This window comes from Neurospora crassa, linkage group I (assembly GCF_000182925.2).
Source record: "Neurospora crassa OR74A linkage group I, whole genome shotgun sequence".
Taxonomy (NCBI): Eukaryota; Fungi; Ascomycota; class Sordariomycetes; order Sordariales; family Sordariaceae; genus Neurospora; species Neurospora crassa.
In genome coordinates, this window is record NC_026501.1 from 5,813,980 (window position 1) to 5,926,523 (window position 112,544).

At 50.4% G+C, this 112,544-nt stretch overlaps 28 protein-coding genes and 2 non-coding genes across 35 annotated transcripts; 17 read left to right on the forward strand and 13 right to left on the reverse strand.

Moving 5' to 3' along the window:
• Positions 1-1,027: 1,027 nt before the first annotated feature.
• Positions 1,028-6,241, forward strand: NCU09202 (protein kinase dsk1). Of its 3 annotated transcripts, XM_011394952.1 has the most exons (5): positions 1,028-1,557; positions 1,984-2,404; positions 3,508-4,298; positions 4,358-4,689; positions 4,746-6,241. In XM_011394952.1, the coding sequence occupies exons 2-5, from the start codon at positions 2,232-2,234 to the stop codon at positions 5,184-5,186; spliced, it is 1,737 nt and encodes a 578-aa protein (XP_011393254.1). In that variant the 5' UTR covers positions 1,028-1,557; positions 1,984-2,231; the 3' UTR covers positions 5,187-6,241. The 3 variants fall into 3 exon arrangements, with proteins under 3 accessions (XP_011393254.1, XP_011393255.1, XP_011393253.1); XM_011394953.1 differs by lacking the exon at positions 1,028-1,557 and having other exon boundaries at positions 2,383-3,101; XM_011394951.1 differs by lacking the exon at positions 1,028-1,557 and having other exon boundaries at positions 2,383-4,298.
• NCU09203 (transcription factor iws-1) lies at positions 6,215-8,462 on the reverse strand. Its single transcript, XM_954054.2, has 3 exons — positions 7,756-8,462; positions 7,211-7,689; positions 6,215-7,146 (listed from the first exon to the last, which is right to left on the reverse strand). Exons 1-3 carry the CDS (start codon positions 8,287-8,289, stop codon positions 6,867-6,869), a joined length of 1,293 nt encoding a protein of 430 aa, XP_959147.1. The 5' UTR covers positions 8,290-8,462; the 3' UTR covers positions 6,215-6,866.
• Positions 8,463-8,732: 270 nt separating this feature from the next.
• On the forward strand, positions 8,733-10,888 carry NCU09204 (hypothetical protein). The gene is made up of 3 exons (XM_954055.3): positions 8,733-9,139; positions 9,289-10,220; positions 10,279-10,888. The coding sequence occupies exons 1-3, from the start codon at positions 9,031-9,033 to the stop codon at positions 10,621-10,623; spliced, it is 1,386 nt and encodes a 461-aa protein (XP_959148.1). The 5' UTR covers positions 8,733-9,030; the 3' UTR covers positions 10,624-10,888.
• A 1,286-nt stretch (positions 10,889-12,174) lies between these two features.
• vad-6 (vegetative asexual development-6) lies at positions 12,175-16,663 on the forward strand. Its single transcript, XM_954056.3, has 5 exons — positions 12,175-13,342; positions 13,449-14,674; positions 14,737-14,855; positions 14,913-15,147; positions 15,210-16,663. Exons 1-5 carry the CDS (start codon positions 13,070-13,072, stop codon positions 15,943-15,945), a joined length of 2,589 nt encoding a protein of 862 aa, XP_959149.3. The 5' UTR covers positions 12,175-13,069; the 3' UTR covers positions 15,946-16,663.
• Positions 16,664-17,638: 975 nt separating this feature from the next.
• On the forward strand, positions 17,639-20,164 carry NCU09206 (hypothetical protein). The gene is made up of 2 exons (XM_954057.2): positions 17,639-18,259; positions 18,321-20,164. Exon 2 carries the CDS (start codon positions 18,405-18,407, stop codon positions 19,794-19,796), a length of 1,392 nt encoding a protein of 463 aa, XP_959150.1. The 5' UTR covers positions 17,639-18,259; positions 18,321-18,404; the 3' UTR covers positions 19,797-20,164.
• Positions 20,165-20,913: 749 nt separating this feature from the next.
• Positions 20,914-22,014, forward strand: NCU16406 (hypothetical protein). The gene is made up of 2 exons (XM_011395092.1): positions 20,914-21,274; positions 21,340-22,014. The coding sequence occupies exon 2, from the start codon at positions 21,397-21,399 to the stop codon at positions 21,835-21,837; it is 441 nt and encodes a 146-aa protein (XP_011393394.1). The 5' UTR covers positions 20,914-21,274; positions 21,340-21,396; the 3' UTR covers positions 21,838-22,014.
• Positions 22,015-23,265: 1,251 nt separating this feature from the next.
• NCU15035 lies at positions 23,266-23,337 on the forward strand. The gene has a single exon. It is a non-coding gene; the product is annotated as a tRNA-Met (tRNA).
• A 765-nt stretch (positions 23,338-24,102) lies between these two features.
• NCU09207 (hypothetical protein) lies at positions 24,103-27,734 on the forward strand. Its single transcript, XM_954058.2, has 3 exons — positions 24,103-25,141; positions 25,213-25,272; positions 25,351-27,734. The coding sequence occupies exons 1-3, from the start codon at positions 24,553-24,555 to the stop codon at positions 27,396-27,398; spliced, it is 2,697 nt and encodes an 898-aa protein (XP_959151.2). The 5' UTR covers positions 24,103-24,552; the 3' UTR covers positions 27,399-27,734.
• A 254-nt stretch (positions 27,735-27,988) lies between these two features.
• Positions 27,989-30,841, forward strand: NCU09208 (transcription factor SPT8). The gene has a single exon (XM_954059.2). It carries the CDS (start codon positions 28,163-28,165, stop codon positions 30,269-30,271), a length of 2,109 nt encoding a protein of 702 aa, XP_959152.1. The 5' UTR covers positions 27,989-28,162; the 3' UTR covers positions 30,272-30,841.
• Positions 30,842-31,381: 540 nt separating this feature from the next.
• Positions 31,382-33,925, reverse strand: NCU09209 (galactose oxidase). Its single transcript, XM_954060.3, has 2 exons — positions 31,769-33,925; positions 31,382-31,699 (listed from the first exon to the last, which is right to left on the reverse strand). Exons 1-2 carry the CDS (start codon positions 33,873-33,875, stop codon positions 31,656-31,658), a joined length of 2,151 nt encoding a protein of 716 aa, XP_959153.3. The 5' UTR covers positions 33,876-33,925; the 3' UTR covers positions 31,382-31,655.
• Positions 33,926-35,621: 1,696 nt separating this feature from the next.
• Positions 35,622-38,171, forward strand: NCU09210 (dyp-type peroxidase). The gene is made up of 7 exons (XM_954061.3): positions 35,622-35,671; positions 35,738-35,975; positions 36,034-36,410; positions 36,470-36,562; positions 36,627-36,737; positions 36,797-36,894; positions 36,951-38,171. Exons 1-7 carry the CDS (start codon positions 35,628-35,630, stop codon positions 37,529-37,531), a joined length of 1,542 nt encoding a protein of 513 aa, XP_959154.3. The 5' UTR covers positions 35,622-35,627; the 3' UTR covers positions 37,532-38,171.
• An 863-nt stretch (positions 38,172-39,034) lies between these two features.
• On the reverse strand, positions 39,035-42,878 carry sad-3 (suppressor of ascus dominance-3; the record flags this gene model as incomplete). Its single annotated transcript, XM_954062.2, has 6 exons — positions 39,035-39,640; positions 39,709-39,785; positions 39,880-41,084; positions 41,165-42,067; positions 42,131-42,783; positions 42,840-42,878. The coding sequence occupies 6 exons, from the start codon at positions 42,876-42,878 to the stop codon at positions 39,035-39,037; spliced, it is 3,483 nt and encodes a 1,160-aa protein (XP_959155.2).
• Positions 42,879-46,504: 3,626 nt separating this feature from the next.
• camk-4 (calcium/calmodulin-dependent kinase-4) lies at positions 46,505-50,321 on the forward strand. Of its 2 annotated transcripts, XM_011394955.1 has the most exons (5): positions 46,505-47,414; positions 47,544-48,034; positions 48,146-48,199; positions 48,374-48,618; positions 48,679-50,321. In XM_011394955.1, the coding sequence occupies exons 1-5, from the start codon at positions 47,375-47,377 to the stop codon at positions 49,739-49,741; spliced, it is 1,893 nt and encodes a 630-aa protein (XP_011393257.1). In that variant the 5' UTR covers positions 46,505-47,374; the 3' UTR covers positions 49,742-50,321. The 2 variants fall into 2 exon arrangements, with proteins under 2 accessions (XP_011393257.1, XP_011393256.1); XM_011394954.1 differs by lacking the exon at positions 48,146-48,199.
• Positions 50,322-51,653: 1,332 nt separating this feature from the next.
• NCU09213 (hypothetical protein) lies at positions 51,654-53,901 on the forward strand. Its single transcript, XM_954064.2, has one exon. It carries the CDS (start codon positions 52,218-52,220, stop codon positions 53,478-53,480), a length of 1,263 nt encoding a protein of 420 aa, XP_959157.1. The 5' UTR covers positions 51,654-52,217; the 3' UTR covers positions 53,481-53,901.
• An 853-nt stretch (positions 53,902-54,754) lies between these two features.
• On the reverse strand, positions 54,755-56,137 carry NCU14026. The gene is made up of 3 exons (XR_897775.1): positions 55,925-56,137; positions 54,895-55,682; positions 54,755-54,835 (listed from the first exon to the last, which is right to left on the reverse strand). It is a non-coding gene; the product is annotated as a ncrg99 (non-coding RNA).
• A 6,297-nt stretch (positions 56,138-62,434) lies between these two features.
• NCU09214 (hypothetical protein) lies at positions 62,435-64,010 on the forward strand. Its single transcript, XM_954065.2, has 3 exons — positions 62,435-62,896; positions 62,953-63,279; positions 63,333-64,010. The coding sequence occupies exons 1-3, from the start codon at positions 62,584-62,586 to the stop codon at positions 63,932-63,934; spliced, it is 1,242 nt and encodes a 413-aa protein (XP_959158.2). The 5' UTR covers positions 62,435-62,583; the 3' UTR covers positions 63,935-64,010.
• A 1,139-nt stretch (positions 64,011-65,149) lies between these two features.
• On the reverse strand, positions 65,150-66,427 carry NCU09215. Of its 2 annotated transcripts, none has more exons than XM_011394956.1 (3): positions 66,101-66,427; positions 65,952-66,028; positions 65,150-65,819 (listed from the first exon to the last, which is right to left on the reverse strand). In XM_011394956.1, the coding sequence occupies exon 3, from the start codon at positions 65,776-65,778 to the stop codon at positions 65,341-65,343; it is 438 nt and encodes a 145-aa protein (XP_011393258.1). In that variant the 5' UTR covers positions 65,779-65,819; positions 65,952-66,028; positions 66,101-66,427; the 3' UTR covers positions 65,150-65,340. The 2 variants fall into 2 exon arrangements, with proteins under 2 accessions (XP_011393258.1, XP_011393259.1); XM_011394957.1 differs by having other exon boundaries at positions 65,150-65,824.
• A 194-nt stretch (positions 66,428-66,621) lies between these two features.
• Positions 66,622-68,183, forward strand: NCU09216 (oligosaccharyl transferase epsilon subunit). Its single transcript, XM_954067.2, has 3 exons — positions 66,622-67,339; positions 67,548-67,669; positions 67,775-68,183. Exons 1-3 carry the CDS (start codon positions 66,911-66,913, stop codon positions 67,839-67,841), a joined length of 618 nt encoding a protein of 205 aa, XP_959160.2. The 5' UTR covers positions 66,622-66,910; the 3' UTR covers positions 67,842-68,183.
• On the reverse strand, positions 68,053-69,908 carry NCU09217 (golgi reassembly stacking protein). Its single transcript, XM_954068.2, has 3 exons — positions 69,565-69,908; positions 69,423-69,506; positions 68,053-69,355 (listed from the first exon to the last, which is right to left on the reverse strand). Exons 1-3 carry the CDS (start codon positions 69,739-69,741, stop codon positions 68,462-68,464), a joined length of 1,155 nt encoding a protein of 384 aa, XP_959161.2. The 5' UTR covers positions 69,742-69,908; the 3' UTR covers positions 68,053-68,461.
• Positions 69,909-70,105: 197 nt separating this feature from the next.
• On the forward strand, positions 70,106-74,411 carry NCU09218. Of its 2 annotated transcripts, XM_011394959.1 has the most exons (3): positions 70,106-70,199; positions 70,277-70,460; positions 70,545-74,411. In XM_011394959.1, the coding sequence occupies exons 2-3, from the start codon at positions 70,363-70,365 to the stop codon at positions 71,587-71,589; spliced, it is 1,143 nt and encodes a 380-aa protein (XP_011393261.1). In that variant the 5' UTR covers positions 70,106-70,199; positions 70,277-70,362; the 3' UTR covers positions 71,590-74,411. The 2 variants fall into 2 exon arrangements, with proteins under 2 accessions (XP_011393261.1, XP_011393260.1); XM_011394958.1 differs by having other exon boundaries at positions 70,106-70,460; positions 70,545-72,014.
• On the reverse strand, positions 71,760-78,440 carry NCU09219 (dopey domain-containing protein). The gene is made up of 4 exons (XM_954070.2): positions 78,006-78,440; positions 75,397-77,926; positions 75,103-75,338; positions 71,760-75,050 (listed from the first exon to the last, which is right to left on the reverse strand). The coding sequence occupies exons 1-4, from the start codon at positions 78,100-78,102 to the stop codon at positions 72,145-72,147; spliced, it is 5,769 nt and encodes a 1,922-aa protein (XP_959163.2). The 5' UTR covers positions 78,103-78,440; the 3' UTR covers positions 71,760-72,144.
• Positions 78,441-78,680: 240 nt separating this feature from the next.
• NCU09220 (vacuolar fusion protein mon-1) lies at positions 78,681-81,360 on the forward strand. Its single transcript, XM_954071.3, has one exon. It carries the CDS (start codon positions 78,956-78,958, stop codon positions 80,990-80,992), a length of 2,037 nt encoding a protein of 678 aa, XP_959164.3. The 5' UTR covers positions 78,681-78,955; the 3' UTR covers positions 80,993-81,360.
• Positions 81,361-81,548: 188 nt separating this feature from the next.
• Positions 81,549-83,831, reverse strand: NCU09221 (HIT finger domain-containing protein). Its single transcript, XM_954072.2, has 2 exons — positions 83,442-83,831; positions 81,549-83,373 (listed from the first exon to the last, which is right to left on the reverse strand). The coding sequence occupies exons 1-2, from the start codon at positions 83,713-83,715 to the stop codon at positions 82,526-82,528; spliced, it is 1,122 nt and encodes a 373-aa protein (XP_959165.2). The 5' UTR covers positions 83,716-83,831; the 3' UTR covers positions 81,549-82,525.
• A 234-nt stretch (positions 83,832-84,065) lies between these two features.
• On the reverse strand, positions 84,066-85,492 carry NCU09222 (hypothetical protein). Its single transcript, XM_954073.3, has 3 exons — positions 85,017-85,492; positions 84,557-84,662; positions 84,066-84,489 (listed from the first exon to the last, which is right to left on the reverse strand). Exons 1-3 carry the CDS (start codon positions 85,172-85,174, stop codon positions 84,403-84,405), a joined length of 351 nt encoding a protein of 116 aa, XP_959166.1. The 5' UTR covers positions 85,175-85,492; the 3' UTR covers positions 84,066-84,402.
• A 246-nt stretch (positions 85,493-85,738) lies between these two features.
• NCU09223 (protein disulfide-isomerase) lies at positions 85,739-88,198 on the reverse strand. The gene is made up of 3 exons (XM_954074.3): positions 87,835-88,198; positions 87,461-87,612; positions 85,739-87,396 (listed from the first exon to the last, which is right to left on the reverse strand). Exons 2-3 carry the CDS (start codon positions 87,591-87,593, stop codon positions 86,012-86,014), a joined length of 1,518 nt encoding a protein of 505 aa, XP_959167.1. The 5' UTR covers positions 87,594-87,612; positions 87,835-88,198; the 3' UTR covers positions 85,739-86,011.
• Positions 88,199-90,433: 2,235 nt separating this feature from the next.
• NCU09224 (hypothetical protein) lies at positions 90,434-92,757 on the forward strand (the record flags this gene model as incomplete). Its single annotated transcript, XM_954075.3, has 4 exons — positions 90,434-90,568; positions 90,685-91,149; positions 91,199-92,151; positions 92,441-92,757. The coding sequence occupies 4 exons, from the start codon at positions 90,434-90,436 to the stop codon at positions 92,673-92,675; spliced, it is 1,788 nt and encodes a 595-aa protein (XP_959168.3). The 3' UTR covers positions 92,676-92,757.
• A 1,794-nt stretch (positions 92,758-94,551) lies between these two features.
• On the forward strand, positions 94,552-95,634 carry NCU09225 (hypothetical protein; the record flags this gene model as incomplete). Its single annotated transcript, XM_954076.3, has 1 exon — positions 94,552-95,634. One exon carries the CDS (start codon positions 94,552-94,554, stop codon positions 95,632-95,634), a length of 1,083 nt encoding a protein of 360 aa, XP_959169.1.
• Positions 95,635-95,918: 284 nt separating this feature from the next.
• Positions 95,919-97,798, reverse strand: NCU09226 (WLM domain-containing protein; the record flags this gene model as incomplete). Its single annotated transcript, XM_954077.2, has 2 exons — positions 97,395-97,798; positions 95,919-97,312 (listed from the first exon to the last, which is right to left on the reverse strand). The coding sequence occupies exons 1-2, from the start codon at positions 97,525-97,527 to the stop codon at positions 95,919-95,921; spliced, it is 1,527 nt and encodes a 508-aa protein (XP_959170.2). The 5' UTR covers positions 97,528-97,798.
• A 170-nt stretch (positions 97,799-97,968) lies between these two features.
• Positions 97,969-100,535, reverse strand: NCU09227 (kelch repeat-containing protein). Its single transcript, XM_954078.2, has 3 exons — positions 98,851-100,535; positions 98,543-98,794; positions 97,969-98,423 (listed from the first exon to the last, which is right to left on the reverse strand). The coding sequence occupies exons 1-3, from the start codon at positions 100,450-100,452 to the stop codon at positions 98,136-98,138; spliced, it is 2,142 nt and encodes a 713-aa protein (XP_959171.1). The 5' UTR covers positions 100,453-100,535; the 3' UTR covers positions 97,969-98,135.
• A 249-nt stretch (positions 100,536-100,784) lies between these two features.
• On the reverse strand, positions 100,785-104,983 carry NCU09228 (aminopeptidase 2). The gene is made up of 4 exons (XM_954079.2): positions 104,288-104,983; positions 103,624-104,031; positions 101,602-103,516; positions 100,785-101,532 (listed from the first exon to the last, which is right to left on the reverse strand). The coding sequence occupies exons 1-4, from the start codon at positions 104,404-104,406 to the stop codon at positions 101,059-101,061; spliced, it is 2,916 nt and encodes a 971-aa protein (XP_959172.2). The 5' UTR covers positions 104,407-104,983; the 3' UTR covers positions 100,785-101,058.
• Positions 104,984-112,544: the final 7,561 nt, after the last annotated feature.

Below are 112,544 nucleotides of genomic sequence, written 5' to 3' on the forward strand. Positions count from 1 at the left end.
GCCGTCGAACCCCGCCCCGAGGGCTACCTGCGTTAGCAGCCAGTCGGGTGAGACCGTGAGTGACGATTGAGGATTGGACGATCGCTTCATACCTTGCTGGGTCGTTCTTTCTGTTGCGACGACATGAAGAGATGGATTGGCTGGGGCTAGGTGGTATGGGGGACTGATTGCGCGCGCACAGCCCCTGGCGAAGAACCCCTCGGGCCCCTTCCACGGAGATCAAGTTGGGTTCCCTTACCTGCCAACCCTGTTGGGCATCCCATAAGCATGGCATATTTTTTTTTACACTTCTTTCTTCTCACCCCGTCGCAATTCTGAGTAGTGGAGACATGATCATACCTTTTCTCTTTTCTTTTCATGTTTCTGTGTGTCTTTGACTGAGTAGCTACGCTAAAAAATCGTCTTTGATGCTGCTTCTGTTCTCTGATTCAGCATGTTGGTTGGACATCTCGAGGACTGGACTGTATCGCATATCCTATCTTGCACCAGCACTATCGAGCGATGTCTTGGTTTGCGACTTATACCCAAGGGCACCTTCCAACCCGTGATGCCCCGCCGACCGGGCAGTACTAGTAGTTTCTACCTTACCACTGTTCAGCCCCTCCCGGCAGATTGTACGCTACAATACTGTACACTCCAACCCTGGTTTGATTGTTGGCGTGGTACTTCGATTCACACTTTTCCTTCTCAAGTTTGGTTCGGTGGACTTTGGCGATGCAAGCCCTGGTAAAGCGCTGGAAATGTTTCCCCTTTAGGTATTGTCTTTGGAATACTGAGGAGGCTGTTCCGAAGCCCTGTCTCTACCCTGGCTTTTTGACGATTTAGACCAATCACAAAGGCTAGATCGCACATTTCTCCCCTGTTCAAAGTCGGAAGAAGTCCCACGCTAACAATCAAACCAGTATTGAACTGTACCGTATTTATACCAAGAGTACGTACCGCAGCGGTTTGAAGCAGTTGGTTGCGGACACCCGACGTCGAAATCAAACGAACTCTTGCACTTTCTTCCTCTTGCAACTACCAACCACCCTGCTATACCAAGTACATACATGTGTAAGGCAGCGAAGAAAGGTGATCGTAACGTGCAAGGCAAGGCACATTCCCCGTCTTACGGCGGCACTGCAGTCCGCAGCGGCTATTACTAGATAGATGACGTTCATCCCGTCCTTGTCAAGTTGCGCGCGAAATCAAGCTCTTTCTTTTTTTTTTTTACTTTTCTTTCGACTTCTTCCTTCCACTTCTTCTCATTGTGAGTAACTCGACAGACACGGGGGAATCTCGCGATTCCACTGGCGAACCTCCCGACACCTACTAAACTTGCGACCAAAGCATAACGATTACCTCTTATTTCCTCATCACGAGCTTAAAACCCTTGCCCAATCTTTAGGCCTTTAGAACCCCCGCCCAACTGGTGTTTTGAACAACGACAGCAACCCACTACAGTATCCATATCGGCACTGTCATTTGTTTGGTTCGATTCTCGCCCACATACTGCCAGTACCGGCGATTGCGTTACACTTCTAGAATAAGAAGAAGACCACGGGTATCTCTCTCCAGGTTAGTCACAAGCTATCGTTATTGCATGGCGCGGATTTGCAATCACAGGCGCGGCGTTCTTTTGATGCTTCACGTTTCTTGGCCTGAAAATCCGCCACTGCGCGATCCGTCCAAACGCATCCAGCATCTTCGTTACTAGCCAGGGGGGGGCATCAGATGAAGGACCGGCGACGAACGTTTACTGGCGCAAACAACACACTCGATTGCCGCAGCGATTTCACTTGGGGGTTTTGGATATCGATGCGCACGACACACAACGAGCTCAGGCGACAGTCGGCGGCCTCGATCTTCCTCCGTTGCCCCATCAACTTGTTGCACCCTTCTATGACATGTTACTGGGCGACGAATCAGTCGCGTTTCGTCACCTGAACCTGTTTTGATGACCCAATGCCCCAAGGCATCAGGAGCTAACATGGGACTTGTCAGAGGCAGGGCAGTGAGATTTTGAGACCTTTTTGCACTCCACTACTGCCGCCGTCGCATCGCATTTTGGGCCTTCCCCACAGCCATCAACCTCTCCTTCCGACTCCTGTCTTCACTGTTAACGACAACAACTTTTGCAAGTTCGCGCACTCCAGCTGCTGTGTTTCCTCACCACCAACCGATCACGACTTCGTCTTCACACCGCGCTCCGGCCCGTGTACGATAGATAGCCTGCCTTCTACATACCAACAATGAACGGATCGCAACAAGCCAAAGACAGTACGGCGCAAACCTCGGCTCAAGTAGCTTCATCCCCCGCAGCGACTGCCTCCAACGGCAATCTGAACAAAAACAGCAGCAGCAATACGAATAACAAGAGGAAGAAGGACGGGTTGAAGCCCATCATTACCACAGACGGTCCCGGGTAGGTGCATTGCGCTTCCTTTCATGCATACCTATATTTCGGCCTCTTTTCCTTTGTTCCTTTTTTCTTGTTATTTATTTTCCCCTCCCCCCCTCCTGTGACACGGCTTCGAGAAAGCATCCGTTCGGTCGGTCGTTCGCTGCCCTGGAGATATGTATTAGCCCCGTGCAGTCAATGGTGTCAGCCTTCTCTTTCTTGGGCTTGGACAGCCTTTGGTTCGTCGGGCAGCCGTGTCGCTGGCCAAGTGGCGGGGTACGGTAGGCCGGGTCCATGGAGGGGAAAGCGTACCATTGGATTCATCCTGTCTAGCCAGGTTCTTCCGCGCTACGAGTTACGACAGACATGACCGCAACACGCATGGGTGTATCACTGGTACATAGCTTCGAGTGAAGACAGGCAGAGCCCTGGGAGTGCGAAAGCGAAACCTGGAACACACAAGACTTGCGACCTCTTTGCGGCTCGTTTGTGAGCCTGTTCGTGGCTGGCTCGAGAGTGGGTGTGGCATCACTTTTCCATGTTGAGGTCACGGTGTGGTGTCCTTGGTGGCCTTGGTTCTCCTGTGTTGCATCACGCAGCCATCCTAGCCCCCCTCACGTCCTCCAAGTCCAAAAAGACTGCATCATACCGCTCCTCCTTTTCAGGGCCGACGTCCTACGTAGCCACTCCTCCCCAGCCCAACCCCAAACAAGAATTTCAGGTTACTGCCCATTTCTGATTGTTTTTATCGCGAACTTCCCCTTTGCCGTCGCCTGGCAAACCCCGGCCCGTCCCTCACCCCCCCGTCTCAAGAGAGGCGCGATCATTTTAACCAAGTCGACGACATCGCAGTACAAATAAAGACAATGATCAAGACAAGGTCCCCCCCGCTTTCGCGATTCCGCTCAGTGCACACCCCCAAACCCCCAGTCCTGAAGCTGCTGAAAGTTTGGCATCTTGCGGAGAACCAGATCTAGCCCACCCAACCCTGACTAAGACCCCGCCACCTGTCCCCCCCAGCCTAACTCCGCGTCGCTTGTCGCATCCCACCATCCTCCCCAATCGTGACAACATTTCGGCCAAACAACCATCGTGAACTCATATACTTACAATCGTGCTTTTTACAGGGCCGCACACTTAGCATCAGCTATGACCAACTCACCGACCTCGTCCTCTTCGGCAGCAGAGGACATCGCCGAGAACACTGCCGATGAGGAGGATCAGGAGGATTACTGCAAGGGAGGTTACCATCCGGTCACCATTGGCGAAAAGTTCAAGGACGGCAAATACACCGTAGTGCGCAAGCTCGGATGGGGCCATTTCTCGACAGTCTGGCTATCAAGAGACAACACCACCGGAAAACACGTAGCCCTCAAGGTGGTACGCTCCGCCGCCCATTACACCGAAACCGCCATTGACGAGATCAAGCTTCTCAACAAAATCGTCCAAGCGAATCCCAACCATCCCGGTCGCCGACATGTTGTCAGCCTTCTCGACTCATTCGAACACAAGGGCCCCAATGGCACCCACGTGTGCATGGTTTTCGAGGTTTTGGGAGAGAACCTCCTAGGTCTCATCAAGAGGTGGAATCACAGGGGTATTCCGATGGCTCTTGTCAAACAAATTACAAAACAGGTCCTTCTCGGTCTCGACTACCTGCACCGTGAATGTGGCATCATCCACACAGATCTCAAGCCCGAAAACGTCCTGATTGAAATTGGCGACGTTGAGCAAACTGTGAAGAGGGTCGTGAAGGATGAGCCCAACGACAAAGAGAACACTCGGAATAGTCGCAGGAGACGGAGGACCCTAATCACTGGCAGCCAGCCGTTGCCTTCGCCTCTCAATGCCAGCTTCAATCAGGGATCGATGTTCCCCTCCCCAGCACCCCAGTCGCTTGGCCAGATGTTGGCGGAAGGTCAGTAGAAATGATTTGCAGAAAGTGCTATCCACGAATCTCTGACTGACATTGAACAGGGGCCAAATCGCAAGAAGGATCTCCGTTCCACAACAAGAACGGGGAGGACGACCAAAGTCGGCGTGAGAAGAGCGCCGATCTCCTGAGCAAGGAGGTTTCGGGAATTTCGCTAGATAAGACGGCTACACCCCCCGCGACTTCGGGAGACAAGCGCAACCTAGACGATATGCAGTTTGACATTATCAGTGTCAAGATTGCAGATCTCGGAAACGCATGCTGGGTCAACCACCACTTCACAAACGACATTCAGACGCGACAGTATCGGTCGCCCGAGGTCATTCTGGGTGCCAAGTGGGGTGCAAGCACGGATGTCTGGAGTATGGCTGCCATGGTACGTAAATTTGACCTGAATAAAGATGTAGCGCAGATGCTAACACAAGACCACAGGTGTTCGAGCTTATCACCGGCGATTATCTTTTCGATCCGCAGTCCGGAACTAAGTATGGCAAGGACGACGACCACATCGCGCAGATTATCGAGCTTCTGGGTGCCTTCCCGAAGTCCCTTTGTCTATCCGGCAAATGGTCGCAAGAGATCTTCAACCGAAAAGGCGAGCTACGTAACATCCACCGCTTGAGGCATTGGGCGCTGCCGGATGTACTACGTGAGAAATATCACTTCAAGGCAGAGGAGGCTCAGCGCATTGCAGACTTCCTCATGCCCATGTTGGAGCTGATACCCGAGAGACGAGCCAATGCAGGCGGTATGGCCGGACACAGCTGGCTCGAGGACACTCCTGGTATGAAGGGCATCAAGATCGACAAGGTAGAGGTCGGAAGTCGTGGTGAGGGTATAGAGGGCTGGGCAAGTGAGGTTAGGAAGCGATAAATGTTTTTGTTTTCTTTTGTCGTTACGTCCGAATGTCAGACACGACCCGGAGGCTCAAATTTCCACCGAGGACACTGGACACTTTTGGACAGGGGGGCTAGTGTGGGGAGAGGGTAGTGCATGTGACAAACAATAAGAACGAAGGGAGAGCTGGCTGGCTGGTATGGACACTCCTAGTACTCCTCAGCGGAAACACACACCTTGGAGAGAGAGCTTTGTCTTTTTTTTTCTGCTTCTGTTGGTATAATGCAGAAAGATGTTGGAACGCTCATTCTACCGCTGCGCTGGCAGGCAAGCTATGAATCGAAAGACAAGTGGGTGGGTACTAGACCGGAATCAGAGACATTCCTTTTCTTTGTTTCACATCCGGAAAGTCCCCTTCTTGTCGGCGGCTACATAGCCTCGGCTGGCACCAGAATAAGGATTTCTACATCAGGATAAGATGCTTGCATCTATACCGTGGAAGTACATCATCTCGATCCTTGATATACCTTCTTATCCCTGTGGAACAAGAAAATATCCACATTTTACCTTTCCTTAGCCTTCTTCCTAGCTCGGAAGTTGGCCTTCACAGCGAGTCGATCTAGCTTTGCCTATCATAACTTCAGCAGAGAGCTGTTTTTCATGTTCTTTCTCGTGTTTATAAGGGGGAGTGTGCTTTACATGTCTATAGCGAAAGATCAGATACCTTCAATGTTTTTCCTTGTTTCACAGTAGCAAGTATATTTTAGACATTTCATTCTCACATGTTCCCCACGTCTGCGATGGATCGATAGGCTCGTGATAGGATACCGCGATACATGATGAAGCCAAATTGTTCATAATTCTTGGATCGGTTCTTATTCGTCTGTGGTTTTGCCTTTGCGTTTGTCACATTTATTTTCTCCCTTTTTTTTTCTTCCTTTTTTTTAAGGTTGGGTCGAGTTGACATGCCACAGGGGCAGAAAAGTTAGTGATGGTCACGGTATCTAGCTTTCACTTTGGTTCTCTCTCTTCATCTGGATACCTTTAGGAATGATCAATAGAGATGGACCATGACTTGAGATACGAAAGACGTGAGTCTGTAAGTTATCTACTAGTCTATTCTTGGCATTTCGTCGGTAGCAGGTATGTCGGTGCTAGTAATTCCATCCATTGACCCCATTATGACCTGCTCGATAAAAAACTGAATCCATTATAAGAACCAGGTGGGAACGGCCATCTGGATATGATCAGTCCAACTTTTCCGCAAGGAGAAAAACGTGTTCAAGTGTATCAATGTGCAACGATTAATTTGCGCCCCGCAGCTTGCCCAGCGAGATGCCCCTATTTCATTCTATGGATGTGTGAGCGAGAACCGAGCCGACCCTGTCGTTCGTTTGTGGAAATGTAGAAAAATCCTTCACCCAACCATATCATCGTCCCTTAGCAACTCCTGCAGCAGCAGCAATAGCACTGATCATGTTTTTCTTTATTTGCTTGCCCGGGAAGGAATCCAGCTAGGAGGCAGTCGTGCCCCCATCTCCTTGGTGTTTTCAACTCTGCTCGCTGTTTGTTATATCCATTTTTCATCCCTTCGTTCCCCCACGTCGATTGAGCTCAGCCATATCTATATGTACTGATCAACCGTTTGATCTGAATGTATCGTATTGTTACGAGATTCGAGCGATAACCCCGGAACGAGGATATGAATCGACTTTCTTAACGCTTGCCTTTGCCCTTCTGGGTCATCCTCCGGAAAGCCTCGTGACCGCTGTGACCAATGGGGCGATGATCGGTCGGCGCCTGGCCTGGGATATACGTGCTCTTGGGAGCAATGGTGTAGCTTGCGGGAAGACCGACGGGCCTGGCGCGGTTGTTGTTGCGTACTTCGGGAGCGAGGGCGCGCTCGCGCTCGATTTCGTAGCGGGACTTGCCGGCGGGACGCTGGGTCAGTGTCACTTGGGAGCTGCCGCCTTCGCGTTGGCCTAGCTTCACAGCACTAGTGAAGGAAGCAAGGTTAGCATGGTTGGTTGTTGAGAGGAAGATGGATAAAAGACACATACCCGACATCAATTTCACGCATCTCAATGTGACGTTTCTTGTAGTCGTCAGTCCTCTTCAGGATCAAGCGACTCCATTCGCCCAGCAACCGCTCCGCATCACGTTTGATGTCCGCGCTGGGGCTCTTGCTCTTGTTGTAGTAAACGACGACCTTGCCAATGCCGCTGCTTAATAGCACATCTTTGTTGATGGGAAGCTTCATGAGCGCGCTCATGATGGCGCGCTGAATGTTGTACGCAGGTAGACTTCCATCGTTCAGAGGTTCCAGAAAATATCTGACAGACTGGAGGAAGTTGATTTCGGGATCGAGTACAGAGTCCTGGATTGCGGTCCGGTTTAGAATCGCGGTAACTTGAGGTAGGAGCTTGAGCTTGTGCACGGCCGGCTGTTTTTGTTCGCGGGCTTCGTTGTCGGCTACGCAGGCCTTCTCCATGGCAACCTTGAGGTTTGCAATCTGTTCATCCGTCTCCTCTTCGAGGTCCTGTTCAAATGTCGGTCAACATGCGTGTATGACAAAGCCTGCACGTGTCATTGGGAGACTCCTTACGATATCGTCCTTCTTTCGCCTGCGCTTGGTGGGGTTCTTGACAGCAGCGTCAATAGCGCGTTCCAAAGCGCGCCGTCTGCGCTCGTCTGGGGTGAGGTTCTCTTCCTGCTGTGCTTGCTGCTCCTCTACCTCCTTCCTAGCACGCCGCTCGCCCTCGGCGCGGACCTTGCGTGGTCGGCGCTCACCGTCGTCATCCGCAGCGTCAACGTCATCGTCACCACGCGACCGCTTCTTGGGCCTCCGTCCTTCTTTTGGCTTCTTCGTCGTCTCTGTAGTCGTCTTTCTCCGCGCCTTCAGCTTCATGGCCACATTTTCGTCAATGTCAACGGGCCGGGAGCCGTAATCATCGCCGAACTCATTTTCGTCGATTTCGGACAGAACATCGGAATCCTTATCGTTGCCTCCATCGTTATCCTCGTCATTTCCTCCGTGATTGCTTCCGTCGTCCTGGTGTGTCTCGTTGACCTGGTCCTCATCGCGATGCTCAGTGGGTTCGGCAGCAGGGGAACCCGCCGGAGAAGCGGCGTCCGACATGGCTGTTGCTGAATGGGTGTTGATATGCTGATGCACGCGAGATGGTTCGTTGGGATAGCTCAAGACTGGTCTTTCTTCAGACGCAAGAATCTATCGGCGGAAAAGAAGACGACGCAATGGTTGAAATTTCTTCGGTGTTTTGAGTGGCGGTTTGGTTGTTTTGCGTAAAAGACAATAGTTCAAGTCAGTTCAATTCTCCAATCCATCCCCAAACGAGGTGACGGGCTGGCCGCTTGGTCTGTGCGCTGTTTAGCCACGAGCAAATCTACCGCGCCGGGTGTTGCTGCGTCAGTGATACTAGTTTGCATGGGGTGGCTCTACACGCTGTGGGGTGGCTCTACACGCTGTGGGGTGTCCCTACTACTTGAAGACACTCCAGGCACGCAGCAGAAGCCAGGGAGCTCGCTTACCACCTTACCTAGGTAAATACGCTAGGTAGAAGACAGACAGTCACGACCAGGGCCAAATTATTTGGGCCGTGACCGAATTCCATGTGTTTACTTTGGCGCGCCGTTGCCACCGACGACCGAACTTTTTGTCCTGGGTAACTTCCGCGGTCATATCCCTGACCTTTGGAAGCTTTGTCTCCAAAGAGAAAAAAAAGAAGGGAGGATCATTTGACGTCGTCCCGCCCTCCTCTATTCTCAACCATAAGACTGTCCATCCACCCATCAACTCCCAAGACAAATGTGAACTTCCTAACGCACCAACATCGACGCGCACGTCGACCGCCCCGTCATCATGGATCGCCGAGGAAACGAATCGCCAATGGAATGGGAATTTGATAACAACCCGCCCGTGGATCACACAAGCCCCTTTGCTTCTTTACTGTCAAAGCAACCACCACTATGTAGGTCGCACTCCTCTACAGCATGCGGCGCAACATACAAATGCCAACGCCTCTTCTTGAAATTGACTCTGCGGTGGCATAATTTCGGCTTCGTCTCCAATGCTATGCTCTAGTAGCTTCTTGCTGACAGGACGTCATCGCGCCAACAGCTTCGTTCAGTTCACAGCCATCAAAGACTAGCAACCCCACGTTCGGAGCCACCTCAGCTGCTCCCCAAAGCAGCATTGTCAACGAGCACCGCGATACCCTGAAACCTCCTAATACATCCTTCAATCCCCAACTACACAATAAGCCAACGGCGCCCCAGTTTCGAAACCCCGCCTTTACGACACCTCAGAAGCGAACCGATGAGCAGACGCTAGAGTCGCCCTCAGAGGCGAGTCCCGCCATGACGGACATCTCTGAAATGCCACCCGACACGCCAGAGACCATGTTCGATGATAGTTTCAGAATTCCAGCTACGGCTTATACACCACTGCAAGCAGGCAAGGCCATGTTCAGCAGGCAATATCTTCAAAATGGGCGTCCTCGACAAGTAAGGAAGCGGAAACGCCAGCGCGGCGACCGAGACGTGGGAAGCGTACGATCTCGCCTCGACCATGCATCCGACGAATCTGATAGTGACTGGGAGGAGGGCATACGGCCTGGAAGGAGGCGGTCATCGACAGACAAAAATGCCAGTTCTGGTTGGCTTACCAGCTTCCTCGACACCGTCAGCAAATATCCTGCTGCTCCGGCGGTGCTCTCGAGATGGCTACAGTTCGTCATCAACACGTTCTTGATCGGCGTTATTCTGTTCGCAGTCTTCAGTTGTGTGATGGCTGTACGCAACGATCTTTCGCGTGCCGCTGACAGGGCTCGGTCAAATCTGATGCACGAAATATCGCAATGTACAAGCAATTACCATAAAAACTTGTGCGCTCCCAAGTTGAATCGGGCACCGGCTTTGGAGTTGCCCTGTAACGAATGGGAAGCGTGTATGAATCAGGACCCGTCGACTGTGATGATGACCCAGATCTCAGCAAGGAATATGGCCGAGATATTGAACGAATTCTTTACTATCATATCCTACAAAACCTGGGTAAGTTGGAGGTTTGCACACATTACCATGCATGGGCCCATTGCTAACTTGTGCAAAGGGTTTCATCCTATCAGCATTCCTGGTCGCTATCATTGGTACCAATATAGGATTCGGCTCCCTACGTGACTCTGGAGTTTTCAAACCATCTTCGCCCCGAAAACGTGCAGAACCGGCACCAGTAGCAGCGCCGCCGCCGACTCCCCTCCATCCAATCTTCAGCACCCCGGCGTTTCACAATCCACAGCAGGCGTACATCTTTGCGCCCATCGAAACCCCGAGACGAGCTCGTCAGCAATTTTTTGACGAGGCGACCGACACTGATAATTCCCCGGATGTGAGGATGATGCTGCCTCCGCGAACTCCCCGAAGAAGTCCAAGCAAAGGAGAGAGAAGAAGGGGCTAGAGGTCGTGTTCACGGTCAGAGGGTTGTTAGATGCTGGACTCTGAGGAATACATGTCACCATTAGGTTAATTTTAGGCTAGCAGGACAATACTGCCATGTTGGATCCCCCGCTGCCGTAGAACACCAGTCCTTACTGGGTATAAATCTTTTGAAGGGTTGGGCATCGATTGTTTTCGGATGCTTCGGTATACCGGAATGTGTAGGGGCGGCTTGAACTTGAACTTGATATATAACATATGTCTCCATACGTGCCACAACCGATGAGGGATTAAGGTTGCACCAACCCCACACTTTAAGTCGCGAAACGTGTAGATCTCCGATCGGCAACGACCAAGCTGATATGTCATGCATTCGACTGGCATGTTCCTGGCACGTGTGTGTCCTTTTGGTTTTTTCTCTTCCTTTTTTTTTTTCCCTTGATTAATAGGTTCTATGGTAGGAGTGTATGTTCACGGTACGAATCTTGACTCAGAAACAACCGTTGAGAATAACAGCAAATCAAGCCATTGCTCAACAAAATCAAACGCTGTCGAATGTAAAAGGTAAAACTCAGCCAGCTGTGTATAGTTTACAAATAAACGACTCTCCAGGCTCAGATGTATGATAGAATACGATGTGCGAAGAATGTCTACTTTCACGATAATTGGTGATGAAAGCGTTCGGATGAGTCCTGGTCCTCTAGTTTAAAGAGACCCTCCTACCTAGGTGGCGCACTCCGACACCTGAGACTGGATTTTGTACTTGCCCTACTCCGATTGCGGCGCGACGTCAGTGGAAATATTTCAGGGTCCATCCACCACAGATATCGGAAGCCGAACGGGCACATGCAAATGCGGGCTTCAAGATGGATACTTCCACTTGCTCGGTGAGATATTGGATGAACACAGCTATATCGATACATACAATAGCTGGTGCCTCTGATGGCGAGATACCCAATAGTTGCCAGATTCGCTCCATATGTTGTTCCCTGGAGGCCGGTTAATTGAAAAGGACAAATCAAGGTTAGCTAGTAATAATCAGCTATGGGATTTCAAAGAGCCTATGGCAACCCCAACTTCTAAATGATATGTATAATATGTACACATATTATTGTGAACTGCTATCACATTGACTCCAACCCTCCGTCTCAGTCGGAGACGAGCGAGCCTAAAAGAGGACAAGAAAAAAAAAAAAAAAAAAGGTAAATAGACTATACTACAAGATGAGCTTACGCGGGTAACATCTACAATACAGACGGGATCGCGGGTAAGGACATGAGATATCTATACGGCAATCCTGGTGTTCTGTTTGGTGGGCTCGTAGGGTGAAGCTCGGGGCAATTCGGACATTTGCAGGAGCCGAGATCCCAAAACATGATCTCAAACCTGGCAACTTGGCTCGAGCCTGACTTCATCTGCTTCCACCTTGCCGTCGTGGGTTGAGGTTTGGTACTACCTAACATTGTGGACCATTAGTGGAGAAGGCCGTCATCCCGTCATCAAATTTGATTGGATCCATGTCGTCCCCCCCAATTCCACTCTCTTGACTCTCCAACTTCTTTTTTCCCCATTCCGGGAGGGGACTTGCAAGACACTCAGCAGCCACGCCGTCCCCGATCTCATCAGTTGCACCCCTCAGCTAAGCGCCCACCATCTTGCCGCGGAGCCTGGCTATTTAGTTCCAGTACCAGGACGATCTGGGAACAGCATCGCGACATCGCGAGATGAGGTGCGCAGGCTCGGCCAATTCTCACCACATGGGACATTACCATTGCCGATTCGTGATTCGCGGTATAAAAGGTATGGAGAAGTTAGCTCATGACTAGTCTCGTCACCACCACAACCGTCTTTTCCTCGGATCCCAGCCGAAGCTCGAGATACTATAACTCTTGCCCTTTCTGGAAAAATACATCCGAGCGCGTTCGCGTTCGTTCCTCTCTCTCTCTCTCTCGCGCGCGCGCAAGCTCTTAACCATCGCAACTCGAGCTCCGGTTCTTATCCTATGTGCTACTTGCTCGTCCAATTCCTCGATCGCCGATGCATACAGATTCCCGTCTTTAGTCTCCACCCATCGAAAGGCATGGAGCTACCTCGACGAGGAACTCTGCAACCTGCATTGCCATGCCGTTAACGAATCAACGTAATATCATCATCATCCCTGTCGCAAGCCAGGCCTTTTAGGAGTCAACGTCTTTTACGTCCCTGGTCCGTTCGTTAAGCCTTACATACGCTGGCAACTCTCAATATTCACGCATATCTCCAGCTTCACTTCCTTGTACCTTTCCTTTGGACGACATACCTACCGTCCGACCGAAAGCAATTCTTTGTGCCGCCGCCTCGTCTTCATCGCCCGGTCGTCATCCTTGCTCCCCAGCACAGCATGTCAGTGCGCGTTGACGGGATCGTTTCCAGAGTATACCGTACGGTGCGCGGTATTTGAACACAGGCCGTGACGGCTGCCTTGAGACATGGATCCAATGGAAGGAGGAGGCAATCCAAGCGCAAGTGGGAGCCGTCCGGTCCTTCCTGCGACATCGCCCGCTCCCTCCACAACGGCCGGAGGAAACCGTCCTGCCTCTGCTTCCGCTTCTCAGCCCACGCCCTCCACCTCTTCCTCCGGCCCGCCCACCGGTCCGCCCTCGGGGGGTCCGCCCACCAGCCAAACCGTCTCGAAACGCAAGCGAGGATTGGGACTTGTCACTCCAACGGCTTGCACCGAGTGCCGCAAGAAGCGCGCAAAGGTGTGTTAGTTGGCTGGGAACTCCTTTGAGTCCTGGTCTCCCTTTCCCTTCCACTACCTGGGATGTCCCTTAATGGTCGTAGCTAATCTCCTCGATTGTTATACAGTGCGACGGCGAGAAGCCTTGTGCTCGATGTAAATATCAGAACACCGAATGTGTCTACGAAGTCCCTGTCCGTCAGTCCAAGGACACACTGAGAAACGAGATCGAACAGCTGAGGCGCGAGCAACGGAACAACGAGCATGTGATAAACGCCCTCAGGCGCACGGATAAATGGGACGGGGTTTTACAGCGCTTGCGCAACGGCCAGAGCATCGATATGATATCCTCGTGGCTGGAGGGGACGCTTCCCTCGGGCGGTGGCACACTTCCTTCCATCGATCGACTAGTCGGGTCAGCTCCTGGTGCCTTTAATTTCTCGGGCGACCCAGCTGGGTCTTATGGCGGCGCTATTCCAGGTTTGGCTCCCATCAGCCGATTTCCAGGTCAAGGGCTGCCAGGCCAGCACCCTACTACGGGTCCGCATCAGCTGGCTGAGTTTCAACCAAGCCAGTACCAACTGGTACAAGGCCATCCAGGTCAATTTCCGCGGGCTATCAGGCATGATCCCGAGCCTCATAGTCTCTGGAATGGCCAGTTCTCCTCTCATTCTCAGACGGTGCGTGGCAACTCGCAGGCAAAGGCCATGAGCTGGACTTCAGAAAATGGGCAGCAATCGCAGTCAAGAGCGGAATCGTGGGCGGAAACTCGGGCTGGCGTCAACTCAGAAAACCAGAGATTCCGCGGTCTTGACCAAGTACTTGCTACCGAGGCACTGCATTCGCGGGCACCGCCTACTACATGGACGACCATCACTTCGGATGACGGTCTTGTTCAACATCTGCTGGCGCTGTACTTTTGCTGGGAGTACCCTACATTTGCGTCTCTCAGCAAAGAACACTTCCTCAAGGACTTTATGGACGGGCGACCTCGCTTTTGCTCGTCCCTATTAGTGAATGCGCTTCTGGCGTTGGGTTGCCGGTTTTCCAGCCAGCCTAGTACTCGCGCGAACCCGAACGACCCGTATTCGTCGGGTGATCACTTCTTCAAGGAATGCCAGCGACTATTTTATCAAGAAGAAAACCATCACACGCTAACTACCATTCAAGCCTTGGGTATAATGTCCATCAGAGAGGCAAGTTGTGGTCGTGATTCTGAGAGTTGGTACTACGCCGGACAGAGTATCCGACTGGCGATAGAGATGGGACTGCATCGGGTTCAAGATGACGGCAAGGATTGTGACGAAAGTGCGGTTCAAGCAGCCACATTCTGGGGTGCATTTGCGCTCGACCAGTGAGTCCAGTACATTCCGCCGAAATGGCACGCGGCGTTTATCTAATGGTGAAATGTGATAGTGCTTGGTCGTTGGCCACCGGCTCGCTCCCCCAGTGCTCGTGCTTCCCACAGCTGCCTCCGAAGCCCGCTATCATCGATGACATTGAGGCCTCGCTCTGGATACCCTACACAGACGATGGTAAGAATTTATCATTTTTGGAGGTCGTGCTTGGAGGTAAGCTGATGAGCGGTACAGGCGCTCCTCTACACCAATCGTGCGAACAACCGTCTAATGTTCGATCGGTGTACAAATGCTTCTGTGAATTAAGCGAGCTAGTTCACCAATCATTATTCATCCTTCACTCCCCTGGCCGGCCGCTTACGAGCAGAGATCTGCTCAAGATATATACACAGTATCTGAACTGGTATGATAGGATACCAGAGGTGTTGCGACTTGGCCATAACTTCACTCCCGCTGTGTTGTTCGCGCAGTAAGTTTATAGATCTCTGGCCCGTTGCAAGATTTGAGAGGCGTTTCTAATACTGGACATAGCATGTATTACCATTTTGCCATTCTTCTCCTGTTCCGGCCGTTGATCAAACTTCGCATTGTTGGATCGAGCATTTCTCCGCGTGATGTGTGTGTACAGGCAGCCGATGCCATATTGGGGCTTGTGCGCTCGTACTCGCAATTGTACACGTTAAGACGGACGCCATCATTTGTCCCTTACTTTGTGCTCACGTCCTCCATCATGCACCTGGCGATTGGGGCCACGTCCTCAGCAACGCCCGACCCCGCTGGAGGCATAGGTCAAGCGGAACCCAATGACCATGGCCATCCGAGGTTTGATCCTCGCGTTGGCGAAGCCATAAGTCGAGGAATTGCCGATCTTACGGAGATGGCACCATGTCACCACTTCGCCGAACAAGCGCTCAATATACTCAAGTACCTGGCCAAGAAGTGGAATATTGATGTGGACATCAAGACGATAGGTGGAGAGGACGGGCAGCAACGTGTCAGGGTCGACCGCTATCAAACCACTCGACCGGTTACAAACAGCCTCAATTTCTTCGTTCCCGAAGTTACCGAGGAAGACTTCAACTGCAAATGGGGAGAGGGGGTAGAATCAGGACACGGTTCAGCGACCAGAGTGGAAATTCAGCCAGGAGATGTTAAGCATACGGCCAGCGCTACGGAAAATCCCCTGTTCTGGCCGTTTCCGATGCAAGGACGTCCGATGCTGGCAACGGGCCCCGAACTGCTGAAGACTGGCTTTGAGCTTATCTAGCGTGATACAGATCACCCACCGGCTGTGGATAAGCCTAAAGACTGTTGGCCGAGTTGCTTGCCGGCAGTGATGCGGGGAATATTGCTGAAGGGTAATAAGCGGCTGGGGAAGAATGCCTCGGAATCCGGCCAGTCGAGCAAAGCATTTGGCCAACCACCCGATGGCGCACATCACAGCGTTCCGGAGGCTGTATTTTGTTTCAAGTGTTTCGTTTATACTGCAGCCTATCACGGATCTTTTATAGGCCATATTTTGGCATGCACCGAGGAGCTCAATAGGAAAGGGAGCAAGGGCGAGAAGAAGTGAGGCTCAGCGTTTGAGCGGCGAAGTCGGAAAGATGTGATGTATCACGACTGCGAAGGAAGCAACGATTTCTGGGGTGGTTGGAGCACGACACTTGCATTAAAGACTAGAAGCTACCGATGAGTGGTAGTTATGTGGTGCAATTGCATAAGGGGGCAACAAAAGCAACAAAGGCGAGTGGAATTCATCGACTGTACAAATTTGCGCCATGTCAAAAGACGGGGAGTTTGAGGTTAGGGCAGGACATTATGGCTCTTGGGGCGTGCTATAAGTCTGGGAGTGTGTTTTGTGTTACTGGGTTACCATTCGATACCCCTATGTCGTCTGAGGCATACGAACAATCTCTTTTCATTTCTGAAAGGAGGGAAAATAAAGCGAAATAAAAATAACAAAGCAGTAGATCATCATAGCTAGAAAGGGTACTCGGAGACGAATATGTTTTAACCGCTGTGCATGTGCGATGCGGTGATCAGGGTTGCATGCACTATATCAATGTGCAAGGCAGCGCGTTTACCGCCGCTTCTGGAGGTTTGACAACTTCCATTTCGAGATTCATCAACATCCTGCCCGAATCAAACATCGATATCGACTAGTATGTATTCTATCCACTTCGTTCGGCGGCGATGTTGCACATTCTCAACCCCAGGGACCGACGAGACGGTGACAGCCAAGGTCGCATCAGAGAAAGGAAACAAACAATCAGCCAACAGGATCTCGGAACCTCTCAGGGGCGTTGTTCCGGCTTGTTCATTGGTCGCCCACCGGAGCCACCCACAGTAGCCCATGCTGCAGGCGAGCGAGGCGAGGAAGGGGTTCATCGGCTTTTCTTGGGTGCCTTTGGGTGTTTCGAAACAGCTGACGCCTTGTTTCGGATGCTACCTCGCTGACCAGTCACAGCGCAAAGAGGCGCTTCTCCGTCCCCAGGGTTGGAACCCTTGCCGAACTTGTCCCCCATGTTCTGCAATCCAATCTTCAACCCTTTCATTCCCGTCCGTCTGGATCGACTTTGCCTGTCTTCGGCTTCTGACTGACCAGTCAAGATGCGACGCCTCTCGACGCCTTGTTAACATGATACATGCACGGGCATCAGAATGATCTGTATACTTTATGAGGACGGCAGGTCCTCTGTTCATCACCTCGAATCCGCAGCAAGGCTCTAACTCGACGTGGTGAGACTGACGATAATCGTCAGCTGTTCGACCCGTTTTCCCGTTTTCACAACCTTGAACGAGTGCAGCATTCAGTTCCCGTCCGTCATCTTCTTAATTGCTGACCGCCGACGATGAGGCACATTCGAGGTCTCACTTTTCATACAAGCATACTTGCTCCATCTGTCTTTGGCCGGGCTCTCACCCGAGTCGAGCGAGTCATATCATCCAGTGGACGTGAGGTTTATGAGATGGGCCATAGAGAAGAACCCGAAATACGTGAATGGGGCGCGCCGCCGTCTCACATCTTTCCGTCCAGGTCAAGCCTTTAATTCGCTGGACGGTCTCGTGGAGATTGCACCCTCTTTTGCTCCCAAGTCTCTTCGTTTTCGCTACCATCCCTGCCTGGTACACTATCTTCGCCGCAGCGTTCCATCGCTTTCGCGTCCCTCTTATTACTACTCGTGCTACCAACAAGGGGGTATAACCTTTTGTTTTATCCCCTCCCATCCCCTTCCCTTCCCGCGCCGCTCGGATGAAGCGCCTGCGCTTGTCTGCCGAACCTTCTTCCTCTAATCTTGTCTCCTACGTATGTACATATGAATGGTGAAGGTACCAGTTTTCACGTTCATGATCGGCAGTCCTGTTTTCACTCCCATAAAACACAGCAAAACGCCATTTTTTATTCAAACGGCGTTTTCTGGCAGGCCCAGCAGTTTAACCATTTAAAGGCAACGGATTTTGATCCCCGTGCATCAACCAACAGTCTAGCTGCGGCCCGACTACATCTTGACACCCTGACTAAATCCGGAATATCGCGCGACGAGCTTTTATCCGCTTTCTTGGAGGGTTATAATAAGGGGGTGTGTTGACTCGGCCTGCCCCTAACTCCAGCCAAACAGCCATCGACTAACCATGAATCAGGAGTTCCTTCGAAGACACTGGTGATACACAACACATTCTTCTCTTTTCTCACCGCAGGAACAGCACGCTTCGACAATCAACGACATGAGCCGTCACAACTCCGTATCGACAACCAGTTCGGGGTCATCAGGAAGGGCCAGCATCTCATCAGAGGCAACCTCAACGAGTTCAGTCTCATCCCAGAACACTTACGACATAAACACTTCGCCTTCAGTCAAAACCACACCATCAGTCCTTGCAGGATTTAAGATCAACAACCAAGGTGCCGCTAAGCCCCAAGGCCCTTACTGGTGCATACCCTGCAATGTCAGTTTCCAGCGCAAGGTCGACTGGCTGAGGCACGAGGACGAATTCCACGACCGACATAAGCGTTACCCCTGCCCGGACTGTAACATCATCTTCTGGGACGCCAACACCTTCAACCAACATCACAAGAACGCACACGGGTGCAGGACCTGCCCTCACGCTGAGCAAGTGGTCCGGTCTACGCAACGGAGGACGGCGTGGGCCTGTGGATTCTGCGGGGCGTTCATGGGCGCCAGTCATCGATTTGTCGACCATGTAGCGAAGCACTACGAAGATAATCACAACAAAGCACACTGGAATCATAGTCTGGTAATCTACGGCCTGCTTCATCAGCCGGTGGTCCACCAAGCATGGAAGGAGTTGTTTGCGCAGTTGTATGGACACATGACACGCGATGAACAGCCCATCTTGGGGTGGGATGCGCAAACGACGGGACACGCTCGGGGGTTCTTGGAGGGGCAGGCTCCGGGGAAGTTGCAGGATCTGCTGGAATTCTTCAAGGGTGGACGAGAGGAGGCGAAACGGCTTGCGAGGTTAAGTCATGATCAGGCTATCATTCGGTCACGTCAGGGAGTGGCTATTACGGCGATCCGGGTACCTGTTCCTAAGCGATCAACGGTATCAACGGAATCACTCAGGCACAAGTCGATACTACAGCACCAGCAGCAGCAGCAGCAGCAGCAGTTCGATAGACGCAACAGCGCCACTAGCGGCAGCACCGTATTCCCTCAACCCCAACACCACCAACAACAGGAACAACACCACCAAGTACAACCACAACAGGAACCCACATACCAAAAACAACGATCATTCTCTCTCCCCTTTACCACTACTACCACCACCACCACCATCACCAGCTTAGCCCAATTCCCCAACCCACCAACAAACAAATACTCCCACCTCCATTCCCACAGCCTTAAATTCTCCCTACCCGTGGGGACCATCTACGAAACCCCCGACGCAGCGTCGACAACAACGACAGTCGACTTTTTCAAGAACACACTTGCCGCCACCGCGACTATGACGGCTACGTCTAATAGGCAACACCAACTAGATCTACAAGATCAACAGCAGCAGCAGCAACAACAACAACAACAACATCGATTTACGATACCTCCTCTTAGTCTTTCCAAGGATGGGTTTTTTGATAATATGGATATCAAGATTTAGGATTGGAGTAGTATCACTTGTATGGTGGTGATGGTGGATGATCGGGCAAATGGGTTTTCGGTGCCGGGGGGTGTTAACAGGGTCGGAGAGTGGAGGTGCTGAGGGATGGTGAGCGTGGATGATGGAAACAAAAGTGGTGCGGAATGACGACGAAATCTTAAAACAGTCAGGTCATGGAGCAAAATGGGGAGAAGTGGCAGAGGAAAGGAGAAGGTTTCCCGTATGATGTGTTGCGATGAGATGAGAAGCAGTTTGGAGAAAGCCACGAAAGCCAAGAGAAGTTCGTTCAGGAGACTACATTGGATAATACCACCACTATTTGAAGATTTATGAAGAAAACTGGACTACTTGTAGCTTGATGACGGATGAATGCCGTAAATTGTCTGCGTTCGTAGTACTGAATTTCCATTGAGTTGGGAAAGTGTCAATCATTACCAATGTCCTCTTTCATTCCATGCGTGCCTTCCATTTCATCAACCCTACTAGACACGCCGTCAGTCTCTCACCACATGGAGAACTCCATAGATGCGGGTGGGTGAACGGGTGATCACCAACCTGAGACTGAAACGAAGCCGCGTCAGCCCCTTTTCAGGTGACTCGATGGAACCAAACTAAAAGTCCGATAATGGAAGTCGGTACTCACTCCCTCAGTCAGTCTGATGGTTACCTCCAGTCCTCGGACAAGAGACGGCGAGGCGTGTGCCAACAGTTCGAAATTGGAGTATGGGCTTTGAGAGATTCCAGTCAACGTCCATCATACGTTCGAGTGATTATCAAGGCAAGTGCGAACGTCTTGGAAGTTCGAGGATTGGGTAGGTAACTGCTGCCCGGCTGGACCTTCCTCCTCTCCGGTAGAGGTACCTCTACGGCTAGTACTACTCCACCAACAACTTGAAGCAAGTGGTCCCGCCTGCTGGATGGTGGAATGGAAACCGGCACGTGTCAAGGGATCGCCTCGACGTGAGCGGTGCCGGTGTTCTGTCGGAGATCAAACGGAACTTCACCTTCGTTTCACGTGGTGCAACTCTATACGTTAGTACTAGTCGCCGCTGCCTTTTCCCGCTTTCTGCCTCCTCCCGTCCACGTTTCGCTCATGTGGCCGATATGGAGTTCGTCGGGGCCAATCCAAATCTTGCCATAAAATCCTGGGCGTGGGGGCGATCGATCGATGGAACTATCGGTTGTTCACCTACCTACTCCTCGACGCTGAAAGTAACGACGGAAGGCAACCGTCATCGATGGAGTGACTAATATCTCAGGCTGACTTTGACCAGGTGGGGTTGGGAATTGGGAGTCTTGGGACTACTTTGCTGGCATGGCTTCGGTCCCGGGCTGGGAGGGTTGGTACCGTATCCTCGTGAGGGGATGGCTTCAGGTATTGATCTTGGTTAGCCTGACTTTAAGAGCCTTTTCTTTTTTTTTTAAACTTCCAAGTGACACAATCATCACAATTTATTTTGAAGAGAGACAGCATCCAAGTAGGAAACTCAACATCTGTCCCCAAGAGCCATACATGAACTGATGTCCACTAATACTATCCAAGACCTTCAGCTCTTCGCATCTCTGATATCCAAGCAGTCTCTTCGTTGGCCTCGCCATAATGTCTCCAATACACGCCATCCACTCCATGGATAGCAAAAAGCTCCCAAGTCAACGGAGCATCAATCATCGAAGCGAAACCACCCCAGGCATCATCACCTACTCTGATGCCAGCCGAGAAAAGCACCAGCATCCGCAAACCCTACCCAAGCCACTACAAGAGCAGCAGCAACAGCTACACGACTATCTTGTTGGAAACAGGAGTTGCAAGCCGACAACGACCCCCATCGAGTGTTGGCTGAAGGAAGATATCCGAGAGCAGCCTTGGACTGATCTCCGTGTTCCAACAAGGAATTTACCACAGTCAGGGGCATGGGTTGAGGAGTTATCACCAGAGGTAGTAGAGCTGGATGATCTGACTCTGAACCTAGATCTGGAGCAGTTATCGCTTTCAACTTTAACGGTGTCGATGTTGGGAAGCGAGTCAACTCCCTGCGGCTGAGGCCCCGCCACCGTTGTTATCTTCCTTATCTAATACGGAGTCTTCTTCGTCGTCAATCACAGCGAGAAGGTTGTGACGAGGCGGAACCCCGGTTATGTTGCTAGTGGAGGATCTCTCTCTGATGGATTCAAACGGCCATCTTAGGTATCGTCTGCCCGAAAAACTTTGAATGCATTCAATGCTGGGCGTTCTGAGCATGACGGTGATTCTTTGAAAGCTTTAGCAAAGGAGTAGAAAGGGGAGACTTGCTTTGAAGAAAAAGAGACGTCCATTTCGGCTACTCTGAGCCTGGCGGTAGTGAGGTTGTTGCAACGGTGTACTGGTTGGATGGCTCCTGCTTTGAGATTCCCGTCCATATTTACACTCTTTTTTTGCAATACAGCGAGCGACAGAGCCTGCTTCTTTCTTTTCTTCCTGTACTTTGAGTACCAATCTAACACCATGTATACGCAGCCCGCGTCTACAATTCAGACTATCAGGTAGTTCATTACCAATGGCGTTCGTTCCCGTCTCCTCTCCAATGATCCTAATTCACCGCGCTGTTGTGGTACCCAAGACAGGGCTCACGCAAAGATCGTGTAGAGGTATCCGCAGGTTCTTCGCTACTACTTCACTACCAAAAACTACTACCTACCCAGTTTCAGGGTCTCAACATGATTGAACCCAAAAAATGGCTTCGGACAGATCGACAATGTGACTTTACACCCAGATACTCGAGCGTTTACGCAAAATTCAAGCTGGATATAGAATGCGGAATGGAATAGGAAGTGATCAGGAAATCTCTCAAGTATATGCCGTGATCTGACCAGATGGTACAGACTCAGTTTGAGTGATGCGCGTAAGTGGCTCACCCTTGGTCAGTCACTCAGTAAAGCCGTCGAGAAAGGATAAGTACACAAAGCGTGTCCCAAACCCTCGGTTATTCTCACTCACGACTTTGATCAAGGTCTGAAGCACCTAGCTTCTGTTATCAGTCGTGGCTTTGTCCACGCTCGTTCTTGAGCTTGGGTTGTCGGTGAGCTCCTTGGCCTCGGAAACACCCAGACCTGATGACAGTAAAGGGATGATGATGAGGAGGAGGAGGAGGAGGAGGAGGAGGAGGAGAGAGGGAAGGACAGGAGTGCGAAGAATCAGCGAGTGTTCGTTGAATTTGAAACGGTAATTTGGAAGAGCGAGTGGGGCAGAAATATATCGGGGCTGTGGTTCAATGGATGATGTGCTCCGCCCTTTTCGAAATAACAATCAAAGAGGAGGGGGTGCTTGTGAAGGATGGGGAGTAAGACAGGACTTTTTGGGACGGAAGAAACAAAGCTGGTGGTCTGCGGAAGGGTCAGCCTATCTACTGCATACATACTGCTGTGGTATCCACCAAATTGACGTGGACCGTATAGGGGAGCGCTGCGTGTCAAGTTATCAACTATCGTCAACAGCTGCATGGCGCAGCGGAAGCGCGCCGGGCTCATAACCCGGAGGTCACTCGATCGAAACGAGTTGCAGCTACATGACAATTTCTTTTTCTATTTTGACTTTTAAACGAGCCGCTTCTTCTCCTCGACATTTCTTTACTGACTCCTTTTTCCACTCTTATGAATTTTTTTAATTTTTTATTTTAATTTTTTTTTCCACCAGCGGAATACCTTGAACCCTTACCCAGTCACAGTCCTAACCGCATTCGACATTGGACGAGTACCCCGACGCCCTGCTTCATGTCGGCGCGCTACGCGGCTGCGGACAAGGATGGCACTGCAATGCACAGGAAACTGCACGATTAGCGTGGATAAGGGACCTCTTGGTCGCTCCTTGGCGAGTAACATCATGATGAGGGGCAGCTTTCAGGTGATGCTGTTTGGACACCACTCTTGCTTGTCTTGCATTTTTGTGATCCGGTACTCGGGAAGCGCCCAGGTCTTCCATTTTTTGGAGTTTGTGTCTCCGTGAATGGACACACCATACGTAGTAATATCCTCTTTCAAAGGCGGGGTGTCGAGTTTGAGGTTCTTCCGTCCGTCATCGAGCTCGTTGAACACAGATCCCAAAGTACATCGCCGGCATGATGTGTGTGTGGATGGGCGGCAGTGCATCATCGCCATCAGCAAATCGAGAAGAAATGGGCAACACGACAAGCAGGAATCCCGCACCAGCGGAGTACCATTGGAGTGGGGGAACAGCTCGCTACGGCTGTGGTTGGTTGGCGCCTGGGTTTCACACTGCAGTAGATCAAAGACATGGTGTGCTGCTCCAAGGGTTCGGTTCCCGCTTGTGATTGTGAATGTGTGGTGGTGCTTCAAAGATAAAGAAAGAGGCAAGCAGCCAACAAGTTCACGAGACCGTTGAAAAGACGTGTATCTTCCGTTCTCCCGTATCTCTTCATTTTCTCTTCTTTCTTCTGCCCACATGATGCATCGCAGAAAGCTGCTGTGGAGAGAGCTCTAGACAGAGCTATCAGGCCGAGAGAACAAAGAACGAAAACCGCAGAAATCGGCAGTGTTGTGTGACGCCGGAAGAATTGGAGTTTCAAGCACTTGTGGTGTCTCGGGCATCGACTCGAACGGAAGCACACCTCTTTAGGTTCACGACGGGGTTACACAAAACGCGCGACGTCTTATCACGACCTCCAACACGGCGGCCTGTAAACAACAGGGCAGTTCAAAGACAAGAAAGAACAAGGGCGAGATATCCAAATCAGGGCCGGAAAGCTGGGACGAAGCAGACGGGATGGATGTTCCAACAACAGGCCCCGCCCGTGCAGATACAAACCCTGACCCACCGGACGCTGCCATCATCCCAACTTCAAAACAACAGGATAATCCTCGTCATGAAGAGACAGCAACAGAGACGACCGCCGAGTCCAGCCTGTTTTCTAAGGCCATTCTCTGGTCGCAATCACAGTGGCAGTCACAACTGACGACGACGCGCGGCAGGTCCGGGAGTAGCCCACAACGACCGCCATCCTCCTCCGGTTCCGTATCTCCGCACCGAATAACACCAAGCGCAACATCACCACCGCCGCCTCTCGCTATCCATACCGGCGATCCCAGCAGCACCCACGACGGCAACGTGAATTACTATCATCATCCACTTTCAACCAGATTCGACGGTCGCGGCCATTACAGCCACCGTCGCCTACCTTCGTGTTTTCATGACACCACTTTCGGCCTTACTCAGCCAGACATCAACACCACCATGTCGCTTCTCATAGTAGTCGCCAAGGCTGCCCAGTTCACCGATGCTTTTCTGACGGCGCTGTTGGTCCCTCTTATTCCCACCATCCTGGAAACCAGAGCGGGAGTACACCACAAGCATGGTATGTTAAGTTCAAGCAACTGCGCCTTTTCACAGACAGCAGTGATGAACTAACATCTTTTTGCTTTCCAGTGCAGTTTTGGACATCGATCCTTATCTCAACATATGGTGGCACATTCGCAGCGGTATCTTGTAAGTCACCAACCTCCATCCGGCGACACACACGCAAGCTTCGTTCAGGTTTTATTGACACTTTTGACTGCTGTTCAGCATCCGTCCCCTACCTTACCCGCCAAGGCCCTCTTCTTTGGGTCCTCCTGTTCGGCGGGCTTGCTCTAGCGGCGGGCTCCTTTGTCCTGCTTCAATTCTACCGCAATCTATTCTTCCTCGTCCTCTCACGCGCCCTACACGGTATCGCAGGTGTGGCCATTGCGAGAGCCAGCTCCAGCTTGGTTGCCGGTGTGGTCTTGACTGCCAGCGAAGGCGATGATGAAGAGGGCGGAGGCGACGACGAAACTGCTGCTGTCGACGTGCTGACATGGATGACACCGGCGTTTATCCAGAATTTCGCCATCTCGGTCGGCCCGGTGTCTGCAGGATTGCTGCATGGTTTCTTTGGCGGGCAGGCGGCGGTCTTTACACTGGCTTATGCCGTTATTGCTTTGACGGTTGTGTTTGGAAGTCTCGTAGCGGTGTTACTGCCGCCGGGCAGATATCCCAGGGCAAGAGGCGATCGACACGAGGCAGAGGGTCTCCTTGCCTCTCGTGAAGATTCGCGAAACTATGGAACTCTCTCCTCCGGCGGGGGGTATTCCTCGAGAGAAGTGTCTCCCTGCCATGTCTCCAACCGATCGATCAGACGGCCCAGCCTGGCGGCCTCCGAAGTTACTGGTACTCAAGAGGGAGTGCTGACGCCCTCCATGTTGCGACTTGTTGTGCCCATGGGAGGATACATCGCACTTAGCCTGATCGGATCAGCGCTACAAAGTGTGCTACCGATTTTCGTGCAGCGAACATTCGAATGGCCCATGGCTGCCAGCGGCTTCGTCTTCGTCCCCCTTTCGGCTCCGGCGGCTTTGGTCGGCCTCTTAACGACCCCGCTTACGGCACGGTACGCGCAGGCTTCTCGATTGCTAACATCATTCGGTTTCATTGCGGCTGCTCCAGCTTTCACTTGTCTAGGCGGGTTGACCCAGAACAAGATGACCGTTCAGACGGCACTACTGGCTACCCTTGGCTGGATCTCTGTAGCCTTCGGTCTCTGCGGCGAGCCGTTAGTGAAGGAGATTCTCGATGCAGTCGCCGGTGGAGAGGATGTACTTGGAACGGGTGGCCTGTCAACTGGCGCAGCAAAGGCTGAAAGTCTACCCAGTCTCGCCAATGCCTGGGGCAGTTTCGTTGGCCCACTTCTTGTTGTAGCCGTTATGGGAGTTTCGGGCTGGGGAGGGCTGACTACAACGCTTTCATGGGTGTGCGGGTGCGCAGGACTAACCGCATTATTCTTCTTGGGCGGGCTGCTCACCGAAGCCAATTTTGAGAGCGCCGGAACATCGTCAGCAGATTCGTCTGACGAGGAGGCGGCACCTTTGCTGGACAAGGGCGATCCGCCTGACAGGTCGCCTTACTACCAAGATCCACATACAAGCCATAGTGGAGGTCTTGACAAGCTTCATCACGAAATTCTCCATGCACCTAAAACGGAGCGGAGCAACTTGACATCGGGATCGAGCAGCTCCTCCACGAGCAAGACTCGTCGCCGACAATTTAGCGTAGGCAACTTTTCCCTCGCAACCACCACGCAGTCCACGCTGCCACCGGGCGAAGGTTTTCAGCCAGACGGCTCTACAGCCTCCCAACTCCGCTTTCAAGCATCCTTCGAGACCGACTTACCGATCCCGGCACGTCTCCAGAACCCCGAGCATCGCCTCCTTATGAAGATGGTTCCTCACCTGCCGGAGACAGATCCGCTCCTGGTTACTGGAAACCGCTACGCGGTTGATCAATCCTCAAAACAGTCAAACAAGAACGGCGACGAAGAATCCGTGGACTCTAAAAGCAAGAAGCACGTAGTGGTATTCGAAGAGGGCGCGGCGCCGCCTGAGCTGCTCCAAAGCCGACCACATTACATCGTAGCCATCAATCGCGATGGTTCGCCTGAGGTGTTGTCAAAGGCTGATCCGAAGTTACATGATCTTGCAATGCACATCTCGGAGGAGACGACAGACGAAGCGGCCGAGCAAGAGTTGCCAGAGGGCTCGAGGCGGTATGTGGTAGTGGTGCTGAACGAAGGTGAGACGGGGCTGGAACTGACTGATTGAGTTTGGATAATGGAGGCCAGGCAACGGCTAGGCCCAGTCATATTCGGAAGAGAAGAGAAGAGAAGAGAAGAGAAGAGAAGAAAAGAAAAGAGAAGTATACATACCCGAGGCGGAGTTGGATAAGGCCCTCATTTGTTTCTAGGATTCGGTTTCGCTAGTACGTTTGCATTGTTTGCTCGGGGTTTGATTTCTTTTGGATGTATCGCAATCCATGTTGGATTTCCTTGTCATTATCTTGCCACCTTGTCTTCATTTCCGTATTTCCATGACGTCGTTCTGTTTGCATTATGTTAGCCAGCAAGATATCTTGAACTGATTCCAGGAGGTTGACATGGAAAGCACCTTGATGGCCCTGCATGTAATTGGACAATGCGTGGTCGCTGCATGCCCGCCAAACAAAAACCACCTCAGGCACATTGAACCGCCAACAGCTCAAGGACTTGACCCTGTTATGTTTGGCAATCGGCGGGGGATGCGGGGTGTTAGCGTTCCGGGCCTGCTGATCCGCTAAAGCTTAACACTGAGGTTGAACCTTATCAATGCCTGCCGCAGTTGCATGTAGTGTAGCTTCGATTCGGGAACCTTCAGGACTGGGAACGTCTTCCTCCCGTTGTCATCTCTTTCCGGTTGCTTTCCCCCACAACTTTCCCACTTTCTTCTCTTGGGTACAGCAGTCACACGATATCGAATACAATACCCTTATATGCCTGGCATAACCACGTGTATAGTTGAACTCCTCTACGGAACCACTACCAACACGGACAATGGACGAAGACGATCGAGAATACGGAAGCTCCGACAATGAGCAGGACGAGCTCATGGAGGACGCTGATGATGCCGAGAACGACACCTACGGCGAAGACTTTAATGAAGACGAAGAGGAAGACCAGGAAGACCAAGACGAGCCCGAGCGAGACCCAGAACCCGAACCGGAAGCAGAACCCTTCGACGAATCCCAAGCACAAAACGCCCACGACCCAAACGCCGCCGACCAAACCACGTCCCAGACAGCCAGACGCGTCTCCGCGACACCTTCAGGCTCGGGATCAGGGGCAAAATGGCGACCAACGATAAGACCAGAGTACATTACGGCTTCCACCTACGACATCGTTCCTACCATGGCCGCCCCACAAGCCACCAGCATCAATGCCATAGCCGTCACCCCGGACATGCGCTACTGGTTGACGGGCGGATCCGACGGCTACATTCGAAAGTTTGACGGCATAGCCACAATCAATGGCAAGCAACAACTCACTGTCGCCCAGAAGCATCCGTTTGTTGACAGTGTTGTCAAGTCCGGAGTGCTCATGAGCTATTGGGACAACCAGGAGTGGACAGGACAGAACACTAGAGATGACGACAGGATTCTGTCTCCGGTATACAGTCTAGCGGTGCACCGTCAGGCTTTGTGGGCTCTGAGTGGTCTAGAAAGCGGTGGCATCAACTTACAGAGCGTGAGGCACGACGAGGGAAAGAGGATACACTGCCTGCGGACGAACGGGCACACTAATGCTGTTAGCGTGCTACAACTGGCGCCTGATGAGAAGAGTGTGCTGAGTGGGAGTTGGGACAAGACGGTGCTGGACTGGGACCTCAACGATGGCTCGGTTATACGGCGGTTCGAGGGCAGCGGTGGACAAATATCGGCCATTGAGTTACGACCGACTTCGGGTGCTCCGATCCCAGCCGAGGCGAGCGATCCCGAGATCATCACGGACACTTTCGAGAGTAACAACTCGAAGCCAGTTTTGAACGGCTTTTTCTCTAATGGCGCGCATGGCGATATGGATACGACGGGGCAATCCAATGCGAACGACGGCGCCGTGAATGATGTCCCGTCACCAGAACATGAGTCGCTGTTCGGTAGTCCTGCAGGGTCACTCTTCGGGGACAACGAAACAATAGGCGGTGGGAATGCCTTTGGGGATGATGACGACGACAATGAGTTTTCCAGAGCTATGGGCATGGAACTCGAGGAGGAACAGAAAAACCAAGGGCACACCGACGATTTCCCAATGGGGGATACCGACACAATAATGGACACGAACACTGCTCAGGGACCCGGGCTCAATGCCATCGAGCCAGCCGAGAACGGGACCATCAACATGGACACATTTAACGGCGACTCTAGTCACACTATGTCAGACTTCGGACACCAACCAGCCACGAACCCCGAGCAACAAACCCAGCAACATCAGGAACAACAACAACCACCACGAGACCAGAACCCCATCCACCCAACTGAGCACGAACCTATCCCCTTCGAGCCCATCGCCCCAGCCTCCCCCAGCATGGTTGTCAACACAGCCCCTCCTCCTGCCCCGCAAAACGACGACACCCAAACGGCCCCCAACATCTTCATGGCCGCCTCCATTGACGGCACCATCCGTATCTGGGACCGACGGGTCCCCGACCCCGTCGCTCGTATCGGCAACCGGCGCGGCGTCCCGCCCTGGTGCATGGGCGCCTGCTGGTCCGTCGATGGCAACTGGATCTATGCCGGCCGACGTAACGGCACGGTCGAAGAATTCAGTATCCACAAGGCGCGCGGCGGGTGGCAGCCCGAGCGCACCCTGAAATTTCCCAACGGCAGCGGAGCCGTCAGTTGCGTGCGGCCCATGGCCAACGGGCGACATATTATCTGCGCGTCGCACGACATTTTGCGGTTGTGGGACTTGCAGGGCGAGACGCAAGCGACGAAGCATTCCAAAGTGCCTTTTGTGGTTGTCCCCGGTCCCCCCAAGGCGGGCGTCATTTCAAGTCTGTATATCGATCCCACGAGCAGGATTATGATCTCGGCGGCGGGGACCAGGGGGTGGGATGGTACGTCGACGGAGGTGTTGATTGGGTACGAGATTTCACCGGTGAAGTAAGAGGACAACGACGAGTGTCGCGAGAAGGAAAGTTGGCAGAAAAGATCACAAAGGAAGTTGGAAAACGCTGTGGTATTGGGTTGTCTTCTTTTCTTCGGTCCTTTCATTATTATCGCCTTCTTCCTAATTTGCCGGACATCCTCTCTTTCTACTACGTTTTGCTTCTTGACTTCGCTGAGGAGGGTTGAAGTTTTCAACAAGTCAGTCAGTCAGTCCACAGTAAGCTAAATGGATCATGGGCCACAAGACCTATGTGTATTCCGTCGCCTTTTTCCTTTTCTGTCAGGTTGAAATTCTTCTTGTCTAGTTATACTCATCCTGTCTGGGCTGGCGTTCTATGTTTATTTTGGTAGCGGTTGTTTATACCGGTCCCATAGCTAAGTATGCAGCGGTACCTGTATCTTTTGATAAAAGCGTACCAGAAACCCAGATCTCATCACCCACATCATCCACTCCACCACTCCAAGTTCAACAACAGGGACCAAGAAGCAAAAGACGGTCAGGATTAGCGACTGAAAGAGAGACAGGAACTACAAAGCAAGATTGCACCGCACCTTGAAATAATAATTGAAAAAAAAAAAAAAAAAAATTAATTCCAATACTTGGAATTGGCTGGTCGTCGCCGACCCAACTACTAGTCAGGCTCTTCTCTCTCGTTGGATTGGCGACGTCCTTTACATCAAGCCTAATGTTAGCGTGCCACACCAACATTTCGTCTCTTACGTCTAAGGATCAAATGCAGCTTTGATGCTACAATGGAAGACATGCCAAAAAGGCAACCAGAGGGTTCACTCCGGGTACGGATTGTTTTAATATCCCATATACGTACAGTAGATACCCTAGTAAATGCAACCCCCAGAAAATGCAAGTCCATACAAAGGTACTTAGTGATTGCAACTGGGCTGGTGGCCCGGATTCAATTATCATGTAACTGGGACCTTAGTAATTGCAAAATGCCATGTAAACGCAACTTTTCCCGATCCTCTCCAAAGAGCCTGGATTAGTTGCATTTACTAGGGTATCTACTGTACCAGGGGGCGGGGGTGCTGACACGGGCCCCCACATTTCTCCTCAAAACAACAACATCACACACATGTTTGACCAAAGTAGACAACAACCCAAACGCCTATCCTTGTATAGTCCCTACAACTAACATTTTTTCCGTTACATATCTCATTCATCATGAAAGACCGCGGCGGAGCACCACCGCTCAACAATCAAGTCCCATCCGAGGACGCCCAAGCGACCTAACAAGTCACCAGCAACCAGCACGCTGGATACGACCAGGAGATGGAGGTTGACTCCCAATCCGTTCCTGACCAAAGTTTGATGCATCTACAAACTTCTTCATGTCTCGTCATCTCACACCACAGAACAACAACAATCATTTCGCCAACTCAATTTGGAACCTCATCCGCGACGAGGGATCTGCGCACTCAGTGTTAGCTTCCAACTTTTGGCAAAATATTCACTCAGGGAAGGGAATTCCATGCTCACATTGCCTCTGCTCATCGCTCGCTCCTCCAATTGTCTTCACGTTGGATTTGATCATAATTGTCTTCGCAATGCTGGGGGTGCCCGCCTCGTCCATGACAAACAGCATCCAGTACCCAGGGATGACGATGCCGGGGTCATTGGGGATCTGCACATGGTAGCGACCGAACATCGGCACACGCCTCCCGAGAGGTAGGGGAACACGACGCTGGTCGGTGTTGACGGTGTGGGTAGCGCTGCAGAGGCGGACCAAGGAGGCAGATGCGATGCGGCGGTCGGTGTGGAATCTCAGTTCCTCTCCGACTTCGATGGTATCAGGCAGTTCGGTGCGGATCTCGGGACGAGATCGTTCTTCACCGTTCTCTGTCAGGAGATACGGCGGCGTGAAGATCTGGCCGTCGTAGTGGTTGGCGGAGCAGTTGCCGCAGAGACCGCCACCGGCGTTCAAGACTCGGCCGTCGGGCAGCAGGATTGAGAGGGTATGGTAGACGCGGACGACGTTGTTCTGGGAGAGCTCGGTGAAGGTGTTGGACTCTGGGTCGTACAACTCGGGCACGAACTGCACGTTCTCCTCGTTGAAAGCGATACCGAAAGTCTGGCCGCCGGCAATGAAGACCTTGCCATCTGGGAGGACGACGGAGGTGTGGAAGACGCGCTCGGAGTGCATCTTTCCCCCTTGGCCGGCAGGCTTCACGACTGGATCTTGGCCTGGTTCGCCCAGAGTGATGACATGTGCGTTGTTGGTAGCCCAGGACTTGTCGTAGTCAGGCGAACCTCCGATGGTGAGGATCTTGCCCTCCACAGCATCGAACATGACAGCGTTGCCAGACATGGAATCGTCGTCCTCGCCACGGTCTCCGGCTCCCTTGAAGCTGCCTTCTCCTTCCACGTAGTACCAGTTCATAGCTTTGCTAGGACCGGCCTGGAAGACGCTGTTCTTCTTCCACCCGAAGAGCCAGCCGTGGTTGTCGGCTCTCCATGGCCCCTCCATGTCATCCGTCAGCATCGGCTTGACTTGGGCACCGGGCAACATGGTCCAGTTCCCGGTGGCAGGGTCATAGACCTCTCCGTCTTTGGCGACGTTGGAGCCTCCAGCCCAAGAGCCACCGATGACGAAAACCCGTCCATCATCGAGGGTAGTGGAAGCCTGATACCCACGACGAAGGTGCATATCAGTACCCTTGATCCACTTATCCAGTTTACCATCGTAGAGACTGGTCGGGGAGGCGTCATTGCCGCCAGTCACAACCATCATGCCGGTACCATCGATGGAAATACCGGGGCAGAACATGTCGTGCTGGGTGTTGGTGACAATACGCTTGGAAACCTCCTTGGTGATGGGGTTCCAACGGGCCATTGCAGTTTGACCACCAGGTGTGGAGTGGAACTGATCCGCGGCCCAGGATGACCAGAGGATGATGTTACCAGACTTCTCCTGAGCCCCAGCAACAGGCACGACAGGGAAGTCAATGGTCGGTCCCCAGAGACCATTCTTGGGGTCCCGAGGGATGGTATACAGAGTGGCGTAGAGGTTCAGTTCGGAGATGCCAATCCATGAGGACTCGGTGGCTTCAGCGTTGGCAATGAGCTTCACGTATCGGGCAGATGTGGGCTCGAAAGCAGACAGGCGCTGTCTGTTGGTGTTGGGCCACATGCCATAGGCGATGGGACCCTCCCAGTTCTTGTTGTCCATACTGACCCAGATCTCGTGGTGAGTGATCAACCCGTCCTTCTCAGTGTCAATCGGCGGCAGGATGACCAGGGCGCTGACTGAGTAGTGGACCTTGAGGTCAACTGTGATGCTGATCTGGCCCTTGAGATGGCTGATAGGGCCGCTTCGCCAGGAAGTGGTGTTGGAGCCGTCGATGGCATTCTGACACGGATACTCGCGTTCCTCGCTGTTGCATGTCAAGGTCCAGTCTTCCCGGGAAATGCGATGACCTTTGTGAGGAGGCGATTCATCGAAGAAAGTTGGTTCCCAAGACGGCTCGTCGACAGGGCCAAAGCCAGAAACGCGTTCTCGGTTCATTGCTTCGAGCAAGTAAGTGCCCATAGCATTTACACCTTCGAGGGAGGCTCCGAGGAGGAGCCCAGCCCAGTGCAACTTCATCACGGCGGTCCGGTTGAAGTGAAAAGGGAATGAGAAGAGGAGGAAGAAAGTATGATGTGGAAGTCCCGCTGGTCTGGGAAATGTCCCTGACGGATGGAAGAGCGCAAATATAAGAACACAAAACAGCAGTACGGAGTATCCGCCCAGCAGACCGCACCCCCGCTCGTCCGTCAACCTATGATCTAGAGACTATCAGCATGCCAGTGACGAAGAGTGGCCCGATAGGCTAGCATAACTGGATATTCCAAGTGGCAAAGCAAAATCGTCATCTCATTGAGGTGAGGTTCATCACGACTGGAGCCCGAGATGAGGAGACTCTCCACTCAGTCGATGTGGAGGTTGGATACATACGTAGACTCACTTCGGCATGCGATATATCGACGGCATCCTTGGAATCATGGACGGACTTGACGCAGTGCTGGAGCTTGTGATGCAGCGTTTTCTTCGTTAGTAAACATTACGGCAACAGCGTGGTAGCAACTTCCAAGTCACATTCGCCGTGCGAGACTCTTCAGCTCTCGCAAATCCGTGGAGTCTTCCAAACTTGGGTTTTCAGCCGGTCCACGATCGACAAGAAAAATAACCCGCGATCAACATAAAGTCCACCTTTGGACCCCTAGACCCCTCAGTTCAGCTGAACCATGGGCTACCACTACGGCGCGCTTGTCTTGACGTGGAGGTGCATATGCGGGTGAAAGTGAAGGTTCCTTGAAATCGCGCGATCGGCGTCTTTATGATGAGCGCAAGGAGTTGAGGTGAGTTCATGTTGTTGGGTCCAAAGACGTCCACGTCCTTACTTGAGGTGGGCCTCTTTCAGTATTTCCGCGGTAGATCTTGTGCTCCAAGATGTGTTCGACTGCACATGGCTGGTTCCCTCTGGATGTGAGCTATCGATTATGTACCTGGGTCGGTAGTGTCGTTCACCAGCCCCAGTGCTTGCTTTTTGGGTAGGGGGATCGTCGACGTCTATCGTTATCCGGCCAGTGACAGTGGATGCCGGGTGTAGATCCCAGATCCATTTCTCTGCAAAAAAAGGTGGATCTCGAGGTTATCGAAAATCCTCTTGTCGTTCCCCAGACAACGCGGGGGGTTTGCATAAGAAATCCACCAGATATGCATGCCTTGACGAAGATGGTAATCCCGATGAACCTCTCGTGGGTACAAAGAGGATCCATCTTGACACGATCGACAGAGAGCTGAGTGGTGCCTTGAAAGGTTTGCTTGCTTACTGCAGAAGCACCTATGCCCAGTCAAGATTGACTGCTGCAAGGTCCGGAATTGAACCGCCCTATGATGTTCTTTGAATTAGTAGTGAGTTTCACTTTCAGCTCTGGCCAGAAGATCCATACGTAGAGGTAGCCGATGCTTTGGATCAATGGCCAGTTGATACCCGAGATGACGAGGCACGATGAAGATCTGCCTATGCGTAGCGACTTGCGGGGCGTTAGGTAGGACCGATCAATTCTTGCGGACTTTGGAGGTCCGATCGACGAATTATCTCACTGACTTACTAAGTATGAAGTATGTGCTGCTGGTTGAGGGGAGCTCATGTCGAATGGTCGGGTCTTGTTCGGTACGCGGAGTGAAAGACTTTGTGGAATTCGGGGTTGGGGATCCCAGAAGCCGATACGAGGACCTTGTTTCTTGGACTGTTCTGTATGTAGCGTACTCTAAACACTTATTAATATTGTGCGCCTCCCCAGCAGTTGGAGCTCGGTTTGTTGACCTCAATCATCATTGTTCACAGTCACCATGAGTTGGGTTGCGAGGAAAGCCAATATTCAGGGTGACGTCTGGTAAGTCTCGCTAGACTGCACATTCTTTTGAGATGTCATGGTTTGCTGATTCTTCTTCCCCATTAGGCCCGGCCTGCCAAAAAGGTTCCAGACCTTCCTATTCTTCAAGATCAGGAAGCCAGATGAATTCAAGACGCGACTCCGATCTTTCGTGGATGAACATATCACCACGGCCCAGGAGGCTTGTGACATGAAGAACCAGATCTTGGCGGCAAAGACAAAAGCCAAGGACAGTGGTGTCCCGGCCAAGATTCTGCCCTTGCCAGGCGTCAACATTGCCTTTGCCTCGACTGGTCTAGCAGCTGTAAGTTATACCTAGCCAAGGCGCCGTGCTAGAGAGACTCGCTAACTGATTACATTAGCTGGGAAAATTCACCTTCAACGAGGCCGCCGTCAAGAAGGACAGAAATCTATCCAAGATCTTCAAGAAGAACCAGCTCCGTGGTGGCTTGTTCGGGAAGGGCATGTATGATGACCTGGTGGGTGAGGGCTGGGACGAGCCGAAAGAGCTTCGATCACAGTTCAAGCCGTCTGCGGGAAAGCGGCTGATTGATGGCGTGCTGATGGTAACGGCGAGTCGTGCGGAAGACTTGAGATACAAAGTCCTTCGCGTCAAGGAACACTTCCTTAAGGAGCCGGGCAGTGATGATCCTGATACTGTTCGGTACAGCAATGACCCCTGCCTTGAGTTCCCGTTCACCAGCCAGGGTCGAACTCGTCCTGAAAAGGGCAAGGAACAGTAAGTCTGCTTCGTACAATTGCCTATGATGACCAGCACAGACTGACCGAGATTTTCAGCTTCGGCTTCGAGGACGGCATTAGCCAGCCCTTGATCGAGGGATTGGATGAAGTGGCGCCCAAGGACAAAGAGCCAAAGGCTGTCAAGTCAGGGTAAGGTGTTCCGGAGCTTGTCGGTATTGATTATCGGAACTGACAAAGTGTATTCGGATTGCAGATTGATCTTCGCCAGACACGACGGCGACCCTATGAACCAGCCGGAATGGGCCGAAGACGGCAGTTTCCTCGTGATCCGTGACCTTCAACAGCTCGTCCCTGAGTTTGAGAAGTAAGTTTTTCTATGCGTCGGGAGTAGAGTCAGTCAGTACTAACTGAACACAACTTCAGGTGGCTCGAAGACAACAAACACAATGCGCCGTTCGCCGCGGACTCTGATGACCCGAAGGAAAAGCTTGCAGCGTATCTGATGGGCAGATGGAGGAACGGTACGTGTCCATCTATCAAGTCCCAAGCTCATTTTGCTCATGAACATTCACAATAGGAACCCCCGTCGACGAGAGCCCTCACCACGACAAAGACCCAAACCTTTTCCGATCCAACAACTTTGACTTCCACCCTGTCGACAAGCACGACAAATGCCCCTTTGCAGCTCACATCCGCAAGATGCGGCCCCGCGGCGACCTGAACCACGATCACGCGGTTATCATCCGTCGTGGCATCTCCTACGGAGACGAAGTGACGCCTGAAGAAAAGGCCGCACAGAAGTCTTCTGAGGAGAAGGAGCGCGGCTTGATGTTCGTGTGCTACCAGAGTGACATCCGCAACGGATTCAACTTCTTGACCACCCGCTGGGCTAGCAACCACCACTTCCCGGACCGCAAGGCGAACTTTGTTGGCGAGCACGGTCCCGGTATCGATGCCATTGTGGGCCAGAGGCTTAATCACCACCCGGAGCGCTCTATCGGTCTGCCTGATGGCAAGCATCCTACTGAGGCGCGCATTGGACTCGACCGCTGGGTGATCCCACGAGGTGGTGAATACTTCTTCACGCCATCCATCAAGGCAATGAAGGAGTATCTGACTGGCCCCCCTGATTATCCGCCAGAGCTTGCCGGCCCTTGAGAGTTGTTGTCTTTTAGGGAGCAGACCTGTTAGCCGCATAACGAATCTAATAACCATGAGCAATTCATCAAGAGCGGTGAACGTATCCATCCAGACTGAAAGTCCCCCGCTGTATCACCACTCTGGCTGTGCGAGCGTCTGTGCAAATAGGACCTGTGTAGTCAGCTGTCGTGAATAATTTGTCGCGCTAAACCCTTCGAGAATTGCCCAGGACGGCGATGTTAGCTTCGAAGATAATGTGGCGATGCTAACGGACTACTGTCTCATCACCGCGGACGAGACAGAGGACTATGGAAGGTGGCCGAGAAGCTGTTTGTACAAGTGATGGAGACTCGCAAGGCGAAGCTCGGGGCCGATCATCCCGACACGCTGAGCAGCATGGCCAACCTGGCGTCGACGTACAGGAATCAGGGCCGGTGGGAGGTAATTTATCTCTATAAGAGCGGACAGGATCCCGAGTTTTTTTTTACCATCTATGGTCGTATGTGCCTATCATAGGCCTCACATCAGCTCAAGTCCATTCATTATTACCACTGGTGAGCAATATAGACGGTAAGTACCAAGTGAAATCTGTATGACAATCAAGCAATGAAGCAATAAACTATGATACTATCGTAATATATCACTCTTGAACTACATAGACCCTTTTTGATATTTGTCCTCGCTCTACCTCCTCATTCTACCTCCTCGACTATGGCCATGAGAGCCACATTATCTCACTAAGCAATAGGGGAATGATGCCTTGATCATCCATGCTGTCACCGTTAGGCTCGCTTTAGTTGTGGTAACATCGGAATTCGTCGGCCGGGGTAGACAGAGCTTGGGAGGTATGTAGATCTGGACTGTGAGGGGTGAGAAGAAGGGCTGAGATGGAAGCGGCGAAGACAATTAGGCGCTTGACCCATGTTAAGTAAAGCGAGTGATTGTGAGGTTGCTTCACGGCGGGGGCTTCGCTTCGGACCTTGGGTCCATCCGATATTGTATACGGGTCCAGTCACGACCAAGCAAGAAATGAGCAGCTGCTGCCTCCTTTCCCTAGAATCTAAATAATTGGTTTCCTGCCGCGGATTTTCAAGGAACGTCGAGAGCGTACCGGACACGACAGAAGTGTCGGGCTATTCCGGCCATTAAAGCCTATCTACAGACAGACTGTTTTCAGGGTGATAGACCGTTAAGAAAAGAGAACTCTGCCTGGGCCCCCTGCCGTCGTCTCCGCGTTCAGTTGCGTTGCCGCGCATCTCCTTTTGCCGCCTCTGAATGTCCACTTCCTTTTCTTCTATTCTCTTTCCCTGCTCACCTCATGACAGTGAGGTCGTCGGTGGTCCCGACATAGAAGAGATCTCAACCACCTAAAAACGGATGCCCTGCCTTTGTAAGAATTGAGGGCCCATGTTATCGTCATAATGTTCTCTGAACAGTGCGATGATGTGGTCAAAAGCCTGGGAGAGGCCAATATCGCTGAACACACACGCATGCCCCTTGAGCCTTGAAAGTAGCGACTCCCTATTCGGGTTCCCCAAAGTCAATCAACCAGTTCTCTTCTCCATCATTCTCCAAATCTCCTATTGTCTGTTTCAAATTAGACGCAGAGACGGCATAGTCGTCTTGCTCTAGTTGAATTAGAAGCTCAGGCTGAGCGATAGGGGCGGTGTTGGGGAACTGATTCAGTGTGGGCGCAAAGATTGGACCAGCACCAGAGCCAGTACGCAAATGGCTCCCAGAACCAGCCGTCACAGCGGCTGTGGTGGTCATGGCCGGCAAGTCGCTTAGAAGCTGGAGGGTTTGAGTGATTATTGGACCAGCACGAATACGAGTTCCGGAAGCCGTGACGCCTGTTGGCATCCATTGATCTTGCACATGATGAGTCTGGCTGAGCCACTTCTCATTCCTCTCTGCAAGTTCTTTGTCAAGCTTTCTGTCCTGTTGCTGGATCACGGCTTCGGCATTCTTCCAATTGTCACCAATAGGACGCAATGGCAGCTCCCCGAAATGACTATAAAGCCCACGACCAGTACTTCCCGTCGATACAATACTTTTGCGCTTGACTGGCTCCTCATGCCCAAAGTCGTGAGCGCCATGCTGGAGTAAAAGAGATTCGATGGTCTTGCCCTTTGGTGAGTCTGTACCTTGCCTCTGCCCTTGCTTGACCGACGCTTTTGCTTGCCTGAAGCGCTCACAGTCGTGGAAACATCTTTCACCGCAAAGGCCGTGACAAGGATGCCCACATTCAGGAACGATTTGAAAACATGGGCTGCTGCAGGGAAGATTTTCATGCGCGATAGCATGACATCTCAGAGTGCAAGGATGGCCGCAAGGCCTAGTCTCTCGACACCTTTCGTGACACCCACCAGTATTGTCAGCCCAGTCCTCTAGCTCCTTGATCCAGATTTCATTTCCATGATTCTGGCAAACCAGAGGAAGCCCAAGTTCTCGGTTGACCATGCCCTGATCAGCGAATCTATTGAAAATAAGGCCCCATAGAAACGATGATTCGGTTTTAGCCTCGAGTAAGTTATTGACGTTGCCGAATATGTAGAACCCTTGCCGAGCGCGACTGATAGCAACCACAGCTCGGTGTGGGTTGTCAAGAAAACCGATGTTGCGCCCATAGACTGGGTCAGGGCTACGCACCAGGGACAAGAGAACAATATCATTTTCTTCACCCTGGTACGAGTCCACTGTGAAAACGTTGAAGTAACAGCCAGTGAGCGATGGATGCCCTTTTAGTCTTCTCAAGAGAAGACTTCGTTGGCCCCTGTAGTATGTCAAGATGGTTATCTTCTCACTAGACACACCATTAGACACAAGATACACAAAGAAGAGGGTGATCATTTCAGCCTCTTGGTCGTTGAGTTTGCTGTTGTCAGAAGTCGTTCGCTCAATCCATTCGTGATCGAAAAACCAGCAATTACGCCCACCCATCCCAGGGACATCCGGACGTGCTTGCGGAGATTGGACACTGGGGTGGTCGAGTAGGTTATTATAGAATGGAGAGACTATGCGTCTCAGCTCCGGCCTCATGCGGCGCTGTTGATTGAGCATGATGTGATTCATTTTCAGGTTGATGAGCCTTTCAAACAGAGAGACGTTCAAGTTGTACGGATGTTGACCGAGCCATCGAATGTCGCATCGAGGCGACATCTGTGCATGGTCACCAACCAGAACGAGCTGTTGAAGGGAAGGGTACAGAGCCGAGGTAATGTTTCCTTCCCTTGTTTCGGCAGCTTCTTCGATAAGCAGGGTATTGGGCTGTAGCCCGGCCAGAAACGCGCGGTATTTTGTAAGGCCGGTTGTTGTGCAGCCGATGACCGCAATATCTTGTGAGAAGGCCATGTCAATATCTTGCCGGGCTTTGAGTGCTCTGCGCCGCTTGCATATCTCAACGTATTTGGCCAGCAGCCCAGCCAGCGTCGGAGTGGTTGCTTGCACCAGTTTGGACTGGAGATGCTGGTAAACTGCACCCCTCCAGTCTTGGGGTATATCAAAGAGGTTATCATTCTCTCTGAGCAAGCGTTGTGCACGATGATTCCAGCTTTTGAAGTGTCCAGGCTCTCTGACCCACGATACATGGTCAGTTTTCTAAAACGTAGATACGACTGGACCATAAAAACATCGGGTAATCGTCAAACTTACTTTCCGGTCCATATATGCATCAATTTGATTTCCTTGCCGTTTATCCTGTCTGCGTCTTCTTCATCGTACGCGATGTTCTCTACGTCGCGCTCATAATCGAAGTCCTCGTCAGCTTCCAATGTTTCGGATATGAGAGGCTGCCTGTCGCGAACGATCCGAGCCGGGATTCGTGAGTCTCCCAACCATAAGGAAAAGGGACCAAGCTTCTCCAACTCCGGGCTTGTCTCCATTTCATCATCGTACAAAGACTCCAGCTGCGCTTCGGTAATGATGCCATGTGCATGAAGCTGGCGTGGGTCGATGAGACTGTCCCCAAACACACTGTCAACCAGTGCCTCTACTCTGTCGATGTTGGTATGACGGTCATCCTCCAGTTCCCTGAACCGCTTTCCACCCCCACCACGGGAGCATTTGCGGCGCATCTCATACAAGCTGTAAGGCCTCATGTCTTCTCTCTCACTTCTTGAGCCAAGACGCAGAATCTTTGCGTTCGCCTCAAGACAATGGCCAAGCAGCTGGTCCAAGGCATGATTTGTCTGCGCAGCGACAATGAGGGGCGGGTTGTGTCCTGGACACTTGCGGCGACTCGCAAGCATGACTTTGATTGCCTCCACCGAGGTAAAAGTTTTCCCCGTTCCTGGAGGGCCTTGGATGATGGCAAGCTCCTTGGAGACCATTCGATGAAGAGCGGATAGTTGCGAGGCGTCGAGAAAGCTGATACTTTCCACATCTTTTGGGAGGAGTCCAGAGAGCACATTGAACTCGCGCAGGGATTTGAGCTTCTCAAGGTCTGCAAGGGGTTGGCGCACAACAGAAGAGAAGTCCATAATAGGGCTTTGGTATATGAAGCTTGGTGTCTCATTTCCCCTGTGACTGCCGGTGATGTATTTGTCGATAGGAGTACTAAGTTAAACATGATTAGCCTGCGTGATACATTCAAGCTTTGATTTCGATTGCGATACATACTCTGCCTGCGCAGCCAGTTGCAGGCCGACCAAAGAATGACGCGAGGATTCAAAATAGCCGTGTTGGGCCTCAATCATAACAAGTTCAAGATCACAATCGAAGACGGCATCTTCTGGGTTGCCCCACATGAGGTCGACGAGTGGAGGGGTTTGATCAAGTCCAAGCAAGTACGGCCTTTGGGCAACCACGGCGACCTTGCAGATGGTCTTGAACTTGTCGGCTTTGGTGGTGAGGGCAAGAAGACTGCCGGGTTTTAGGCGACCGGACTTCAGCCATTTGATGGCTCTCTGCGGCATGAACTCAACACGCGCAAGAGGTCCTAATGTTGTCATGATGTACGACTTGATGCGAACCTGGGTATAAACGAACATGTGCTGATCGTCATCCTGGCGCAGTCCGTGGTTGTTGTTGTAGATGTAGTTGTTGACAGCGAATCGCAAACCTTCAGTGCCCTCGCGACGAAGGATCTCGTACTGAGCCTTCAAGTAGTCCTCTTTGGATTTCCAGGGCTGCCTTACATCATTCTCAGGCAGACCTTCGGCCTCTTTCTGGAGTAGAAGGATTTCCTTGGCCGTGGGAATTTCGGGTTTCGACTTCCATCCGTCTCCATCTTCAAGCTTGACAAAAATATTGCTACGGACGATCTCGTCTCTCTGTGGAGACCTGTGTCAGCAATACGGTTGACAAAGAAAGGATGGGAGTTTAGTACCGTAGCGCTCAGTTGAATCCACTCGTCGCGGTTGGCCATGTTGAGTGCGTGATGCGGAAGTGATCGGATCAGGCCAGACCAAAGCGGGCACCGCTGAGAGGATGAGGAAATGGAGATCGAGACAGAGAGACCCGTCCAACGTTGAAGACGATTGAGTAATTGTGGCAGACAATGCCCAAATACCAGTGGACTTAAAAGGAGCTGGACGCCAAATGTAAGATTGGAGGAAAGAGGAGGGAGGGGAACGAGGAAGCAGAAATGCTTCAACTCAAGATTGTCGGGCGAAAAACGGATGTACTAATATCCGACAAGCGGCCTTGAATTTGAACGGGGTAGAAATGTCAACGCCAACGACGGCAGCGTGAAATAGAGAGGCTGTAAGAATTGGAAAGCTACTTCGAATTTCATTGACACTGCGACCGTGGAAGGAAGGAGTGGGTTGGGTAGAGGATAGTAATTTCCACATACTTAACGGTAATGAACACACCGTTTGCATTCGAATTGGAAAGAACGAATGCCGGCCGAGGTTTTCAGTCATCTAACAATTTGTCTCATCAGCCGGGGAAAGCAAACACGAGGTGATAGAAGGCTGACATTGAGCATAGGAAGAAGACGAAAAGGCAAGTTTTCCTTCCTGGCCCTCTGATTGTTTTAGTATTCTTGCCCCAGTTTGTTCGTCGACTTTTGGTTTTCAAGCGTTTGGATCTATCAAACTGTAAAGTCGTGATGTTTCCTTCACGCAATAGCGATGGAAGAAGATCCGACATGATGTATTGTCTCATCCTGCACAAGAAGGCTTCACGTCCGGCCTCTTTGTTTGACAATCATATGGCCTTGTTTTTGTGAAACACTAAGGCGAACAAACCACAGGAGCAACTCTATCGACATCTATTAGCATTTTCTATCTCGGCATGGTTAGCTCAAGGTGAGCACGACAATGCAAGAAACGAACAACCGAATTCCAAGATCATCGGTTCATGAACAATGTATTGGGTTGAAATCCGTTACATTTGTTCTCTAAGATGCTCACGCCGTCAGCAAGACGTTCTCTTCCAGCAGCTGACATGATGATGTTGACGCGTGTTGGTGCGAACGATATTCCGGGGCCGCTCGGTGTGCTACCAGCCACGTTCTCACCGGCGATTCATATGTCAGGCCTTGTTCGAGTCAGTCTAGTGCGGACATAGCCCAAACTTCAGGAAATCACCAATGTTTGGAGCTGAGTTTGGACGGGACTAAACTTGGACGTCGGAACACCGGGATGAGTACTTTTGTATACGGATATGCTTTGGTATCAGTGGGATGATTCTTCATCCGAGCCGACCCTCAAGTATCTTTCCACAAGACCTCTTAGAGGTGGTTGTATTCGCAGGTCCACGAAGCAGGAGCATAGGTGCACTCTCTTGAACAGAATGCAACGACGTAGTCTCACAGCCTCGGTCGCCCTATTGTAGACCTTTGAAAGACGGACATTGATAGGGGCACATGATTTGGTTCGTTCCATGCTTGCCAATACTCGTCAGGATACCACAACACCAACTCACCTCGTACAAAAAGCCCCCTTATGACGTCAGGGGCGCTTCTGCGTAACGGAGAAGCCAGCCAACCCCTTGACCAATTGAAGCAGTTGTCGAGGTGTTTCCCAAGAGCTCGGCGTGCGTGGTATAAGTCCTTTGAATGGAACCGATGGAATGACGCGCGCGCGCGCCGCGGGGGGCAAGAGTACCTTATACCTACCACGTCTAGAGCCGCATGCCAACCGACCGTTGAAGACAAGAACGGAACACGATCTGCGGTCTTGTAGGTAACCCGTGTGACAAATGCGCCCCTATCAAACAAGCCGTCTCAGGTAGGATCAGAAGGATATCCTTCAAGATCATCGGCATGAATGACGAACATTGGGGTATTGTGCGTGCCGTAGATGTGATTCAAATCCAAAAGAACACCGGCTACCTCTCGTTGATGCCGCTATCAGTCTGTCAATACCGTGCATGTTTGAGGATCTGACATGATGCATGTCGATCCATGCGCAGTGTCGATTAGTTGTAGGGAACGTGGTAATTATCCCCACGATACTGGATGCGTAAGTACCACAGTAGGTACTAGTCTATGTCGATTCTTCAAGAGCCCAGCGTGGCCGATAGGGGCTACGTCCGGATGACAAATATGAAATCGGAGAGGGAACTGAATGCCACTCCAAGACTGACCAGGCAGGGAGGCTCGGCTGGCAAGGGCAGTTGGGCGATTCAGTTTTGAACCACGCGACTCATGCAATACCAAGAGGTTTGAATAAAGCATCGATTTGAATTTGAACTGAAGACTTCTTTCACCTATCGGAATGCAAGCTCTCCGAACGCGCCTTCCAATAGCTTGGTAACGAGATACGCGTTATCCTGGACGCCAGAAGAGGGTGGGCCTTGGAGCTGAACTTGGTTTGACATCTGACCTTGGTCTGGATGCCCATCTAGGTAGACCTAGACCAGGATGCAAAATGATCACCTTGATGTTTGTTAGACTCGGGACGGAATCTGGTGGGGTTCAATTACATGGGTCAATGAATGAGAGAGTTTTCTGGACGATATACGATGTTAGAAAATTGGGAGCAATCATCTCGTCGTCGTCCTCGTCGTCGCAGGCAGTGTGGTTTCATAACTGCGTGGTGGTTTCCTTTTTCCGCGCTAGCTTCTTTCGGCAAGCGGTAGTGGAACGCCAGGATGACGCTCAGCTACGTCATACAAGTGGGAATCTTGGATCTGATCTTGCCGACTTGTGGAGACGCTGGACTGTTAGTGAAGCGGAAAGTGGATGCCAAAGCATGGAACAGCGCTCGAGAGTGAGAGGCAGCATTTTACGCTTTGTGCCCAATCCCATCGTTCAAACCGACCCGTCCCAATCCCCATCCATCACGCGCGGTCACCGCCGACAAACAAGGGCGGCTCGTCCTGGACAAAATAGTCGAGACCTTTGACATTATACCGTGGGTATACTCCTACTACGCATCCAGCGTTTTTGTTACACCTCTGATCTTGAGTTCTAAATAATTCCTGGATAGAAATATTCAATTGGGACTCTAGCCGATGTGAGGTTTTTTTTTTTTTTTTTTTGAATCGTTGTAATCCCTATCACAGCGAGTCTTTCCATCTCGGCGAGCGGTAGCGGACTGTTTTACTTAACCTCCTAACCTGGTGGTTGGTCTCATCTATTTTGTCTCGGACGAGGGTGGCCCCTTCCAGTGCAGACATGGTATTCTGGTCGGAGGAGCAAAAAAAAAAAAAAAAAAAAAAAAAAAAGGTAGTTACTTGAGGCCCGTATTCAACTCCAGGTAGCGTCTGTGGCTATGAGCGGTTTGTGTCATCTCGACTGACTGGCGGGACTGGACATCGACTCAAGCATCGTGCCCGCCCCTCGTGGGTCCGGTTAGGCTCAACAGCTGCGGTCTAGACAGGAGTCTGTCTGGTCTCTTGAATGGTAGGTAGCATGGCATATGGCATGGCAGCATGGATAATAGTCTGATGTAGTGTAGTAATGCGTGGTATGCGCCCGATGATGAAAGAAATGATGAAACCGAGAGGGACGAGCGAGAAAAAAGGAACACACCACACACCCTCCACCCGACTAGGTCCCGGTCACTCCCAGTCCCGGTAATAAAATAAGAACAAAACCCCTCCATGCCCCGTCGCCCTTTCCATCCTGTTTTCCCCCACCTTACCAAGCACCACTGCACACAGTCAATCTGCCTTCTGCGCGACCAGCATCTGATCATTGAGAAGTGTCCTTTGTCGGCATCGTCCGCCCTTTTCACTACACTGCATTATAACGAAACCCCGTCCAGGCCCCAGGATCATCCTTCTGTTCACGTGCGGACTTGACAACTGCGTCACTTCCTTTTGCAAATTATTCCTTGGTTCGGTCGTGCAGCCACTGTGACCTCAATTCCAGCCAATAGTAGCGCCCGCTTGCCCCGAGTCAAGCCTTCCTGTTGACTGCTGAGGTACCCTTCTGCCGCCCATTCCTCCTCCCGGCCGTCGTCATTGACTTCCGACAGACGGTTAATATCTTCTCGACACCAACGCGCGTGTCTGCGATCGCCATTTTCAACTCTTTCCAATTCCCCGAAACCATTTACAGGGCAGCCCAGCGACAGCAACGTCCTGTCCTCCACCTACAAGCCGCGCTCACCCTACCATAGCACCTCCGTGCTCATCTCTCCACATCGCCCTTTGCAAATCGGCACATTGATCCCGCCCAACACTGCCCGACCCCGCAAACGACCGCCTGCACGGAAATCCGCAGGACACCACTCGAGACACTCAACAGTCCTTCACTGCGCATTCTCGGCCACCTATTGATATTGTGACGACGCATAGTCCCAATTGCGAACAACAGTCCACCTGATTTCACTAGCTCTGCTCAACACCAGCTGAGCACCAAGGCGAGGATCCAGGTGCATCCTCCCACCGCTGTTCACCAGCCAACTCTCACAAACCTCAACCAAATCGTCATCTGATCAAAAAGCCCGAATAATATCCGACAAAATGTCGACAATACAACAGTTGAAGAACTTCATCCGACACGGTATGTCTGCTTGAGATGCTTGCTTGCACCTGCCCGCGCTCAGTACCTCTCCCCTGCCGTCTCCTCACGCCCACTCCTCCCTTCCCGATGGCAAGGAGTCGCAAGCTAATATCGGCCTTAATCAAACAGGAAAGCAAGCCCGCACTGCAAACCCTGAAGAGCCGGCGCGGACAAAACAGGCCGACCACTCTGCCACACAGCATCACCACCAGCCCACAAAGATGGCGGCCCCTGTCTCAGAACCTAACCTGGGAGGCTCTCCGCCACGCAACCACCAAGCGCCCGTTCAAGATGCCTACTCGAACACGCAAGTTGACGGCCATAACCGTGTCGCGCAGGCTGGCCATGCCGCTGCCCATTATGCCGAGGCCGACCAAAACCTAGCACACAAGACCAAGTCAAAGACCAAGGTTCCCGACGAGAATATTGTCAGGCTTGTTGCGGAAGAAAACGCAAGCAAGAGCAAATTCCCCAGGTACCCCGGCCTCGAGCGATGGGAGCTCGTCGAGAAGATGGGCGACGGTGCCTTCAGCAATGTTTACCGCGCACGGGATTTGGAGGGTAACGCGGGCGAAGTAGCCATCAAAGTTGTTCGCAAGTTCGAGATGAATAACATGCAGGTACGTGACAGCACACCGGGGATGCCCTCTTCTTCATCTTCGCCATCCTCGTTTCCTTTCGTCTTTGCCGTTTTATAAGGTTTCAATACCAACCTCCAGGGCTCACTATAGAGCAACAAACATCTCCATCCGGACTTCAAGCCAAAGGCACCAAAGGCTGCAGAGGTGCGAGAAATTTCTCTTTTGTCTATTTCCATTGTTGGTCGTCAATGTACTCTCCTCTCCTCATATGTCTCGACTGCTTTGTTATTGACGACCTGTCTCTACCCCGATCAAGCAATGGGGTAGGGACGTGCCCGCCTACTCATGTTCTGATGAGTTAACAATGACTGTGAACAGCGAGCCAATATCTTGAAAGAGGTGCAAATCATGCGCCAGCTTGACCATCCCAACATCATCAAGCTTGTCGACTTCGCCGAGTCTCGCCAATACTACTACATCATTCTTGAACTGGCGCCTGGCGGCGAGCTGTTCCACCAGATTGTGCGTCTGACGTACTTTAGTGAGGATCTCTCCAGGCACGTTATCACACAGGTAGCAAAGGCTCTGGAGTATCTGCACGAGGAGAAGGGTGTAGTCCATCGGTAAGTTGACCCACATCATCGTGCCAGTAGTTAGTGAATCTCTGCTCACTCCTTGAACAGTGACATCAAGCCTGAAAACATCCTCTTCAGCCCCATTCCATTTATCCCCTCGAAGCACCCGAAACCCAAGCAGCCAGGTGATGAGGACAAAGTTGACGAGGGCGAGTTCATCAAAGGCGTAGGTTCTGGTGGGATTGGTCAGATCAAGATAGCCGATTTCGGCTTGTCCAAGATCGTCTGGGACAAACAAACCATGACTCCCTGCGGCACTGTCGGGTATACAGCACCCGAGATCGTCAAGGATGAGCGGTACTCCAAGGCAGTCGATATGTGGGCGCTGGGTTGCGTTCTCTACACTCTTCTTTGCGGCTTCCCACCTTTCTACGATGAGAGCATTGAGGTCTTGACGGAGAAGGTTGCCAAGGGCCAGTATACCTTCCTTTCGCCATGGTGGGACGATATCAGCAAATCCGCCCAGGATCTTATCTCGCATCTTCTGTGCGTCGATCCCGAGAAGCGCTACACGATCACAGAGTTCCTCGCGCATCCTTGGATTGCCGGCTCGGGTCCTACGCCAAGAGACGAGCGGAAGAACCCGGATGGTGTGCTGCGGGCCTTCGATGCATCCAAGATTGTGGATGGAGACAGACGTTATGACTTCCGTTCTCCAGGTGCTGTCAATCTGCGCGAAGTGTTTGATGTTGGCTATGCCGTCCATCGCCAAGAGGAAGAAGGCAAGAGACGTCATAACCTTGGAGCCAAGGCGGGCGTGTCTCGTCTGGTAGGCCTCGACGAGAACTCTGACGAGGGAGAGGATGTTGCTATGCATGATGTCGTAAATGGCAAGCAATACCATACATCTCTTGAGCAAAGCATGCGCAATGCCCAAATCAGGGATCAACAACAGGAGCAACGCGGTAGGGACCGCGAGAGGAAGGCTCACCCACCCCCAGCGGCCGCTGAACAAAGGGGCTATGGTCAACACTCGGCAGCTGTCACGGCTGCGGCCAGACAACAGGTTCGCGAACGCAACCGACAAAAGGGTGCATTTGAGCTCAATCTGGATGGCGCCACTTTGCTCGGACGGCGAGGAGTTAAACCGTCTGCTGCTCGAGTTGCATAGGGCGACAACCCAGAGGGGACAAAGTCTGACGAGAAGCATGTCCAAAAGACATGTGACGACGTTTTGCTTGCGAGTGAGGCGAGGTCTAAGCTGCAGTTAAACGATACGTAGGAGCAAGGGAACGTCGAAAGGATATTCAATTCTGTTGTGCATTTTCAGGAGGAGGGTGTTGGCCGACGGAGAGCCAGCAATAGCGTTGGGCATTTCTCAACATTTCCATTCTTCTCAACCCCCCTTTTAGCATTTTTCAACGTTTTGGAAGCGTACCATCATGTCGTTTTTCTTGTTGTTCATGAGACTAACAGGTTTGGCCGTCGATATGGGGGATTTTTGGTCATCCCATCTCATAGCGCTACATTACGGTGTTGGAGGCCAATTGATAGGTTTTGTTTATCTTTAAGATTACGATGCTTCACTGAGCCCATGCATGTCTTACCACCAGCTTCGAACTGTGCGTTAGTGCCGAGAGATGCAGCTGATGCTATTCACGGAATCGTGGTGCCGTTGCATAGAGAGCGCGCAAGGGAGAGGTTGCCAGGAAAAAGAAAAAAAATGAGATCACCAGAGTTTTCGAAGTGCGGCTGTAGCTGGGCTCCCTGCCCCGTGAATTGAATGGCCCCGCAAGACCGGTTTCTCGACCCTAGCAGGCACCAAGATGATAGAAATGCACGAGAATGAGCCACGATCGTCTTTCTCTATCGTTTCTATAGTCAAGGGATCTGAAAGTGCCAACTCATCATTGCCATGGTCAACTATCTTGAAAGCAAAAAGAAGTTCAACTTGACAATTACGTTTTCCGAGCTGCTGAGGTCGCTAAAGAGATTCGGTGATTGAATTCTCGCTAATGCTGATACGGAGGGAGTAGAACCTTTGACTTTGCTTATAAAGAGACCAGAGGAAGAAGAAGCAAGGTATCACCAAAGATTTGACCGAGATTGAAAATTCTTGAATCTTGTAGCTTCGATGGACGAACTCTTACTTGGGGTTCTCTTCTAGTAGCGGCCGGTCCGCCAAGCTATTGTTGGATGTCTGACCTGGGCCCTTGGCACACGAAAATAGGTATTCCAAGTCGGTCTGATAATCATTCTTACACTAATCAGAAGATGAACTAGACCAAGTTTGAGTCGAACTTGAGAACTAGGTAGTGTACTATGTATAACGAGCTCCTGTCTTGGTCGCGCCCAATCCAAGCTGTCAAGGCAGGATTGACTTGCTCTGAAAGAGCGAAGTCCATACATAGTAACGTCTGAAGTCAGTGTAGACTTGCTGTTCCGCAGATAGCTTCTCAGAGTTACCTACGAAGCTAGGAAGGAGTTGAATTTCTGAAAGTGTATTGCATGGGAGGAAATATTCGCACTTTTTTTTTCTTTTTTTCTTTCTTTTTTTTCACCCTTTTTTTCCTTCTTTTTTTTCACCCTTTTTTCCCCCCTTTGTCTTTTTTTTTTTTTTTTTTTTTTTTTTTTTTTTTTTTTTTTTTTTTTTTTTCTCAAAACGCAGTCTCAGCCTGTGTGCTTGCACCGTGGAACACCACAACGTGGATGCGTGGCTGCGCTAGTTGAGGCGTGTATATAACCCTACCTCGACCTACCCCTGGCCCCCTTCCCCAACGGGTAGGGATGAGACAGCGCTGCATGTTTTGTCTCTCTCCAACCGACTTTTCGGGTCACCAAGCCGTTGTAATTCGTGAGATGAGACAACTGCATGTTTTGACTCTCTCCAACCGACTTTTTGGGTCACCACATTATCGTGGGTTGTTGCCCAGACCGTACCATACTCCCTTTATCGTTGTCTTGCTCACGATGCCGTTTGGATAGCAAAATCTAGGAAACCGAAACTTGCCCTTTCCAAGCACGGATTCGAAAAGACGATGAGACACTTAGACTTGACATTCGCCCTTTTGGCTTGCCAGGGATTTTGGCCTGTGTCAAGGGACACATGTATGCATCTCGTTGTTCTCAGGAGACTGAACACTGAACGTCCGTGATGCGAACTCAAAAAAGCAAAGCCATTATTTCCAACACTGTCTACGCGAGAAATTCTCCGAGGTCAACCACCGTCAAATTTCGACGCCTGGCACTAATGTACGTCCTGCATCCAGAGATTAGTGTACGCTATGGTCGACCAGATAAACCGTGAGCTTTCAAGACATACCGCCAGTTGCTCGGCTGCGAACCCTCCGAAAAAAGAAAGAAAGAAAGAAAGGGGAGACTGCTTTGATACCCTAAGCGAAGGGCGAGATCTGGATCCTGGAGAAGAAGCAAGGCGTGATAGCCTCAACAACATCGCACGGGGCGAAAACTTTCATCGCCTGGCGACCCTTCAAAATCTATATAACACTAGATGAGCAGCCCATCATCGACATGACTTTTATTCCTCATCACTCTCAACCTCTTCTCTTCCTTCACTCACTACCTTCACTCTTTCAAAGACACACAACAACAACAACAGCAAAACACTCCTTTGATTTCAATTCAAAATGGCCTTGAACCTCATTCCCCGCCTTCCCTCCCTCTCTGTCCTCGCAGCAGCCGACAACGTCTGCCGCATCGACCTCACCGTTCTCTTCCCCGACTGCGCCTCCATCGAGATCGGCGTCCCCCCCAACCAGCCTCACTCGGTTGACGTTCAGCCTTCCACCATCTATGTAACCGTCTCTGGTCCTACTGTCACTGTTCCTCCTCATGGCGACTATACTCATGGTCCTGGAGCCGGCGGTTCTGTTTGGCCTGTCACTACCACTTGCGATGAGGAAGGACTCGTGACAGCTATGCCTATCCCTACTGGACATCCTTCTGGACCTGGTGGTCCTGGCAGTGGTGGTCCTGGCAGTGGCGGTCCTGGCAGTGGCGGTCCTGGCAGTGGTGGTCCTGGCAGTGGTGGTCCTGGCAGTGGTGGTCCTGGCAGTGGTGGTCCTGGCAGTGGTGGTCCTGGCAGTGGTGGTCCCGGAAACGGTGGTCCCGGCTCCGGTAACAATGGACCGGGCAATGGCAACAACGGTCCCGGCTCCGGCAACAATGGACCGGGCAATGGCAACAACGGCCCCGGCAATGGCAACAACGGTCCCGGCTCTGGCAATAACAACCCCAGCCCGTCCACCACCACCTCCACCACCTCCACCACCCTCACCACCGCCATCCGGTCTTCTCTCCCCACACCCACCACCACCTCCTGCCCTCTTCCCCCCTTCCTCTCCATCTCCACCACCCTCGCCGACTTGCTTGACCTCGACCTCAAGCTCTACCTCGACCTCTCCTCCCTCACCTCCGGCGTCTCCTCTCTGTTGGATTCCGTCGGCAACCTGCTAGGAGCCGACAATCGCCCTGCTTCTCCTTCCAACCTGCCCACCACGCAAGTCTCTCGCTTCCGCACTTTGCCCTGCGGTACCTCGCTTGGTTCGCTTCCCGGCGGTAACACCACTACCATCCCCATCAACAACAACACTGACGGACCTGATGGTGGCAACGGCAACGGCAACGGCAACGGCGACAACAACTCTGGTACCTCCCCAATCGAGGAGTGCATCCAGCGCTGCGAACAGGATGCTATCCGCGCTAGTCTCGAGCTGTTGAACATCAGGGATTGCTTGGGCGTTACTGTCGATCGCACAACTACCGTGGACAACTGCTTGTGGTTTGTCGGTCCTAGGGGTGAGAAGTTGCCCGTTTTGGACTTGGGGGTTGTGGTCGACCTGACTGGGCTTCTTGGCGAGGGTGTGGAGAGTGCGGTGAGGGATGAATGAGGAAGTTGTTGATGCCGAGCGTTAAAAGTTGCTGCTCCTGTGGTTGGTCCCATCGTTGGCGATGCCGCTGGTCCGCGCTGCGCGACGCTGCCGCTCAGGAAGTGATTGATCAGCAGATCAGATGACGAGCTTTGGTGAGCTCGGGATTTGGGAATTGTATCTGGAGGATGTACTTGTACTTACAAGTAACATACACGGTGGTCCCCAAAAGCGACCTATTTCTTTTGATTTGTTTCTTTTATTTGTCAATCCTTTTTTTTTCTTTCTTTCGCATTTGTTGGGACACTTATCAGAGGGTTCGCGGTCATACACTCTAACTTTGGGAAGGGATTGCCGTTGAAAAGTGGCAGATCTGGCACCCTTGAGGAGAGATTTACATAATATCTTGGTAGCTTACTTATAATTACTTGTTGCTTTGCACTTTCAACTTCATCAAGCCTCATCGTCCGGAACAATATGTTCAAGCAACCTAGGCGGTACATGGTAAGCCCATGTGTTATCAATCAACACTTGTTTCTGTCCCGACAACGACGTGGGTATTGTGGTGTGTAGGGGAGGGATAGAAAACTCACCCACTAACTGAATAATCCTCCTCTCCCTCACCCTTCCCCAGCCACCCATTCTCTTAGTCAACATCTCCGTCATTTCATCCTTGGTACTGCCGTAATGGTTGCCGTTCTCGGCCGTGGGGAAGTGCATCGATCCCCTGCCGGCTGGTGTCGTAGTAGTACCATTTGTCTGTATTAGCTTACACAATGGTGCTGGTGAGGTGGAAGGCGTGGAAGACACCTGGGTACAATCGCTCAATCCAGAAACCGATGGTGGCGGTATATGAGGCGCCGTAGTAGATCCAGGGATGGTAGGCGAGAACTCAGTGTCTTTAGGATAACTCGAGGAGAGGCTAGATGGGAAGGGAACAAGACTTACCACTCTGGGGGAGTTACTGGTGCGGTTCTTGTCAAACGGAAATTGGATCTTCTGGGCAAAGTTGACACTGTCGGCGGCGTTTGACAATCAACTTTTACGTCTAATCATACTTCTCCCTTCGGATACTCATAGGTAACCCCGGGCCAGCCCAACACTCCCTGTTGACGCAGTATTGTTGTGGCCATCAGCCCAGGGCGAATCGTGGTTCGCATGAAATGCTGCAATGGAGATAATCTATGACCCCATTCGCAAGTTCGCATGTTCTTTGAGGGCTCTACGGAATGTGTTTGCCCCGGTGTTACGCATTTATTGTTGGTTGACGACTGCAAAGCACCCAAAAGGAAGTTCGGGACCGAGAGAGGTTAAAGCCTGGCTGCCTAGTTACAGTTTCCGTAGCTGTTGGATAATGAGGCGTTCAGATGTGGGTACTGTCTCTAGCATGTTAGCTCTATCGTCAAGACCACTCAGAGTAGTAGATTGTGTGTACCTCCTTCTTATGACTCTCACCCATTCAGTCATCATCAGCCAAAATCTATGCCGGTTGTGCGAAGTATCCCATGATAGCCTGATTATAGGACATACACACAGTGGAGTGGTATGAGTTGTAGTGGGCTCGTAAGATACTGTGTTAGACTGTCATCTTGGTGCCTCGGCTTTGGCTGTGTCTATCGACAAAGGATTGTATCGTAGGTCAGTTAGCGTTTCATCTAATGACCCAGGAGACGCGAAGGCAACATGCGATGTAACAGGTTTGGAGCAAGTGGAAGCGGATTGTTAGTTCGCTACTTTCGCAGCAATTCCTGTTAGCTCTGCTGCAATCGTAGGACGATTTTCCGGCATAAGAAGAGAAGGATTCTAGAACCCCAGACTCAGGATGTAGGGGCTGTGGAATGGAAGTCGACGGAAAAGAAGCTCGACCACTCTCGTGCTTTGTTGTCGCAAAGCCTCGGAGAGTATCAAACAAACCCCGGGGGTTGTCGCACCATTCGGTATCAGCAGCATACTAGCCCGGATTAGCTCGAAAAGAGGTTTGTGAATTGGTAATGTTTTCGAGATGTGCCAAGTATGCTCCTCATGACGCAAGATTCCAATCTTTGGCATTTGCTGCCGGAACGGCGACCATCGTCAGCGCAGAGGTAGATTAGATACGATATTGACCTGCGCAAAGTCAATGCCCGCGCTATTAGACGGACCATCCACCAGCTTTGCAGAGGCAGATTATGGCCTAATCACCATGGCAATGTATGGCTGTGAGCATGTATAAGAGTATTTTGGCTAAAGGGAAAATGTATTAGTATTGTTGTTCCAGTGACAAGTTGGTAAATTAAACCAGGACGCCGCTGGACATCCATGGCCGTGGCTAGACACATGTACAAAGCTGCATGGTTCCGAGATGTATAATGGAGAGTGTATTGCTGGGATCCTGGACTGTAGAAGGTTCGCTTCATCGGAAATGCAGTGCTTGGTTGCCGGTTACTGGATAATGTGCGAGGGAGAAATGGGAGAGGAAAACATACGTGTTAAAAGTCGTGAGCGAACCCTTGTCATTGCCAAGGCTCGTCTGCCACACGCTGGAGGAAGGTGAACCGAAAATCCGACGATATGGAAGCGTTTGTATGGCCGTGCAGGAAATCCGCTCAAATGTGGACAAATGGTCTTGTTTCTGCGCAGGTCTTGGATTACGATATCTGACCATAGCCAGAGGCGGTCGATGGTACCTTCGTTTAGAGATACCACCAACATCAGGTCCTAGAGCTTTTGTCACTTATTAGCGAGGCTCGTTACATTTTTTTTTTCTGACGGCCACAAGCGCGCAAGAGCGTCTATTGTTCGCAAATACCGAAGCTGGCAGCCAGCCGCAGCGGCAAGTGGACAAAGCTAAGCGTGCCGCCCTCATCGACACAGCTAGGGCTGAGCGGGACAGGCTGTGTAGCGTCACGATAGCCGTTACAGGGTCGCGTTTTGCGGGAGGATTCGTTGGATTACCCGTCGCCTGCTGTTGTGCTGATGTGGATGTGGATGTACATATCTAGATGTGTTTAGTATATGGAATCAAGTGTTTTGGTTGTCTCACTGTCGTGCCGGCCATGTCGGGCTCGCCCTGCATACGAGGGTATAGCTACCTCTAGTCAATCCTGTGCTCATTTACTGTGCCCTTAAAGAGCTGATGGGTTACAGCAATGCAGAGATCATGTTCGTTTCCAACGCAAGATACTGTAGCGATAGATGATTTAGCCAGTAGAACTTATGTCGAGGCTTGAGGGTTGAGTGTCCTCGTTGGGTGTCACCCCACATCGAATTCTGGACTTCACCAACGATGGACATTGCGTCATACCGGCCGGCATCCAATTCATTCGCCTGTCGGGGTGGCGGTCTTGACTCCCCGAGGCAGGAGCACCTCGCTACCTACCTATTGAGCCATTGCTGTGAAGTTTTGGAAATTGGGATGAAGGAAAATTGTCGAGAAATCAGGGAGGGAAAGAGCAGTTCGTCCATTCCATGTCCGATTCTGGCCGGAGTTGAGATATCGCACAGGGTAGGTGCAAAGAAAAGCTGCAACCAAGTGGAAGCAGGATGCCCAAGCAATCTCCACCTTAAGGTACCTCTACACCTTTAGATGAGTGCACATGTACCTCTTACTTGTTCATTGTTGCCCGTTCGTTTCTTTTCCTGCAGCTGGGTACGTGCTTTGCCGGCGGCAGGCAGACTGCATTGAGCCAGCAGGAACACCGTGACCAGGCAGTTGCCGACTTCACTTCTCTGAGAGGATCTCTCTCTTCAATCCTGTATGAATAGTCAAGTCATCGATCGCTTCAACTGTACATGCTTCGGCAGCGTGATTCCGAGTCACCTACCACTATTACGAATCCTGGCAATAAAACATGGGCGGCTGTCCGGTTGCGCTGTACATACACTACGGAACGAAACTCAGACCGGCCCTTTTCGCACGTCATTTAAACCAGCAGCCATTGTCCTCGACCGACACATGGATGATTGGCTGTCAATCGGACCCTGGCGACGATCAATCTCCCATCAACACACTGCTTGCAACAAGCGCGCTGGTACATATTGCGAGATCCGGGCTGATCCATATTCCCACATGTCAGAACAGAGACATCCCCAGATCCCTAGACTAGAGGTACGCAGTCATGAAACGTCATCATGGAGTTTGGGCTTCCACTTCCCCCGTCCTGACACTGTCTGGTAGCCTACCAAGCATCGACATATCTCTTTGCTGGGACCGTTGGTTGACGGGGTTTCCAGGATGCAAAAGCTTGTTACACAGACTGAGAGGCTGGGATTGGTGTCGGGTATGCTGAGCATTGAGGTTAAGCATTACTGCCCAAGTCATGGACTCTGCTTGAAAGATAGCGTGATGTCGCTCACCGGTCTCTTAGTCCAAGCCTCTGACGATATAGTCCACACCCGCTTGCTTGCTTGCTCAGCAGCAATAGCTTCCAGACCCGGTCTGGAAAACTTCAATCTTGCAACATTGTCCCCAAGGCGCCCATCAAGACGACCCTTCGGGGATGCGGCCCATGTAGCGTTACATGATCGCAGGGAGGCTTCCATGGCTCCCAATGCGACCCAGTAGCGCTATATAGTAGCCAGCATTATACCAGCTTGAGTCTTGTTCAGCGATAGCAGCATCTGCCATATCACTGCGCAAGTGCCAGATAGCCAATATCGCAGCTACAGTCCTGTGTCGCACTGCAGCTGGAGCAACCGGTTCATGAAAGAGGAGAGGAAGAGAGCAATCCGGGAAAGCGACGACATTGGCTGATATCATCGTCTCTTCCGAATTCCAGGCCCCATACTGTTGCTACGGCAGACATCAAATATGTCTTCACCCTTTCAACTAGCTGATGCAAGGTACGGTCGACCTTTCTGACACTCGTTAACAGGCTGGCCCGGGCTAAATAAGAGACATGTATGAAAGTGGTACCAATCGAAACAGCGCATCAGGTACCATGGTAAATTTCTTCTGCCACGTTGCTAAGGATCAACAAGCCCTGATAAGAACTCTGGCCCAGCATGGCATTTCCCCGACGGATCGTGTCCCCTCCAGACAGAGAATAGCCAGACTGATATCCGTCCCGGCGCAAATCAACCTCGGCATAATACGAGATGGGTCCAAGTCGACGATTAACGAAGCCACAAGCATGACGTTTTAGTTGACTAGTGAAAGAATCGAATAATCTTTCCCCGAACGAAGGACACCTCCAACTGCAACAGCGAGGCCAAGGATGACGGATGAGGGGGGTTACGCATTCTTGGCATCCTTACAAGTGGTGTGGCTTTTACCAGACGCTTGACTTCAAACGGGACTGATCCCAGGGCTCAGACAGTCCTCAACCTATCATGACAGTCATAGGTATGTGATCCTTGACATTTATTTGCACGGACCTGCCAGGGATCAGAGCGGGCTTTTTGAGCCTGGCAGCGGCGCATTTTTCGACACAAAAGTCCACGATAAACCTTCTTGGACAATGTCCTTGTAACTAGTCCAACTGTTCAACAAAGAACCGAGGTCAGGCTCCGACACGCAGGCCTCGCGCAGGCATCCACTACGACACGTTCGTGGCCACTATTCACAGGCTCTCGGTTCTTTGCTGGTCCTTATTTGGATCTCATCATGAGAGACCCGACAGCATCAACACAGCATCACAAGCTTTCCCCATATGATCATCTTCCAATGTCGAAATCTCAGGACTCCAAGATCCGATCCTGTTCACGAGGGACCCTACCCTTCCCGCTGGATGCCACTTTCGCGCATGATCCTGACCGCGGTCAACAAGGGTACAAAGCTGCACTAAAGCATCCTAGGTATGCATGTCATCTCAGCGTCTTCTTTTGGCCGGGCCTAGTGGCAACAAAGAAGCTTCGATAAGTGGAGAGAGGGGCAGAAGGCAACAACACTTTGGTCAAATCATTCCAGTGATATACGCAGGAAAGGGGTCTAGCCAAGTACAACCGACCAAGCATCTTCTACTGTGCCTGAGACACCAAGTACCAAATATGGGTTCTCAGGTACCTTGCAGTCCCGGGCAGCTGCGTACAGGTACTTACATGCGCGCGCAGGGATACAAGACTGAACATTGGGGGATGGCTGTCGACCATAGGAAGGGTACCTCATGCATGTACAAACTTCTTGCCAAACATCAATGAGTCCACCAATGTGGCATCGATGTCGAGTGCAGCCTATCATGGTGCTCGGTAGAGGTGCTGCATCCCTCGAAACAACAACCGGAGTCTGGGAAGTCCAGGTCGGTTGATCAAGTTAGTGGTGGAAGCAATGGAAGGAAATAGAGTTTTTCCTTCCGAAAGGCCCGATGGCTGATCAGGGGGGTTCAGTGTGGTGCTTCCGCCTTTAGCACTGTTCAAAGGGAAGTGGGCAAAGACGAAGGCAGCCTCCGCCGCTCCAAGGTAAGTATTGTGGTTCAGACCGCTTTTGAAAGAGCATCCCATCCACCGTCATGCGAGGACATGGGGTGGGAAGACCCGTAGGCCTAGACGGACGATTGCCTTCAATTTACTTTTGCTTCATGACACCGAAAGCTAGCAGTAACTGATATTAAAGTCACAGGCATGTCGAGTTGACCGAGCACCCGAACTTTGGGCTGGAACATGCCCTTGAAACCGTTTGAGGATACAAACTTCGGGTTACTTCCTCAGTTTCTGCCCTTGAATTATGATTGCCTGAAGACATTTTTGGGTTCCTTCCATGTCCGGGTGCTTCATTGTCTGGCATGCTCCAGCCCCAACAGCATTCACACTTGCGGTGCAGTGCACTTTTGCTTGCCCATTTTCTTTTACGTTGCCAGTGACAGAATGACTGTGCGAAGATCGGAGGGGTCCAGGGGACAAAGAGATATGGGAGAAGAACAAGAGCTTTTAATATGTTCCATGGTCATTAATTGATGTGACCTTTCTGTCCCGTTGCCCTTGTGCGTCGTCTCTTTGCCCAGTCTCGCCACTCCTTCTTGCATCATATTTTACTTTGAGGTTTCGGCCTACGTTGCCTTGTTCTTTACATCCCAACACTCCCTCATTCTCCAACCAATCTCGATGCATGAAGCTGCATTAATCACTTAGCCCACGCGCGGTCGTTTCATTTCATCTTAAGTCAAGTCCGTCTTTTATTCCCCCCAGAAAACTAGCCTACCTTCAAACCTCACACATTCACTCGGACCTATGACGACCTCAAACGATTGAGTTATTATAACGAGCACCAGCCTTAACGACCACTTGATCAGCAATCAACCACAAGTGTTCAGCCTTAGACGCCTTTTCCTGATCAGCATCTGGCTACGAGTGCTCATTCGCTGCAAAAGTCCTACAAATCAAAATCTCAACAGCCGCTGCAGTCGGGCAAAAACCACGAAGCAGTCAAGAAAAAGAAAGGAAAGTGCAGAGCGTAAAGACCACAACACCACCTTTAATCTCCCAATCGTATCCAACCTCTGAAAGCGCCTGCCAGGGCCCGTCGATCGTCGAGACTTTTTCATATCAGCATTTCCACCTTTATACCAGCTGTCGCTTACCCCGGCCTACCATCATATCTGCAACCAGCAGTGTTGTGTGGCGTAGACGCTGTTATATCACTCCCGGATCGTCTTCAGTTGGTTGCTTTGATCAAGCAGGGTTGACATTCCGCTCAGTCGACGAAAAGCGGCTTCAAATCGGACGAGCTGAATGACCAAGACCTTCTCACGGCTCATCGCTCGTGCGTTTTCCCAGGATCATCGAGTTGCACCTCTCGTGGTATGGTATCAGCAGATATCTCGCTGAAGCTGAGTGTGCCCCAGCCTTTGAGTACTTCTTGACCACCACTGCGAAATCGCTTGTGCAGTCGACACCAGATTAGCCGACGAAGCTGCTTAGATCCCAGTATTGCTCAACTTGGCGCGGCTCCTTTGACATATGCAAGTGGCCGACGCCTCATAGCCTGCCGGAACCCTCCCTCACTCAGCCAGATTCGACTGTTTCCCCTTGCAAGTTGCAGCTGGGCATCATCGATTGCAGTATCTCAAGGCACAAGCACTATACGCTCGTCCATCATACGTGCGGCTAATAGTTCTTTCTTCGACTGTGCTAAAACCTGGAAGCGCGGAACTACATCTTCTAAAACAACATCCAGCGCTAGCTGGTGGGAAATGTCCACAAACGGCGGCGACGGAATCTGTCACCTTAGCTGCTGACCATATTTTAGCTAGGACATATATATATTTCATCGATACACACAGACTATCACACCAGGGGTGTGAAGCCTTTAACCCGACCAACGGGATATCTTGGGGCTCCGGTTTCAGACCAAGCATCTCCTCGCTTGTGCATTTCAGCACGGTGGAAAAACTCCCTGAACCTCAACTGCAGTCAGCAGGCGTCGGTTCCCCTAGATACTACCCGCATTTCCCTAGTATACCTAAAGGTAGGTAGACGCATCAGATCACTGATATGCTTCCACCTCCCGTTGGCACAAGCTCATATCTAGGTGTAGCCATATCCAACATCGAATATAGCCCGACTCCTTGTTGCTGCGTCAACACCTTGCATCAACATCGCTCAGAGAGTTGCCGCTGCCATTGCCCTTCAGCCCAACTAGAATCAGAAAGAGGGTGTGTCCAGCGTCGCTCATATTGCTCTGGTCCTCTTATTCCGGAAGTACCAAATAATTTACCATCTTCATTGGCCCGCCTACTCGCTATATGCTCTCCGATCTCATCTACTCTGATTATTCATAGAGGTACTTCTTGCACTCCCCTTTCATATATCCAATACCCACATTAGTTTATGCTTATCTCTTTTCACTGGCTTTGGCCCATGGTCCAGATTTTGGCATCTCAGGCCACCCGCTAACTATATTCCTCAAGGCGTTTGCACATAGATACCCTTACCCCAGACACGGAGAATCAGCACCGATCATTGAATAGCTACGGTATTCGGTCACGATCGACCACTGCATCCGCAATTCCGATCATTACCCGCCTCCCGCCATCTCTTGTTTATTTGATGCTGAAACGTGCGGCAACCCTGAAGGCCGCCGTTCAGCTAGTAGAACGACTCAGAGCAGGATTGCCTGATAAAAACCGCCCATTTGCTCCTTATTAAATCCATAGTTGAAGGCTGGCTGTCTGGCAACTCCGCTATATATCCTGCTGTATTGTCAGTACCCATGACAGACACGATGTCATTTCAGTATCCTCCGCCACCGTCACAGAACGGCACAGATATGGATATCCAACATTCCGGGTACATGCCTTATTCCGTTCCGCCTCCAGGGTCGGATCTTAGGCACAGCCCAGATATGGGCAGAGATCGATCGGACTCTTATCCGTTTGCGACGAAGTCGAAGCGTTCAATGTCTGCATCGCAAACAAGCCAACCGCCGCCCACCCCGCGAGATCCAACGACGCCCGACCAAGGTCTGCTTTCAGGAGAGAAAAGAAGGAACAAACTAGGATATCATCGGACATCTGTTGCATGCGGTAAGTTCTAGTCAAGACCAAAGTAACTCTTGCGTGTACACTGACCGTAAACGCAGGACATTGTCGTCGCAGAAAGATTAGGTGTATTCCATCCCAGAACGACGTACAGGCTCGATGTGTCAACTGCATTCGCCTGAAGAAAGAATGCACCTTCTACCCAGTGGACCAACAACCCTCGCAAGAAACCCGACAAAAGTCGGCACAACGGCCTTCTACTGGGCCTAAGATCACGTCCACATCTTCATCACCGGCGATACAGAGCGGGGCCCTATCAGAAGTTCACAGTCATTCAAGTTATCCGCATTTGTCACTAGCATCAATCACGAACATGCCACCCCCAATGAAGCCTTCGGGTAGGGAAGAGTACACCCCAGATCCCAAGAGTAGGTCAAAAACCAAACAGACATGGTGTGGGTTTCCACTGACAAGTTTACAGTTCCCCCAAGTGCCACAAACACTAGATCCTACGAATTTGGCCAGCACGGCATGGCTAACTGGATTTCCCATGACGTCGGTCCGAATACTTCCAAATCGAACGATATAAACTCGAATTGGAGATCCTACACGAGTGAATCCCCCATCACCCCAGCCTTCCCCCCCTACACGCCGCACGCTCCCCAATCAGCCACATGGTCAGCAGCATCCATGGGCTCCGAATCCTCGCGGGATGAGTTAGCATGGTCATCATCCGGTTACCCTGTCCCTTCCTCTCGCTCCATGTCTTTTGGCGGCGGCGGTGAGGGCATCGCCAGCCAGCAATATCCCCCAGCGTCACAAACGGGCGGTGGCAGTCGCCCTTACGATCGCAGGTCGTCTGCCATGTCCAGTGATATCTATCCTTCCCCAATTGCCAATATCATGCCTGGAATTGATACCGTCTCGGGAACAAGTCAGGATCCCCATCCCGCCGTCTCAGCTGGAGCTGTTCCTCCGACCGGTTATGCGTCGTGGCAGCAACCTTATCAGTATTCCAAGCCTGCTGAAGGCTATTCTGCGTGGTATGGGGAAGGAGGAGACCAGCAGGGCCATGGGATGTAGGGGTTGAAGTCCCACTAAAGAAGGCTCATTATTCGGGCCACGACATGCTCAAGTGCGATGGCAGGCAAGTCGATGCATTACAGAGTTAAAATCAACTTTGAGTTTAAGCTTGGTTGAATTTGGCCGCTAGACATCTTCTGATGGCTATCGGGTTCTGGAAAGTCAAGGCATCTATTTCACGGCCACCAAGTGACGTTACTCGCGTTCTACCTTTCTGGATGCAGAATGGCGGTTTTGCGGAGAGAATGCGGCTCGGCTGAAGACGCTCCCCTGTGGTACTCGACGAAGATTCCCAGTCAACCCCCACTAATCAAAAGGCTTGCCCACCCGAACTCTCAGATGCACGAGAGAGAATCGGGAAACCGAGTGCCCAGTGACATCGAATGGGGTTATTGCGGCACGAGATACATCACATGAGACAGACCGAGACGTGATGATATCTTACAAGGTTACCCACTCTTGTTATGATGGGATCGAGTTTTTGACCAGTACAACCGCCATGAAACCACCATCGTCAAATTGAAATGGGCTTGGCTGGTCATCCGACTCAATGTGCGTGCAAGGATTACCCTTTATTTCAGGCCCTCGAATCGGAAAAGAGGGAATGACCGAGCAAGAGGAGATTCCAGAGATTGGTTCAAGGACTCGGGTACCGTTTCTGGATGGACCTCTACCACTGCTTCATACTTGACCATATTTTTCGGAGAATTTTTCATGGAAGCGGGACGGGATAGACATACGGAACGGCGCGAACAACCTGACGGCTTGGGGAAAAGAGAAGAGCAGCAATTTGGATAAGCGATGCTTACGTGGCGATGTTGTCATTGGCGTCTTGTTCGTCCGTTACTTGATAATACTCTCTCCTTTTCTTCAGAATTTGTTATTGTTATTTTGTTGATTTTCTCTCTGTTTTTTTCCCTTTCTCTCTCTCTTTATCTCTCCTGGTAAATCTAACAGGACTTTTTTTTCTTTTTTTTTTTCTTTCACATTATGATCAGCGACTAGGACGGGAAACAAAATTTGCAGCGGTACACGGATTATAGCTGGATTCATTGTTGGTTCATATATCTTTTTGTTCGGCTTTACAACTTTCTTCTCGCCTTTTTTTGCTTCTCGCTTTGTACTTATCTATGTTTTGGCTCGACGTAAGCAAAGAGCATTTTCATTGGTATCTCTTCATTGCCCTGGAAGAATTATCCCCATGATCATTTCACAGGAATCTGATACCATACTTGCTTCGCATTTCAGACTTGCCGCAGAGATGCACACGAAATAATGTACATGAACTCGTAGTCCAAACAGGAAGTGCCATGTAAATGTTATTATACTTGCGTGCAATCACTCGCGAGACACAAGGGGAAATAGAGTGATCCAAGGAAAGCTTTTCCACCCGGCGTAGCCTAATCTTATCGACTCAAATCCCACAACAACACCATCAACGTCACATACGCCGCAAAACTCAACCCCGTCAACAACGCCACACTATTCGTGCTGGTCCTAAACTTTTTCTTGACCACCATGACCGTCTTTCTCCTTTCCAGCCGTTGCCCTCCCCCTTCCATTCCATCAACTACCAGCCCAGCATCACCCTGTCGCATCTGTCCATCAAACCCTGTCGCTGTCGCTGTCGTTGTCCCGGTCCCATGACATTCGTCGTTATCCAAGTCCTCCTCCTCAACCTCCTGATCAAAAAATTGTCGATTTCCTTCATATCGCCGGTAAATCGCCACCAACATGACGGCAGCTCCGTATACGGCGAACAAAGCGCCGATGGGGTAGAATTCCGATGTGAAGATCTTGAGGATGATGAGCGCAAAGGAGAACTGTGAGAGGGCGGTGCGCATGTAGGCGCCTTCAAAGGTCCGTTGGGCGGCGCGGATTTCGACTAGTCTGGGGACCTAACTGTCAATAAATCTGTGGTGGACTGGCCGACTGACCGACTGGAAAGGAGTGGGTGGGTAGAAATGGGAAGAGAGGGCGGGGAGAAGGGGAGAGAGGGAAAATAGTATGTATGTACTCTTGACTGGTGAGAATGACGGAGCGGGCTCGGTGAAGACGGAGGTGGAGATGGTCTTCTGGGTGGGGCTGGAGGGCCTGGGTATTGTTGTATTTTTGTTAGCTATTCCTAAGACTGTGGTATTGAGATCTGCTGAGGAGAGGACATACCTCAAGTATGGAGGCCATGATTGTATGTTTATAATTGTGGTGTGAGGGATAGATAGTGGTGAGTTGTGAGTGGATGTCGTCACCGGGAGGGTGTAAGTCAACAAAGGGTCCCCAATGGGAAGGTTGAGAAGCTGGACAGCAGAAGTGCGCGAGATTCAAAGATTGGGTGAGTAGAAGAGAGGAAGACTATAACATCAATACCCGTGATTGTTTCTGAGCCAAATCACACCAAATGACATCAAAACCTCGGACTCATTTTCGCAGTGATCAGTCATAGCATGTTGTTCTGCAGAGAACTGAAGTGAAGTTGAACAAGCAAGGCCCTGCTCCACTCTCGACACCAATTCTCCACGACCTATGCATGGCATGGGAGCGCTCCATCGACTTGGAAACAGGTCCCCAATTCCACAGTGGAGCTCCATCCAATCCCTTCTCTCCCCACCCATGCCGCCTGGCCCGTGCGCCAGTTCCAATTGATATCCCCCCACAGTGTTCAACAAGCACAAGCATTGCGGGCGTGTGCGACCTCCGTAAGTACTGTATTGTACCCCTGTCCCCGATGATGACAGCCAGATGAAGCTTCGTGGCCGTTTTAGCGACTGGACACAGCGAGCAGTGTGTGGAATCGGAAGCTCCCGTCAAGGTAGGTACCTACACAAGCCAACACCCATAACAGCTTCAACAACATCGCGACAACGAATTTTCAAATCAACCATCTCGAACCAACACCACCTGCTAGCAACAGCGCAGAGATACACGAATCAATCGAAACGTTCCATAATCCCCAAACAATCATAACAATCCGTCACAATGGGTGGAAAGCGCAAGAACGCGGCTGCCGCCCGCGGCGTCTCCCCCACCCCTTCAGCAACCTCGACGACACCATCAGCAACAGTCACAACCAAAGTCCAACCCAAAGATTCCGCTCCTCCCATTGCCACGACAACCAATGCCTTTGCTACCAGCACTCAGATTGAGCCCACGACCACCACTACTACCACCTCTACCACAAAAGCCAGTGGGACTACTAGCAAGAGCAGCAGCAGCAGCAACATTGACAAGACGGCGGCGGCGGCGGCGGCGGGGGGACAACAAGCATGGAACAAAGTCTTCAGCAACCTTTTGAGACACTACCAGGACACAACGCCGCAGCGGACCAAGCTGCTTGATGCCTTCATGGCCTTCTTGGTGGTAGTGGGCGGGTTACAGTTTTTATATTGCGTTTTGGCTGGCAATTATGTACGTCGTCGTTCTTTCTTCGCGCGCCTTCCGAGGGTTCTCACCATCCGTCCCGAACCCAACTGATCCATCCCCCTTCCCTTCCCTTCCCGAACAATTTCAATGGTGGATCGAAAGAAAGCCAAAAAGACAGACAAACAAGAAAAAATCAGTAGAAGAGAAGCAAGCGTTGGCTGACTAATGGTCGTCGTCGTCTCACAACAAATAGCCCTTCAACGCCTTCCTCTCCGGCTTCTCAGCAACAGTCGGCCAATTCGTCCTGACGGCCTCGCTACGGATCCAGACGACCGAGGCGAACAAGAGTGATTTCCCTTCGGTGTCGCCTGAACGGTACGTAAAAATACGGGTTCTTATGCAGGAGGAAATGTCCGGGGTTATGTAGTGTTGGTGGGATAGCTGTGTGCTAACTTTGACTTACTTGGTGCTCGGTTATAGAGCCTTTGCCGATTACCTGGTCTGTAGTTTGATTCTGCATTTCTTCTGCGTCAACTTTATCAACTAGAACAGAAATCAATCGAGGATGAGCGAGCAAATGAGCGAGGGGGTCAAAAGTGCACCAGCGGGGATGTGGAGGATTGTCCTGCGATTCAGGGGTTGATAAACAGATCCAGGTAAATGAGTGGGAAATGATTGAAAGACGGGAACATGAAGGAAGCAAGCAGGCAGGCGATCAAGCAAGCAAGCAATAACAGAACCGTCCAAGATCTTAAAGGAGCCAGCAGAAGACAAAACAAAGGCGGGAGGGTAAATTGAAGCAGGTTGGCATTAATTATACCTTTCTTCTTTTCGATTTACAGTATGTACAGATGATGCTTCAAACTGAATTGCTCTACTTCCTTCTCCCCCTCGCTGAAAATGTTCACACTAGTGTGAAGTATACTACCGCGAGGGGTCTTATTATAACCTCACCAACTTCGGGCCTGTCATGACGCCAGGCGACGGGATTCTTCAACAAAATTCAATGCCCGCAAACTCCCAAAGCCAAGTACTGGACGGAAAGTCCAACGCCATTGTCAAAGACAGTCACCAAGTCCCATCCCTGGGTATCTGTAATCATCATATCCCGGGTGTCGTCCACGAACTCCTAGACTAAAACTTCTCCCAATACTCCACATCAAGCCACTAGCTCTCGCCTCGGTCAGCCGTATCTTCACCTTGCGCACTGCCAGGCGGCGGCGACGACACTGTCTTGGGCGGCCCACCCTTGGGAGGACCTCCCATTGGCGGCGGCGGTACTGGTGTGTTCTTCCTGCTAGGAGCATTATCCAATTCCCTGCTCTTCTTCTCCTGCTCCTTGAAGTAATCATCCATCGAGCCCAACCCTCCCCTATTCGCCGGTCTCTCCTTCTTCTTTCCCCTAGGCGGAGCAGAAGCGGCCGCGCCGCCAGACTGCGTTGCTGGGGTTGGTGGTGTGCCGACCATTTGCGCTGGTATGAGGAACTCACCACCGCCAACGGGTGGTGGCGGAGAGAAAGTCGCAGTGGCGGGGGCGTATTGGCTAGTTGCTGGTGGTGCGCTCGGGTTGTATCCGTATTGGGGTTGTTGTTGATACTGTTGCTGCTGTCCGACGTGTCCGTACTGCTCCGAGTCGCCGTCGAACATGGTCTCGCCGGGGGCGTGCACAGGCTCGCTCAGGGGCGCTGGCAGCCGATGCAGAGCGCCGTAGCCTAAAACGCAACCGAGGGCGCCCTCACCACCCCAGTCCCGGCTGGGCTGGATGGTCACCTCGCGAGTGACATTGTACTCGTTGTTGTAGATGTAAAGACGCAGGGGCCGGTCAATATGGTCCTCCACTAGCTCGCTGAGCCCGCTCTCGCCGTGAAGGACACCCTCGGGGGTGCCCAGGATGTAATCGCTGTACGGGAGAAGACCGGCGACGTCGGCGGGAGAGTTGGCGGGGACGTCAAGAACGTGCCAGATGTTGGTAACGACGGAGAGGGCAGTCCATTGGAGGGTAAGGCCGAGGGAGGCAGTGTCGGCGGGAACGGGGATGTGGAGTGCTCGAGTTCTTTGGCCCTGTTGAGAAGAAAAAGGTGTCAGCATTGCGTGTCAAAAACTTGGCATGCTCATGATGGTGATATACCTTTGCGCTCCAAAGTCCCAGCTGTACAACCCCGCCAGCACAGTTTCGAACCTCTTGGGCAAAGAGCCTCGGGTCAGAGTCGTCCTAGAGCAGAGCTTTGTTAGACCCGTGGCTCCCTGGAATGAACCATTTCCCAACATACAATCATGCGCCCATTGATTCCGACGACAAAGTCAAACCATGGCTCAATGGCCAGGTCTGGGTTGGTGTTTCGCAGCACTTGGAAGCCAAATCCGCCTGGCTGGTTCTCCTTGGACGTGGCCGCATCGCCGTCGAGCCGGGATATGAAGCGGTTGAGGGCATTAAACATGGTTGTCATCGTTGTATGCTAGTATGCTGTGAAGTCCGAACGAACGTTGGGTTAGTTTAAAGATTGGTGGTCATCCGCGATTTGGATGTTGATCGTCCGAGAGTCGAAATGCAAGTCCACGGCATGAAGGAAGCGACCCTGGCATTTACAGCACTCGGAGCTCCCGTATCACGGTGCGCTGGACGTTGATGAACGACAGCAGCACGAGCGAGCCCCACTTCAGCCCAGTGCTCCTGCTGGCGTGGACCTTGATGGTCAAAGCTCCCAATTCCAGGCACGCTGTGGGGTTTGCGCAAATCTAGGTGGGTTTCCTGAATTGGGGAAAAATACTAACTGTAGTCTAGTCCCTGCGACTTACACAGTACATCCAGACCGCGGCACCTTCCGGGTATCGAGTACTTCTTCACATTCATCTCAGGTTCACTCCTTGACTCAATTCAAAACCTTTTGGTCTTTCCATCGAATCTGTCCGTGATTTCTCAACCATATCAGTCCTGGGGACACAGGCAAGAAGAAAGAAGATCAACTAATTTGTCCACCACAGCAAATCAGGATTCACAATCCAAGACCAACACCATTCCGAACAACACAAAACTCAATACCTCCAAGTCTATCACAGTCATCAGGAGCATGAGTCCCAAACTTCTCAAAAAAGGAGAGAAGTTCCCTCTCGATGAAAATTGTCACCACTACACCAAACTCGGTGAAGTCCCCTGGGACATCCAAAAGTAAGTAAACTCCCCTCCCTCTCGTCACCGTCCCTCATCCCCCAACCCAAATCTCACTAACACCCCATTTCACCCCACTCCCAGATACTGGCACCAACGTTTCTCAATCTTCGAATTCTACAACTACGACATCCACCTAACCGACTCTGCCTGGTTCGGCGTCACGCCCGAACCGGTAGCCACGCGCATCGCCCGGGACCTCTCCACTCACCCCATCGCTGACGGAAAACGCGTGTTAATCGACCTCTTTGGCGGCGCCGGAGGCAACGTGATTGCCTTTGCTCTTTCCTCGGGGAGATGGGATCGCATCATTGCTATCGAAAAGGACAGGTCGACGCTGGCCTGCGCCCAGCATAATGCGGAAGTGTATGATGTGCTGGACAAGATTACGTGGGTGCATGGTGATTGCTTTGAGGTTATGAAAAGGTTTTGGAAGACGACGAGGGGCACCAAGGGAATGGAGATGAAGGGGAGGGGAAGGGAGGGTGGAGAGGCGGCCAACAAGGGGCAGGAACAAGAGGATGACAACGAGGAACTGGATGGCCTCCTAGCGGGACTCAAGCTAGAAGAGTGTCTAGTCTTCGCCTCGCCGCCCTGGGGCGGCGTCTCGTACCGCGATCAGGAGGTTTTCGATCTTAGCAAGATGGAGCCGTATAACCTGGAGCAGCTGTACAAGGCATGCACGATGCCGCAAGAAGCAAAGGAGGAGCACCCATCGACGCAGAAGCAAAAGCATATCCTGCCGCAGGCGCTGTTCTTGCCTAGGCAAAGCGATTTGAACCAGATTGCCGCTCTGGTACCGGAGGGTGCTCCAAAGATTGACGTGGTTCAGTATTGTCAAAAAGGAGCAAGCAAGGCGCTGGTGGCTTATTTGCCGGGGAATATTGACGCCGGCAAGGAGGATAAGAAGCAGTACGAGGAAAAGAGGGGGCAAAAGAAGAGAAAGCAGGATGACGACCAGGAGCAAACGATACCAGAGCTCCTCCCCGAGGCGCCAAAGGAGGCGTCGGAGGCCCATGACGCTTACGATACCTCCTACGCCCAGGACATCGAAGTTGACACCTCCAAAGTGGACAACGCCGAAAAAAGGAAGCGAAAACGAAGGAGACGCTCATCGCACAACAACTAGCAATCACTGCGACCATGGGAAGGAAAAGAAGTAGGATCTCCCGGAGTACTATGGTTAGGCTCGGGAACCAGGTGGCTGATGAAGCCTCGGGATTGGGATAGGGTTTTAAGGAACAGGACATGATATGGACAATTGACGTTGGACGGATGTGACACGAGCATGCACATACTGTAAGAGATTTTCTTTCCCATTTTGATGGCCTTCTTTATTACCACCACCGTCAGAGTCATTGTCAGGAGATCAAGGAGACGGGAAACAAACACCCTCTCTATCGATATTGTACAAAGCATAAAACAACCATCAAGGAACAAATTACGCTACCTCTAGCACGTAAACCAAACAGTATCAGACTTTACTTAAACCTACTTCTTTTTTGTTTGGAAATGCTCCAAGCATCCTCCATCCCAATTACCACCTACTTTCCCCCCTAGACCTCACCGTCCCCGACCTCGAACTCGACCTACTCCTTCCCTCCCTCTCCCTCCCTCTCAACTCTCTCACATCTCTCAGCCCCGCCGCTCCACCACCACCACCATACGCAGAGCCGGCCCGGTCCTAAAGAGCCTTCACCACACTCCTTTCATCAAACAGATCCCTCAATAATCCATTGACACACCCCTCCCAGTCCACTTCCGTCATCTTGTACGTTGTCTCGAACGCAAAGATACTCAGCTGTCCGAAAAACGGCCGGAGCACCTTGGCCACTAGTTCGTCTTTGCGCTCCATGCCTACTTCGTCGGAGATTTGACCTGGGAGGTTTCCCAGCAGGGGACGGCGGAGGGGTTGACCTTGACCGTCGATTCCATCGGTGGGGGAAAGGAGCGAGGACGGATCTAGGCCTAAAGCTGCGGCTCCTGCTTCGGATAGGGAGCGGGAGTGGGAGTGGTGGGCGTGGGCGTGGGGAGTGACAAGAGAACCGTTGAGTTCCTCAGAGACTTCATCCACTAGCGCCACGGGCTGATAACCGGCTGCGCTGGGCCGGTAGACGGCGTCGATAGTGTCGGTGACGAATAACCACTCATGCAACTGGAAGTCATCGGGCGCGACGCAGACGAGCAGATCCAAAAGCTTGCAGGCTTGCATGACGGCCGGGTTGCCGTATATGTCGCTGGGCGCGGAGTGGTCGGGCGCGACGACCGAGGAGATGGCGGCGTGCAGCTCGGCGTTGACGACGGGCCAGAGCGGAGCGAGGTGGATGGCACTGGTGCGGAGGACGAGGGCGCGCATGACCATGTAGACTTCGGCGCGGGTGGTGGAGGAAGGGGAAGAGGTGGCGGTGGCGCCGAGGAGCTCGACGAGCTTGTCGAGAATGGACGGCAGCTCAGTTACGAAGGTGTCGTCGGTGGCGGCGAGGATCAGGGTGGCGATGCGCCGCAGGTTGAGTTGCGTCTTGCGGTCGGCTTCGAGGCGGGCGGAGGTGGCGCCGACGCCGAAGACAATGCCCGCAGTCGAGGGCGGGGTGATGCGGCCGAGGATTTCGGGCATGCGTTCCTTGTCTGCAACGGTCCATTGCTTGAGGAGGGACAGCCAGTCGGTTTGCACGAGGCTCAGGTTGGAGCTGAAGAAGCGCGAATCGTTGAAGGCATCGGCAACGTCCTTCTTCCAGGACTTTTGGTTGTTAGGTAGGCGGGATAGTTGGTGGAGCAACACCAGGGTGTTCTTTGACACGGTGTCGGGGAAGAACTTGGACCGCAGCGTTGGGCCGATCACGTTGGCCGAGATGGAGGTGGCAGCCGTGAGGATGCGGTCATTTTCAACGAGGATCTTGGGCAGGTTGGGAACGATATTGGAGAGGATCCCAACGACATCGTCTGCGCGTTCGAATGGAGTCCGGCTGGCTGCTACGGAAAGCGTCCGAGGGGCCTCATTTGGCTTCTTTTCCGAGAGAAGAAGGTTGGTAGTGGATGAAGAGTAGCTTGTCGAAGAGTTTTCCACGAAGCTGGTTGGCCGTGTAGTGAAGATAGCCGCCAGGAGACGGAGGAAGAGATCCGCCAGTTCACGACGCATCTTCCTCTGTTCTCCAAAGTTGGTGTTGTCCACCTTCTCACCCAGAATCGCAGCAAACTCCAGCAAACTTGGCAACGCCTGGCGATGGGGCAGTGGGTTGCCGAGGAGGTCCTTCAGGAAGATCATGCAGTCCTGCCATATTTCATCCATCGCATCATCCTCCAGAGTGCGTGCGTAGTCAACCAGGAAAATCACCACGTCTGTATCCTGCAGCTCGATAGTAAGGGTCGACCTCCTTGAGGGATCCAGCGCGCCCGGGTTAGTCCTGCTGTATATAGCGTTGAAAAGTGCCGGGATTGTATGCTGCGGCCGCGATCCATCAAGGGCAGGCAAGAGATTGAACACCTCGGCAGCCTTGGACGTATCAGAACTATCCAGTGCACCCCTCCATATCCCAATCACCGTTTCCAAGCACTCTAGCGTCTCAGCAGCAAAAAGATGCTCAAGGAGCCTCCGCGCTCGGTTTCTCATCCGTAAAGAGGTGTAGTTAAACGAAGCGCCCGAAGAGTTGTCTTGCAGGGAGGCATCGCTCCCTTGACCCCAGGACCAGATCTTGAAGCAGATGCGCACCGCATCTTGGAAGGCCAAAAGGACGGTAAGTCGGTCGTTAGCTGTGGCGCTCCGGGTTTGCGGTGTGTCGGATGAGAAGACACCGGAGACCATGTTGCCGAAAAAGCCTTGAGGCTGGTCTGGGTTCTTGACAACCTGGGCTCTGGCCTCTTCAGCCAGTAGCCTGTCGTGTCCCCTTGCCAGTACCTGCTCGAGGCCATTCAGTAGGGATATTAAGGTAGTCTCGGGACCAATCTGACTGTGCGTTTGAGGCTCGTCGGAGGCTCGGAAGAGCTGCTGTAAGCGGCTGAAGGTGGTGGAAATTTGACTGCAGAGTGTCTCGACCAAGGGAATCAGGACCTGAAAGATTGAATCTGAGTAAAGCGGTAGGCACTCAGCAAGAAAGCTAATCCAGCTATCCAAGACGTGTCGGCTGCTAGGTGCACTGAGTCCGGAAAGGATACACTTTAGCAGCGTGGGTGGAGGCGGCTGAAGAACGGATGGTGGTTTCCCTCCAGCCACAGCTCGGAAGGCTTTAGCCGAGTCTGCCGTAACACTTGCGGCACGTTTCTCTGCGGTTGGTGATTCTGGAAGTTCAACTGGTGCTAACTCACGTAGCTTGAGGGCCGCAAAGACAACGTCCAAAAGCAAGGTCTGGACGTAAGGCTCCGGACCTGAAAGCGACTGGGTGAGCATATCGATGAGAGGGTTCTCAAGGTGCAACTGTGCTAGTGGTTCAGCATAGGGGTTCACCAGGATAGGATGCATTACGCCCAATGCTGAACGATAAAGCTGTGTCACCCTTATTTGAGAGCTTTCGTCGTTCAAAGTGTTGACGTCTGCCATGCATTGCATGGCAACCTTGAGGAAAAACTCCTGGAAGGTCAGATCATCCTCGGATCCGGCTGATCTGGTTAGCTTCCATGTACAAGATGCCCGAATGGGATGATGACGTACTAATCTCGGATAATGATGGGAAGTAAGAATCTGGGCGGATAGTCTTTTTCGCAAGGAACGCCCAAATGCTATCAGGGGTAAAGCGAAAGACATTGGATAAGGAGCGGAGATAATACACAGCCAGCTCCACATCATCCTCGTCGGAGAATTTATGAACCTCTTTGGCTTCAGCCGAGGTTGTTTGGCGCCTCAGACATGATAGCTCGGCGAACTTGGACACGAAGATGTTGAAAATTCTGGGAGCAAAGGCGTTAGCAAGCTGTGACTTGTGACCCAGAAGGCCTGGGGTCATACTTGTCTATCCCGACTAGGCTGCTCAGCCAACTCTTGACTGTCATGAACAGCTGCGTCCGCTCATCGGTGAGGGCATCTAACATTAGGAATAACGGGCGGGTAAGCATGACTTCGTAATTATCTATACCACCAAGACGTGGCGGCGCCTTTGCGTCAAAGATGGGGGTCTTGGGTCCTCGGCGATCGCTTCCAGAGGGGTTATCTTGAAGACTATGCGACCAGAGCACACTGAAGCTTCTTCCAGGGTCGGCAGGACGTTGGATAAATGTCCCTGAAACATCTTTCTCCAGCATTAGAGAACATATGGCTGCCTCGATGTCTCGATTGGTTGGTGTCAGTGCCGTCTGGAGTAACCAAAGACTTCGGACCGTCTCAACGTGGTACTTCGGCTCTGACGATGATAAAAAGCTCCATGCGTGGCGTACCAAAGGACTAACCAACTCAGAGAGGTCCACATGGGAAATCCGGTCGGCAGAATAAAGGTGGGTAGAAAGGGTTAATAGCGAATAATAGGTGGTAAAGGTAATAAAAGCATCTGATGACAGACACCCGTGAATGGAAGCAAGAAGTTTCTTCGTATCGAGGAACGATCTGTGAGGTGTCTTGGTGAGAAGAAGCAAGAGAACTCTGCTCTTTGCAGCGACAGTCGGGCCGGACTCGCGTTGACTGAAACTCTCACAGTTCATGTCGCAAGCTTTTTGCAACAAGAGTTCCGCCACATTCTGCGGTACAAATGGGGGAGAGGTGGCGTCCAAGTTTCCTTGTTCGGCGTGGTAGAAGTTCTTGATTTTCTTCAGCAGTTCAACATTCGGGATTCCGGCCAAAACCTTGGACTCGATAGCTTTAGCTTTTGCGCTCGTCGGGAACGCTCGTTCTGGTACGAGCTCCAACAAGCTTGCAGCTATTGTTAAAGCCTGGACCAACAAAGTCGTACCGTCTGGTAGCAGAGTGGTCGCATAAGCATCACTCTCTTTCAACTCCTCGATCATGCATAAGATGGAGAGCACCGTAAGCGGAGCATGAATGGTTATCATCTCTTCTTCGCTGACGTTGAAATGGCCGAGAATGAACTTGACAAGGTCAAGCTTGTCGCTACGATCAGTCACTGAGAGTTTGCCAGGACTGATAGCCTGCGCCACGAGGTTGAGAATTTCGCTGTATATCAACCCGCTCTCGACTCCGTCAAAGAAAACACTTGCACTTCGGAGCACCTCGGTGAAGTCTGATTTGCTGTCTGCTTTTGCTTTGAAGTCTCGGACACTGTCAACAATGGGAAGAAATACCTCAGGCACAACCAAGCCGCCAATTTCCCACCTGTCCATCAAGGAAAGACAGATACGATATGGCTTCGCCCGGTCTGCCGGATTGTTCCCAACTCTACTAGCCTTAATCATGCCGAGTAGGGCCCGAGTCAGGGGTCGCAACCCAAATTCTTCAAAGTAGCTGGTCCTCGACATAAAGTAGGCAGGGGTGCTTGCAGTAGTTGTGGGAGAATCAGGGCCGCCTTCGCCCTCGTGAGCAGCTGTCGGCTCGGGGCCGAGGAGCCAGGTCCACAGCCGCCTGTTTAGACTCATATCTCTCCGGGTCGTTACCCCAACTGCGGTCTTCAGGAGGAGTTCTAGGTCGTCGGTCTTGGCCCTGGCTTGCAACACCTTGGAGTGCAACGGAAGATGGGTAACGAGCAAATCAAGAAAGCCACGTTGAATAAGGATCTGGTCATCGGCCAAACCGGCAGCAAAGCAGCGGATCAGCAATCCTGGCTCGGGAGACGTTACCAGCTGTACCAACTTGGCAGAAACCTCGGGATCCAAGCCATTGCGAGTGTCAGCCTTGTAGCCATCTGAATGTAACTGATGTCCCAGTTCAGGCAAGGCGCGCATAAGGTATGCCAAGGCCCCCGTCCTCCTGCTATGCCCGGTTATGGAAGCCAGAAAGAAACACTGCCAGAAGAAGTCGTCACCAGAGGAGTGAGTTGGCGTTATTGTCTCGCTTTCTGGTGGGCGGAGAGCGGCCTTGACGCGTTCCACAAGCTTCAATGTGCGCTCAAAGTCCTCGCTGGTTTCCTCCTCTAGGCCTGGCAAAAGAGCAAGTATGATCGATTTCAAGGCAGGTCGTAGGGATCGCGGGTTTACACCCAAGAAGTGGCGTTCGAGTAGGTCGAGGAAAGGGGTCCGGACGGAAAGGGAGGCGAACGACAGAACCGACGCAAGGCCGGGGAGATAGAGTGGCAGGTCTCGCGACAGACCTTCCTTGCCAATGACTGTGAAGATGAAATTGTAGACCTCGAGCGTCTTTTGGTGAACCCCGGACGGAAGAGACGGGTTCAAGCATTGTGACAGACGCTTTGCGACGGTAGCCTTGGCGGGGATGGTGTTGATGGTGGACGGTCGAGCTTGGAGTGCCTTGAGAAGGCGGTTGAGGAAGGAGATGTAGTCGGCCCATTCTTGGAGGGCTGTATCGAACAGCGAGAGAGCTCGTTCGACGCCGGAAGCGTACTTGCGGTAGTTCTTGTCCTTCGGCGCAACTTCGTCTGTCCATCACCTGGTTAGCTACCTGCTAGCTGTATTCTAGCGGGCATGTTTCAAGGGAGGGAGAGGAACATAACATACCATTCCCAAGCTGGTTCCTCCATTGCTTGGGTACTGGAGATTCGCGGCCAGAGCTCTCGGGGGAGATGGACCTCGGCCGGGTAGGATCAAGAGACATGGTTGGCGGCGGGTGGTGGCGATCGTGGGAGGAGGAGACCTTGAGAGTCTAGGGATTCGAGAACAGGACGTCCCCTGATCTAGGCAGACTGCTATAGGTCATTGCCGTCTCGGAGGGGGCGACGGGAAACGGGGGACGGGATGGGTGGTATCTTTGGTGTTGAGTCGCAAAGGTACCCGAAGAGAACTCCACTGAAAGATGTCACGGTAGAGGTAGAGGTAGCTTCCACTCCAAACAGACAGTTCGAGGTTCCCGTGTCGTTGGTGACGACGACTGGACGTTGAGGTGCAGCAGGCGGGAGCTAGGTGTCGACGGTCGGGTGTCACAGTGAGGCTGTGGGTTAGGTTGTTAGGGTGGGCATCTGTGTAAGACACAGTGGAGCAGCGCTGTTGATGCTGTTCGTCAGCGCACCACTCCCACCCTGCCGTTGCCTGCACCCGCTAACGGGGTTCCATCCAATCACTGATCTTCCCCACTAACATCCAGCTGCAGGAGCGGCCCGCTATCTTATCGCTAACATTTTTGGGTTCTGGAAGGTCTGGCGGTTGCGAGTTGCGATTGAAACCCCTCCCCCTTCTGGCGTACAGGGGGATGGCATGTGTGACCGCTCTCATTGTCGTCATTCTTCCGGGTCCTTCTGTCCCCTTTCTTCCACTTCCACCTATCTCTCATCCGAACTCCGTCATTTTCGGACCACAGATCCCCGACATCTCCATCCCCCATGGAGCGGACTTGCGAATAAGCCAGCGGAAATAACCAAAGAGTGAACGAAAGCGTCCGACAATGCCCAGTTCGACCAGCTCGACATCGGTGAACCTGTCGACGCCGACCTGCCACTGTCTTACTCACAACAATGGACCGGGACACTGAAGCCGGAAGCAACGATGGCACCAACGACAACAACGACACAACCATACCCCCTCACACCCCCGAAAGCAACATCGAAGCGGTCGATCATGTCCCTCCCGTACCGCGCCGTCCCAGTCCCAAGTTGTCGGACGATGGCGCATCCGGAGCCCTACATGTAGCGGCCGCTTCCAGGCCCACCACCCAAGTGTCGACCATCGATATCTCTACTCTGTCCTTTCCCGATGGATCGCGCGGCACTTTCTCGACGAGCGCGACGAGCGCGACGAGCGCGACGAGCGCGACAAGATCCGTGGCCTCGCCCCAGTCGAGCGCCAGCGGTTATACCTCCCCGCGCACTGACCTGGTCGAGACTGTGAGCGTCGCGAGCTATCCCGCAACCCTCCGTCCACCTGGCGACCTGGCAGATCTTGTCACCGGCGAGTTTAACAGGCGAAGCCGGGCATGGTCCATGCTGAGGACTCAGTCATCCTCTGTGCAGCCCTTCGAGGCCAGCAGGACCGGCGCATGCGACAGCTTGACCGGGTTCGAGAAGGAGTTCGATAATATCCCCGAACTAGGCGAGAAGGGCATCACCGACGAGCAGCGGCTGTCACTCTGGAAATCCAAGATGAAACACTACATGATCCTGTCCTCCGCCGGAAAGCCCATTTGGAGTCGACACGGCGATACAAGTCTGATCAACTCTTACATGGGAGTCGTACAGACCATCATCTCCTTCTACGAAGGCGCAAAGGACCCCCTACTAGGTTTCACCGCCGGAAACGCTCGCTTCGTCATCAGCACTCAAGGCCCCCTTTACTTTGTGGCCATCAGCAGACTAGGCGAGAGCGATGCCCAGCTTCGAAGTCAACTAGACGCTCTATATATGCAGATCCTGTCCACACTCACACTTCCGACCCTCAAGAACATCTTTGTGCATCGTCCCTCAACCGACCTCCGAAAGCCATTGGAGGGAACCGAATCCCTCCTCTCCTCCCTCGCCGATTCCTTCACCAAGGGCTCTCCTTCTGCACTCCTCGGCGCCTTGGAATGCCTAAGATTGCGCAAATCTCACCGGGCCACCATCAACAATGCCTTTCTCAAGTGCCGCAGCGACAAGCTGCTCTACGGCCTAATCGTAGCCGGGGGCAAGCTAGTGAGCGTGATCCGGCCGCGCAAACACTCGCTCCACCCAAGCGACCTCCAGCTAATCTTCAACATGCTCTTTGAATCCGGCGGCATCCGCGCCGGCGGCGGCGAGAACTGGGTACCGCTGTGCCTACCAGCCTTTAACAACCGCGGTTATCTTTACATGTATGTGAGCTTTTTTGACTCGGTAGAGACGGCGGAAGAAAACAACAGCAACAACACCAACAATCCAGAACAACCACCACAACCACCACCACCAAAACCAGTGACTTCACCAGACGAAGAAATTGCCATAATCCTCATCTCCGCCGATAAAGAATCCTTTTTCGAACTCAAATCCATGCGTGACAAACTCGCCCTTCAACTGGCCAAGAACGGTTCTCTGGCACTCATCCAATCCGCAGCCCGTCAAGGCCGGCCGCGTATTGAGACCATCTTGAACACCAAACCCCTCTCCAAGGAAGCAGGACAAGGCCAGGGACAAGGGCAACTAAGTCACTTTCTCTACAAATCCCGCGCAAATGTTCAATTCTGCCAATCCAGTCTCTCTCCTGCTTTCGAAACTTCGTCCCCCCCTTTACCTTCCTCCTCACCCTCTGAAAACGGTTCTTCCCAAAAGACGACAGAAAAACTAGTCTCCCGCCGCCGCCTAATGACGCTCTACCACCACTTACACGCTTCGATTCATGCCAAGCACTCGCACCTAAAAGTCTTGCATCTGGTGAGCGAGGACGCGGCGAGCCTGGCTTGGATCACGCCCGTGTTCGAGTTCTACTGCGTGGCGGGACCGAATATGTCGAGTGGAATCATGACACAGTGCGCAAACAAGGTAGTGCAATGGGCGAAGAGAGAGGAGGAGCGGTTATTTATCATTGGGGGTGGTGTGTTTTGATGATCATATTAACGAATTAGCATTGGGTATCATAATGGTTTTCTGGTGTGTACGGCATGTTTCGGTTTGCTTTCCTGGGTTGTTGATTCTGGTCATTTAGGGAGATACCACACATATATATCGGTTGTTTTTTTCGTATAGGTTGTTAAAGATAGTTCATTGCTCTTCAGTTCTCCATAATGTTTTTTCGGTATTATACTCGATTGTATGATACTCATAGCTTTCTGCTTCTGTTTACTCAAGCCTTAATTCAAACCATATGGACAGACATGATTCACATATGTATTAATACCTCCCAAGTCGCACTATTTCTGCCTTTTGGACAGGTGGAGATTGTTACCCCGTCCCTAAACCCAAGTGTATATCTGACTCCCTGGTTTGCCATAACCCAATGCTTATCTTCCCATAGTGTCCTTCATGGGATCATCTTTGTCCGACATAGCGGTATTGGAAAGGTTCCATCCATCCTTGAAAAGCAGATATAGTGAAGAGTATCCAGCTAAAGCCATTAACATCATAAAGCCATTCATCGGTTTCGATTAAGGTATTGCCTTCCCTCAACTCAAAGGTGAATTAAACATATAGGAGAACTGCGCAAAAGTGTTGCAAACACATGACTCGACCCCATCATGCAAAGCCGAGAAATCAAAATCCGAACTTTTCACCACCCGTTAAGTTACCATACCATCCAGTCCTGGGACTCGAGCTTAATCCCGGAGTGTTGGCGCTTTACCAACCCATCACCAAATCCTTTCCAACCTTTCCGTCCATCCCGTCCTTCCCTTCCTTTTCGTCTCTTCGTTTGTCAGAGCCATTGGCGACGGAACTTGCTCGATCACCGTTGGAGGAGGAGCTATAACTATAAGTAGTGACTGACATGGGGGTCCAAAGCAAAGATGACTCGCTCCCGCCCTTCGCCAGGGGCATTCTTGAAGTGAACACCACCACCACGGGACTTGACGGGGAGTGGCATGAAGGCATTAGAGTTATCGCTCGTGCTGGGTGTGGGAAGTAGCCTCTTTCCAGCCGCTTCCAGCAATAACTCGATAGAGTCTCCTGGCAACCCTGTCCCTTGTGAACCCAGTTTATGGGCTTTATATCGATGCTTGTTGATGCGGCGTTGCTTGCCAGTACTGTTGCTCAAAGTGGAAGTCTCAACAACGGGTGCTTGGTGTTTCAGTGCAATGCTTCCATCATCAAAATATGTGAACTGTACAGTAGAGGTCCTTCATTCCTCTCTAAGCCTCGCTGAAAGAGTCAAGTTGCCCTTAACTCGTCTCGGCCAAGGGAATCAAATTCCACTCCAGAAGAGAAGACTGAGCCTGCATTTCGGTTCTCCAATTTCTGTTTCCATGTACTGCATGATACTGATCGCGTGTCAACGGCCTTTCAGATTAGGACTTCAGTAGAGACGGACCTCAATGGTAACTCGTCCATGAGCACCATTGGCCGAGGTGACACATCCTTCAGTTCTGCTTCCACATCTCCTACCCACCTTACCTCTTATCTTCCCGCTGCCTCGAAACCCTAAACCTACAACCCATATCTAACCAAACACTCCTCCCGATGCGCCTCCAGACACTCCAAAGCACAAACCCTCGCCCCGCACTTGATGCACTTCACACGTCCCCAATACCCACACACTTCGCAAAACCTACGAGCCGGGTATCTGCCCTCCTCCTCCTCGGTCCACTGCGCCCGCGCCTCGAGGTAGCTCAGCGGTGGAGCCGTTATCAACGCCCGGAGCTCTTCGTCCGTTGGGAAGGGAGGGACGCGCGAGACGAGCAGGGGGTCGTCGTCGCCTGGGTGGGGAGTGGGTGGTGGTCGGTTGTAGGCTGGTAGGATGGTGCCGTCTGGTGGGTAGGATTGGATGTTTGGTTGTTCTGTTGTTGTTGGTGGTGGTGTTGCTGTTGTTGAGGGCTCAAGGGATGTTGGTGTGTCGGGACGTGGGGGAGGAAATGGTTCTGAGGAGTCTGGGGTTATGGTTTCTCCTGTGGCTTCAGGGCCATCGGCCATCTCTATATCGTCGCTGCCGGCGACGGCTTTCGGTTGTGGTTGGGTCTTGAGCTTTTTGTGGGACCCGCCCTTTTCTTCTTTTGCTCCTGCTGCTGCTGCTGCTGCTGTCGCTGCTGCCCTTTTGGGAGCGGCCGAGGAGCGTTTATTTGAACTTGCGGTGGTGATAGTCGATGGAGCGGGCGAGTTCCTCGCTGTTGTTGTTGCTGTTGTTGTTGTTGTCGTCGGTGTTGGTTTGTTTACATGAGCTGCAAGTTGAGGATTGCTCTCGGCTAGTGCCAGGAAGGCTTGAAAGTCATCTAAGTGGTTCGCAAAGGTCTTTTGTGATTGTAGAATCTTGCGCACGTTCGGTGTGTGTTTGTTTTGGGCTGTTCCAACACCATGCCATGTCAATTCCGTAGTCTCTTCAGGATAAAAGGTTCGGATGATTGCGCACCTCTAGTCCCACCCGCCTTGGGCGGTATGGGAATCTGCGCATCCCTATGTGAATCTTTGTCCAGTGCCTCGAGATCCTTCCGAATCTTCGCATCCTGCCTGGCAGTAAGATCGGGAGCGCCGACATTGGCCTTGTCGCGCGCAGCACGTTTGCGGTTGAGAGGTTGTAGCGCAGCGGCCGCGGCGGGCGTAAGGCCGGTATCTGGGACGTACGCCCATCCTGGGGCGTTTTTCGTCTTTTGACTGGCGACTTCGATGACGCCGAAATTGTTCATGATGTTTGTGTCTGTTTGGGGTGTTGGAGAGATGCAGAAACGTGCGTTATCGCGAGATCAATAAGGCGCGATGACCAAAGTTCAAATGGTGATGTAAGAGGGAAGTTTTAGATGGGCCGAACCGCGTGGCGCGTTTACAGCGCTAGGCCGGGGTCCGGGGTTGCTATAAAACGGCGCGAGATCACTGGATCTGCCAGAGCTACCCCTGAGCGTCCACTCAAGCCCAGGGTCACCTAGTCTACGAGTCTACGAGGAAATCCAATGGGAGAGCTCATTGTGGGTTGAGCTTTGAACATCGGTTTCAGAGCTCCCGTCTGGTACCTCGACAGGGTGATAAGAGTCGTGATCATGCTTACCTATTGAATGTTTACCCATAGAATTGCCCGGTATTTGAGTGTCTAGGTACCAGTGGTGAGAAAACCTCTTCCTTGTCGATTCCAACTTCTGGCTTCGAGCAGCCCAATTTCGATGTACAGCGAAAGCTCCCGTCCGATTGCCACCAGAGCACGCTCTCCTCCAATTTCAAACCATGAAAAATAAACACCACTTCGCACTTCAGCTTTTGATGTCAATAAAACCCCATCCCGCATCCTTAGTTCTTATTCTTTTGTTCTTCACATAACGGTTGATTATATGCCCATGTCCCCAAACTTCTCATGTATTCCTTCCTCATCCGCAAGATATCGATTACTTCCTCTTCCTCTCCAACGCCTCCATCTTCTCCTCCAAGGTAACAAGGTATTTGCTCAGCCTGTCAACGGCATTCTGAAGAGCCTGTGTTTTCGAATGTCAGCAATGTTTCAATCTCTTAATCTAATCATGTTGTTGTATGTCCACCTACGTAGATATCTTCCGTCAAGAGGTCGTTCGAGGCCTTGTACTCTTGGAGCGCATAGTAGTAGACAGCACTGCCGGCGAGAGTGCTACCGAAGAAGAAGCCGAAAAGCCTGTGTCATGATCGGCGGGTTAGCATTCCTCGTGTCTATGCAGGGGCTTGTATAAAACCTGTCCCCTTCTCGTCGTTGTCGCCAGCTTTTCCTCAAGCTGCTTGTCTCCTTCCAGCCCCAAACGTACAATCCTCCGTCACATCTTCATCCCGTCTCATCCCAATGACCAGTCATTCCCATGGATTTCCCCTATTCAACCCTTCTTTGGTCGTTTCCGGGATCATCTCTTGCTGCCTTCGCCCATTTTCCACGCACCGCGCACCCGATCCAGTAGCATCCCCAAGTCCACAACTTCCCGACCGAACCTCAGCGAATTCCAAATCCAAAATGAACCCCCAAGATGAATAAACTCACCCCCCACGAAAAGCACCAACAGGTTTCCTGGCAGGCAGCGGTGGCACCGCGCCCGCGCCGGGAAGTCCAGCGCTGGAGGTCGTAGCGACAGACTCGAACCTCCTTGCTGATGTCTGGAAGCCGCGACGGAAGGCGGCGGATAGGACTCTGGAGGCCATTTTACGTTTTGTATGGTGTGAATGTCTGTCTTCGTTTGGTCCAATTGGAGCCGCGTTTATGAATGCGATTGCGATTGCGATTGTGTCAAATTCGTTCGGTCGTTGAGATGTTCGTCGTAGTACTCGCTATAATGCGATCGGGGATTTCAAAGTTGCGGGAGGAGATTGGTATCGATCGATTCGCTGGTTCGTTTGGGGAAAGGGGAAATAGCGATGTTTGAAGCGACGGGTGTGATAGATGGAAGCTGGGACTGAACCCAAACCAACCGAACCAGGAACTGAAACGACGTCAGGTCAGTATCGCCAGACGGGGCAGGCACCCCGCGGGAACGGCTAAGTAAAGGTTGTGACGGCATGACAGGGGTCTTGGGTGGTGGGTGCAATTGAGCCAATCAGTGAGAGGGAAACAAACGGGCGGAGTGTGGAGGCAGAATGTCAATCGGCTTGTTACGGTGGACGTGTCCTCGAGGTTCGGTCGTTGCCGTCAACCGGTTGTAAACTGATAAGGATCGCGATAAGGCCCTCAAGGTGCAAGCTTGGACAGACAAAGAGGAAGGAATAGAACAAAGGAAACGACTTGATAATTGACAACTCATCACGAATGAAGAAACACATGACTGAATTATATCTTGTGCGTGTTTTTGTAGATTCCGCTAACAACTGATAGACTATATTGAATTCCCTTACAAACATGCCTTTTGGTATCTTACTCCCAGATCCGTACAAGGCCGCTTCTTTCCCGAAAGGTGCTGTTGCCCAACGAAAGACCCTTGTTCCCAGTAAAACCCATAAATGATGATGCTATTAAATACTTAATGTCTCGTCTCGACTGACCCTTTAGAGCTCGTCGTGGCTGGTCTCCTTGGCGGGCTCCTCGACGGTGCCAGTCTCGGTGGAGGAACCAGACTCGGCGGAAGCGGCAACGGATTCCTCAGCCTCAGCCGGGGGAGAAGCCTTGTACTTGCCGTTCTCGGAGATGAACTTGATCAAATCCTCAACGGTGCGGGGGCCAGAGTACTCGACGGGCTTGTCCTTGGCACCGGCAGCGTAGAGCTTGATGGTGGGGAAGCCCTGGATCTCATCGGGAACGTCGTTCTGGGTAGCATCAACCTTGGCAATGACAACCTTGTCCTTGAAATCCGAGTTGGCATAGAGGGTAGCAAGCTCATCGTACTTGGGAGCGAGAGCCTTGCAGTGACCGCACCAGGGAGCGTAGAACTCGATAAGAACATCCTTGGTGTCGTCAAGGACAATGTCGTCGTAGCTCTTGGCGACGACGACAGTAACGGGGCCCTCCTGGGTCTCGGGGATGGGCTCAGACTTGATCGTGGGCTCGACCTTGCCAGCAACGAAGTCATCAACGAACTTCTTGATGGAGTCGGCGGTAATCTCCTTCTCCTGGTCGAAGGGGAACTTTAGGTTCTTGGTGGTGTCCTGGATAGCGAAGGCGGGGAACTTGTCGGCCTTGAGGTTCAGGTTGCCGGCATGAGCACCGAAAGCCTTGGCGTCAATGGTAGCGAAGTTGATGACACCACGCTGGGCCTCAGCGATGGACTTGAGGGCCTCGCTAAGCTCCTTGCGCTCTTCGGGGGTCTCGGCAAAGATGTAGGCGAGGGGGATGCCAGCGGACATGTAGCCGGCATAGGTGTCGGGGCCAACCTCACCGATGAGGGGGGTGGAGGCAGTCTTGGCAAACTTCTCAATGGCCTCGGGGTCGAACTTCTCAGTGAAAACGGCCTTACCCTCATCAAAATCCTTGTAGAGAACGATGGCAGGGGCGGTGACACCCTCAGCCTCGGCGAGAGCAGCATCACTGCTGGCACCGAAGGGGTACTCGTCGCGGAGCTTATCGGCGACCTTGGAGAAGGTCTCGTTGGAGGCCTTGTCGGCGGCATCGAGGTAGGCAACAATGACGACCTTGTCGGCCTTCTTGAACTCCTCAATGTTGTCCTTGTTGAGTTCGGAGACGGAGGGAAGAGACTGCTTGATCATATAGGAAGTGATGGCAGCAGCCTTGCGCTGGCCCTTGTAGGGGGAGACGACTTCGAGGCCACGGAAGACCTTGAGGGTAGGGTAGCCCTCGACGCCGTGCTGCTGGCACAACTCGGACTCCTCAGTGCAATCGATCTTAGCGAGCTTGATGTTCTTCTCTTTGAGGGTGGTAGCAGCCTCCTCGTATTCGGGGGCAAGGGCCTTGCAGTGGCCGCACCAAGGTGCGAAGACTGAAGAGCAAGACTGTTAGCAAGAACTACCTACATAGGAAGCTGAATCTCAAGGGTAGCTTACATTCAGCAAGAACAATGTCGTTGGTTTTGACGAAGTCATCGAAGGTGTCCTTCTTCAACTGGATAACATCGGAGGCAGTGGCCACGGCGGCCGCCGCGAGAAGCCCGAGGGCAAACTTGGTAGGTGCGTGCATGTTTACGTTTCCCGGCTGTCTGGGAAAGCGGAGTTAGATTTGCAAGTTGATATATAAGAATGATGCTTGGATATTGTTCTTTTGGGTTGCTTCTCAAAGCCGTCGTGGAGGTTTGTATGGTGGAACAGGAAGGACGGAGCACGGAGGTCGTGAATGGATTAGGTTGCTCAACGGGAAGGTCGTAGCTCTGGCGGGGCCGCAGTACACAGGCAAACGTGGGTACGTAGTGGGTACTACTTACTCTGGGCTATTTAAAGGCAGAAAAGGGGCCTGGGATTTGGGAAGAACTAGAACTGGTGACTGAGAGAAGTTGAAATTTTGAAGATGGAAAATGTCCCGGAAACAGAGGCAGGCGGGTGGTGAAGGCGAGAAGGGGGATCTGCTTTTTAATGTGTTATCTCCAGCCCGTGTTTATAAGCCAGGTTGCTTTCTGTCGGTCGAGTGAACAGGTGTCTTCTCCGCCGCTACGAAAATGATACACGCCGGGCAGTGGGCAATCAGCCTTGGAGCCTGCTGAGTGGTCAGTGGCGGCACCTGCAGTGGTGCTGCAGGGCGCCAGGGTCAAAGAGCTCGCTCGCGGCTGTCGGCCGCGAGGCGGAGAACAACCCCGAGACTGGACTGTTGTCAACGAAGGATGAAAGGGATCCTTCGGATGCCAGGGGCGGCGATTTTTGCCATTCATTATTCAAGCCTGAATACAGGTGGCATTATGCTGTTTGTTGATTACATATCGGATCATCAGTCCCATGTTGCATTACAGATTTACTACCGTTCCATGTTTTCCCATTTTCGTCGCAAATGGGTTGGAATAGTGAGTGGAAAGTGAACATCATACAACGAGATATGCCAACCTAACTAAACATAAACATGATGGCTGGACCTTCTCAAAGAGCTGGCCATAGAGGTACCTTTTCTCTCAATAACAATCCCATCCGTTCCTGCACCAGAACCCTTTTATTTCCGCCCCGTAGTAACGGCCACCTTGCATCAGTGCGTGGGGTCCCATCAGAAGAGAATGGGCAGCTTTGAATCCGGACAGCTTTCCCCGCAAGCCAAGAAACACCCTTTCTGTGCCGCCCTGGGCTGCTGTGCCGCGTACCGTCACGCCGTTCCTTCATGGTCTCAGGGACCGAAACTCCACTGGGTGAATGGGCGGGCAGAACGGGGCCGTAGTGCAGTGCTTCCGTCTTCCCCATCGGGCAATTTGAACAACATCTTGCCGCCACGAGTCCATGTCGATGGCAGTCATTTCATACGAGGTATGCGCTGCGAGTGGTGTCCTTTAATAAGCTGACACGCTTGATGAGCTGAACCGGTAGGATCTTGGTTTTGCGTATAGCTCCACCAAGATCTCACCTCGCTATTTTCAGTTGTCAGCTTCGGACCCCTTCGGCGGAGCTTTGCTGTCGTTCCCAAGCCAGCACTCATTGTGGCTGGGTTCAGTATTCGAGCGCAATTGCACGGTACGTGGGGAAGAGATACGGCCACGTTCGGATATTTCATCGCTACTACTATGACACTGCAAATGTCGGAGAGCCGTTGTGAGGCCTGATGCTGGCACCGTTCAGGACAGTGAACTGATCATGTCGCTTTCTATTACATCCGAATGGGTGAGGCCCGGCCTTATCCAAGAACCTGCATGTCTACAACGCGCTGACAACAAGTATATACCAGCATGAAGTTCGACGCTTTAGATCAGGATCTACATTTGAAAGACCGATGCCACCAGTAGTTGTGCTAGTTCTGTTGTTACTTCGATCTACCAACGGCCTGTGGGGGTTCGATTGAGTTGCGATGCCCGGGCGTCGACTACTTCTATGTCTCTGCGAAGATGCAACACGGGTGATGGTGATGGGTGAGTATCGTGGGGTCAGGAGAATACATGCTTGCCAGAAAGCGCTTGCAGCTGTGATCAATAATGTCACGTCGATGCTAAGGGAACAGACGAGTGTCTGTTGTGCGAGGGGAGATTTCGGGGGCAGGCAGGTCGTATCGAACCACAACAGAAAAGAAGAAGGCCATATCATGGACCCATTCTGTCATTGACTCCAGCGGGTCGGGACTCTTCGCATGGCAACGAGATCGAACGGCTGGAAAACAAGAGGAAGGGATGATAAGTAGCTGGATCATCCTCAAAGATGGACAGGCCGTTAGCTCTGGCAATGACCTTGCATGATGGTGGCTGGGACCGGGAACACTGGGATTGGAACTCGGTCCCTGGGGAGCATGATTGGAATGGACTCCGAAGATCGTGTCGTCCCTTCCTCCCTTGCCAGAAATCTGGTGTCTTCAATGGCATCCCCTTCATTCATACGGCAGGCGCGGGGGCTACCAATATCGACCACGGCAGCGAATGAAAATGCAACAACACCTACCTAGGTACCCGGGTGACATATGTGCTTTCCTTTCCTGAGCAACCCGACACCAAACACAGGTTCGAGCTTCAGACGAAATCTCTCCCTTTCATGGCCAAGGAGTCACGCCTATCTTCCGCCGACTACCGCCGCCGACTCTTTACCATCTTCCGACTACACAGCGATCAAGTCTCCAGTCCCCCGATGGACCTGGAGATGGCGACGACAACAACACCCACCCGAATCTCGAGGCTTTCCGGTCGTCTCTAGTGACATCAAGTAGTGTCGTTGCTTGATCGAGTGGTTTTTGGGGCTTCCAGCAACATCGAGGAGACAACAGCTTTATCCCTTTTTGGAGTGTTGGTGCAAGAGTTCCATAAAAACCAGCACTCGTCTTCCAATTGGATACCTAAATCATCTGCTCGGGGTCGCTAATCCTACTCGTCTTCATGGACCAGGTGCGGATGGCGAGACGTGCTGCCAGCCATGGCACTCTCGGCCGCCAGTATGCCGCGGATGCTGGCAGAAATCCTGGCATCCCTTCATCTCACGCCTTCTCGCGGCCTCTACGAAGTCCTAACGGACACGCGCGTATCTTTCCATCACCAGGACCGCTTGAGAGTATGTTGAGGACAACAACGGAGACTGGAGATATTGGCTTGTTCTCTATCAGGCCAGTCAGGTCAATATCCGCCCTCAATATCCCATCTCCGCCTACCCCCCGCCGCCATGTACAGGCAAAGTCTGCTTCCATGCCTCGCTTGACAGTGCCAATGCGAGCCAGTACGCCCGTGAGCAACGTTGGTCCCACCAGACCTTCGACCAGCGACAGCTTTGGCACCCACAGCAGCCTTAGGGACGATCGAAGATGTCTTCCTTCGTACCGAGATACTGCTTCAGAGATCATCTCAATGTATGCCTCTGACAGTCAACGATCTACACATAGCCCATTCTCGCCTAAATATCGCGATGACCAGCGGTCGTTTTCCATGACGAGCTGCAGTTCTCGAGCGCTACCCAACAAGTCGTCTACTGGGACCATGCACAGCCAAGCCAGCGGTCCGGCTCTACAAAGACCTCGCTCCCCCTTCCCCTACCCAACCAGACTTAAGCGCCCGGGAGTTCGACCTTCCTCTCCCGCCGTGACAGAGAGTGGCGTTGTGGACTATAGTAGAATGGTCGAGATCGACCGTGCTTCTCAGGTATGCTACCTTCCCCCTATATCAAATGTACCTCTACTAATATCTTCAGCGAACCATCCATGGATCGTATATGCCCACATACCCTCAATATGGCCGCAGACCAGGACCCGCGATGTCCCGACTCCATCATGGATCTGTTTCATCCCTCTCAAGCCACAATTCGAGGCCGGGTCCGAGATCCTATGCGAGAACGAACTCGAGTGGCTCCGCTGCTTGGAGTCCGGGCCTTCGCAGACAGCTTGAAATGGAATCATCAGATCATAGTACGAGGACTCCAAGTTTAACTTCCATCGTCGACATGTACCGCTCGTCGTCAGGAATTTCACCCGACTTGGAATATGGATCTCATCGACAGCCCAACAGAACATTCTACTACGATTACTCGGAGGACTTTGATACTTTCCCCGATGGCCATCCCGCATGGACTGGACCTTTGGCGCCTATCCCAACTCGAGTACCCGACATGCATAGAGCGAGGATACTAAGTGATGGCAGTGCTGGTCCCTTTCTGGACATGAACCGCTATCCTCCCTCGGATGACGTCTGCGAGAGTCCTCAATACTACTCTAGCGCAACAAATACCATTAAGACCCACGAGTCAAACATCGCTCATGACGCCATTGAGGAACATGAAGGCGAAGAAGGATCATTCGGCTACCCTGATGACGAGCCACCTCGTGGTTCCATGATAGGAAGGAAAGATGTCAACGGAGCCACCAATGTACCGTCACTGCAGGCTGCAACTATGCCCAGTACCGATAATAGAAAGAGCTGCCATCACAGTGACGCTAGTATCTCAGAAACATCGGACGATCTGGCAGCTGCGACAACGGAGAATCCAGATGAACAATCGAACTCTGATGCCAGGCGAATAACGGTGCATGATGAAAGCGACGGCCCCAAAGAAGGCGACGACGGAAACTCGAGGTCGAGCTTTGGCAACAATGCAATCCCTTTGCCTCAACTAGAAGATCCTTTGTCAGCGAGAACCTCCCTATACAGGTCGAATTCGGAACCCCTTGACAAGCGTCAATCGTTTCGCTTGAACGCAGGAGAACGAGTTCCGTCAACATTCAGCGGTTATCTGCGACGGAGCAAGTTCTTCTCGATAGAGCCGGGCCTATCTGATCTTGCATCTCTTGTAGATTATCTTGACGTTGCTGCAAATTCGGCTTCTGAACATAATCATCGGCCGAGATCGAATGTAACGATGGACTTCGTGAAGTCAACTGTAGAGGCTGGAGATCGGATATCGGCAGTTCAGTTAACACCAGACTCTACGGAGGACCAGGACGGACAAGACCAAGCTCCTGGTTTTGAGGGGTGCCCGAGGACCAGAAATCCGAAACCCTTTGAACATAAAAGAACAGTTGCTCTACCCAGGATCAGGACTAGTGAGTTCTCGACACCTTCCTCCACAGACACTACTTGCGCCACCAGTCGGTCAGAGCCCGTTATACTGCAGCCTGTACCAGTCTCGCCGGCCAAAAGGCTCCGGCTACAAAACAGTGTCCCAAAGCTCATGAAAGCATTGCCAGATCTGCCGTCCAGTCCAGCTAGAAGTGAGCCTTGCTATTACAGCACGTCATCTTGCACACGGGGAGTCCCAATACGTCCCTCACCATCTGCCCGCCCAGACATGACCTTCGACAGACCTCGAGGGGATACACAGACATCTAATTTCGACGTCAAGGCAACAATGACGAGCTTAGCCGATCCTAAAGATATGATAGTTCTTGACGAAGACAATCTCTCACGAGACTCAATCAGCAACAGCATGAAGTTGAAAGCTTCCAGAGCTGCCATGATTAGAGCACAAGAGAAGTTGAAGAAACTTCAGAAACCTATCTCCATAGAGACTGCAACACTGGAGCTGACGTCCCCACCAAAACTTTCGGCTTTCTCTTTCCAGAAGGGATGCGGCTCAACTATCTTGAATACCTTCAGTATTTCTGACAGACGCGGAGTAGGCTGTGGGACGTGTACAGAAGAGAAAGCCTTGATCCTCGCATCTGCAGCTTCAACTCCTGTAACAACGTCGTCAAAATTGCATGCGCAACAAGCAGCAAGGAATCATGTGGCAGATTCTCGGTCGGTCAAGACTGTTCGTCTATCATCACCTTGCGGATTACGGAGTTCATTTTCCGTCAGCGACCGTCACCCGCGTCTACCCAAGAAGACCCTATCTCGTATCCGCGAACGGCTTGTTCAACCCAGGTCACGATCGACGGAGCCACTCACGTCAAGGAACCGCAATGTAGAAGCTTGTGATCACATCTTCCCGGCTTCACCAATCACAACTAGTTACATCAGACAGAAAAATACTTCGACGAGTACCGCCCTGCCAGTAACTGAAGGAGAGTCAAATGACAGTACCAGGCCGCAATCCAGAGGGTTCAGAAAATGCATGTGTGAATGGATGAGGACGGCCAGGCAGGCTTTCTTGGTGGCCTGCACCGGTTCAACGAACCCTTGATGGGTGTGTTGGCTGTGGCGGGTTGGCAGAACACGCGCTTTATACCTGTCAAACCTTTCACGCCTATTTTGGGGGAGGGTATGCAACTGGCTTGACAACCGCATGGCATATTCCCTGGTTACATGTTCTACAATATCTTATCCGACCCATCTTCATGTTAGCAGCTGCGAAACAGAAGTTACTGTAGAGAGCGATTGTATGATTAGAATATGGTTAGATATATCCATGAATCCAAGTCAGTGGCCTTCAGGCAGATGGCCAGCCCTTCTTTGGATTGTGACTATTAAGATGATTCTTAATCCCCACAGTTATCATCCGTATCCCGGTCTTTCATTGTTGCAGAACCAAGTTAGACACATCACAGCCGTGATGGGGATTCCCTATGCTTGAACAGTGTATTGGGCTGGGGTCAAGCCAGAGGTATGTAATTATTTCCGAGTTAAGTGTAACAGTTGAAAGGGATGCGAGATAATGGTTGCACTTTGGTAGGTGGGGAGACGTCAGCTCAATATACATCAACTCAATCGAGACTCTAAACTCTAAACTAAGTACTGAGCCGCATATGTGCATTGAACATCATACACAACACAGGGGGAACGGAATGTCGATTCGCATCGTACGCAAAGACTTTGTGTAACTCAGATTTAACACTCCTGCAACGTAGCGGCACGACAGTCGAACAGTATCCCTATTTGGTTCAAGATGATTTCCTTCCCGTCCAGGTTGTCAATGTCAAAATCAGTGTTTTTGTTATCCGACTGCACCGATCTAATCAAAGAGCTTGAAACTTGAATCATCTACACAAATATACAGTATATCAACCATCATGTCCCATCATCTCTCCTTCATTCCACATCTTCCAGCATCATACTGTCATCAGCCAGGCTCATGACAGTGTCTGTCTTCACCAACAAGGACCAGCCAACATGAAACTCCCACCCAATATCCCCACAGCTCTCGTCTTCACGTTCCTCTTCTCCCTCCAAGTCCCCCTTCGACTCGCTGCCCCTCTGTCGCACGACAAACTCTTCCCCAAACCCGTCATACCCCTGACCCTCCCACAAATCCACTACGAAAGGATCGACAACGGCCGCATGGCTACACGACATAGTAACCCTAACAGTAACAAGGAATTTTCCTCCCCCCTTCTCCTGTCCCTTCCTGTCCCTCTGCCAAGTCACCTACAGAAGAGCGGGAATGCGTTGTGGGATGCTACCGCCCCCTGGAAGCCGAGCCAGCCCAAAAGAGAGAGTGTCAGTGCAGGACCACCAAGACCACGAACCAGGAGCACCAGCAGACCAGGCCGTTACCCTCGACCGTTAAAACACCTCTTTGCCCACTCGTACCGCCACTCCTCCTCCAGCACCGGTCGGGGCGTCGTCGACTACTCCGACTTTGACTTTGATCCCAACAACAACAACAACAACGTCCCGATCAAACGCACACTCAGTGAAACAGCCGATGATGACCTCAACCTCAACAGCTTTGACCTTTTCAGCAACACTGGGCTCGGCGGCGGCACTAGTGGTGTTAATCTCCTCAAAACCATCACCATCGAACCAACTCTCACCATCAACAGCACGAGCATACAGCGACTTGGCCCCCCTGCGCCAGGGCGGCCAGGGGCAGGGTCCTATCTTGCTGCCATGAACATGGGTGGTGCTGCTCCACGGCCACGTGAAGCTCCATCATGGGAAAGAAGAAGAAGAAGAAGATCTCGTGGATGGGAGGGGGAGAATGAAAGTGGGGGGAATGAGATTGGGAATGAGGCGCCGCCTACTGGGAGTTTTATGAACAGGCGGGTTAGTGGTAGGATTGAGAAACGTCTGGGGGTGGAAAAAAGGGAGATGATGGCTACGGCCACGGAACAAACGGGGATAATTGATGAGAATATAAAGAGGGTAGAGAAGGAAACAAAAGAACAGAGCAAGGCGGGAAGGGGGAGTAGAATCCACGGAAGGTATCATGAGGCGCTGACGAGTGTTGCTGCTGCTGCTGCTGCCGCTTAGGCTTCGATTTGCAAAGAACTGTTTCTTATGTAGTTTTGGCCAGACAAGCTTAGGGGCTGGATTGGCTTGATGATTAAAGGCATTACATTATGTACATGACTTAGGTTCTGTTGATTTGGAAGAGAAGTTGATACACACCTCGCGAAATACAAAGTTATACCACATACGCTGGGACGAAAGATAATGCCCGTTTTCGCACTGAAAAATCTAGTAAGTGATGAACCTCGGTAGGGAGAGTTGTGATATAGTGGCCATCAAATTCACTTCAACCTGGAACTGGTCCTTCATCCTGTTCCTCCTCGCTTCCGCTCGCCACACACACCACAAACACCACAGTCCCCAGCATTGCGATACTGGCTCCCCTGACATGTCTGACTGGTACATGCCCAGGATCCAACCACGTTCTTTGGGTCAAGGACGTTGGCGCACATTGTGCAGGTAATGCAAGTGGGCTCGTTGGCGAATGAGCATATCGGACAGGTTCTCGAAGATGGAGGTTTTGGTTCGGCTTCGGGGGTAGACTTTGGGATTGATGAGGGGGATATGTTTTCCTTCTTTTGCGGTGGGCGACTTGGGTCGGGTTTTACCCCTGGAGGTTTCTCTGTTGTCGTGGAGGCATGGTGGTTCTTGTTCATAGTTTGAACGGTGGATCGGATCTGTGAGACCTTCCGTCTTGCATCTTCCCCTAAATTCTCTTTTCTGTTCTTTTGGGATATAACTGGAGCTTGGATAATATTCTTCGGTATCCCGGTATCCGTTGGCGATGGTTCGGCCTTGATAACAGGCTGCCGGGGTGTTGAATTCCTTGCGCCATCATTGAAACCCATCAACTCTCTCAACTCCCTCTGAGCATCCTGATCCTCGGGATTCTCATCCTCACAGACCTTGATCATTCCCCTACCCTTGCCATCCAGCAACTTCTTCCCGTTAATATCCACAGCAGCCACACCATCCTGATCATCTTCATCTTCATACTCCTCACTCTCCGTTCCACTGCCCGTCTCATCCTCATCAAACTCCTCCTGCTTCACCTTCTCCTCTTCCTCCTTCTCCTTCTTGAGCCCCTCAAACCTCGCCAATGCTGCCGCAGCCCTCAACTCCCTGCCCCTCGCACTGCCCGCCACCCTCGGCTTTGCCACCACTTTCTTCCCGCCCTCCAACTCCTTCTTGACCTTCTCATCCTCCCCCAATTTAACCCCATTTGCGCCAAACTTCTTCAGTATCCTCCGTTCCTTCTGCTCCTTGTAACTCAACTTCGGCTTAGAAGCCTTCGCCTTCCTCTTCCTCCCCCGACTCCTATACGTTCCACCACACAAGTGCTCCGGCAGCCCTTCACTGGGTTGCACGGTGTTCCTCTCCCACTCGCCCGTGGAAAGCAGCGCTCCCCTGCCCCACAATCCTTCGCCCGTGTAACCCCTACCCCAAAGCAGGCGCATCTCGTCGGCGTAGTTGTTGCGCACGGCCCAGAAGGCGCGCGAATGATTCATCTGCTTGCAGTGAGCGAGCTCGTGCATCATGACCATTTGCACGTAGTTGAAGGGCAGCCAGTGGCCCGAAAGGGACTTGAGGACGAGCTGAATAACTTCGCCGGCGTTGAAGTTGCGGCCGACGAACTCGCGGTTGGGTTCATACTCTTCTAGGGAGGTGATGGAGAGATGGTTGGCTTTCATTATGGGGACTGACGAGGGGGGAATGCGTTAGAGGGCCATTGGCAAGAGAAATCAGAAGCTTCGGAAAAGAGAAGGCAAGGGGAGACGCACGGCATTGCGCTGCTATCCTCTCTAGGAAGTCTTGCGCTATGGCTTCGTCCGGCCCTTTGAGGGGCTTGATGAATATTATTCGGTCATTGGGATGCGACTTTTTGGCGTTGATGCGCTGAATGCCGAGGGGCATGGTGGGAGTTGTCGCAGGGAGCTCAAGGGCTGGTTGATTGTGCAGTCGTCAAGGTTCTCAATAACTTGCGCGGGGAGAGATCAAGTTCGTGGTGGTAGAATGTATTGTCCTTCTGAAGACTCAGTCTCGGCAGTGACAGTTTAACAGCTTGACAGTCACGAAAGGTCACGTTTCAATCGACCATGCGCCCCTGATGCGGAAAATTGATTGCAGTTGAAGACCTTGTGAAGAGAGCTTCCCCTTCCGTCCGTCGTACGCCACCGCGTCTGGTTGAATGACGAGAAACAGCAGGGGTCGCGCTGAGGGGCAAACGCCCAGTCACATGCTCGCTCAACAGCGACTTACAGCGCCCAAATGTTACCCTTTTCGTACACTGCCAGCCGGCTCCCTTTATCCTCACAATAAACACCGCAGTGACCAAAACTACATGACGATGGAGTACTAGTATGAGATCCATCGCCCAACGCCAATTTTGATTTTGTTTTGCTTTCCTTTTTGTCTAAACTGTTACTACATGGTAGATAAACAGCAGTCGTGAAGGCATCGCATATCTCTCCACTGCAAACCCAACCCCCCTTTTCCATCTTCTTCTTCAACGTTAGGCAACTTTACCTCCTACGCCCAGCACCACCGCTACCACCACCGCCACCAGCGCCCGCCTTGTCCGCAAGCGAAACAACCTCACCAATGCCCGCAGCTTCCTGCTCGTCCTCGAGCGCCGTGATCTCCTCTCTGCAATCCCACCACTTCTCCTCACTGAGCTCGAACGCCTTGGTCTTAATCTCTTTAACAGCAAGCGACTCGGGCTGGATACCCTTCCAGCGGAGGTTCGTCATGAGAATCTCCTGCCACTCGGCCGAGGTACGCTGGAAGAAATCGCGGCGGGATTCGAAAGGCTGTGGTATTTGTGTTAGCGGTGATTCGCAAAAAAAGAAAGATAAAGAGGGAGAAAAAGAGAAGAAGGAAAAAAAAAAAAAAAAAAAAAAAAACCAAGGGACAAGAATGTGTAACGTACTCTAGGATGTGGCAGGCCGTCATCAACCCTAGTCTCCTCGCTCTCCTCCTCCTCTTCAGGAGCCGCAGCGATAGGGGCATTCTCAGCGACGGGGGTCTCTTCGCCTGCCTTGGCCTTCTTCTTCTTCCTGTCGCTGGGAGTGTACTTGGCCTTCTTGTCATCGACCTCCATAGCATCCTCCTCATCGTCCGCCTCTTCATCCGAGTCCTCATCCTCGTCGTCTTCCTCATCGTCATCTTCGTCCTCGGATTCCTACACCGCTTTGTCAGTAAACCAGCCTCGGTGAAGTCAAGTGAAGATCGACTCACAATCCAATCATCGCCCTCCCTCTTGAAGATCTCCTTGCAGCCATCCATCTTGCCCAGATCGATCGCATACATATCATCCAGCGTGAACTCGCGATCGCCCTTTTCAAACGTGCCGCCGTAAATATACAGCACATCATCCTGCACCGCCAGCTGCGCATTAAATCTCGGATGCGGCATCTCCATCGACACCGGCATATCCCTGACCTTCCTCTTCTCATCCTTCTCCTCCTCCTCTTCTTCGCCCCTCTGCTTCTTCAAGAGGGCATCGATTTCCATCTCATCCGCACCATCCACGCCCTTCGCGCCCGCCTGCAGCGCCGCAAGCTGTCTAAGCAACTCCTCCTCGTTCTGCCTCGCTCTGTCCCTCCTTCCCACCCTCTCTCTCCCCTCACCATTTCCAGCACCATTCTTTTTCCCCGGCGCCCTAGCCTTCTTCAATGCCATAGGGAAGAATCGGTTGCGCTCAATGTTCCACGCAAATAGCTGGTTGAAAAACTCGCTCTCCATGCCCTCCTCGCTCTCCTCCACATCATGCACGCCACCAAACATGATACCGCGGCCCTTGTGGTACGCCATGGTGGCGCCCGCCCTCGTGGGGTTCGGCGTGTTGGCCGGCTTCTTGCGCTTTTCCCACCTGACCGTGGGGCCCGTGTTGGGCGGCGCATCAGCGGGCGGCTGCGTGATTCTCAAGAAAAAGCAATCCTGGTGGACCATGGGCTTCAAAATGTTCTTGGAGCCGCCAGCACCTCCTCCTCCTCCTTGCTTCGTCTGCTTACCAGCCGCCACCGTCGCCTTCACACGCGAGTACCCACCGTAGAGCACGGCGCCCTGGTCATGCGGCAGGAACGTGAAGCTCGACCGGGCGTCGGGCTTCAGCTGCGCCGCCGGCGGGGTGATGGAGTGCCAGACAAAGTTTTGCGTGTCGTACAGCCACAGGTCCTGGAGGTACTTTGTCTGGTTTGCCGTGTCCTGGAAGCCACCAAACAAAATAATGTAGTTCTTGTAGTAAGTCATTCTGTGACCCGACCGAGCCGGCGGCGTCTTTCCCTTGGTTTCGATGCGCGCCCACTCACGGGTGGACGGGTCGAGGCGCCAAAAGTCGTTGTAGTGGTAGAAGGTCCCCTGCTTGGGGGACGAGAACTCGCCGCCGAAGAGGTAGACGCCGGTGCTGTCGTTTCCACCGCGGGTCCAGGCGTGGCCGGACCGCGGGAGCGGAGCGTTGGGCGAAGTGACGCAGCGCCATTCGTCACGGTCAATGTAGTAGACCATCAGGTCGTTGAAGAAGGTAGCCAGGGCGCCGTTGAAGTACTCGCCGCCGAAGAGGAGGAGCTGGTTGCTGTTGGAGGGGCTGGCCATCAAAGTAGAGGCGGCGCGGGCGCGCGGAGGTTCGTCGACAACATTTTCCGTGACCTTGAGAAACTGCTCCTGCTGCTTCTTGTACTCCTCGAGGACTGCGTCGAGATCGACATCCTCGGCGTCGCTGCCCTCGATCTTTGCGGATTTCACCTTGGCCTTCTTTTCGGCCTTCTTCTCTTGCTTCTGCTTTTTTTCGGCCAGCTTGGCCTTTTTGGACTCACTTTTCCCCTTTTTATCCTTCGCCATCTTGACAAACTCCCCCGCTAAGGTGTTGAGCTGTTGCGGTGTTTGCGCTGTCGAAGAAACTGAGCTCTCAATTTTGGCCTCATGAGACTGTGGCGAAAAGTGGAGAAACGTTTTGTGAATGTAGGCGAGACGTCGGGATCCACTTGTATCAACTAACAATATCTGTGCTCATCAAGGTTGGAGAAGCCAACAATAGGTAGCTTCAATTATTGATAATTGTCTGCAACAACCTGGTCTGCTTACATAGACCAAATTCATTGTTTACTTACACCGCGATGGTTACTTGAACTCACTAGAACAAACCTTTGTCCTACTATTGAGTCGGCGATCAATCAGAGGATATGCAACGGTTAAATTCGGCTTGATGCCGCATCAGCGACCTCCATTTGCAATATGTCGCTTCTATTGTATGCATTGTACAGTCATGGTATCTTTAACACCCTCCCAAACACATGGCCCTTGTTATGCTGTCTCATGACTCTTTGCCTATTCAAAGCTTATGCACATACCTCGTCGCTGATGGTGTTCCATTTTCCGAGGAACCTGGCCATCAAAAGTCAGACATACTTTTGGCCTTCATCAACCCTTTCAGTGGCTTTGTCGTCTTTACGCACTGTACTTGTTGTCCTTCACCCACTTGGCAACATCCTCGCCGTCACGCTCAACCCACGCAACCTTGGAGCGGATAGCATCCAAGCTCTGGGCCAAGGACATTTCGAAGCCGTTGGTGTTCTTGCCCTCGAAGAACTTCTCAACCTTGGCCAACTGCTCTCTCTTGGTGAAGCTGGAAGTGAAGATAGTAACAAGGGTTCCGAGCATCGACAACTGAGGAGGGAACCTCTTGACGAGCTCATCCCAGTTCTCAGTCATCCAGTTGAAGAGAGCCTCGATGCCCTCAGGGTGGCTACGGAGGCCAGCAGTGGGCATGTACACATCCTGGTCCTTGATCTCACCGCTGAACAGAAGGTCAAGGGTCCGTTTGATGAGCTCGGGGCTCCTGGCACGGCCGAGGCAGCGGAGAGCGGTGTTGCGCTCATCGCTGTTGGTAGAGGTACGGTAGAAGTTGAGAACAGCATCATACTAAAGGGGAAAAATTAGAGACTGATTAGCACCGGGTTTTTATGTGTTCACTGGATATACCAAACTTACCTCCTCCGTGCCACCGTACTTCAAGGCTATGCTGAAGACGCTGCCACGAATATTGGGGTGGATGGCCGACTTGTCGCCAGCAATGAACTTCTTAAACATCTCCTTGGCAGCAGCGATAATCTTCTCATCACCGCAGAGGCCGGCATTGCCAAATAGCATGGCCTTGAATTGCTGCTCAATGTGACCATCGCTCTCAGAGAACTCCCAGCCCATCTCGTGAGCCCTAGGGCTAACAAGCTCACGCTGGAAAGCCTCAAGGCCATCGCGAACAGCCTTGTCCTCAAAGATCCAAGCAGCCTGAACAGCAGCAACGCGAGAGATGATCTCGCTCCAGACAATGAACTCCTTCTCAGAGTCGAATCGCTTGAGAAGGGTCAGAACACCAGAGGTCTTCTGGTAGCCCGAAGAAGCAAGGGCACCGGCATCGGCAATCATACCAGCTCTGTCCTCGACACTGAGGAGACCCTGCCTGGCCGCCTCACCGAGCTTCTCAAGGCGCTCAGGAGTGTAAGAGGTACGATAGAGACCGGTGTGGTTCGCGTTGAGCTTGAAGAACTCAGTGCTGGGAACCTCGAAACTATCCTCACGCTTGTCAAGGGTAAGGCTCTCATCAATGCCATCCTTGGAGCGGAGGCCGAGGAAAACAGGGAAGATGACCTTGTCCTCCTCAGGCTTGACGTCACCAGTACGGAGGAAACGGTTCTGCTTGACGTGGATGGTCTTCTCGTCCTTCTCGGTAACAGTAACGACTGGGTACCCCACGTGCTTGGTCCACACATCCATAACCTCCTCGACGCTCTTTCCGCTAGCATCGCCAAGAGCAGCCCAGAGATCACCAGTCTGCGTGTTACCGTAGGCATGCTTCTTGAGGTAACGTCTAACACCCTCCAAGAAGACATCCTCGCCGAGGTAGGTAGAGATCATGCGCAGAACACAAGAGCCCTTGGAGTAGGAGATGGCATCGAAGATCTGGTTGATCTCATCGGCACGCTTGACAGGAACCTCGATGGGGTGAGAGCTCCTGAGGGAGTCAAGAGCGAGAGCCCGCTGGAGGTTGTCCGTAACATAAGTTTCCCAGACCTTCCACTCAGGGTAAAAGATGTTGCAAGAGTACCAAGAAGCCCAGGTAGCGAAGCCCTCGTTGAGCCAGAGACCATCCCACCAGTCCATTGTAACCAGGTTACCGAACCACTGATGAGCAAGCTCGTGCTGGACAACCTCGGCGACACGCTCCTTGGTAGCAGCACCGCTGACCTTTTCGTCCAAGAGGAGATCGACAACCCTGTATGTGACAAGACCCCAGTTCTCCATGGCACCCTGAGCGAAGTCGGGAATGGCAATCTGGTCCATCTTGGGGAGAGGGAACTCGATGCCGAAGACCTTCTCGTAGAAAGCGAGGGTCTTGGCAGCAAGGTCGAGCGAGAAGCGACCGTGCTCGATATTCTGTCCGGGAGGAGCGTAGACGCGAACGGGGACGCGGAAGTCGTTGGTCTCAATGTAGTTGAGCTCACCGACGACAAAGGCGACGAGGTAGGTAGACATGAGGGGCGATTTGTTGAAGGTAACGGCCTTCTTGCCATCCTTAACCTCAGACTCGGAAGCAACATCCATGTTGCTGAGGCAGGTCAACTTCTTATCGGCAATGAGGGTGACGGTGAACTCGGCTTTCAGGGAAGGCTCGTCGAAACAAGGGAATGCGCGGCGAGCATCGGTAGGCTCCATTTGACTGACGGCCAAGAGACCTTGTGTGCCATCAGGGTTGATGTAGGTCGACCTGTAGAAACCAGCCATCTTGTCGTTGAGCTGGCCAGTGAACTGGATCTCGAGCTGCGCCTTGGCGCCCTTGTTGACGGCATTGTCAAAGTCGAAGGTAGAGACCTGGGTAGTCTCGTTGTAAGAGACCTTGGGCGACGAGCTATTGGCTTAAAGTTAGCTTGGTCGTAGCCGTAGAATCAATGCAGGGGCAAAGTAAGTACAACAAGTAAACAATACTACGGGGGGCGGGGAGGTGAGCTCGCTGACCTAACAGTCTGACCACCAGAGGTGATCTTGGCATTGTGAATGTCAATCTCTAGAGTGTGGAGGGAGATGGACTTGGAGTCCTCCTCGACATCGAGGTCGATGACGACGGTACCATCAAAGGTGAGCTTCTGGAAGTCGGGCTCGAGGGTGATGTGATAGTGTTTGGGAATGACGTTGGTGGGGAGAAGCTCGCGGCCCTGGATGTTGACCCCACTTGCCACATCGGCTTGGGCCTGTGTTCTGCACATCTTGTGGTTGCGATACGAACAGTAGCGGACAGGAGTTTGGTTGCGACGAGGGCGGACTGATCGGGTTGCTGAAAGACGTTGGCGGGGGGTCAATGGCGAAGCGGGAGTAGAGGCAACAGAGTAGAAGCGTGATGGTCCTGGGGAGGAAGTCGAGCTATAACTGCGGGGGAATGATCATATCAGCGCTTGAATTCCATTGGACTGCCTTTATTGCCTAGCCCCTTGACTATCCGCGGCTGTCACTGCAGTGTGTCCAGATGTTCACTGGAACACCGTCCACTTTGATCCCTCCGCTTATAACGGTGCGTGCGTGGGTCCCAGTTCTCGCCAGATCTCCCCCCGGACTGGACAGCTTCCATTTCCGTCGCTAAACAGGCAGGTGGTCTTTCTTGGGTTACCGGGCTACTTGGGCTTACAGAGAGGCGGCGAGTCTGGTCGTGGCTTGGTGAGTTCCCAAAAGTGAGATCTTGGATCGAGGCAGAACACTTCTTGCTCCTCGACAAGCAGGCCGAAGAGAAAGACAGTTGCGAATCATGATTGACCGACAATGTAAACAAACGAAGAAGTAAGAATGTCCTTATAAGTACAGTGGAACCGGCTGCGTATCGTCCTGTCAAACAGCCCGGTTACGTATAGTGCAGCACACAACAGCCGCAGAAGGAGAAGACCGTACAGAATGAGACTGACGTTTGCAGGCAGTGAGTGAGGGCAGGGACGCACAGCAAGCGGTCGCGTTAACATTTTTTTTTTGCGAGGCACCGGCAATCCCTGCCTTTATAAAAGTGATTGGAGGGAACCCTCGAAACCCCTCCATGCCACCTGCCCACTACGGGTTGGGGTGCTTGGGGCGCTTGACGTCGCCTGAAAAGCGCGACATTGGTTGACTCTGGAGATGTCGCTGAGTGAGTTGAATGGACGGCATTATGCTCGATTTGGCAGGCGGTCTGGACGCTCAGCCGACTGTAGCCAGCAACTGCCCAAACAATACTGATGTTTCTGCTCCGTTGACAAGTGAGAGACAAGTGAGGGTTGATTGTGTTTCATAGACCTAAACTCGGTCATACAGTAATGGTTTCATGCAAAGCCCTCTCAAACGTGCGTTTTGTTGTTACGGCGGGAGCATGTAGTGTAACAGATGAGCGAGTCGCAACAGTATCCGAGTTGAAGCAAATGTCAGGTGAAAAGGGTTGTGGAAAATGATTGAGAATGTGTTGGAGAATGAGGGGAGAAGAAAACAATTCAGTTGCATACGGGTATCTCGTGGCCAAGTGCGCTTCCTGTCAAGGCTTGCCGGGTACCGCCTTTCCTCATAATATGCCTACCCCTAGCTTCTTGCCATTTGTAAATAGCTTCCTTCCTTCCTATATTCGTTTGTACTATCCCATAGCCTCCGCTTGTGGCCTGTCCCATCAATGGCATCCTCTTTCATATACGTCACGGTATACATGTACTATAGACAGAGGGGTGTGCGGTGCAGGCGCTGAGCTGCACGGACTTGTCGGTCCCGACAGCATACGTAGTGTACTAGGTTACCTCTGCATTGCAATGCCATTGTGTAAGTAGGTCATTGTCAACGTCAAACGTCAAAAGATGCAGGGTCCTGATAGGGCTCGATCGGGCAAAATCTGCGGAAGCTATTGACAAAAGACGTTGCAGTGCGTTGCCTCCGGTCAGCTTTGATTTTGACAGCAGTCAACCGCATGGACCTTAATTAAACCTAGCAATGATCACGGCTCTTTGAAAGACGCTCGTGAGCGACCCGGTCTTCGAACCATAATGACATGTACAACAAGAAGGAACTTGCAGACATGACTCGGAAACTACCAGATGAAAAGAAGCAGACTTGTGCAAAGTATAGGTACGCTTGCTTTACCTCCAAGAATCCTAGCTGGGTATGTATCTGTTCGGAGTAGTTGGGATTCATTGGATCTCCATTCGCCCCAGCTTATGAACTTTCAGACTTGTCAGCTTTGTTGTAAGGCTAGTAAAGGCTAAACTAGATGATGAAAGTGAGCTACCAACAAAGAAGAGGCAAAGATGATGCACAACAACCCAAAAGTCGTCAGCGTGGGGTGAAATTGCCATTGATAAACGAAATACCCCACGGAGGAGCCTAATGACAGAGTTTGGCTCCAATGACTAAGAGTGGTCAGATGACCCGACCCTATACCTAAAGCTTCCTAACCTAGTAGTCTATATATTTACATAGAAAATCGATCCGACCTACTAAAATAAAAAGTTAATACAGTTACTACAAAACGTATTCGTATAGAGTTACTTCAATAGCAATATTAAGTAAAATTATTTCTCCTTATAAGGCCTGCAATCTCCTTTTATCTAACGCTTCAACAATATTATTACGGACGAAATTGAATTCAATACTATTAATACGTCTATTTATATAGGGAATAATATGTACATAAAAGTTTCCCCGCGGAGAAAAATCCCCAATCGCCCGTAGAAGATTTTCCTTATAGAGAAATAACCTATCTATAGAAGGACTTAATACTAATAAGGCGCTATAGATATAGCTAAGGATTAAGTAGCTTAAGAGTAATTTAATTTATTCCTAACCTATTTTTAATTTATTTTAATTATCTTTACTATTACTAATTCTAATACTTTAATTATAATTACTAAATTTAAATTTTAAATAAGGAAATTATAATTTCTATAGGCTTACCTATATTGTAACGGAATTCGTTCTAAATAATATAGCCCCAGCCTTTACTATTATTACTATAACGGATAGGGGGAGGGCCTATAATAAATTTATAATTAATATAAATTCTATAAAATATATTTTAAAAATTTATAATTATATTTAACCGCCTTATATAGCGTATAAATAAATAGAGTAGAGGAATATATATTATAGCGTTACTTATATATTTTCTTTATTTATTAAATATTAATTTAAGAGTTATTAGTAATATATTAGGAATATATTAGAGGTATAATTAGGAGATTTATATTCCTATTCTTTTAAAAGGGCGTTTATATAAGACTATCCGCCTCTTCCTCCGCCTTATTATTTTACTAGTTCCCTTATACCCCTCTATTTTTAAATTCTAATTATAAATCTATTAAATCCGAATTTTCTTTATTTTCTTATTGCTTCTCCTACTATATTTCCTACTTATTCTCCTACTATTTATCCTCCTACTACTTCTTTTAATATATTTCCTATTTATCTTCCTACTATTTATCCTCCTACTACTTCTCCTCTTACTATTTCTCTTATTTATCTTCCTACTACTTATCCTCTAGCTACTTCTTTTACTATATTTCTTACTTATTCTCTTACTACTTATCTTAAATTAAAAACGAGTCCGATATATAGGTTTAGAGGGCGTTTCTAGCTTAAATAATTAAATCCAATTCTCCGTCGAAACCTATTGCCTTACATTTCTTAGGAATAACCGGGTATAAAATCCTACTAAGGATAAGGACGGTTATAGCCTAACTTAAGGTTATAAAAGCTATTAAATCCTTATACTATTCTAAATTTATTTATAATTAGTTTAATTATATTGAGATTTTGTAGCGTTAAATTATATATTAATAGTAGCTATATAAACCTTAATTTTAATATTTCTAATTAAAATATCCGGTAAATATTCTTTAGGGATATTATAAATACCCTTTAAATATTTAATTAAATTACTATAGGTCGTAAATATAATTTAATATAGTTGAATATTAGCTTTTATATTAATTTCAATAACTTTCAAATTTTATTTATATTAAAACTATATTAAATATCCGCGTTATAACGATCCGGCTTAAACTCCTTCTAATAGTAGAAGATTTTACTAAGAGTAACTATATATACGCCTTATAGAAATTAATAAAGATAATTTAGGGATAAGTTAATAATTAATCTTTATATTTATATATTTATTGGCTTTTAGAGGGGGTACTATAGCTTAGTGCTTACCCTTATCTTCGGGTTTAGCGGGTTTCTAATTACTATTTAAATATTCCTTATATACGTTAAAGGCTATAAATTTATAATAAGTAAGTACTATTTTATAAAATAAATCGTTAATTACCCTTAATAAATCTTATAGTAGCGGTGGGGTAATAGTAATAAAATAATAAATATTTAAATAATTAAAGAATAATCGGACGAAAAAAATTCTAAAGAAAGGATTAAAATTATTCCTCCTATATTAGTAAATATATATATAATTACGCAATCTATATTATCCTATGCCTATTATTTGCGAAGAGGGGTAAAATATCCGATAAAATCTATCGATCTACCAACTAATCTCGGATAAAACCCCGATAAGTCCGAAGAGGTCCAAACTTATTCGCTAACTTATTATATAATTTAAGTTTTTTTTCTTATTAATACTACTACATAAACTTTTATATAGACTTATATAATACTTATATATAAAATTCGGCATTATAGTATAGTTAGTATTTATATATACTTTCTTTTTAAAAGGCTACTAATTCGAACTACCCCTTTTTAATTCCTTTTTTCTTAAATTTCTTTTCTATTCTTTATTTTTTCCCCTAAAGGATAAATTTAACGTACATAATTCTACGCAAACAAGGTTGCTATATAATTTAATAGAAGGATATATAACGTTTAGTAGCGATTTTTTTATATAGATAGAATTTTATAATTTATTTTATAAGTAAAGTATAACTTCCTCGGTAGTAATATTACCTATTTATCTTCTACCTAAATCTATATATATAAAACTACTAATAAATATTTCCTATAACGAAAGTTTCAATTATATTTTCATTTAAGGTATAATTCCCTATAGGAAAACAATAAAGGTATAATTCCCTATAGGAAAACAATGAAGGTATAATTCCCTATAGGAAAATAATAAAAGTATAATTCCCTATAGGAAAATAATAAAGGTATAATTCCCTATAGGAAAATAATAAAGGTATAATTCCCTATAGGAAAATAATGAAGGTATAATTCCCTATAGGAAAATAATGAAGGCATAATTCCCTATAGGAAAATAATAAAAGTATAATTCCCTATAGGAAAATAATAAAAGTATAATTCCCTATAGGAAAACAATAAAAGTATAGGATAAAAGTATACTTCCTTATATAACAATAGTATAGTAATAATAGAAGTAGCGTTAGTATAATAAATATATAAGGAAATTTAATAAGGTTAGAAGGAATTATAATTAGGAAGGGAATTTAATTAAATTCTATAAAAATATAGCCCCCGGGGGGGTATATAAAAAGGTTTAGAGGAATAAAAATATATAAATATAAGTAAAGAAGAATTGGAAAATAATTAATTTTAATATTTAATTTAACGGTAAAAGGTAGTCTTTAGTAAATTAAATACTAGATAGGTATCTCTAAATCCCTCTAAGGGCTGCTAGCCTACTAAAAATATATTAGTAATATAATTTAAGGCGTCTATAAATAAAAAGGGGTATCGATTAAACTAGCCCAACGCCTACTTTAATATTAAATATATATATTATTTCCAAATAAAAATATTATTTCTATCCTCCAATACCTTATTAGAATAAAATTAAATTTAAACCGAATTTATTATTTTAATATTACTATCCCCTTTATACCTACTATCCCAACCCTCTATATTTTAATCCCCGTTCTTATTATTATCCTTATTAATCGTTATTAACTCCCTATTCCTACTTTTACTACTTCTCCCAAACAAATTACTACTATAACTATTATCCTCGCTATCCTTATTTATATTCGTTAAATTAATACTCTCCCTTTCGAATAGCCTCGGAATTTACCTAATAAATAAATTTAATCCCGAACTCCCTAAAGATTTATACTATAAATATATTCTATAATTAAATACTAATCCTATTTAATTTCTATTCCTATTCCTATTTCTCTTAATAATTAAGGACTTAAACCTAGGAACCGACCTCGAAAGCAACCGAGAAAGCGATTTCAATAAGGATAAAGATATAAAACCCTTCCTTAAAACTACTATACTAGTAGACTCTAAAGTAATTATATTATTAAGAAGTAAATACCTCGCTATTAACGATACTAATTAAATATTAAATAATAAAATAAAGCTTTAGGGACCTCCTTTTAGTATTAAATTACTCCTAGAACTAAGTCCGGAAGGAGTTTTTAAACGTCTAAGGTTAATTGGGACGGAGAAGCCTCTATTTAAGAAATTAGAAGTTATAGAACTTATAAACGTAAAAGAATAAAATTGGGCTAAAATAAATACTATTACACTAGGGCCTCCTTCTAAGGAGTAGGGGGTTAAGCTAGGCTAATATTATTATTAATAATTATATTAATTAATAAAAAAACTATTATTATTTAAATTTAATAAGAGTTTAATTATTATACTAGTAGCCCTCCTTCTAATAGTATTTTTAAATAGTAAATCGGTTTCTATATTAGGATTGGATATAGATTTTAAATTATTAAGATTAATAGTATAAATAATAGAACTTCCTATAATATTTATAGCCGGACCTCTACACTTATAATATAGTCTATTAGAAGAAGAATTTAAATTCGAATTTGAAGAATTTAAATTCGAAGAATTTAAATTCAAAGAATTCGAACTTCCCAAATTCGAAGAGTACCCCTATTTTAAATTACTACTTATATTTATATATAATAGAATATTAATATCATAAACCCTACTGAGGAGTTAATTATATAACCCTATACTAGTATTATTATTATAAAAGTTTTTAACGAATTTCTAATTTGCCTAATTGGGATTTTAAACCTTTTATTAACTATTATTACTAAAAAGAGGCTTTAAATTCTCTAATTTTAAACTTTCCCAACGGCTAAACACTTTCTATATAGTAATAGTATTTATAACGTCCTTAACAAATAACTAGTTAGCTATTAACTTATAGATAGCGGTTTTAAATATAAATACAATAGCTTTATATAAATTACAAAAGTAAATTTATTTTAAATTACAGAGGGTATAAATAAAATTTATTCTTTAAATATAATAGAAGGCGTAATATTTACGCTAATTAGGCTAATTAACGGTTTAACGAACTATAAAATCCTAAATTATTAAATTTTTATACTGATAACGGGTATATATCTTCCTATTTTTATTAACGAAAATAATTAAATTTTTAAAATAATAATAATCTAGGAGAAAATTAAGAGGGGAAGTACAGTGCGAAATAGGGATACGATTATTCTAATCTAAAGGAATAATTAAATATTAGTTTCCTATTAATATAATTTTAAGGTATTATAAATAGTTAATACGGGCCGGACTAATCCTTTAATAAAATTATAAAAATTCGCCTAAGTTAGAGAAAATAAATAAATTAAAGCTATAAAAATAATAAATACTAATAAAGAAGAATCGATAGTATATTAGAAGGATACGGAGGAATGAATTAGGGGGTTAATTACTTTAAATAATATTATAATTACACTTCCCTAAAAAAAAATATTTCTAAGACTACTTCGGTTTCTAAGCACCGCTTCCTTTAAAAAATCTTTATTTAGGACGAAAAAGTCGAGTCGAGAAATAACGTAAATAAGTTTACCCTTTTTAAATAATTAGAGTTTAAAAATCCTAATTTAGACTTCGGCCGGAAGGGTATTAAAATTAAATTATATATAATAGTTGGGTCTAAAATTAAATAGATCTAAAATAGCTATATTTAGATTGGCTATTTCTCTTTCCTTTAGTATAATAAATTTAATATTAGGGTATACCTAATTAATCTATATATTTATATTCTCCTCCTTATTATATTATTTCTATATTAATTCCTAATTTAGGATATTTATTATAAAGTATTAGTATAATATTTCTAATTAAGTCTAACTAATATTAAAGGTTATCTACTTCTCTTTAAATTCGGTCCTTTTATTCTTTAGCTTCGGCGTATATTTCTAATTAAGTTTAATTAATATTAAAGGTTATTTATTTCTCTTTAAATTTAGTTCCTTTATTCTTCGGCTTTAATATATATTTTTAATTAGGTCTAATTAATATTAAAGGTTATTTACTTTTCTTTAAACTCAGTCCCTTTATTCTTCGGCTTTAACGTATATTTCTAACTAAATTTAGCTAATATTAAAAATTATTTACTTCTCTTTAAGCTTAGTCCCTTTATTCTTCGGCTTTAGTATATATTTCTAATTAGGTCTAGCTAATATTAAAAGTTATTTACTTCTCTTTAAATTTAGTCCCTTTATTCTTTAATTTCGGCCTATTATCGCCGGACTTCGGCTTATTATCTTTCGGCTTTAGCCTATTATCTTTTAGCTTCGGTTTATTATCTTTCAACTTAATCCTTTTATCCTTCAACTTCGGCCTATTATTGTTAGGCTTTAGCTTATTATCTTTCGGCTTAATCCTTTTATTTTTTAATTTTAGCCTATTATCTTTCGTACTTCGGCTTATTATCGCCGGGCTTCGGTAATTTTAATTTAGAAAGTATTATCGAATTTAATTAGAATATTAGGAATATAAGTATATTATGTAAATAAATAATTCGAATTAATTTATTCGAAATTTATTAAAAATATTATTAAAGGTTAGAATAAGAAGAAGGTTATTAAAAGAAGAATATAGAGGCCTTCTTATAGTAGGAGAACCCTAAGTTGCGAGAAGCGTACGAATATTAATAGAGAAAGGAAACCCGACTATTTTTTTTCAAATTACGTATACTAGCA

Coding starts and splice junctions, on each gene's coding strand:
- NCU09203 (XM_954054.2), bottom strand. CDS start 8,289: ATGTCGGACGCCGCTTCTCCGGCGGGTTCCCCTGCTGCCGAACCCACT. Junction 7,690..7,755: donor GGCGAAAGAAGGACGATATC/GTAAGGAGTCTC, acceptor ACATTTGAACAG/GACCTCGAAGAGGAGACGGA. Junction 7,147..7,210: donor ATGCGTGAAATTGATGTCGG/GTATGTGTCTTT, acceptor TTCCTTCACTAG/TGCTGTGAAGCTAGGCCAAC.
- NCU09202 (XM_011394952.1), top strand. CDS start 2,232: ATGAACGGATCGCAACAAGCCAAAGACAGTACGGCGCAAACCTCGGCT. Junction 2,405..3,507: donor ATTACCACAGACGGTCCCGG/GTAGGTGCATTG, acceptor TGCTTTTTACAG/GGCCGCACACTTAGCATCAG. Junction 4,299..4,357: donor TGGCCAGATGTTGGCGGAAG/GTCAGTAGAAAT, acceptor GACATTGAACAG/GGGCCAAATCGCAAGAAGGA.
- NCU09222 (XM_954073.3), bottom strand. CDS start 85,174: ATGGCCTCCAGAGTCCTATCCGCCGCCTTCCGTCGCGGCTTCCAGACA. Junction 84,663..85,016: donor GTTGGTGCTTTTCGTGGGGG/GTGAGTTTATTC, acceptor ATCATGACACAG/GCTTTTCGGCTTCTTCTTCG. Junction 84,490..84,556: donor TCTTGACGGAAGATATCTAC/GTAGGTGGACAT, acceptor TCGAAAACACAG/GCTCTTCAGAATGCCGTTGA.
- NCU09210 (XM_954061.3), top strand. CDS start 35,628: ATGAGTTGGGTTGCGAGGAAAGCCAATATTCAGGGTGACGTCTG. Junction 35,672..35,737: donor AATATTCAGGGTGACGTCTG/GTAAGTCTCGCT, acceptor CTTCCCCATTAG/GCCCGGCCTGCCAAAAAGGT. Junction 36,895..36,950: donor GATGGGCAGATGGAGGAACG/GTACGTGTCCAT, acceptor CATTCACAATAG/GAACCCCCGTCGACGAGAGC.
- NCU09204 (XM_954055.3), top strand. CDS start 9,031: ATGGATCGCCGAGGAAACGAATCGCCAATGGAATGGGAATTTGATAAC. Junction 9,140..9,288: donor GTCAAAGCAACCACCACTAT/GTAGGTCGCACT, acceptor TCGCGCCAACAG/CTTCGTTCAGTTCACAGCCA. Junction 10,221..10,278: donor TCATATCCTACAAAACCTGG/GTAAGTTGGAGG, acceptor ACTTGTGCAAAG/GGTTTCATCCTATCAGCATT.
- NCU09207 (XM_954058.2), top strand. CDS start 24,553: ATGGATGTTCCAACAACAGGCCCCGCCCGTGCAGATACAAACCCTGAC. Junction 25,142..25,212: donor GGGAGTACACCACAAGCATG/GTATGTTAAGTT, acceptor TTTGCTTTCCAG/TGCAGTTTTGGACATCGATC. Junction 25,273..25,350: donor CACATTCGCAGCGGTATCTT/GTAAGTCACCAA, acceptor ACTGCTGTTCAG/CATCCGTCCCCTACCTTACC.
- NCU09214 (XM_954065.2), top strand. CDS start 62,584: ATGACAGACACGATGTCATTTCAGTATCCTCCGCCACCGTCACAGAAC. Junction 62,897..62,952: donor TCGGACATCTGTTGCATGCG/GTAAGTTCTAGT, acceptor CCGTAAACGCAG/GACATTGTCGTCGCAGAAAG. Junction 63,280..63,332: donor GTACACCCCAGATCCCAAGA/GTAGGTCAAAAA, acceptor ACAAGTTTACAG/TTCCCCCAAGTGCCACAAAC.
- NCU16406 (XM_011395092.1), top strand. CDS start 21,397: ATGTCTCCAATACACGCCATCCACTCCATGGATAGCAAAAAGCTCCCA.
- NCU09220 (XM_954071.3), top strand. CDS start 78,956: ATGGACCGGGACACTGAAGCCGGAAGCAACGATGGCACCAACGACAAC.
- camk-4 (XM_011394955.1), top strand. CDS start 47,375: ATGTCGACAATACAACAGTTGAAGAACTTCATCCGACACG. Junction 48,035..48,145: donor TCGAGATGAATAACATGCAG/GTACGTGACAGC, acceptor GGCTCACTATAG/AGCAACAAACATCTCCATCC. Junction 48,200..48,373: donor AGGCACCAAAGGCTGCAGAG/GTGCGAGAAATT, acceptor GACTGTGAACAG/CGAGCCAATATCTTGAAAGA.
- NCU09223 (XM_954074.3), bottom strand. CDS start 87,593: ATGCACGCACCTACCAAGTTTGCCCTCGGGCTTCTCGCGGCGGCCGCC. Junction 87,397..87,460: donor CGACATTGTTCTTGCTGAAT/GTAAGCTACCCT, acceptor CTTGCTCTTCAG/TCTTCGCACCTTGGTGCGGC.
- vad-6 (XM_954056.3), top strand. CDS start 13,070: ATGGATCCAATGGAAGGAGGAGGCAATCCAAGCGCAAGTGGGAGCCGT. Junction 14,675..14,736: donor GGTGCATTTGCGCTCGACCA/GTGAGTCCAGTA, acceptor GAAATGTGATAG/TGCTTGGTCGTTGGCCACCG. Junction 14,856..14,912: donor GATACCCTACACAGACGATG/GTAAGAATTTAT, acceptor TGAGCGGTACAG/GCGCTCCTCTACACCAATCG.
- NCU09218 (XM_011394959.1), top strand. CDS start 70,363: ATGAGTCCCAAACTTCTCAAAAAAGGAGAGAAGTTCCCTCTCGATGAA. Junction 70,461..70,544: donor GTCCCCTGGGACATCCAAAA/GTAAGTAAACTC, acceptor CCCCACTCCCAG/ATACTGGCACCAACGTTTCT.
- NCU09219 (XM_954070.2), bottom strand. CDS start 78,102: ATGTCTCTTGATCCTACCCGGCCGAGGTCCATCTCCCCCGAGAGCTCT. Junction 77,927..78,005: donor GAGGAACCAGCTTGGGAATG/GTATGTTATGTT, acceptor GGTGATGGACAG/ACGAAGTTGCGCCGAAGGAC. Junction 75,339..75,396: donor AGCCTAGTCGGGATAGACAA/GTATGACCCCAG, acceptor CTTTGCTCCCAG/AATTTTCAACATCTTCGTGT.
- NCU09227 (XM_954078.2), bottom strand. CDS start 100,452: ATGGCGAAGGATAAAAAGGGGAAAAGTGAGTCCAAAAAGGCCAAGCTG. Junction 98,795..98,850: donor GGGAGGGCGATGATTGGATT/GTGAGTCGATCT, acceptor AAAGCGGTGTAG/GAATCCGAGGACGAAGATGA. Junction 98,424..98,542: donor ACGGCCTGCCACATCCTAGA/GTACGTTACACA, acceptor CAAATACCACAG/CCTTTCGAATCCCGCCGCGA.
- NCU09228 (XM_954079.2), bottom strand. CDS start 104,406: ATGATTCGCAACTGTCTTTCTCTTCGGCCTGCTTGTCGAGGAGCAAGA. Junction 104,032..104,287: donor ACCAGACTCGCCGCCTCTCT/GTAAGCCCAAGT, acceptor ATTCCCCCGCAG/TTATAGCTCGACTTCCTCCC. Junction 103,517..103,623: donor TCTGGTGGTCAGACTGTTAG/GTCAGCGAGCTC, acceptor TTAAGCCAATAG/CTCGTCGCCCAAGGTCTCTT.
- NCU09206 (XM_954057.2), top strand. CDS start 18,405: ATGAGCCGTCACAACTCCGTATCGACAACCAGTTCGGGGTCATCAGGA.
- NCU09221 (XM_954072.2), bottom strand. CDS start 83,715: ATGAACAATTTCGGCGTCATCGAAGTCGCCAGTCAAAAGACGAAAAAC. Junction 83,374..83,441: donor CAAGGCGGGTGGGACTAGAG/GTGCGCAATCAT, acceptor GTGTTGGAACAG/CCCAAAACAAACACACACCG.
- NCU09209 (XM_954060.3), bottom strand. CDS start 33,875: ATGAAGTTGCACTGGGCTGGGCTCCTCCTCGGAGCCTCCCTCGAAGGT. Junction 31,700..31,768: donor GAGCGATGAGCAGAGGCAAT/GTGAGCATGGAA, acceptor CTGAGTGCGCAG/ATCCCTCGTCGCGGATGAGG.
- NCU09213 (XM_954064.2), top strand. CDS start 52,218: ATGGCCTTGAACCTCATTCCCCGCCTTCCCTCCCTCTCTGTCCTCGCA.
- NCU09208 (XM_954059.2), top strand. CDS start 28,163: ATGGACGAAGACGATCGAGAATACGGAAGCTCCGACAATGAGCAGGAC.
- NCU09215 (XM_011394957.1), bottom strand. Junction 65,825..65,951: donor GTCATTCTCACCAGTCAAGA/GTACATACATAC, acceptor TTAGGTCCCCAG/ACTAGTCGAAATCCGCGCCG.
- NCU09216 (XM_954067.2), top strand. CDS start 66,911: ATGGGTGGAAAGCGCAAGAACGCGGCTGCCGCCCGCGGCGTCTCCCCC. Junction 67,340..67,547: donor GCGTTTTGGCTGGCAATTAT/GTACGTCGTCGT, acceptor CACAACAAATAG/CCCTTCAACGCCTTCCTCTC. Junction 67,670..67,774: donor CCTTCGGTGTCGCCTGAACG/GTACGTAAAAAT, acceptor GCTCGGTTATAG/AGCCTTTGCCGATTACCTGG.
- NCU09217 (XM_954068.2), bottom strand. CDS start 69,741: ATGACAACCATGTTTAATGCCCTCAACCGCTTCATATCCCGGCTCGAC. Junction 69,507..69,564: donor GAATCAATGGGCGCATGATT/GTATGTTGGGAA, acceptor GCTCTGCTCTAG/GACGACTCTGACCCGAGGCT. Junction 69,356..69,422: donor TGGGACTTTGGAGCGCAAAG/GTATATCACCAT, acceptor TCTTCTCAACAG/GGCCAAAGAACTCGAGCACT.